Source organism: Scaptodrosophila lebanonensis, unplaced genomic scaffold, assembly GCF_003285725.1.
Source record: "Scaptodrosophila lebanonensis strain 11010-0011.00,11010-0021.00 unplaced genomic scaffold, SlebRS2 tig00000001-arrow-pilon, whole genome shotgun sequence".
NCBI classification, from domain to species: Eukaryota; Metazoa; Arthropoda; class Insecta; order Diptera; family Drosophilidae; genus Scaptodrosophila; species Scaptodrosophila lebanonensis.
In genome coordinates, this window is record NW_022060529.1 from 9623207 (window position 1) to 9725278 (window position 102072).

The 102072-nt window shown below is 38.3% G+C and overlaps 8 protein-coding genes across 9 annotated transcripts; 6 read left to right on the forward strand and 2 right to left on the reverse strand.

Annotated features, from left to right (window-relative positions):
• Nucleotides 1-3549: 3549 nt before the first annotated feature.
• On the reverse strand, nt 3550-83209 carry LOC115620772. The gene is made up of 14 exons (XM_030514183.1): nt 83077-83209; nt 47525-47757; nt 36250-36257; nt 20712-21486; nt 20041-20416; nt 18949-19967; nt 8863-9014; nt 8404-8545; nt 8061-8198; nt 5532-5699; nt 5119-5341; nt 4891-5045; nt 4448-4804; nt 3550-3969 (listed from the first exon to the last, which is right to left on the reverse strand). The coding sequence occupies exons 2-13, from the start codon at nt 47739-47741 to the stop codon at nt 4485-4487; spliced, it is 3693 nt and encodes a 1230-aa protein (XP_030370043.1). The 5' UTR covers nt 47742-47757; nt 83077-83209; the 3' UTR covers nt 3550-3969; nt 4448-4484.
• Nucleotides 25472-26669, forward strand: LOC115620782 (trypsin-3). The gene is made up of 3 exons (XM_030514195.1): nt 25472-25839; nt 25890-26166; nt 26233-26669. The coding sequence occupies exons 1-3, from the start codon at nt 25541-25543 to the stop codon at nt 26596-26598; spliced, it is 942 nt and encodes a 313-aa protein (XP_030370055.1). The 5' UTR covers nt 25472-25540; the 3' UTR covers nt 26599-26669.
• LOC115620796 lies at nt 63193-63879 on the forward strand. The gene is made up of 2 exons (XM_030514220.1): nt 63193-63282; nt 63347-63879. The coding sequence occupies exons 1-2, from the start codon at nt 63229-63231 to the stop codon at nt 63731-63733; spliced, it is 441 nt and encodes a 146-aa protein (XP_030370080.1). The 5' UTR covers nt 63193-63228; the 3' UTR covers nt 63734-63879.
• LOC115620787 lies at nt 64430-65263 on the forward strand. The gene is made up of 2 exons (XM_030514207.1): nt 64430-64564; nt 64627-65263. Exons 1-2 carry the CDS (start codon nt 64511-64513, stop codon nt 65128-65130), a joined length of 558 nt encoding a protein of 185 aa, XP_030370067.1. The 5' UTR covers nt 64430-64510; the 3' UTR covers nt 65131-65263.
• LOC115634776 (putative calmodulin-3) lies at nt 65893-66342 on the forward strand. The gene has a single exon (XM_030532672.1). It carries the CDS (start codon nt 65893-65895, stop codon nt 66340-66342), a length of 450 nt encoding a protein of 149 aa, XP_030388532.1.
• Nucleotides 83210-85727: 2518 nt separating the features above from the next.
• LOC115631595 (ATP synthase subunit alpha, mitochondrial) lies at nt 85728-88817 on the forward strand. Its single transcript, XM_030528400.1, has 4 exons — nt 85728-85870; nt 86577-87157; nt 87224-88025; nt 88103-88817. The coding sequence occupies exons 1-4, from the start codon at nt 85805-85807 to the stop codon at nt 88310-88312; spliced, it is 1659 nt and encodes a 552-aa protein (XP_030384260.1). The 5' UTR covers nt 85728-85804; the 3' UTR covers nt 88313-88817.
• Nucleotides 88818-90988: 2171 nt separating this feature from the next.
• Nucleotides 90989-93097, reverse strand: LOC115625974 (V-type proton ATPase subunit S1). 2 transcript variants are annotated; one of them, XM_030521221.1, is made up of 5 exons: nt 92997-93097; nt 92799-92910; nt 92640-92742; nt 92319-92580; nt 91558-92252 (listed from the first exon to the last, which is right to left on the reverse strand). In XM_030521221.1, exons 2-5 carry the CDS (start codon nt 92885-92887, stop codon nt 91558-91560), a joined length of 1149 nt encoding a protein of 382 aa, XP_030377081.1. In that variant the 5' UTR covers nt 92888-92910; nt 92997-93097. The 2 variants fall into 2 exon arrangements, with proteins under 2 accessions (XP_030377088.1, XP_030377081.1); XM_030521228.1 differs by lacking the exon at nt 92997-93097 and having other exon boundaries at nt 90989-92252; nt 92799-92887.
• A 201-nt stretch (nt 93098-93298) lies between these two features.
• LOC115632800 (N-acetylglucosamine-1-phosphotransferase subunits alpha/beta) lies at nt 93299-95650 on the forward strand. Its single transcript, XM_030530055.1, has 2 exons — nt 93299-94847; nt 94912-95650. The coding sequence occupies exons 1-2, from the start codon at nt 93303-93305 to the stop codon at nt 95398-95400; spliced, it is 2034 nt and encodes a 677-aa protein (XP_030385915.1). The 5' UTR covers nt 93299-93302; the 3' UTR covers nt 95401-95650.
• The last annotated feature ends 6422 nt before the right edge of the window (nt 95651-102072 follow it).

Sequence of the window (102072 nt, forward strand, 5' to 3'; positions counted from 1 at the left end):
AGGGAATATGATATTTCCAAATATTTCTGATCGTGGTAACCAAAAACGAACGTCAACGAATGACAGATAACGGACCAGTACAAGTATTTCGTATACGTGCCAAGACAGATGCTGTTTGGGATTCCGTATGGCAAGCCTAAATGAAATCTGAACAATTGTGGCCCACTTTTAATGTTGTATACGAGTAGCTGCCAACTAATAACAACTTGTTTGCAAGGGTATCCTCCTTCGGTGTACCGAGGATAGCCGTTTGTTTTTGTTTTGGTATGCATTTTATTTTTATATAATCTTAAAAATTATTTAATTAATTTTTAGTAAAAATAAAGCTATAAATCTTGTTTGTGAATTATAGTTTCATGAATAAAATTAATTAAAATTATGTAGCACATATCAAGCCTTAATTAAATTTTAACCTCTAGTCTCCCACAATATCTCTTCTTTTATTTTCTTCTCATATATATGTATATGCAACAACACAACCAAATCGATGTAGTTTATTACCTATTTTAGCTCAATAATACATACATATACTAAAACGCATGAATGTAAGCATATATATATTGATGGCTGCGTTCAAAAAGGCGTAACTAAAATATTTTCAATTAGAGAGAAACTAATTAATCATATTCTCGTCTATAAAACGAACAAAAGATAATCAATTTGGAGGCGTAGCAATACTGAAATTATGTTAGTTAGTTTTTATTGATTACTCATTAACTTATCCACATTTTTTGCGACTGTTGTAATTTCAGATTGAAATTAAATGCAAATATATTTTTGAATAGTAAGTTCTTCAGTATAAATAAGCCACGAGTGCAGTTAAACATTTCGATTAGGATGCCCCTTTTTGCTCGAAGCTACCAATATACATATACATACACATTTTTTGTGTGAATAAATAACAGTTTTTCAAAACTAGAATACAAACACAATTGAAGATGTAAATGCCAATCGATGTTACAACAAATTTGTTGCAATTGATAACATACTCGTACATTCTAGAACATGGTTGGTATTTATGTATATTTTAATTCGGCAGTTCAGTATAAAATTCTTATTATTTGACTTGTAATTGGATCTGCAGTTGAGAACGATCTTAATGTGTATTGGCACCTGCGTTAAACTAATGATATTGGTAGGAGCCTGGCATAATAAAATTGAAATGAATCTGTCTACATAGATGAGTCTAAACATCAGCGGATCATCAAATGATGTCGATTATTATTTATTGTAATTCATAACTATTTAAGACGTTTCACATTTGTGTCACTACTAAAGTGGGTAGCCTAAGTAAGTATATACCCTTTTCACTCTTTGTCTATTATATTGCTACCTGGATTTCGCATTACGTGTCACCCCAAAGCCCAAAGCCCGCTAGTAAGCAACAGAATTTGATTGGAAAACTAAATGCATACATATTTGAATAAACGAATTTTGCTAACTAAAGGAATCCGTTAATACAATACATTCAACAACTTCGTTCCCTTCAATGCCTTTGGCATTGTCGGTTTGTGATTTCGCAACGCTCTAAACTTTGTCTTTATTGAAACCCCTTTTAATTTTTATTGTAAATATATTAATGAATAGTAATTAATAAATTTGTTTACATGCGAATTACAATATGGTTCCAAAAAGTTTGTAATTAGGTCTGAATTATGTATGAATTGGAGCTATGTATGTACTTATATATTGTTGTTTCTACCTCTAATCAAGAGAGGGCCGTTTAAATTGTTCGAAATCGATGTATTACTAACAAAATGTTTTGCACAAAGCATGAAATAGGTTTCTGGGTAACTCGAAATTTTCATTTCCTTATTTCCCGAGCAATGGGTCGGTCGATCGGTCATACCACCACTATAGCAAATATATTCACATACCTATGACATACCATTTTTGATTTGTAAAAGTTAAGAGCTTAGTTACATTCATTAATTATTACAATTTGTTTTGACTTTGACTTTTGGTGTGTCGACACAGAACAATATTTAAATATTTGGTCTTCTCCGTACACGTCTAATCGTAATTGTACGTTTAAATTTAATACTAAATTCTCGCATAAGCCTTTATGTGACACCCTTCTTATGGGCTTTGAATTGGAATCGAGCTGAGAACACCTACGGGTTGGCCACTTGGCAGCCTATTAACCCATAGACGACTGCGTTTAGTTCTTCAGCATTTGCTTAGCTCTGCAAATCTGCAAGCTAAACTAACTACAGTATATTTAGGCCTTTAAAGTTTCTCAGACATTACAATATACATACAAGTATGTATACATAGTGGTACAATATGTATACATATTGCAATAAAAGTTGTTGACAGTTTTCTACACTTTTATTGTTATTGGGCTTGAGTTTTGTTTTTTCATCATTTATATTGAATTGTTTTTGTTTTAGGCTTTCTACAATTTTAGTGTTTGTGGTGTATGCTCTGGCAGTTCTTTTCGAATAGTACAAATATTACGCAAGTATTTTTTAGTTGTCCATAAATGGTTTATATATTATTTTCAATTTTAAAGTAAATCGGTTTCCATATACACATCTAGTAAATTTGTTATTATTAATTACATACAATTACAAGTACAATTAATAAATACATACATAAGAATTAAATTTTTATTAGTAGCAATATTTTTCGCCTCTTACACTTACCCACTACTATATATAGTCTAGAATAGGTTTCCCTTTTGCTTGTATTGTTAAATGTTTACACTATTTTTTGGTTTTTGTTACTCCGAAGTATTTACATTTAGTTTTGTCTTTTGTTTTTGCTTTATCTAAGATCCTAGCGCAATTTCATATTTATCCTTAGCTATCGTCTAGTTTATTTGAACGATTACAATTTTGTTAAGTCAATAAAATCGAATAAATATGTATGCGTGTATGTATATAGTTTCGTTCAAACCAGCGAGTCAGTGAAACATTTAATTCCATGAAAAAGAAACTAAAGAAAATGATTCAGCCGAAATTAAGCTACCATCATACTCATATTTGAGATTCTTAATCGCAAATTGAACGCATTAAACAATTCAATAGGTTGATACCTAAAGCGGCCAATTAAAAGATATTAATTATTTTCGAAAAATGTAAAGCAGTTTCTTTTAAACGTATTGCACCCAAGTATATTACAAAACTGGGATACAAATATATTTCTATTAAAATACAAAAAAAAAAAAAAAAACATCGTTGGAGAGGGACTGCCAATCAGAAACTGTAGTAGATATATGCATTTGATGTAAAATAAATTTGAAATATTTATATCTATGAATCTTTGTTTCGTTTCTTAAAGTATTCTTTTTAGCACGCAAAGTAAGTAAGCCACAGACATTAAATTTACAATTACAAATAAATCAATGATGATAACAAATGCTCATGCTTTTCCATTTAATGAAAGCTTATCTTGAACTAAGTATTAGTACTTACTTATATATATACTATATGAATATATATGTACATACTATAACATACACGTAGCAAGAAATTCTTTGGCAGTGCCAATTGTATTAAATCTAGCATGATCTTCAATGTTCGCATATAGAATGTATTCGCACTATAGACGTATATCGAGGTATGAAAGCCCACAGCTACATGTAAGTAAAAACTATTTTAAATGGCATTGAAAGTGAATGCTAAGTATTTAACAAAATTTTGTCATAACAATTGAACAAAAAATCCGTACAGTTGTGGCCAAGATACATCCCAGATACCCCAGCTACCTATAACGAACAATATTTGGCTGAGGGCGTCTGTCGTTGCCCGCCGTTGGCGTCTGCATTCGCATCTGGCGGAACTATGTGGCCCATAACTTGTGCGGGGGACTGAGGGTAGCGATGTTGATGTTGGTGTTGATGCACCTTCCAGGGTTGCGTTGTTTGTGTGGCATGGTTGGTGGGGCGCTTGAACCCCTGCGGGTTTGCAGTTGATGGCGCGCCTCTTGCGTTGTCCTTTCTGTCCTTACTAGCAGCTGCTGCTCCTAGTGTTGATTATGGTGTGGGTGGCGTGGCGTCAACAGTCGGTTCGATGGAGGCCAAAAGTGTTTTTGCATATAATATAGTAAGTAAGGCAATTTTCAACCATATGCACACAAACACAGAGAGGAATACAAATTTAACAGTTAAGTGAATGCTTGAGATGCTTTGATATTTGTTATTTTGTTTTTGTTTTGCTTTGTTTTTGTTTTTGAGATAAATTGCCGATGTGCAGCCCGTACGAATGATACTGAGATTAAAAGTGACACAAGTAACAGACATATACGAACGACTATGAAACGTATGCGATATCGATAAAGTAATTATCTCATTCCGCCTTCCCATGCACGTGCTGGGCCGCGACTGCTGTTTTTTTTTTTTTGTAATTTTAATTTTTTATTATTTTTTTTGATGATGATATCTTGCAAGCCTAGGCTGAGCGAATGTCATGGAGTCATGAGTAACATGATATGTACACCATACCGATCGGCTGATGCTGATGGGGCAGCACTCTCCCGTGTTATATGATACTCTCGCGATTGCGTTCAAGCTCCTCAGTCTCGTTTTCCGGGTCCACACTGGATGTTGATGAGACGCCACATATTTGCATTTCAATTTCGGCCAGTCGGTTTTCCAGATCCCATTGCTGTTGCGACAACTTCGTATTTAGTGCTTGATTCTCGGACTCCACAGTGTGCAGTCGTTCTCGTAGTCGTTTAATTTCATCCTCCAGTGCCTCGTGTGAGCCCAGCAACGGTGTTGTGCCATCCCCCCCACCACCGACTCCCGATGTACTGGCATCGTAGCAATTAAGGTGAGAGCTTGAGTCGCATATGTGACCTGCCAACATAATCACAAGCATTACACATACGCACCTACCTATATATATATATTGAATGTATTGGATGATGAAGACGTTCACCTACCTGTGTGACTGGGCTGAGAGTGCGGACGCATCGAGTGGTGCGAGGTGGCTCGACTGCGCGGCCTTTCCTCCGAGCCATGTGCACTGGGACTCATGGAACGTGGCGAATCTGTGACACGAGCCAAGCGTTCCCCGTAGCTGAAGCCGGAGCGCGGACTTGGCGCCCGACTGTGAGTGAATTGTGGCTTTTAATAGTCAGTCAACAAAACGCTACTCAACAAATGCTCACCTGTAGCCGACGCCATGCGACGTCTGCTGTGGTGCCGGCGGTTGCGGCTGAGTGTGCTGCTGCACGTGATGCGTCATTGATGGAGCTGGTGCCGGGGTTGGAGCTGGAGCTGATGCCGATGCCGGTGGCAGCCACATATCCTCCAGTGAAGTGCGACCACAGCTCTCCACCAGACCCGGCGTCGATTGGCAGCGGCCCATGGCAACTACATTAAAGTATTTGACTGTGTTTTAAAATCAACATCGTTCACGATTCACGCAACCGAAATGGAAAACGAAAAGCAAAATAATCAATTCGTGTTATTCTGGGCCAGTCACATCGTGTCTCATAAGTGTGTACGAGTGTTTTCGTTTTTGAGATTGTAATTTTTAATGAAAAAAGCTGAACGAATTGTCGCATTCTCGCATGCTTACCTTTCTCGAGTGGCGCCTTTTTATATTTCTCCAAGCGTTTCACAGCAATCGACTCAAGGCGAACACGTGCCGCCGGATATTCCTTTAGCACATCCCACATATCCTTTTTGCTGAGAACGAAGAGGTCGCTGTAGCCAACGGAACGTACCGAGGCGGTGCGTCTATTGCCTAGACGATGCAGAGTGGTTGGGTGAGGTATTATTGAAAAGTTACAAGTGATTAATGGGTTTTCTGTGCAGTAGAATGGTTTGGTTGGCATGTGTCTGTTGTTATTGGTGGATGGAAATAAAAGAGAGATTTTAAAACTGCATGCCAAAATGAAGTGCATTATAAATGTCTATTCGACACAGGGCAGATGGGATTGCTTTAAGAATCAATTGCTTTAAATTCAATTATTATTTTTAAACTCCTCTTCAGTTATGCATGATTTGGCATGCACTTTCAAAATTGTTGATGCCACTAAAAATGCTCAATTCTGTTATATGATCTAGTATGATTATGAAAAGGAAAAGATTTGATGCGTTGTATCAACATGTGGTATACTTAATTATTACGCTTTTCAACATTGAGAACGTTTAAACTTTACGGCCAGGCAAAGCAATACAACAACGAGTCAGAGATTACTAGAAAAAGAAAATACACTTTTTTATGTGGTACAGCATGTACAGCACGTACACACAAAAAGCGAGGGGGGACATTATAGTTAGTGTGGGTAAGAGACAGATTTGTGCTAAGATAGTTCAATTTTCAATACTTCCAGTTTTCTCCAAATTCCAAATTGTTCAAACAAAAACCCAAACGCATGTGTTTTCAATTGATTTAAATTTTTAAGACTCACTGAACTAGAATGATCCACTCTAGTGAAGTACACTTGATTTCTATTTTTACTCTTCAAAACATTTTCCAAACAATGTGAAGCATGCAATATAATAAATAAAATAAAGAATTGCTGCTCAACAATGAAATTCAAAAGTATCTGTTTGCAGTCTATGTAATAGCACTCACCATACTATGTACATTGAAATAAAATAAATACAAAAAAACATGGCTTAAGCTTCACAGATGCAGCGCATCTAGGCCAATTGTTTCGATGCCGACACCAACACTGAATCCGAGGACATTGTCTAATTGAGCTATCAAAAACTTTTGCCCAGAACTGAAAGGCTTCAAAGTTCGGTCGTCAGCTCTAATTAAATTAAGTTGTAAACTGTTCGTCAAGCAAAAATTGTTTACAGCAGGCAATGTTTGAACTACTCGTAAAAGGTAGCTGCAGATAGGCAGGCAGATGCATGTATTTCACATTTAAGTTTTACCATAAGCCATTCCGACTTAATAGCACTTCATTTTGTGAATATACAATGTTTCGATGCTCTATTTGGAGTTATTTGAGCAAGGGGTAGTGCTTTCAATGTGAATTCGTCGTTCAATTTTAGATTTAAATGCATCAAATTATTATGCCATTGTACTTGTATCTGTGACATATCGCCGGGGAAGGGAAATAGCGAGAGTATAAATTATGGTTATCTATTGAGGTAACCTCTTTTTATTAGATTAGTTTATTTTAACATATCAAGCGCACATCTGTAAAATACCACTATTATCAGATACAAAATACATTGATTTTTGTTGTGGAGGGCATTGCAGCTTGGGTGGCAGACAACTCTTTAATGTATTTAATTTGCATTCGGCTTCAATAATTTGTGGTTATATGCCTAGATGTGTAGATAAGAAAAATTCAATAAAATTGTAATGCTTAGTATTATGCGGGCATGCAGGCACTTGGAATGCAAATGACAATCTAATTAAAATTCGTTGCATACTTTTGGGAGCGCGCGTGAAACCAATATGCACGAACAGAAGTTAAAGAAGAAGAAATAAAGCAATGAAAAACAATGCTAGCAAATAACAGGCGAGGCTAAAATAAAATAATAGATGCTTAAACTTGAAAGGTGTTACTAATTTGATGAGCAGAAAGAGTGCTTAGCTGCTGATTAAAAAGATGCCAGTTACTGTGGTGGTCTATTAATTAAATGGTACTTAACACAATCACAAATAGAAGTTCTCAGAATAGTGAGAAAGTGGGTGAGTAGGAAAGTATTGTATACAAAAATAGGGGACTGAGGCTGGTGATAATAATAATTAGGCAGACACGAGTGGATTGTTGTGTATAACAAAGAGAACGTGATTGCAAAAACAATCCACAGTTGCGACTACACACACTAGATAGTAGGAGTAGGTATGTGACAGTAAAACACTAAGTTAATGCATATGGCCAGGATATGGCGTACAAGTATTTTCCTTTTTTATAGAGAGGGAGAAGAGTAAACATGACATTACATATACAATATACATAGACATATACAAAGGTAGGTATGTAGTATGCTTGTGTGTTGTATATGTAGCGTAAGATAAACTGCAGTTAATATTATTGCTGTTGTTGTTGTTTAGAATATATTATGTTTAGACATACGCATACGTCGTTATTGTTCCGCCTGGCACACTAAAATGGATATTTACCCAGTTCTTTACCTGCTGTGCCCATGTTCAGTATACTAATCTCGCCAAAATAGGAACCTGCCTTCAGCGAAGCCATCACCGTTTTTCCATTGTCGGCGACCACCTGCAAACGTCCGCGATTCACGATGTACATCTCTTTTCCCACCTCGCCTGCTCCAACGGTCATTGGATTAAACCATGACGCGTAATTGCACAGTTAGGGCCCGATATCGATTTAAGTTGCCATACGTTGCGGTGGATATTGGTTTGGTATGTGGACAGTTGAATTATCGGTGAATTGTTTTGCGATGTGAAAGAGGAGACGGAAGCAAACATTTTCCAATGTGAGGCATGAAAAATGATTGACAGTACGTACCTTTGCGACAGATGTAGTCCCCCGGCGAGAAGAGTACGGGTCGCAAGCGTAAAACCAATTCGCAGAGGAAACCGGCTTCAGTATTTTGAAAAATTTCAACCCGCTTAAGTGTATCTAAATGGACGTTAATTGCTATTTCAGCCTGTATGGTAGAGTAAGAGACGGAGAAAAGTGCATTAAGAAAGCAAGTAAGTGTAAATGGCGTTCGCCACATAACAGGACGAACAGCTGAGAAGGCGGGGCTGTGTGGATGAATGGATGGATGGACGGATTAAGAGAGAAAACAAAAAAACGAAAACGAGAACATGAAACAAAATGGACAAAGCTTGTTTTTCCCTTGTGGACATTATACACACACATCTGTGAGTGAGCGCAATACCGGTATATGCTATATATACATACACTTTGCTCCCCTACACACACACACACACACACACAGACACACTCGCAAACAGTTACCTTTAATTTATCAGGAAGACAAGATACGGCACGCTCCTCATCTGAACATTTTTGCGTGAGCCACAGGTAATCGAACCATTTGATGACCTTCACCTGCAGATGATTTGGCACACGTCGCATGCGCATGTACGTCTTGACGCCGTCCAGTTTGGCTGAAAAAATAATATAAACAAATATAAACACGCTTATTAATATGTTGTGTTGCAGCTTGTGTGTGGATTTGCCTTAAATAGCAACGAGTTTCGCATACAAATGGGCCTCCAGGCAGACGGTGGTTATGATACCTTTTTTTGATGAAGCGCAAAAGAAACTGTTTGTAAGTATTTAGCAGCAGTTATTTGTTACCACATTAATAATGTATTACATATTTCTAGTTGTATTACACATAAAAATGATTTCTTGATCAGATAAATTAAAATTGTCCAGCTTCATTAAAAGTGTCACAAAAAATTTGCTGAAATTCATTTTGTAATAAGGAACTTTTGTTTATTTGTTTGGTAGGTCAATTGGAAAATTGTATAAACAGGCAATTACTCATACAGTCATTTAATTTCTTCTGTATGATACGAGTTGACATCACATATCATAGATAAGTCTTGCGATTCAGGCAAACTACATTGCATAATTGTTCTACAATGTCCCGAAACTGTTATGTTTTTATCTATTCCAATACAACAATTAAGAGCAATGGATTACTAATCCCCATAAAACTAAATATTTATAAAAGAAGAACCCTTCTATATTTTTACATTTTACATTAATTTCAGCATTGACGTATCGTAAAAGAAAATTAATCTCCAGCAAGGATGTTGAGTCAGCTAGTGTGTATGTGAGTGATTTTTTTAATATTATTTTCCGGCTGTAGTGGAAATACTTTACTTCACGTTTGTCTGTCTGTCAAAGCGCACGAATGCGCAAAGTCAACGAAGCACACGGCGTCCAATCAACCATTCGATAAGAGGAAATTAAATCTTTTGGTTTCGCCATCATTGCCTGCAAATATTGACACAATTTGTCTGCAGCCCAGCATTATAATGGATTGAAGACTTTTTGTCGGAGGACTAAGAGCTGGGGGGCTTATGTGTTTGCTCGTGTAAACATTAGAAAACCAAACTAGCAAACAAGCAAACAGATTGAAAGCAAATAAATAAGATGCGAGTCCTCACAACCACACACAACCATTTAATGCAACAGCCAATAGCCAACAGGCAGCCAGCCAAGTCAGTCCATTTGTCATTCCTCATTTCTGCAAATTCGTCATGACTGATGGCAGCACGATGTTTCAACTTCCGATTGTCACTTTGTGGTCAGACTTCGTTGTGCACCATTCAATCAGACAATGTGCCAAGCAGCCACTTTTCGATTTTCGCTGCATTTTTGTCATATCAAGCTAACAAGACTCAAAAGAGTATACGTGTACAGCGATTCTAATATGGTCATTGAGACATGTAGTCAAGGCAATAAGCAACCAATATTCAATCTCTTGCAGAATAAAAATCCCGTAGTGTTATAGTCAAATACGTCTCTCTCAACTTTCTTACATTTAATTACTCGATTAAAGCAAAGGAACAAAGGGTATAATAGACTTTTATATTTCTAATTGTATGACAAAATAGCCGCGTAACTTAATAAAAATAAAAGCTTATTGTAGGCAACAATGCCGAACCGTTGCAGTTATGGCTAAGTAACTTGATGTAACAACAAGTACCGGAAACAGTTCCCTCACCGGAAACGGTGCGGAAGAAGTGGCAGTAACAGCATGGGTCGCTGCACTGAACTGACGATGCTACAATAATATATCCAAAATAATAATAATAATAATGCTGCAGTATGTTTCTGTAATACTCTTTAGATAATTGCTGTCTTGGCATTTAACGATTTGGATGCATTGGATGCAATGACAATACACCCAAAAAGTATGCAATATTTTTTTTACTTTTCAACTTCTTTCATATTCAAATGGAGTGGAATCGTGAAAAAAGAAATAATTTGCATTTAATTACTAAATATTTCCTAATTATCGTCAAGAGTGTGAAATTATGATATTAAGTGATGTTTCAACCCCATTCAATTGATAGTCATACAATTTATGCTCAACAACTTACTATGAAATCAAATGTTTAAAATGTTTGATTTCCATTTATAAAAAATGTACCGCCACTTAAAACGTTTATTGCTATTTTTTCTTAGCGGCTTCATAATTTATACTTTTAATGGACATGTTAATTTTTTCCCATTATTAAAAGCAGCTGGCATCCCCATTTCAATTTGTTTTTATAATTGCAGTTTCAAATTTAAATATAGCAATAAAACGAGAGTAAGGTTTCAGAAGAAAGCAGAAAACCTTGAGTGTCGTCTATTTTTAACCATTGAACACATTTTCTTAGACGAAGCCCAAGACAAAAAAAAAGGAAACAAGCAAGTTTTGACCTCAATGCAAGGAACTTTGCTGGTCAGCACAAAATACCGTAAAAGTGAGCAACTTTTCTTGACACAAATAATTGTTCTGGCTTGAATGAATTCCCCGTGAGTGCTGCTCCAAATTTGTGGTCTTTTGCTGCAATTTCAATCAATATTTTGCAACAATATTTACTCTGTGGCTTAAAACAGAAACGAACCAACTGCATAAATGCCTGATTCTTTGCATTTGCCACTTTTGATTCCATTTATATCGTTTCCAAGCTAAATTTAATTTGCCCTCTGCTGTTGGCTTTTCTCGGCGTTGCCGGCAGTTTCCAGTTTGCTGATTGTGGATAGAACTGTGTTTACTTGGCTCACAGTTTCCTATTTATTTTCCATTTTATGTACTATTTCACAACAGTTGCTTGTGGCATATTTCGATTGCAATTTGTGGCGAGCGCGTTATTTGCACAAGCTTAGCATAAAACACTATCTGTAATACACCTGGGCTCTTAGTAGCGGTACTGTGGCATACTTGAATGCATTACATTTTGGCAAAGTTACGCCCAAGAAGAACGCGCACAATTCAGCCTGTTTGGTAAGAAAACTAAGAACCTCAACAAACACCACTCAGAAGTTCAAGAGCTGCGAAAGATGGTTATGATTTTGCGAACATTACGAGTATAGGCTGCACGACAAATACCGCATTTGGTCTCTGTGCATTTTGTACCCATTGTCCCGTAACGCAAGGCGCATTCCATCAATATCAAATGAGACATTTTTATACCCTTAAATAACAGACCCTAAGTGGGAAAGTCGATCTGTCTTTCTGTAAATCTAAAGAAATAAAGTTGCGTTTTGTTTTGCTATCCTTAAGGCAAAAATACAAATGTCCCTTAACGCATTTTTATACCCTTCGCTGAAAATTTTAAGGTTACATGGTTTCGGAGGGTAAGTTTGTCACACATTGAGGGAAGAATAGTGGACTACACTTTATGGTTTATTGGCAGGTATCATTTTTGTTACGATGACACAATGAAGGGTATATCAGTAAGTCGTTTCGACGCCTGACGTTAAATTCCGAATTTATATTTGCAGCTATAAATACAATGGTTAGCTAGGAGTCAACAATTAACATTAATAGTAAATATGTTCGAGCATATTAAACAACATTTGTAAATATAATTTTACGCAATATTTCAAGTCCGCAAAAATACAGCTACTATTGGCAGGCTATGTTTGAACAATAAATATTTACCATGAGCAGATAAACTTTACTTAAACAATTAACTTTAAACTTGACTTTTACTTGATATTTTGAAAAGATTTTCCAAGTGGAAGTGATACAGCCATTTAGTTACAAATGCTAAGCAATTAAACACAGTATTCGATTCGGAATAATCTTGAGTTAAGCAATTGTAAGCCTGTAGTTAAACCTTGCTTTAAAACACGAAAGACAAACTAAATGCTAACAAAACGAATAAAATTGCAAAACAAAAATACCTTCATTTCAAATGAGTAAATGAAAGAAATGGGAAATACGCTAAATAACTAAACATTAAAAAGAAATTCTAACTCGTGGATATAGTCACATAATTTTAAAGTCTAACTATCGCAGGTATAGTACTTTACAAGTATATTTTATAAAAAGCTAGAACTCTTGTATAGCTTCTTAGTACCACAAGTGAATCGGATATCTCGATCGAAAACAACTTGTGGATATGGTAGAGTGCTATAAAGTGCTCGTTAGCCATAATAGTACTCGTTACTTGGAAGAGTATTAATATATATATAAATGTATGTATATAAAATCTATGTACATCGAAGATATAAATGTGTATAATACCACACGTCCATATATGTAAAAAAGCACGTTCTAAAAATATAACGAAGGAAGGCAGCTTAATAGGTGAAAGCAAGTGCTGGCTTTCCATACAAACACACTCTCCCATTTACTCGTACATACAATATTGATTGGAATATATTCACACACCACCGCGCTCACCTCCCCATCAGCTGGCTAAGATGGATGATAAATATACCCACTTACACTGATTCTTATCTCAATCCAGTCAGGGACTAAAGTTGATTTAATTTAAAAAATTATTAAATTCTTATTTTGTGTAATACTATAATATTGAATACAAAAATGTAATTGAAGAAAAAAACTATATTAAAAATAAATCAGCCAATTGAATTTCATCCCTATTTTCATCTCGAGTTTATCTTCCCAAATGTCACGGTTAAATTTTAAGTTACGACTACGGAGGGATCATTCAGCTTCTATTTAGTAAAACAAAAAGGATAAAGGATTTACTAGTTCGGTACCAGTACAATTAACTGAAGGGTTTCTCCTATGGGGCCAACCCGAACAAAAGGACCAACACAAACACACACACACACACAAATTATAGCAGCGGCCAAGCGCAGGAAGAAGCAGGCGACCAAACGACTATCATTGCTGTTGAAGCTGCGGCTTTTGCTCTGACTTGGAAAGCGAATCCAACAACAAAGAGCAACACACACACACACACACATAAAAGAGAACGAATACACTTGAACAGTCAATGCCATGTCGGGCAAGTTAAAGTGGATAATGGACGCGAAAGGAGCAGAACCAGCAGCAGCAGAAGAAGAGTAGAAAGCAAACAAGTAAATACTTAAAGCTACATATATGCAAGTATGTAGTGAGGCATGCCTGCCCCTTGTCAGGCAATTGAGCTGAAACTTTTAAAAGAGATCTACCCATATGGATTTCGGCCCTATATGCCACAGCGTGTACATATTTAATACGTTTTAATTCGAATCAATTAACTATTTCATACACATTATTCCCCGGTTTATGAATTAGTTATGTTAATCCGAAATGATAACACTTTAAACGTAGCTTCATGACTACCGAAACACATAACAGCACATCAATATGTTGATCTATACTCGACAGACAATACTATATTTCAGAGTTTATAGATAAATAAATAAATTGGTAAAGTGAACGCACACTTCTCTCTTGGTGTTGCATTTTTATATTATGCCTTTTTAGTTTTTGATTAATAAAAATATAATTATGTATATTAAAACTAGTAGTACATTAAAGTCGTGTACGTCCGATTCTTGAACATTCTGTGCTCCGTACTAAACTTTATTGTTTCATTCCTTCATATGGCAGCCATATCATATAGAGAATGTATTTTGAAGAAACTTTGGAATATTTTGAGGAAACCCATAGCTACCAGACTTGCTTAATAATCGGTTCAATATGAGTTATATATAATAATAAAGATATATAGACTTGTTCTGTATATTCAAAAGTCGAACTGACACAACTATAATATTCTACTCGTTTTTATCTAAAAGTATGTATTTATCTACTTGTAGAATTGAATCGCCAACAGCGTTCGAAATGCCAATCGTTGAACTAACATTTTGCGACTGCGGCAACGTGTAAACAAACTATTTACTGTAACAATTAAATAATGGCGTAACGCAAACATCAGCGTATTAACATAATTTTGAATACAATTTCGCATGCACATTTTGAATGCGGCGACCGGGCCTGGGTCTGGTTCTGGTTCTGGTTGAGCCAAAACGCACTCTCGTAATGGCACTCCCCTAATGGGAAGCATTTAAACTGTGTGACATAACCGTTCGTGTGTGTAAGTTCGCCTGTGCACGAGTGTGCATAGATGTAGTTGTAAATATGTATTATACACACACACGTACGGGCATGATGTATGGCCGTGCGTTTGTGTGTGGGGCTATCAAGTTTGTGCGGTAAACTTTATGGTTGTACGTATGTCTGCACTAACAAGCCACAGCCACGCGTTTAACTAAGCATGAATGTAAATGTTTATATGTACATGTGTATATACAAGTATATATATATATATATATATATATATATATATATATATATATATATATATATATATATATATATATGTGTGTGTGTGTCCGACATTGTTGCAAAATGATTTTGAAAAACCATCAATAACTTAAATATAATGACAGTTTTCTACTTGTTGTGGCATTCTGCTCGTATCCAGACTTAGCCGTAAGTGGGACTAAGAGGATGTATAACTTAAACCATCTGCTCAAGCAGTCTGTGGAGATATGTAAATTGGATGCGCAGCTTATACACATACATACACGTACTATACATGCCCTCCTTGCGAACTCGCATACGTGTATGTGTACATAAGCATGAGCTCACATGTGAACGCTCTAATGTAATAACGTCAATCAAATTTACAACAATTTTGAAGTAACTTTTTTATATTTACATAAATATCAATTTTCTGCCAAAATCGACATGGTTGGAGTAACTTTATAACTGATCAAATTTAACAGTCACAAAATATATATACATAGCTATGCTCATACATGTCTAAATAAGCCTCAAGTAATCCGTTCATTTTTTGTATTAAGAAAACAACATTTTTTTTGCAAAATGGAACGCGGTGCATGTTAGGGTGGCATGTTAGTGTTTTATCAGAATTGTATTTCCGCTGCAAATTTTCCAATTCAAACTGCTGCACAGACTCCTGGGTGAGTGAGTTTTCGAGATACAAATGCAAGTGCTGCTTTTTACAAAAAGAGTCGATATTGCTATTCATGTTTCTCCTACACATTTGTCTTTAATTCCCCTATACATACGCAACATTTATTTAAAATTTTACAATATCTTTTGACGTGGTCGAAAGTCATGTCTAAAAAATGTTTCCTTCATATAATTATTATTATACCCTGTACCCGTAGGGTAAAAAGGGTATATTAGGTTTGTGCAAAGTATGTAACATACAGAAGGAAGCATCTCCGACCCCATAAAGTATATATATTCTGAATCAGCATGACGAGAGAAATCGATCTAGACATGTCCGTCCGTCTGTCCGTCCGTCTGTCCGTCTGGATGAACGCGAGGATCTCAGAAACTATAAAAGCTAGAATAACCAAAGTTTATTTTTTTTTTTTAATTTTCCCCCCCTTCCCCCGCTACAGAATTTCGTCAATAGCGCATTTTAAATGCTACCTAAACCAAACTTTGCACACATAATTTATAAATAAATATCTACTGTTGTTTAAAATTTTATTCAATTCTGTCAATTCTAAGAAAAGTTATTAGCGAAACAAATTCTCGCCAGTACAACCCCCACAAACTGCAGCAACAAGTTCGCTCATCTTCTTCCTCTTTTTGTTGCTGCTTTGGGCGCATATAACTTAGTGACGGAAGTTTACCTGGGTACAGGGTATTACACTGTCGGGCTTGCTCGACTGTAGCGTTCTCTCTTGTTTTTAAACCATAATTGATATAAAACTTCGAATAGTGCTATCAGTATAATGTATTTATATGGCGGACATACAAAGTTTTACAAGTATAATTAGATCTTTAAAATGATTGAAATTGCGACCTGAACTATATCATATAGCTGTCAGAGCAACCATGAATTGATCTTGGCAAGACAAACTTTTTTTTCGTAAAGCTGCTTTTAAATAGGCTTCCATGCACCGTGCTGTATTCCCAGACAGACAGAACCCAAATGGACTCACAAGTAAGCTCACAATTTTTCACTGGTATAATTTAGTTAAAAATTTCCATAGGCTTATGAAATGCCTAAACAAAAATTTAAGTTTCAAACGTAGGCTGCACTGGGTTTTTTGTCAGTGCATGTTTTTTTTATTGTTATTATTATTTAAATTTGTTTTTTTTTACCACCTTTTGTAAGGAATGGCCGCACAACTGTTGGACTCCGAAATTGCTGAACTTAAGAAAACATTCGATGTCGCCGATAAAGACGGCAATGGTACAATATCGGCGGAGGAGATGGCGATGTTAATGCGTTCCCTGGGTCTTGTTTTGACAGAGTCGGAAATTTATGATATTATCGACGATGTGGACTCTGATGGCGACCGCGAAATAAATTTTAATGAGTTTCTAACCGCAATGGCACCTAAACTCCAGAACATCGAGAGCGATGAAAATCTAAAGGCAGCCTTCGATGTATTTGATCGCGATGCCGATGGCGTATTCACATCTATGGATTTGCGGAGCATAATCACCACTGTCGGTGAGGTGGCCAGTGATGAGGATGTAAATGATCTCATCAGAGAGATGGACCTCAAAGGTAATGGTAAAATTGACTATCAAGAGTTTATAAATTATATCCGTTCGTCTACATAATGAGCATTTTGGCTGGAAACTGGCAAATTATATGTGAATTCTAAGATACGTGTATGTTGTATGTACTTTATGTCTAAAGCAGCTGTGTGTAGGTTTGAAAGAAGGCAGAATTTGCAGGGAATAAAATTTACCAAAATGAATTTGTAAAATATTTATTCTGCCGTTAGACGCTTGCTCTGTCAAAACTCGAATACCCAAGCTGAAAACCAAAAATTAATGGAGCAGCACGTTTCGTCCATTAAGTCTTACAGCTTTGCTTGCTGACTTTTTGTGCATGTGGCAAATGCTGTTCACACACACAGACATTGGCTAAGAGGAAAACACTCGGGCATACATGCAAAGTGTTGTGTAAACAAGTCAGTTACCAGTACGCATGGCCACATAAGTGTCGACGTTTAAAGTGTCGCCAACATCGCAAAAATCCCAACAATTGCAGGCGCTAAAAAAAATTTCCCAGAGCCAGCGCAAGGTGTGACAAAAAGTGGAATGTGCACGTGGATGTGTATGTCCAAGCTGCGGCGCTTCTTGAGGACACTTGCCGAAGATGAGCCAATTTAGCACCAATAGCAGGAATAGAATTTAATATAGACGTACCTTGAGTTGCCGTCGTCTAATGACAGCATAGCTTACTGTCCTCTTCACACTTTTCGCTCCCAAAGGATTATTTTTTACTCTTCCCCACTTAAGTGTACAGTTGGGGCGTACTCATTGAAAGGGTGAGTTAAAAAAAAAAAAATATATATATATATAAATTACAGACAGGTGAATGCAACACGCCGGTTGAGAACGGATTGCACTTCTCAGTTAGTTATGGCTTTTGCTGCTTCTAGCAGCGAATAAACGAGTTCATTTAGCTAATGGCTAGCACACGGTCAATGCGTTCAGAATGGACATTCGCCGCTTTTGCAGCTGCCCTTTAATGTGGATGCTCAGATATAAATGATACTGTCTCAGAGCTATTGCCAGCAAATCGGCGAAGAGGTCATACTATAGAGGAGAAAACAGTGTACCGAAAGCAAGAAACGGAACTGATGCAATACATCATTACAATTCGCAAGATTAAAAGCTGAGTGAGAAAATTTGATCAGCGCGTATTGACAGAACTTTTAAGATAAGATAAAATATAAAATAAACAAGTACATTATACAATGGACAATGTATAAAGGGGATGATAAAGTGTCAGTGTTGTTTTAGAAAGCATAATATACTACAGTTTCCAGTTTTAATTGGACGTAGTTGTATGTGGATTATTATTGTACGCAGCATTTTGTTAAAAAAATAACATGAGAAAGTCATTTTGTGATATTTCTTGTTAAACTATGAATGAAGTTCCTCCAGAATAGTATGCTTGGAATAATGTTATTTAATATGATATTTTTAAAAGAACCAAAATTGGTTGTTGTTTTTTCCTAGAGTTGCTTCAACATCCAGATTATGTATTTAAACTGATTGTCTACAGTTGTATCCTAGACTCTGTCTCATTTAAAGATATTGATATTAGGACTTACCTTGAAATTCTTTGCGCGCCGCACTGACCGACGTCACAATGTTGGCCACGTGACCGAGTACTGTGGCAAATAGCATTAGCCCGAATAATAATTGCAATATCACAAACACATATTCGCCCTTGGAGCGGGGTTTCGGCAGATCGCCGATTGTTGTTAGGGCCAGAGTACACCAATAATAGCTCTGCAGATACTGTTTGACCACATCGGCGGACTCGGAGTCGTGATAGACCCAGTTGCGTGAACCAAACCCGTTGTTTTTATGTATTATGTGGTAGAGACAGCCGTTCCAATGGAATATCACAAGCAGGTAGTGAATCAGCGCCGTTGAGCGAAACAGATTCGGATAGTTGGTGTGCCGCTCCGTGCGGTCCATAAAAGCCCAGAACCGATAGATCTTGACAAGGCGAAAGGAGCGCAGTATGGAGTTGAAGCCAATCGATAAATATAAAAAGTCCAGCGGCAGCAGGCACAGGCAGTCAATATAGAATATTGTTGAGTTCATGTAATGAGTGCGAAGCTTTAAGGCGTCTGTTTGCAGGACCCCATCCTCCAAATATCCGGTGCGAAAGTGAAAGAAAATGTCGATGAGATACAGAAAATCGGACAGATAGTCCAAGCAGAACCAGATAGCAATTGTGCGTCGATTGATCTCCTGGAACGCGAAACGGTAGATTATCACCCAAAAGTTGTAGAGGAAAGCCATTGAGACGACCATGGACCAATAATAGCACAGTCGCCCCGCTGGATCGAACACAAAGTGAAGCTTGCGCGCGGCTGTTGCAGCTCTTATTCGCTGCGAGGCAGTGCGGTGAGGCTTCTGATGATGCCCGTGTCCCGGGTGGTTATGGTGCGGTGGCCCGCCACCCGGGTTGTGTTGGTGGTGCGCGTGCGGATGGTGCGACACCGTCGATGCCGAGTGCTGTAGCTGGTATGGGTGGTGAGCCTGATGAGCAGAGGCGCTATGGTGCATCTGGTGCTGTGATGTCAGCGTGGCAGCGCTGGAGCGGGAGCGCGGGTAGCTGCCCAAAGAATATTAAATAAATAAATAATTGTGCTCACCTGGTGAGAGCTTCAATTTAAAAGTTTACTTACCGATCAGTGCCGTTGCAAAAGTTGCCACCGTACTGAGTGACGGGGTGCCCTAAAGGGGGGCCAACAGCACTGCTAGTACCCCCGACACTGACCAGTGTGTTGTCCTGCGAGCCGCGGCCCGTTGAGCGGTTCCAGGTGCCCAAGAGCGGCTGCTCGCCGCTCGCGGTTTTCAGACGTCCTCGCGACTTGTTGTGGCGTTGTTTGTTGTTCAGTAAATCCATTTCGGAGGCAGTGCTTACAGTGGCCATATGCGAGTTGGAGGCTCGTGAAACGCATGGTGTGGCTAGGGCCAGACTATCGTGCGAAGTAAAGAAACCTTGTTGCGAAACACTCTGCCCAAATTTAGGCTGGGACATGCCAAACTTTGGTCCTAGATCTGTAAAGGAAGATCACAAACATTAATCGAAACCATTTTGACTATGAATAGGGATATTTTGAGAGTAGGCAATCAAATTTAATTGAATCAGCCCATAGGCAACAGGACTTGTGGCAACTGTATGAGATGTGCAGCGCATGAAAAGGTGAGCCAAACACAAAATTGGGACACTATTTAAGTAAATATCCCACTCCAACACGCAAACAAACAGTCTTAGAGCAAGATAAAGAGAGAGAAAGAGATAGAGGGGGTGGGAGGATGAGAGAGGAAACACTCAAACAACAATGCGCCTTACCGAGAAAGCTCTGCCGATCGATTGAGAAGCGACGTAAGCTACCCAAGTCAATGAACTGCTCATCCCCCGCCATTGTTGGTGTGAGCGACAATTCGGTTGTGTGGAAGGCACCAGCCACACCACTGCCAGTACCGCTAGCTGCTGCGCTAGCACCACTCGTGCCACCCACTGTCAGATTTGTACACGTTGTGGCGCCACCCGCACTGCCGCCCATTCCGGCGCCCAAATAGCTCGCATTGCTCGCATAGAAGCTTCCATCCAGTTCGGCCATCTGCTGCTCATACGCAGTCAGCGGATTAATGGAACGCGAGCTGGGATCGCGATATAGCGGCCGCGGCGAGGGCATTAACGACGGATTTAACATGCCATTCAGTGAGAGACGCGGCTGCATTATTTCCGGGAAGCTGGCTCGAGCTTTTTGCAGCCCAGACATCTGTGTTTGGATTGCTGGTCGCGGTCTAGATGTTGATGTTGCTGTAGTTTTCGTTATTGTTGTTGCTGATGTGAATTGTGTTTGAATATTGATTTTATTTTTGTTGCTACCGCTATTGCTATTGTATATAGTATATTCGTTGCCGCTCTTCGTAGTATTTGTGCCACCAATTCTGAATTGACTACGACTGGACGCCTTCTCATGCTGCACTGGACCCGCACGACTCAACGACCGTTCATCAATATCAACAGAATCATCTGCAATAGCGCCATCATCGTCTTTTCCATCATTATCGTCGTCGGCATCTATTGCCGGAATACGACGCAAGTAAGCGATATGTGGCTTTGTCGTGGATGTGGACTTACACCGTTCAGCTTCAATAGCCGTGCATAGAATTTTAATTGAATTCATGATTGGGTTTTGATTGTTAATTATTGATTTTGTGTTTAATTTGTTAATTGGTTTTTTTTTGTTGATTTTTTTTTTTATGAGGCAGCGAAAAACAAGAAAAATGTGAGCACGTATTAATAATTGCAAAATTTCCAACAATAACATGAATGTTTATATTATGGACACTACGTACATTACGTACAACTTGGTGGTTTGTGGAGTGGTTCGCAACTATGCACACACATTTACATATATAAGCAACAACAGAGAGGGAGTGGAAGTGAGAGAGAGCGAGAGAGAGAGAGGGAGAGAGTGGAACTAACATATAGACTGGTCGGGGCGAACGAGAGCTATTTGGTGATTTTAGCTAATACCGAGTCTCGGGCATTTATAAATAACAACAACAACAACAACAACAACAGGAACAAGCTCCAAACAAAAATAGTATACTCGGTAATCTTACATATACATGGTACATATATAGATACCTATTAGGTACACGTGACTTGAGATGGTGGTGCGTGTAAGGACGTGCATTGGTGTTAGGTGAGTTTGGATTGCGAATGCCTAAGATCGGCAAACTAGTGCCAGTCAACTGACTGCTAGATGTGCTAATGCAGAATAAATGTGAACAAAACATGCAAGAAATATGTATTAATAAATTACACCATCCATTGGCACCCGTAAGGATGTAAGTGTATTTTTATTTCACTGGCTCTCTATTCCTATATTCCTCCCTCAATGATCAATAATTCAAAGTCACGCTTTTGAGCTTACATTCCCCATAGTTTCATCTATTTATTTGAAAAGGATTCAATGTTGACACGCCTAACTTCTAAAGTAAATACGCATGGGCGAAAAGAATCGAACGAAAAAAACCGGATGGCGAGGAAAGTATATTGCCAACAGACAAGCGAACAACGATTAGCACTTGGCTGCCATTTCAAGTGACTCAGCGAAGACAAAGAACACAACTAAGACATGGAATGCTATTTATTTTCATTTCTCGAACTTGGACTTAACATCCTCATATACACTTGAAAAGGGTATGCTAATTTTAAGAACGCTCTGATCTCACAACTCGAATGTGTCTCAGGATTGAAGATAAAATATATGGGTAACCTTTTTACGAACCGTTGGAACCATAGCGTACTCATATATGCAGAACCGTGGAAATTTCATATGCGTTTTTTATAAATGTATCCCACATTTTAAAAGTTATAAGATTTGCAGGCTTTTCAAATTCCGTTTCATGTTAAACGGTTAAATATGAATGGCATTAAATAAAATTATCCTAACAAATTTATTGTTTTTATTTTTATTAATATGTGATTTCTACTGCGGTTCCTAAACTTCAGAAATAGCTGACATATTTTCAGTCCTTGTAGCTACAAATAATCCACATTCTGTATGCAAATCAAATATTTGTACAAAGAATTCAACACGTCAGCATTATAGAGTATACTCAATAGTTTGTGAGGTTCTTAGCCAAAGAAAATAATGAATTATTGTATTTTATAAAAGGTTTCTATTGAGTCAACTTTAAGCAAGGGTATGCAATTTTCGGCACAACGAGGTAGTCTTTTTTTCTTATTTTATCTTGAAGCTCTTTGCCAGCTTGTGCGCCAGCCAATTGGTAATACCAACTCGTACCTATTAACCTCATTCCATGCGTTATCCATTGATTAATTGCAATACGATTTTAATTATTGCTGCCCTAGCTGCCATCACCATTGTATGTACTTGTAAGCGTTCTTGTAATTCAATTAGTACCAATGGCGAAAAACCGGTTCCGCGAGTACTGAGTTTTTAATTAATTTGCAGAGAATGTGACTTATAAAGGTTGCCCCTTAATGTACGTGTGTATAGATTAAGAGTGTATGTGGAGGTGAATATAGGACTTTTTACTTTGTCCAATGCACCTATTGCACAATACATTCTAATTAATTAACTCTTAATAGCATACACAAATCAAGCGACGTTCTATATTAAATATTCAATGCCATTTCTTAAACATACACAACAGCAGACTAGGATCAAGTGACATTCCAACGCAGACTGGGAAATAGGCGGTCCTTGTCAGTTCTGGTCCGTCTCAATGTTACCGCAATAAATTAGACTGGCTAATACATTTTTAATACCTTGCCGTGTTTCTGCGTCAGACCATGAGTGGCATTAGAAACTCGTCCTTAATGCTTTGACTGTGCACAGGTAATTTTAGAGTAAGACCTTGAAAGCCACTATATTTCAGTGTATCACAATATTAATTAATAAATGTAAGCTTTACCAAAATTAGCCCCCAAATGAAAAAACTGTTGTAATCAATCATAGACGAGTGCTGCTGGGATCATAGAATTATATTTTTAAACACACCTGCCCTTTTGAACGCACATACGTCTACGAAAAAAACTCTGCAAAAAGGTAAAATTTCTTCATAAATATTTCACTTGCAAACTGCTTTAAATAGACTATACAGACTATGTGATTACCATAAAGATGTCATAGCCAGCTGACTGTTGACCTCATAATTTGATTAATGTAGAATAATGGAACCTAAGATATCACACTCGTAATGAAATGACATATTGCCGACTCTAAGTGCCTTTTATACACATCGTTAGTAAAAGAGGATAAATCAAAATTTGCAAGTCAGAAATCAAGACAAATGGCTGATTTTATTTGTAACTTATTTGTTTAAGTTGCACAATTTAGTAAATAATACATTCATTTTTTAAGGCTAATCGCAGGTAACTTTCCTTCTGTATCTATATACATACATATGTATTATACATGTGCCGTGTGGGTGCCGACGCGACTACGCACTAATTTTGCAGAAATAATCTTGGCACTGTTTAATTTAACTAATAGTTGAGTGTCATTTATTTAAACTTTGTTTTCTTGTTGTCTTCGCCCTTTTCTTCCATGCCCCGCGCTTGTGGCACAGATTGTTGCGTCAGCCAGTTTCGGTCTGCAGCCTGAGCCTTAGATAAAAAATGAAAAATCTGCGGTTTAATGTGCGATACTTTGTCATGGCCAACCGCCCCGCCACTGTTGACGTTGCCGTTGCCCCGTTGCCGTAGCCGTAGCCGGTGCCGTAGCCGGTGCCGTAGCCGGTGCCAGTGCCCCGGAAACTTGTGGATAACTTGTTCAAAAGTTCAACAAAGCACTCGAGTTGCGGGCGCACCATGAATTGTCAATAAATTTTCTAGCTGCAAATCATCGCTGTTTCCGTTAGCCGTTGGCCGCTCGCCGTTGGCAACCGTTGTCATTGCTCTGTCAAAGCCAGAACTGGCGGTACAAGCTGGTCAGAATGTGGTGCGATCGGTTAAAATCATCAGTATATAGTATGCTTATGTATAGTATGTGCGTAACAATTATGCTCTGCAACAGCTGCGACGACCGCACCAAATGAAAATATTTGCAAAACTACGAATGGGTGGACGGAGTAGTGGAGTGGAGGACGGCCAGTGGGGCAGGCTTGGTTTCTCAAGTTAAGCAACATACTTTGACAAAACTTTTGAGCCAAAACTTAATTCAAAACTTGCTTCAGCTTGCAGACGGTTGATGCAGTTAAGGGTTGGGTGGCCTGAGCCAAAAAAAAAAAAAACACTTTAAAACTGAAATGATGGAAAAAGAAAGTCACGCAATAAAACATGAGAAAAAGCCAACACCATTTTATGAGCTTCTGGGGAAAAAGAACGTACCAGATATAAAATTCTTTAACAAAAAATAAAGAATAAGTCTATCTTTCTATTAACTATCTTTAATCTTTTTATATTAATGACAGTCTATGTAGAGGAAAAACTCATTTTAATATTTTTATTGACAAGTATTAATTTTCCAGGGAAAATACTCAAAGAAGGCAAGAAGTTGGGGGTTAAATGATTCTATACTATTCTTCTCCCCTCCGAAATTTTACCACAACGCCATCCCACTTCCACTTTTGCCCCACTCTTGAGATTTTTTAAAACTGTCAAACACAAAAATTTATTTGTATACACTTAAAATGAGACTTCAATACTTTTTTATTGTAGCGACGACCCTGCCTGCATTTCTTTTGGCTCATAGAAGTACCACAGACCTCGAAGCATACACAGGAAAAAAACATTTACCGTACAATGCCCTACATCATCGCTCCAAACGTGTCTCCACGCCATACAAGTCTGAAAAGACAGACCATCTGGCCAAGTTTTGTGTGTCTATACGTTCCCGAACACCACGAAAATACTTTGGAGACAATCATTATTGCGGCGGCAGTATCATCTCGTCCACATTTGTGCTGACTGCTGCCCACTGCACCATGGAGTAAGTATCAGGCACCGGCTTAGAATTTCTCGCTACTTACTCTTTTGTAGCAAGCGCAAGATTATGCATCGAGCTCGAGTACTACTGATAGTGGCTGGAACTCCGAACCGTCTCAAGTTCATTAAGGGTCAGTCGGTGAACGTGCCTGTGAAGAAGCTGTTTGTCCCTAAAAACTTCACCATGCACAATACCAATAACATTGCACTCATCAAACTGGCTGAGGCACTGCCCAGTGATAATCCACACATTGGTATCATCGACCTGCCCAAAGCACAGCCTGCTTTCAACATCAACTACACAGTTCTGGGTTGGGGACGGGTCTATAAGGTGAATATAGATATATTTTGATACTTGATGAATACAACTAGCTGTGATCACAAAACTGGCATGCAGGGCGGTCCACTGGCCTCCTCGATATTGCACATCGATGTGGAGTTGCTAGCACGGGAGGAGTGTGCCAAAATGCTGAAGACTTTCAAGCCCGAGATGATGTGTGCTGGTAACTTGGGCAATGACCTGGACGAGAATCCTTGTGCTGGCGATACTGGCGCTCCCATGATCTTCAACGATACTGTGTACGGTGTTGTGTCCTATCGGATTGGTTGTGGCTCCATAACACAACCATCCGTCTACACCAACGTATTTGAGCACCTGGAGTGGATTGAAGAAGTTATGTCGCGAGGAATACGTCATTTGTCAGTTTCCGTGTTCAGCTATTTGCTTTTACTTTTGACAGTTTTTCAATTCAAATTTCAGTAATAATATCTAAAAGTCCTAGTCAACTGGGCGCCAGAGCTCTAATCCCAAATACAAATAAGTCAGACCAAGTAGCAATGCATTTTTCTCAATTATTTGTGTTCTTGCAGATTCTCCTGCTACTGCCGTTGCTGATTTACTGCCACAGTGATGAGAGTGATATTATGTTTGCCAGCCTCGCACCCTTGCGACGGCAGAAGCGCATTGCAGAGGGCTATCCTACCCGTTCGAATTTGCGCACATCCGTCGTATCCTTGCGCTCGCGTGCCCCTCAAGCCTACTTCGGTGACAATCACTTTTGTTGCGGCGTTCTGTTAACCGAGCGGTTTATAGTAACAGCGGCGCAATGCTTGACATTGTGAGTAGAATACTTTTCAAAAGATCACCTAATGGCCACTTATCCTTTGCCTTCTAGGCAGAACAAGAGACTAAGGCGACCCCGGGAAATCATGATAGTAATGGGTTCTATTATGCGGCTTAATCAAACACGCAAAACGATCGTAACTCAGATCAACTACGCTGGGGTGCACATAAACTACACAATGAACAACTACAACGACATTGGATTAATCCGACTAATTTCGCCCATTCCCAAAAACCATCCACGCATAGATCTAGTGCCGGCGACGCTACAAAGTCCACCCTATGGCAGTAGATGCTTAGCCATGGGCTGGGGCCGTATTTTCAAGGTAAGGTGGTAAGCGAACTGTAGCTTCCGTCATTTGTTTTTGTATTTTTTCACTTGGCGCGCAGGATGGTCCAGTAGCTGCTACATTGGCTAGTATTGAGGTGGAGTTATATCATCCAGGAAAATGTCGAGACCTTTTGCAGTACTATAGCCCAGAAATGTTGTGCGCAGGTAATCCCGGTAACGTGGTGCCCGAAGGCCCCTGTCCGGGCGACACTGGTGGTCCACTCTTTTGCAACAACTCGCTAATTGGCGTTGTTTCGTATACAATAGGATGCAGCAAAGAGGACACACCAACCGTTTACACAGCTATCTGGCACCATTTCAATTGGCTTGAAAAACAAATCGATCGCGGTGGTCAAACAAAAAGGCACACAGAGCTTAAGCCCACATTAGTCGTAATTCTAGTTGGCTTTGTATATGTTATGTAACATTATATTAGAGTGTTTTTCCTTTCTTAATTCTATACTACATTCCATAACTTATTTTAATTTTTTGTAAATATCCAAAATAAGTTTTTTAATTATAAATTTTCACAATTTTGTGGTGAACATAAACGACCAATTAAATCTGTTATTCCAAAGCCTTATCGTTTTCAACTTTAGAAGCCATCATTGCACGATTGACAACATTCAAGATTAGAAAAATAAATTTGCAATATAACATTTAAAAAAATTACCTACCAAGCCAGAAAAAACACACGTTTACATGTATATCTAAATTTTATCTATTTTGCTCAACGAAATTTCCAAATGGGGAATTTTAGATCTCTTTTGTTTTTAGAATTACCCATTAGTTGAGAGTGTTTTTTGTTTTTATATTAAACTTTCTATTTAGTATACCAATCGATGCAGGACATTTCTTAAAGAGATTTATTCTGATATGACGCTCTTTTGTTACTTACGACTGTATATATGTATACATTCAAGTATATCTGCGCCAATTTCAGTAATGGATATAATTGTCGTTGAGACGCATGCCGCGTGCCGTAAGCAAACTCAAAATGGTGGAATTAATGGGAATAACTTCACTTAATTAAACGACGTGCAAAGAAAAGAAGGTGCAACAGCTTCGTATATCACTCATACGCCACGTTCTGCGCATGAATGAGTAATGAGGCGCATGTCATCTGCCTCAGCATTCACTTAAATAAGAAATGTGTGCCTGCGAGTCAGTGTGTCGTATTAACTTGTGTGCTTCTCCTAAAGAGTGCAAATAAATGGAAAACGACGTATTGTAGATGAAAACGGAATATAAGCGGAAAAAGTTGTGACATCAGATCCGCCATTTATATTGCAATAATCCAATCATTATCAACAATAGGAAATCCAACACTTACAGTTTTTTAGTTGAGTTTTAGTTTAAATGCTCCTCTCTGCACATAGCTGGCAAATAAAATTTGCACCAACGTATATTTAATATATTAGACACAACTATTATTGCACACATTTTTGTTTAAGTACATTGATCGAAACGTTCATATTTCCTGCTAAGATAACGACATATATATACAATTTTCAGAAGAAAAGAATATGTTAATCATATAAGCAGAAGTTTCTCATCCCAAGATGACAAAATCCTCATATTATCTGTAGTCGTGAAGACTGACACTCAAAGTTTCTAAAAATCTCTATATCTTTCTCGCCTTTAAAGTCCTAAAGGATTGACACTTTAAAGTTTATTTTCAGCGAGAGCGATTCCCGGACTGGCTAATACATTTTCTATTATTGGTTTTACAATTGTCTTATTCTTTTACACTCCTAATAGATTTTCTGCATTATCTATCTTTGATTTTAAAAACTTTTCATCAGTGGTTGTTTGAATTTGAACTTATAAGTATTTAATAAATGTATGTTGTTGATCTTAAGGGCTATGTCATGTGTATGTTTTTAAGTGTGTATGTGAGTCAAAGCCACCTTTATATTGTACAACTATTAATTTTAGGAACAAAAGTTTGCACAAACAACTGCAGAGAAGCTGAATAAAAAGCAGGACTCTCATTTGTTCGAACTAATGCTGATTACATTAACATTAAGCTTTTAAAATGCACAACCTTTTTCAACATTTACTCCAGTAGCCGGACAGACCACACGCAGCGCTGCAAAATGGCGGAACAGTTGTGGTTGGTGGTCCACATTGACATTGAGTGACAAATCCACGGAACTTCGCAGCTTGTGGCAGCCAATTACTTGTGAAGCAGCTGCTGCCTGCCCGCATTAAACTGCATCCACAAACTAAATATTCAGGTACACAGTATACATATGTATCTGTACCTAGTTTTCTCCTACGGTAATATCTCAATTACCCCTGCAATATAGAGCTAATTAGTTAGGGCTGCACTGTTCATTTTGAATGACATTTAGTGCATTACATAAATTATATTTAATTACGTCATTAAAGTACATATACTAGCATATGCCGTTTGACAAACTCATTTCTGACTTGGCAGAAATACACTTTAATGACATCTTATGCCAAGCAGGTATTAGTTTTTAACGAAAAATGAAATCTACATCTGCAACTTTAATAGAAAATACTTCACTACGCTTAAGAAATAAATATGATATTTTAGCTACTTAGTGGTTAATTTATTAATAATCGTATGTGTATATAACGAACTTTAAAGAGTAAAAGTAAGATTGCCTCTAATAAATATTTATACTCATACATGATGTTGTAGAGTTTCTGTTGCACAAAAAATCAATTCGGTATTCTACAAGGCTTTTCTCAAAACTGCCAACACAAGTAAATACCTTGGTTTTCGACTATATTCAGCTAATTTGATGCTGCTATTGTCGCTATTGCACAACTACCTTAATGATTAGACATTTCCCGAATCTGCTCTATAAAATAATCAAGATGGAAACGAACACTCAACTCATCATCCTTCGCATCCCTTGGGTATACGCTATGAAATGAGTCTTTCAGAGTTTTGGTAAAAAGTGCCCTTCTTCACTGGAGACTATCAAGTGAATGCTGCCACACCAACATCAACGTAGTAGCAAACGATGCGACTTGGCGATGAAAGCATTTAATGCACAGCAGCCAAGCTAATTCATGGCGATGCAAAGGTTTAGTTCAGCATCGTGTTTTATGTGTTGCTTTTTCTACAGATATATATGTACTATTATATATGTATGTATGTATATGTATGTACTATATATGTAGGAGCATGTAAGTCTGAGTCTCGGCCTGTCTGGCAGCCGCATGTGGCAGCCATATGAATGGCTGATGAGCATGCCACTCACTCACACACATCCACTCACACCAACACACAGATACGCACTGTCGGGATCATGTTGTTGCTGTTTTGTTTAGCGCATATTTATTTTGTAAAACCAAGGCATTTGCACTAAAGATACATGGCACTGCTTGAAGTATGCAATGACAGCTCGACATACCAACAGTACCACTTACACACCTATGTGACACTAATAGCAAGACTAGCATAACTTTCTATATACATGTATTAGGTATGTGCGCGAACAACCTCAAATAAAATATACTACGAGTAGTACACCACAAAAAGTTGAAATGTTATAACGACAATGAAACGGGTTATAAAAAAAATTACCAATTGTAAATGAGTGAAAAAATTTGATAGCTTGTAGCATCATAATTTTAAAAAATTTACATGTGATATCGCCTTCTTTCTGCTCGCATAAAATTAACAGTTTACATTCGATTAAAAAAAAAACAGATGATCAGATTCCATAATATAGAAATAAATATTATAAATGCAAAGTAAGAACAGTTTTGCTTTACATCGATCATATTATCTTGCCGGAAAATTAAATAAAATTTTAAATCTAATATGCTAAAAAGAATCATTTTATTGGTGATGTTTTTTTCACGCGCACAACTCTAGCACGTTTTTACAGGTGCATGTATACACACATATATGTACATGTTGTGGCAAATGTCAATACTGCTGCATCTAAATGTATCTGTGTGTTTGTGTGTGTACGTTTGTTTTCTCGAATGTAGTGCATTTCGTTATGAGCTTAGCAGTCTTATAAATGTTTGCATATTTGTTTGTGAGAGCATTTGCCCTCGACAGGGCAGCATCCATCCTCATTGTGAATGTTGCTACTGAGGGTATTTATTAAATATTTCCTGCTGAACTGCACTGCTATGTAACCTTTTGGAGCAACGGGTGCCTGTAAGTATTAGTATATAGCAATTGCAGACAAAGCACCTACATATGCATACATAAATATACATATACTATATATAGTATATATAAGAAGCTTGAACCGTTTTCGAGTAACTGGTAACTTCTATAATGGATTCGGGCTAAAAATATGCTGCGAGGACATTTTAAGGGCACTCCCATCATATATTTAACCGCCTGTCTATTCTATCTATATGTATATAAAGACGCACATTTGTGTGTATTTGCCAAGGACTTACAAATTAAGCTAATTTAGTTGGGAAGTAAGCACTTAGTAGCCAGTAAATGGAAAGCAAAAGGCAACAACTTCTGAGCTGTAGCTGAAAATATTAATAGCAAAACGGTAATAAGAAAAAACACATTTCAGCTTATGATTAAATATTCTTGATTTGAATGCTGTTTGGCCAATTATTGCAATTTTTGTTTATATATTTACTATATTCATGGAAATTATAAAAATATTTTTAACTGTATATGCATTTTATTTATTATACTAAATAGCCAGTTTATTTATTACATTTCTTGTTTACTCAATGACAGAAACTTCATTAAACTAAACTAGTTTTTATTTATTATTAATATTTTCTAGAAATTTGTTGATTGGTGATTAACTGTTTGCCATTCGGCGCACAAAAAGCTTAATATTTTAGATGGCTTGCATTGCTGAATTTATTATTAACGAGCAATTTGAAGCATTCATAAACATTAAATATAGAAGGCATAATCAAAATATAAAAGTCTGGATAAAATACTTTATAAAGCATAACGTATCCCACCCAGATGGGCATGTTTTTTCTCATTAGTTCTTAAATTTCCTGGTTGATTACCAATCTTTTAATAAAAACAGAATATAAAACATAAAGATTTCTACAAAGCACCTGATAAAGATTAAATTAAAAACGTTAATGACCAAAACCATAAATGTTCATACAACCACTGCAGGATTAGCAAAGGCAAAGGCAGAGGCAACAGGAGAGCCAACCACAGAGGATATACACAAAATTTTCTGCATGAGGTGTGGTGTATGACTATGCGTATGCGTAGGCAAAAGAGCAAAAGGGGATATGACAGGCATAAAGCGAAATGGCACGGAAATGTCCATTATGGCCCAGGCAAGCGTGGGGACAGTGAAAAATCGGGTCCCTGTCAAGTGCGGAAATTCGGCAGCAAGCTTCTAACGAGCATCAGCCGAAATATGTGCCAGAGTGACATATTAAATAATTTTAAGCAAAAATTATATACCATTAAGCTGGCCAAATAGAATCAACGCCTAGAGCGATAACACACAGTACAATTGTCGTGGCATAAGCAAAAGCAATAACGATGTATAAACTTATTGTTTACGACGTGCCTAGTGCGACGTCAGCGCTGTTTTTCTTATTACTCAGTTCTACAAAAGAATATATAAACAGACTTCATTTTTTTTTTGCTTTCATACACAGTCGAAAAAGAAACATCTTTAGGTTTTTCGTCTTTTAAACGCAATCGAGAATTGTAAGCGTATTCCTGCATACTATTTGGAAAACATACTTATGGTTAGATTCAGATGTGACTTTCGCAAAACATTTTGTGACACATTGCGTACATTTTTTTCGCGCTGTGTAATGAAACATGCAAGATGGGCGATAGCGTGTGGCATCAACACGCACAGTCGTCTGTCTGAAACACACACATACACGTGCACGCAGTTAACAGCAATTGTGCCAAACGGCACAGCGCTCTACACATGGCTTGTAATTTTGGCCAACACATTTGGCCAACATACATAGTTCCACAAGTGTGTGAGTCGCTTTGTGCAGGAAGCAACTTAATAAGTGACAGCCGCTGCCACAGCCTACCCTGACGTGAAGTACGTACCCCCACATACATACTTGTATGTACATATATGCTTGTACGTGACGTGATTAGGTAAAACCCTATAAGTGGCAGCCGGCATGTCAAGGGAAGGGCTTAGACTTTAATTGGCGACATCCAAAAGTCCCAAATCAATGTGACAATTGTGAAAAATGGCTCACTCTGATTTTTCATTAAGTCATGCACTAAAACATTGCTCAGTTGACTTGAGCTTTGCTTAGTTGTATAATTTCAATTATGAATAATACCAAATAATACATTAAATACATTCATTATTCAGCGACGACATTTAAGCTTGAATGTACCTAAAAAACACACAAATGTGTAAATGTAGATTAATATTAAAATTTGGTAAGCGTTTCAATTACAATCATTCAAAACTATGTGCCAGCTTGACAAAATTTATTTTTGCAATACATAAACACATGACCTATACAAGTAACTTCCCCAAGTAAAAGTATTGCAATATTTTATCTTTTATGTGTGTGTATGTAAAACGACATAATATGCTAAACATATCTTGAATCTACAATATCTTGGGATTTTAAACTTTATTATCAACACAAGGTAGTCATTCCTTGGATTTAAAGCAAAGATGGAGGCCCTGCAGCAATTACAAATTTCATTGCATACCTTCAAGGCGCAAATGAAAGAAATTCAATACGTGTATATTATTACAAGATTAGCCGATACTAGAAGACGTTCGATTTGCCACTAAATATGAAAAATATTTGTTAACATAATTTAGAAAAGGAAAATGCAGATTTTTGTGGCGTTGCCTTTTCTCATGACTTGTTATAAATTTATGCAACACATATAGATAACCACATTATTTCTAGAATAGGTACAGCAACACTAGGTGGAATAATATCCAACCACACGCTCCACGTCAAGCTTCATAAGTTGGGACAAGCACTTAGGAAATTATGTGCCCTTGGGTGTTGCACACCGCATAAAGTTCCGACAAAATCAAATTTTCTGTTATAATGCTGGAAACTAATCGCTTTTTAATCGCAAGTTAACCAATAGTTCTCGAAAGGTACTCGTATTTTATTCCTGCTACTACAATTTCCTCAGAGTTCAATTAATGCTGTTTATTTTGTATTCCAACCGTCAATTTCCTTTCCCTGTTTATAAGCTCTCAAAAATAATGTAAAATTTTAATTTCAATTAAAGAGGGAATGTTGGTTAATGTAGAATTTCTTGTCTCGATTTTTCCTATGTTTTTTTTCACATACTTAGCTGATAAATAATGTAAAGACGAACAAAATATGTAAAACACCTACCGCGTATTATATATTTATAATATACAGTACATAGTATAAAATGCGATGAACATTTGATGTTTTTATTTTTTACACCCTTATCTTGAGCAACGGCTTGGTAAAACAGGTCACCGAACACTTTTTAGCTTTAAGTTGGACAACTTTATCTACATAGAAGTAATGATTGTGTGATATATATTCTGCAATTGACTTAATTTTATTTGTTGTGCATTTAGGTAACACATTTTTTTCTACGATACTAAAGGCCTTCCATGCTGAAAATGCCGACATAAAACCTTTTATTAGAATCATTATGGTTTTCAATTACATTAAAGTGTTTGTTAATTGCATTGTTGCACGGGACATTTTGTTCGAATTAGTACGCAATTAAACGGACTTCAGCACTTAAATGCATTGCGACCACCGTGGAGGCAATGGCCAGCATTATCTGTTGGTTGAGCGACAATAAGTGCAGTAATGTACAGAACGATAAGTGGGAGAAATTAAAATATCAGAACAGTGAATGCAAATTTGCACCAGCATGATGGTATGGAACAATGTACTGTATATGTTACGGCAGCCATGCCAACTGGCAGGCACAAATACAAGCGTAGGCAGAAATGATGGCGTCTGCATGCATTTCTGTATATATCTCTGAATTGATATTTCAATCAGTTCGTGGACATGAATGAAGCTTCTTTTGGGTCGCAATTAACGTTGCCGTTGCAAATAATGATGACACATTTTTTTATTTAGCTTCGTTCATGGTATTTGAACTCATGCTGCTTAAATAAAGAAATACTGAACATATGTGTTTATCCAGATATAGATTAGTCATGTGTTTTTCCCAACGACTCGCAATTTTCTGAAGTCTTTTCAAAATTGGTGCACTATATCATATAGCTGTCATGGGGAAGCCAAAAAATCAAAGAAATCAAAAGAAAACTTATTACTAATTTAGTTTAAATTATTCATAGGAAACAAGAATGGCCTCACGAACTCAACAAGAAATGTTACTCTTGTGATCGCCCTCAGGCCCTGTAATTTTTAACACAAAATTTATATGGTATGGGATTTGAATCGTTAGATAAACTAAAACTAAAGTTTTAATAACTTTAACACGAGAGTATTATAACTTTAAACTTTAACTGAAAAGCATGTTTAGGTGCAACTATTCCTGGTGTTTTTCTATAGTCATTGTGACTGTACAATCTGCGCATACAACTGAAATAAAGGCAAAGGCCTCTTGTGCAGCAATTTCCGCCAGGGCAAGAGCAGCAATCCGGCCGAGGTCAAGTTGGAGGTGGATAGAGGCGTATTGTTGAAGCGTTCATCTAAGCCGATGCGGGCTTGTAAGGGAGTTAAATAAACCTCGAGTGAACATCAACAACAGCAACTTCAGGAAGAACAACAACAACAGCAATAACTACAACAATAAAACTGGCATGGAGAAAGGTGAAATGCAACTATGTATAATTAAAAGTTTGCAGTTGCTGACTTAAACGCAAAACAGTCGATAGACCATGCCGCCACCGCCCTCTAACTGACAATGTATGTATACTATGTACATTTTGAGAACGGAAATTGCTTTCTGCGCAACTTCCACTTGTTTTACATGATAAATTTTTTAGTATCCTCACTTCCTCACTGATGTCATTAGCCACTTGAGCTACTTGAGCCGCTACAGCAAACAGCACACAGCATACAGCACACTGCATACAAAGGCATGTACGAGTAGAAATGCTCAGGGCTTTCAAAGTACAAGCCCAACGGTATTAATGAATTAAACGCTTTTAAGCCGTAAGTCACTTGTGGTGTCATTACTAATTGATGAAATGCAAAATCAATGTTTTGGCCAAGTGCGTGACCTCTACACTAAGCTGCCGACACACGCTGCATTGGGCGCGCTCGTCGCTTAAATTAATTTTATCTGACAGTGGCGCCCGTTGCACAACTTTTTAGATGAATTATTCTAAGCACGCGGCTGTCAGGGGCCTGTTTAAGGGCAACTTTTCGACTCGACTGAACTGGACTTAATGTGGATTGTGGATTGTATAATGGCGACTGAAGAGTGGCGAGGAGCGGACTGTTGTTGCCTGTAGCGACTCAACTGTGCGCCGTGTTTGTTTTGAACAGGTCTTGGTGGCTGCTGCTACTGCTGCTGTTGCTGTTTTACTTTTCAATTCTTTTACATAATTGTATTTGCCTTTTTCTTTCTCTCCTTTCTGTGCGCAAGTTTCGCCTTACTGGTTATTTTTCATCTTTTCTGCTTGCTTTTTTTGGGCGCTGTGGCCAGCAACTTTAACTGTTAAATTGTTAAAAAATTACAAATAAATTAAATGAGTTGCGGCATGTCGAAAGGGATGAAATGCCCGAAGAGTAAACGTGGACCAGTATATATTCCCAATAATTAGTTTGTGTTGACTTTTCAATTTGATTTCGCGATGCTTTTGAAGTGACTTTCTGTATATGGAAGTCGGGCAAAAAAAAAATTGTCAACATGCTGACGACAGCAACGGACAAAAAAAGGCAGCAAAACAAAAACAAAAAAAAAGACAACCAACAACCAGGCTAAGAGTATTCACAGCTACTTGTGTAGACATATTTGCTTTGCGTAGTTGTTGTTGCCATTATGTCCATTAGTGATGGCGTCGTACAATTTAGGTCAAATGATGCTGTGCATTAATGGCCCATGGCTAAAATCCACCCAGAACGGACAAACCCATGCCGAAATATCCCAAACATTACAACGTTCGCACACATACTCTTATGCGTATGTTCGAGTATATAGTACGTACATAAGTGCACAGCTTCTTGTAAAATGCCTGAAGTCACATAAACTTGAGCAATCTATCCCGTTTGTCCGCCTCTGAGGCACAGAGAATATCAAATTTAAGCACAAATACACACATACCTTCTCCCTCTCTCTTTCTTCGTCACTGTATTCCTCTGCCATTCAGCATAATCGCATTGAATTTAATGTCAAGCGATTTCTAACTTATAGTACGAGTATATGTATGTACTATATGTATATCGCTTTATGATTTTCATGCATTTCGAAACACTTTGTTGTACTTCTGACTGGCTCTTCAGCCCGGCCATTCCTCTGGTACTATACTATACTAATAAAAGAAATACTTTTGAACTTTTCCACTCTACCATTGGCGTTTCTGCCTTCTCCCGTTCGCACATAATAAAAATTGACTTCATTTTGGTTGGTCATTTCATAATTTTTTCAGGCTTAGGCTTAACAGCAACAGCTATACACGCGCCCTGGTCGACAATCAGACAGATGGAGGATGTGAATCCGAAGTCGAAGCCCCATGACTGTACTTTAATTTAATTTCAAATTCAACAGAAATGCTGGCAAACTTCGTTCTTCAGTTTTTATTAGCTTTTATTATTTTTTCGCTTCGCTGTGAAGCACCGAAATAAACGCGCTTTAATATGCACGAGCAAACGCAGAAGACATGAACTTGTATATATGTACGACTACATATATATGCATACGTCAACAGGCGAATGTGCGCCCAGTGGCTATGTATGTGTATGTGTGTATACGCCACCCCCATGAGCAAGCATATGTACATACGTACGTATACACTCGTATGTATGCATGTATGTATGTACATATGCCGTTGTGATTGTCGCTCGCTCCGCAATTATACGTATGACCGTTGAATGTCATGTGCAATTGGTAATTTGATTGTGGTCATAATAGTTTACCGCAAACGCGCTCATGGCGGCACTATCATTGCAGCACACGCACACACACACACACACACACACACACACACACACATCCATGCAACATTTTCACTAACGCGCGCTGGAAATGAAAATGAAAATCATATCATACATGGCCACTGGCCACAGTTTGTCATGTTCGTCGTGTTCGAATTTCTTGCTGCCTCTGCGTTATATGAATGCATAGTATGTGTGTAGGTATGTGGGTGCATATGTGTGCAGTTATTTTAGCCAGAACACAAATCCGAAAATGGCTCAAAATGTCTTTTTGCGCTGCACGACCCGCGCTTCAAGCAGATAATAATCGACGCAATTTTCATCCAAATGGTCGAACGACTATAAAACTAATTTGCACCCGAATTTGTTAAATTTGTCATGAAGTTGATGATATTTTAAAAATCGATAGCAATTATATTTTTGCACTTCTCATGGTATGTTTGTTTGTATGCAAATTATGCACCAGTCCGGCCTTATTTTTTTATTGTATAAATTATTTACAATTCTTTGCCAAAAGTTTCAAGTTCTTTAGCCTAAGCATATGATAAAGTGAACCTACATATCTGCGATCCTGTAAAGCGGGCACTAACTTGTTTTAAGCATTAAATAATATTACTTTTTAAAATACTCTCACATGCGCTGCCGAATTTTCTTGACGAGTTAATAATATGCAAGTAAAATGTGCTTTTAAACGCCATATTTTTTGTATTTATGTACTCGTTTTTATATTCATGAAAATAAGAATGCAATTTATGGCCGTCAGAGCGCCTTTTGAAAAATGCGATCCAGATAATAATAACTGATTAAATTGCCAGAGTATCCAGACTAACGGAACACGTCTTTGTGCATCATCGCTTGTGTCTGGCAAGCACATTGATGCCGAGACGTGATAAGAATGCTGTACATTCCATGCAGCCCTTGATGAAAATTCCCAACGCTTTGCCACTTCATCATATCCTTCTGAAGCATATAATAACTATCAGTTGATGTTCGTTATGTACAGAAAATAGTGTTCCCAGTAGACACAGTTACTTGCTCTGCTTACGTGAAGATATGAGTCGATACTTTTATAGTGCACATTACTTATTATATCATATTCCTGTACAATACGAAGGCGACATTGAACTTATATTAAAGCAAACTAAATTAAATACTACCTCCTTTTCATAATAGCTTTGGGATACAACGAAACATTTAATATGTTTCCCCTTGCCTAATGTAAGCTTTAGAAATAGTTCAGTCAAGTAAATTGATAAGCCCGTTAAAATGTATTTAAGTTTCGTTCAAACTAAATACTGTAGAGGATTTCCTTTCGCTTCTTCATTTCCTTTGGTTGCTTTTTCTTCGCTGCTGTTTTCCTTGCGGCCATTTTTAGTTCGAAAGTATGTACAAGTATATACATACTTGTATTATAATTTTTTATGCAATGCAGCAAATGCGCAGTAATTGTACTTATTGTATTGAAATGCGGAAACTTGCGAAATAAAAAAGGGCAGAAGAAACAAAAAACCGTAGACAAGAAGACGCGCTGCTGCAGCATCACGTCCATACCCCTACCCCTATCCGTCTCCATACCCTTACTTATCAACTGTAACCACTTGCCCTAGACTCAACTAATGGCAAAAAAAAAAAAAAAATTTAATCCGCTTAGCATTGCTGTGTCATCGTCAGACTGATGCTGCAAGGCGTTGGCAAATTGGCCCAAAAGGAGAACTTAATTTTGTTTGTTACGTAATTAAAAGACAAATTAACAAATTGCTGCGCCTTAAAGAATGCCTGTGGGCTAAATTTGTGCTGCGTTTGCACAGCTAAACAAATGAAAATGTTCAAGTATTAGAGAGCAGTGGCAAAGTTTCGGTCATATTTAGTTGCGGGCTTGCCTTTCTTTCCACAAACTGGTTGCAAATTAAGTTGCCAATTTACTGCAATTGGAATGGCCATCGGTCGTGTTTTATCTTTTTCGCTTTCGAAGGACTTACTATTAATCCGACAGTTAATCCCTGCCGCATAGTACGTTCGACCAAATGCAGAGTGGCTGGCCGACTTTCTGGCAAAATATTGCGCCCAAATTCGATATAGCAAGCATATTGACATATGTTTGCCGCCAGCGTACAAATGGCAGACAAGAGCAATGAAACTCAGACACACGCATGCTTCTGGCCAAAGATAATAGGTTTATGGCCACAGATCATTGTACGATTAATTTTCGCAGTCTGTGCTCGAATAAACGGTAGAGATGTGTCAGATTTCGATTGAATTCTATTCTAGTTCAAATATTTGCTTTCACAAATGAACTGTGAAAATACTTTCCTAGATTTTGATTTCGCTTTCAAGTTTCGTTTTGAAAATTGTATAATAACGCTTATATACTTATTACGGCCCTTTCGGTGATCCCCACAACCTGACCAATTGTAACTTTCGGAAAATAGATACAATTATAATGTGTGGCATATATTGTGGCAGTTGTAGAAAGGTATTAGGGGAAAGAAGGAGCAAAGCGATATAAGAAAATATTCATGGGTTATGCATATTGTTGTTCAAGATTTTCAAATCTTTAGAGCTTTGAATGTTCTCCTTCTTTGGTATGGAAAGAGACTTCGAAAATAACATAAGCATTGTTGTTTAATATTCCAAAGCAACGGAAAGAGTGTTGGTCAAAACTACGAAGGATAAAATGCACCTAAATTATCTAGTTCAAAGAGAACTAAACCAGTTCTAACTAAAATGTGCAACCCCTGAGTATAGTAACAATGCGGCATTGTATTCAAGCTAATGATCTAAAATGTGCTTTGTTGACCTGCAGCCACAACCGTTCGACGAGCCCTAATCCATCCATTTGGTGTCTTCCATCCACACATACACCGATACATACATGTACATATATGTATATAGTACACGGACACACAGGTAGTCGTAGGCAATAGCAGGCCAACTCACATGTACGTTGTAATCTGGTTGCCGTTGTCGTTTGTGCGCAAAGGGCGAACGCTTTTATAATTTTTTTAATGCTGCACTTTAGTTGATAAGTCAAGCACTTGAGCAACAAATCCATGGCTACTGAGAGCCAACGCCCTCGCACTCCACAGCCCACGATTCTTTCTCTTTCTCTATCTCTCTCTCTCTCTTCACGAACCTGCTGCTGCATTTTATATTGCATTACACCTATGCTGTGACGCCACCGACGGCGACACCGACAAAGCCTTTTCAAAACGTTTGTATGCGAACTTGAGTGCCCCTTTGTGTCACACACGCATACGTGTACACACACACACTCACGCAATCGTCCCTTGTCCTCAATTTCACTCTCGCACTTTCCAACTTTCCTTTTATCTGCATGTGTTTCCCAACTACTTTTTTCAGCATTCACTTAACCGGTCTTTTCAGAGTAGCTAACGTTTTAGGTTTCTGAGCTATCCAAGAAAATAAGCTCACATATCGACTCAAAAGCTAGAGAATATTAAAGACTGTCCGTTCACTCATAAACTGTAAAAACACACTTTATTTATATTTAAGTTGATAAGGTTTTTAACCTGTACTCTTTATTATTAACCAATTATAGATACACACCAATTTATGATGCCAATTTTTGTGAATATGTAAATGACATGAAATGAAAATATTAACGACAAAATTTGCAAAGTTGAAAGTTGTTTTAAATACATATAAATAAAACTTACATTTTTATAAGCAAATTATTTTTCAATATGCATCCGACAACTTATGAGTTCTACCATTTATAATTTAACAGTACTGCAATACAATAATATACAATATTCCTTCCAAAAGGTTGACATAACTTAGGGTTGTACGCGGAATGCGAACGGACACCAGAACTCACCACAACTGTATTCTCATTTCATGTCGCCGCCAGGACAGAAATGGACAAAGTTTTATAGACAGGCAACACAAAGCATAAAACTGAGGCATACATATGTATGTGCCCCAGGGATCAAGATAGCAAAGTAGAGCATTCAACGTTCATTACATCTCTTCCATTTAGATGTCAGATATAAAACTAAAGAGCGCGTAGCTGTGTTCATGTTTATCTATTTAAAATAAGTGAATAATCGAGTCTTTTTACTACAAAAATTTAGAAATTTGCTTTTAACTGAATTATTTAATAAGCCTCCTATTCACAGACAGCATCATGTGTATAAAAATTTAAAACATTGTATGCGTTGGATGCAAAAATAAACATGCCCCTGCAAATAATATAAGACTATTGATTTAAAATTCTCAATATTGTTTTAGAATATACACATAGCAAAATGTTTTTAATTGAAAAGATTAAAAGCTATACATATGTAACACTGACGAAAATTAAACAAACTTAGATGCAATATAATTTACAAGAATGCAAAATGTTGACGCAATTTCATTTATTGCATTTTGGTTATTTATATCTAATATTTTATCATAATTTTAATGAAAACACTTCTTACTGCAATATATTAGATGAGATAAAATTTCAAATAATCCGTTGCAAAGAACACAAATAATTCAAATATAAAAGCTTAATAATCGTATCCGTTTTAATCAGGTATTAATCAAATATTTATTGCAACACTAAGCAATTCACCTGTTCGAAATTCAAAATGTTATCTTTAAAAAAGCCGATAAGTTGCCCCGTTATTATATTTTCCCAAAGGTCGAGGTCAAGCGAAACGGAGGCTACTTAAAAAGGGAGACCAGTCTTTGTACTTTATAAACGTTAAGTTTACAATCCCAATCAGCTCAAGCGAATTATAAAATTGAATATAAGTAAAATGTAATTACAATGAAAAACTCAACTTGTTCAAGTTGTTGAATGCAGGTACAAGTATCTCTCCTACCCCATATCTCCCACACCAGTTGTTGTACCTTTAGTTATAGTTACAACATTGGCAATCACCACAAATCGCGTTTATAATTGAAAATCTCAAATTACTTACGGCCAACCGCTAAGCTTTTAATATGATTCGTATTACAGCAACTGATCCAGCTGTCGCAGTTGCCGCCGGCACTTAATCAATCTGTCAGTTACCTTTTTTAACTCAGCACGCGTAGTGATTGATGTGATGAACCAACTGCAGCTGACACAGTGCTGCTTTAAAAGTTCCAAAGCAATCGGGGATAAAAAATATTTGCACGCCACCTTTGTCGAGTTGCTATTTTATAAACTATTTTCCAATAGAGGAAACTTCTCGCATACACGCTAGCGCTTTATCAGTAAGGAGTGGAAAGTTTTCAACACAACGATGAAAAGTCCGAACAAGTTTTTAAAATAAAATTAATTTTGCATATACAGATAGCATATATATGGCTCGTTAATCTGAGAAACTTGGACTTTGAAATTTGACTTTGCAAGGTTTAATGTTTAAGACCTACACATCTAATGCCAATAAACTTTTAATTAGAAATAATTTCAAAAAGTGCATTACCAAATAATTTGGCGATGAGAAAGCTGTGCACAAGATGGCAACACTGAAACAAAAACAGCGTCGTTAGAATTTTTCAAACACGGATGGATGAAATAAAATGTCCATTACTTCACACCAGAGGTGAATTATCAGTCAAAACAAAAATCAGAAAAAGCAAAGACAGATGCACGTGGGTTAACTTTTATTTATTGTCATTTAAAAGGAAAAGCAATCATTAGAGAGTATTATGTAATCTTATTGCAACTTTTCGATTATTTCCTTCTTCCATGTTACAAGATTTACCAACAATGAAGAGATGGAATCCGCAGTTGATAGCTATTTTGAGGAGTTCTACGTTTTCTACTATAAACAGGGTGTCAAAACTACTAAACATCGCTGCCAAAGGTGTATTCGAGCTAGAAGGGGACTATGTGTTCAAAAAGGAGAATGTTCCCCAATTGCATGTGTTTTTGTTGTTAGGTAGTGTACTTCTGGGACTACTAACGTGCCATTTATATCATGCAGAGGATTCATTGCATAAAGGGACAAATCCGCATAGCCAAGTGTGCCTGTGTACTGAAGCGTTTCTATTTAAAAGCCATAAGAAATTCAAACGCAATAATTCTGCAAGAATATGAAATTTTCAGATTTGTACTTTTTCTTGTAAAAAAGTAATCTAATTTTGCGAAACCACTCGCAATACTCGTATATTGATCAAAGCGATATATTGAAATTGCTTCTACCGCAGACCGCACCCCACCCCCTCTACTAAAACACGCACATATGAATGTGTGATTCACAAAGAGCTCAAATAAAATATATATAGTATGTTATATAATAAAAATTGTGCAGTGCACCATATCGAAAAATAAAGTAAACGTTGAAAACTCTTTTCAGTCTTTATGCGCTGTACCTGGAAGGTTCTTTAGCTTTTCCACTTGTTTTGTTTTTATACTGTGCTGTTTTATATGTGTGTATGTGTGTGTGTGTGTGTGTGTGTTGATGCGAGCACATCGACCTAAAAAACAATGGCCAATAACTTAACAGTAATTAAAGGCGAAGCGTGAAACGATAAATGTCAATAGCAGACCAACTCCCAAATTTCATGCATTGCTCATACGCCTCGTTGGCACCCCACACTGCCTACAATGCAGAAGTAATTGCTAATGCTCAAATAATTCATATTCATTCAATAGGAAAAACAAGACACAACTAAACAAATAAATCTGTGTGCGCCCTAAACGACCAAAAGGCATCAAGTTGCGTTTTGATAATAAATTGAGTTTCACTTAAAATTAACCGTAATCCAAGGCGAACGTGTCAGGCCGTTCGAGCAACGACAAAGCTATAGTATATGTAAATAAAGGAGCAAGTTGCAACTTAAAGAAAACTGTAGCAGCATAGGCGTCCTATAAAATGTGGCAAAAAGCCACAAGCAACAACAAATAAAGCCGCAATACGAACACGACAATGAAACGAGCAAGTTGAACGAACTACAAGAAATTGTGGCTTTTCCAGAGACAACGACAACCGACTTGTTTCCCTTGTTTGCTTCTATGTGTGTGTGTGTGTGTGTGTGTATGTATCTCTGTGATAAAGTTAACTTACAGCAGGAAAATTAAATAAAATTACTGCTACCTCACTTAAGTTGACAATTGCCTAAGCATATTTGCCATTTGATTGATTTATTCTCGGTGTGATAGACACAACTTGAGCTGACGTAATGACGCAATGAGATTTTGTCCGGACCCAGCCAGGGAAGATTGTGGCTCGCGTAAACAGCAGCAAGAGCAGTAGAATCAGTAGCAGTAGCAGCAGCAGTTCAGCTTTTTTCAGCATAAGGCGTTGCCAATGGGCGTCCGTTCGACAGACATTCGAGGCCATTTTGTTGGCTGCCTGCCTATTTTGCTGCGCTCTATTATACTTTGGCTGCCCTTATTGTGGCACTTTGTATGTTTGTGTGTGTGCGTGTATGTGTGTGTGTGTGGATATGATTCGAGATAAGGCGCTTTTGCCAACCCAATATGAATTCACAACACCTAGCCAAACTTTGAAAGACTAAACTATATCTGGGCACACATGCCCTATGAACATATATATGGCTGCATCTATTATTGTTTTCTGTATATAATGGCTGTAAAGTTTCGTGCAGTGTACAACTTGTGCGCCCCTTTCCGGCACCGTCCACAACAGTTTCCAGCACTGACTTCCAACTTCTTTAAGCGCCACAATGCGCCATTTTGCAGCTCAATTTGCTTGCAAACAAAATGGCGTCGCCATCTACTGCACCATTACGTTCAGCGAGCTCTGTTTTTCAATTTCGTTTCTAATGGTACGAAATAATATTTTCATCTCAATTGCATTGCATTTGGCTTCATATTGATTGTTTGCATTATAAAAAAGGACATCATTAGCGTTGCTTACCTGTGCAGATGATTTTTAGACAATCAGCACGACTAAATAAAGCTTGATGGGCATTTTTTACAAATATTTCAACAATCAGATAGAAAACGACAATAATCAAAGAATCGGCAGAGCACTCAAATTTATAGTAACAGCTATTAATCGATATCGAATATAAATATTGCAATAATTAGTATAAATTACCTCTCAGTTCTTAATTTACAATGTCTTGCGGCGGCTTACACGGCGTTTAAGTATCACTTAAGGCAATTACCGTCTTAAATTAAACATTAAGTGCAAAAACGTGTTCAAGGCAATTTGAATGACTTGAAAGAAGAGAAAACGCCGCAAAATAAAGGTAAACAGTCTGTTGTGGGGCTCATCCACCACAACCAAAAATATAGCAAAAGATTGTGGCTACATATCGGCATGTGTTCCTGTTCTATTAAAAGTACCTACAGTATTATATAGTATAGTATTTGCGTTCCAGAAAAATATTTGTTCTACACAGCTAGTCTGTTTATTCAATACTGAAGATGAATATGCATTTATACAATTTCACAAACATGTCATGTTAAAAACCTTTTTTTAAGTGAAAAGTTTGTAAATGGTTGCGAAAGGTTTAGTAAGGCTTAGTTCATACTTCAATAAATTTAGCGTTACTTCATTTTACGTTGAGAGCTGCTTTCTTACATACATCAAAACTTTAAACTGGTGAAGGAAAACAACAGCTTTTATTTAAAGTCGCCTTAAACTATCCACTCGATTGGTTGATTGATAAACTACATATTTCTGAAATCAGTATTTTTTTTTTTTTTGGCAGCCATAACACATTCTTATTTCATTTAATCAGAAACTTAAAGAATGATATCTTTTGCATTAATGGTTTTCGTAATTTTTCCACTATTTGGAATTAAAAATTATGTCTTTTGTAGTTGTTGAACGATGTCAGAATGCAGTTAATGGTAGCATTTCTTATATATAAATCGACTTATTGATGGTTTCTTTAAAAGTAATATGTTACGTCAGACCATCAAGCACTTCTCAGTATTTGTTCTTCTCAGTATTTGACATAAGCATATACTAAATAAGATGTTTGATAATATACTCAATTTTGCGAGTTTGGGAAAGTTGAGACACTTATTCCCGAATCTATCCATGCAGGGCTCTATTATCTAAAAGCGTTTACACTATAACATTGGTTGATGGGATTGCTAAATATGGTATTGCCATGTTTCTAATGCCAAATGCTAACATGCACGCTCAGGATATTTTAATGTTGAGGTGAGATAAGGTTCGGTGGGTTTGGATGCGAGGCGTGTGGATACAGCCTTAAGGTGCCTGCTGCATTTAATAAACTCCTATGTGTGTAGTATAAATAGCACATAATTCAGTTCCCTACCTGTCGAATATCGGGCGGTGGTGCTGTGGTTCTGCCCAGCGCCGATGCAGCCGCCATAGGAGAAGTGATGGCTCGAGGTACCAGTGCCCGAAACAACGGCTATTTCGTCCAGCTCATGACCGGGTGAGGAGACCAGGCGCGTCGATGATGTGGCTGAGTTCCCCTGTGAGTTTTTTCTTCCACGTAGCGAGAGCACCAGCCTTTTGGCTGTGGACATGCCCGCTTTTCCTGCACTGCAAAGTAGAAAGGCAAGCATTTTTTTTATTAATCAGTAAGAAGCACTGTGGGGAGTCAACAAAAAAGATACAGCTGCTTATTTTATTAATAATTTAGAGTGTCACAGACCGGCAAAGCAACAAAGTGGAATCTTGTCTATCTAGTACCACGAATTTACATTTTTAATGCCGCCTTACGCCCTCTCTTAAATCTGAACAGAATGTTAAGAGCAAAAAAATAGCACACTTTAAATAAGCGGCATTCGTTTAGATAACAGCTAGTGAGAGAGGATATTATAAAAACAAACAAGCATCAGGAGCACGAGAAAATCTTAAAATATGCAAATATCTGCAATCAACGCTGTAGCAACACAAACAATTTTTTCCTTCATTCCACCCCACGGACAAAATATGGCAGACACATTAGCAAATTTGCATATGGTATAAAAGTCAAATGTTTGCCTTTAACATTATGAAAATACCTGCTCTGTATTAAAAATACACACACTTATGTGAATTAGTATCGGTGTATTAATATTAGAGGCAATATTTCTTGTTTACTCTGCACTGTGTGCGGATGGCAAGCTCTTAGCGAATACATCTTAAATAAAGCCACAAATGCGAACATCCCCATATTAAATATATCGACTGAGTACATATATATTACAGCATTTTCATCACCATTTCCACGGCTTCCACTTGCGTATTCCTTATCAGTTTAATATTTAATAAGTTGGCAAGCAATGTAGAGTAAAAAGATCCATACAAAGCGAAAAATATTAATAAAGGCTGCCACAGCAACAAATTCCCAATTCAACGTGACTCATCCACTTCCTGATAACATCTTGGTTCGACCCAAGCCACCATCGATATGGCTCTAAATATTCAGCTGAGTGTAAAGTTGATAAGTTGGATTAGAAAATTGTCACACAATGCTCACAACCCGTGCAACTGCTGCCACATGCTGGCAGCCCAAAGCTCTTGCCACCCAAGCATTTGTGACGCAAATGTTCCGCATATGCATGCATAAATATTATGGATGCTATATTAAAATATTTATATTAGCATCTCGGGCTGTCACCGACACCCCATCACCCCCAGCTCAATATCGTACCAATTTTAAAAGCAGCCTAGCGTATTGTGTTGATTGTGGGTGCTGTTTGTTGATCCTTTGACTCTGCGACTTCAAAGTATTTAATAACAGCATTTGACTGTATTTTATTTTTTATACTGTTATTGCGACTGTTGCGTTGCGCAATCTGTTTTTTGCTTTTGATGGGTTGCTGTCAAAAGCCAAACACACAAACACATCATCCCCACCCATCCACACACATAAATAAAACGCAAATATAATTTTACACTTGCACGTGACGAATATCAAATTTTGTGGATTTCGAACTTTGATTGAATGTCGGCGACTTTGAAGTGCATAGCAAAAAAATATTAAAAAAAATTAGTGCTAGCCGGAACACATAAATAAATATGATTTATCGCCGCACACTGCCACTACATGTGACCGCTCTGTTTTTTTTTTAATATGCTGGCAAAGCTAAAACAAGCTTAAAAGCTATTCGGAAATACTATTTGGTACGTTCTCATCAAATGTACAATTTCTGTATGGACATTGATTTCAATTGGTTTGGTTTTTATTAAAGCGTTGGAAACTGTTACTAATTATAAGAAGTCGGGTGCCGACTGGATAACTCAAGCTTTTCCAAATAAAGTGAAGTTCTATTCGGCAATAAAAAAAAAAAACACCAAAATAGAATTTAGTCCGGAAAAGGAAACAAGTCGATATAACTTGTATATTATATAGAATGAAATAAATTAACTGAAATTCTTTTTCACGACAATTGCTGAATTCGTAAGATGCTTTTTAACAAGCAGAAGGAAACTGCCTGTGGGAACGTCTGAATATCGGAAAGTGTTAAAAAGGACAAAACATGGTTATAAAAGCTCGATACTGTCCACAAGCCCAAATCTACATAAAACAGAAATTTTCACACGTAATCTATAGACAATTCTCGACCTCTATTTTAAACTTCTTCCAAATCGAATGAACATTCTTAAAATCGAATAAGCGAATACAAAAAAAAAAAGCTCGCTCGGCTGTACAATTTCTTTTTACATTGTACAGTGTTAATTATGAATATATTAAAATAAAAATAGGATTAATTATTTATTTATGTTGATATTATTTTACACTTCCATTAAAGGGCATACATAGTTTATGATTTACTCAAACGTGTTTTGTATTTTAAGCAAAGTGTTTCATGCATAAATAAATGAACATTTTTTAAATTCTTTCCTTTTTCAGTATGTATGTAACTGTGTATCTGTAATTTATAAAAACTTTTTTCTATCCTAAAATAGCAGCCAACTGGCAGTTGTGCCAAAGTCGGTTGCAAAAGAAACTCAAAGCACAGAGCCACTCATATGGCAGAAGAGCACCAGCAAACAGAAACAGCAGCAACAAAAACAACTTATGCATGACTTATTACACTTCCGTTTCCTGCATTTCTGCTGTGATTATGTACAGCGATAAAAATATTAGCAGCAGCACCTAACAACAGCAATCCAAAGCGGTAACAGGCAACAAAGCAGAAAAGCAGAAAAGTAGAAATTGTTGCCTGGCAGGCTGGCTGGCAAGCTGGCAGGCAGACAGCTTGGCAGCCTGTAAGTCAGTTTGTACGTCAGTACGTCATTCCGTCTGCCCGTTGGGCCGTAGTGCTGACGGCAGAGCCAAAAGCCAATCAAGTGTTGCCAAAACTACGTAAACACGAAAATTGCCAAACGTTGCCAAAGCAAGTGGCAAATGCCAGCAACAGTCTTCGTTGCAACGAAAGCTGAAATTGCAGCTTAAGCTTTTCTTTTTTCTGTGTGTGTGTGTGTGTATGTATGTATGTAATGTGTTCGTGAGCGTGTGTGGGTTCATGTGTTTTTGGGGTGGCAATACCGACAATTGTTTGCATTGTAAAAGTGTCAACAATATTTGCAACTCTGTTGAATTTTTACCTCTTTGGGAACCGGTCTCGCTATTACTTCACACACACACGCACACATGCATACAAACACATAAATGTATGCAAATACATGCGCGTACTTTTTCCTTTTTTATTACGTTTTATACTTGTATTTATTTTTTCTCTCTTGGTACTATGTATACACAAATATACGAGTGTGTGAATAAAAATATTATCATATTTTCGTATTTTTGTAAGTGTTGCGGAAAAAAAATACTATTATTCTTGTTTCGCTGTCGTTTGACGTGTCTGGTGGTTTGCCTTTTTACTTCTGACATACGAGCATGTATGCGCACATTATTTTTGTTTAAACAGAACGCCAATATTTTTATACACTCAACCCTACGTGTAACTAAAAAAAAAACAGTGTAGTGTGAAAGTAGCAGATGCCAATTTTGAGAAGAAAAAGTTGAGAGGAAAAAGTTATTTGGCTTACCTTAAATAGCTTGGACATTTTTCAAACTATTATTTGCTCAAAATACCAAGAATGAAAGTTGAAAAGTTTTTGTTTAATTGTATGTTTTCTTTTAAAACCAAGTATATTATTTCACATGTCCAAACAACAGCATTAAATGTTTGCTATTGATGGGTCAGCTTTTAATTGGTTTAATTGCTCAAAGCTATCGGGCTATTATGCTTCACATAATTTCACAAATATTGACATTTTCAATAAACACTCTGAACCAACAATTCAATTGAAAATTATAAGCTAAAGAAATATACTAGTATTGTACGATTTGGACTTGCAGTCATTATTAGTTTTATTTTATTTTAGGAATTGCACAGCCTATTCCCTTTTATATGTTCAAAAATCAATAAGTTACATAACTATACATACAATATTTGATTTTATTTTGTGTTAACTACACAATAATAATCATAGTATGTATATGATAGTACACTTGCTTTCATACATGAATGAACTATGAATTTAATTTCACAATCCAGTGGTAAAAACAAAATGTAATTACAAACACTCTACTAGAGCTTCAGTTTCCAGCAAGCACGAGTTGAGCAAGTTAAGAGGCGTTCGCGCTGTCTTAGTGAATGTGATTAACAGGACAATATTTATCAGGCTTGCATTGCATTGAAAGGACTTCATGCGAGAGAAAAATGAATGGCAATCAGTCTTCGGCTTGCATCAACTGAGAAAAAAGGCACACTGAAAGGGTAACTAATTAGACTGTTGCTACCCGCCTTTGACTGCACGCTCAACAACAACACTGGGAAGCTGGGTACAGAAAAAACTTTATCTTGAACCCTATCCCTGAAATTTGCGTGGTGTGTACAGCTTAAGCTTAACTGATAACAGTCCACATGCCTCTGAAGGACGGGTGGATAACTTAAAGGCACATTGGAGTGGGGACGCGTAAAGAATCGAGCTTAATTGCGATGTGGCCACTTTGTAGCCGAGGACCCTAGTGCCGAGCTTTTGATGGGTTTGACGCGCTTCCACAGGTAAATTGATTAATAATGCGTTTGACCCGATGCTCCTCGTGTTGCTATCTACTCTTGGATACCGTTAATTATTTTCCACTTTGCGGAAAAGTTGTGTAAAGTTCAAAGCCTGCGCTGCTAATTGCCTAGATCGTGCACATTAGGTAACATAAATTAACTCTAAAGAAAATGGCACAGTATAAAATGTACTTTGTATTAAATTCCAATTAAAACTCAAACAATTTAATATCACAATACTGCAATTAGCTTTTGTATAACAGTCTTACATATAAGCAGATATTATCTTTACTCTATACTGGCAAGCGAATTATTAATTACAAAATATTTACAAATAATACGAAACGAAAGTTTTTTAGTTTGTGCTTAGACGTGAAATGTTTTAAGATATCAATATTTAGTGAAGGATTAAAATCGCAGTTTATTTTTATATTTATTGATTTAAATAATTTGTTCTCTGTGTAGACATAGTCAGATGTAAACGTTTAAAATCAAAACAAAATTGTTAATATAGTATGCAACCGCATTTTTTTCACAGAGAAATCGAACGCTTTTATTGCATTTTTCTTTTATGCAAAATCATTTGCGGCAGCCGCAAAAAACGCATATGTTTTTTAAATAAATGAATAGTATAACAAATATGTGTTTTACACCATTGAATCGAAAGAGAAACTAGAATAAATTACTTATCTGCTATTTGGGTTGGCTACACATTCAAATGATATTTAACATTAATTTTCTATCCAAAATCGTAGCTAGACATTTGAATGCTATTATATTTAAATGGCCAACAACTAATGAGCGTAAAATATGTTCAGCTTCGTCCCACATGTACATTTTATTGCTGTAGTAATTGAATTTTGTGTTCTGTTGGAGTCGTTAAGTTGCAGGTACATTGTACGATTGTATCGTATCTGAAATTGCTGAAATTGTTGCCGCACAATCTGCAGCAAGAACTGCAACAACTCTGTGTCAAATTGTTGCTATCGCTGCCCGCACAAATATTTAATTGTGAGGCAAGCTTTGGGGATTTTAATTCCATTACTTAAGCTGCTTCCGCCTCTTACATGCCACAAACATACATCGCCGCATACGCCGCAAATACACATAAAGCTCGGGCAATGCCACGTCGACCTCTTCAAATGCCACAGTGTTGCACAAACGTGCGAGCTGACTGCACGCAGAACTCTGCCAAGTGATGCGCACGAATAGCAATTTATAACTGCACATACGTGACAACTCACACCGTCCTTGCAATGCACTGTAACGCCCCACATTCACACACACACACACGCACACACACACACACACGCACACACACACACACACACAGGTGCCATTAACATTTTTAGGGTTGCATTTCTGTTGTTGTTAATTCTTTTTTCTTGAGTTTCCCCTTTTCAATTGTGGGTGCAGATGGTGGCGATAAGGATGGCGATGGCGGCTGCAGTTTTTGTGATCCGCCGGAGCGCAAATAAACAAAAGGACGGAATCGCGCGCGCTCTGCAAAAGAAAACAAAATAACAACGAGAACAATACAACATGAGACTTGCTCACATACGTCTATACACTTCTTTCTTTGTGTGTCTAGAGAGTAGTTCCAGAAGTACCTGAGCCTCCACATATCTACACGTAAGTATAGTAAGCAGCAGTTGTTGCTTAAATATTTGACTAACCTTATAAAAAGGAAGCCTGCAAATCTTATAAATGACAAGAAAGGAATGCTAAAGTCGAGCAGGCTCAACCTGTACCACCCACAAAAAAAAATTATTACAAAAATTTAATTAATTTACCCTTTTACCCTTTGGGTACAGGGTATAAAAACTACATACTTAGTTTAAAATAGAATTTAAATACAGTTTGTTCCAAAATGTATAATCATAAGCTTTTTTATGATTCCAAATATGCGAAATTATGTTGGCGAAATATTTGCAAAATAAGCGAAACGAAATTGTTCAATTTAAAAGAGGTGCACAAATGTTTATTTTGCATAGGTAGCGATCGCCGAGATTTACAAAGTTTATGCTGGTAGACGGAAAGCTAAGCTTCTCCGTACCAGATGCGATAACGAAAAACGAACTTGACTTGCAGAGTTAGCGACAATAACTAGTACATATGTGGCGGCTGCGCAGCAGCCTATGCAAATTTATGGCAACAAAAGGAAACGTTAAGTGCTCGGCTTGCTATGCAAAGCAAGCGACAAGAAAACGAGCACTTTGCATTGAGTTATTTACGTTACTTATTAACTATGATGTGCTGCTGGTTTTGGCTGTTTTTGGCCGGATGACCAAACATACTCCCCCTGTTGAAGAACCAGGGTCTTCAACAACATCTTGTTTCGGCAGCGGGCATAATTTGCGAACGGCTCGCCGAATGGTTCCAGTGGAAGTCCTCAATTCTGCAACTCTCGACACGCCATCTGCGCCGCTGATGAGGATGACCACCCTTGCTAATGGCCATTTGAGGGGCGGCAAATTCTCGTCCTTGACCAGAACGACATCATCAATGGAGAGTCCAGGCTGCGACACTCGCCATTTTGAGCGCTGTTGAAGAAGCGTCAAGTATTCTTCACGCCAGCGAGCCCAAAATATCTGCTGGTAGTACGTCACGCGCTGCCATCGATCCAGCCGATTGAAATTGAGCTTCGTCAGATCAGGCTCAACGTACGTTGACAGCGGAGCAGCACCAAGAAAATGAGCTGGAGTCAAGACATCGAGATCTGCTGGATGTTCTGAAAGGGATAACGATGGGCGAGAATTAATAATTGCCCCGATATGGCATACAAGCGTGCGCAGTTCATCAAATTCGAGCAGCGATAGTCCAACGGATCTGTAGAAATGATGCTTGGCAGTCTTTACAGCCGCTTCCCATAGACCACCAAAGTGAGGCGAGCGCGGCGGAATGAAACGCCAATCAATACAGTCAGCAAGGCAAAATTCTTGCACAGCCTGCAGGTGCTCGCTGGATTCAAAAAGACGCTTTAGCTCAGCCATCTCGTTCCGTGCGCCAACGAAATTTGTAGCGTTGTTAGACCAGATCCTCGTAGGTCGACAGCGCGTCAAAATAAAGCGTTTAAGTGCATTTAAGAATGCTCCGGTGGTTAAATCCTTCACCAACTCCAAATGCACAGCTTTGGTGGCGAAGCAAATGAAAATGCAAATATAGCATTTTATTGGTGCCTTATTGCGGACCTCGCTTTTGTAGAAAAACGGCCCACAAAAATCCACACCAGTGACCATAAAGGTATGTGAAGCATCAACTCGATCCTTTGGCAGGTCAGCCATAACATGCTCCACAAGACGAGGCTTGGCTCGAAAACAAATGGTGCATTTGCTGACTACGCTGCACACTGTTTTCCGACCGCCAATTGGCCAATACTGCAACCGAATTGAGGCCAGCAATGCACGAGGTCCAGAATGCAGATTACGGACATGGTAGTGCATAATGACTGAACGCGTGACTGGATGACGCCTTGGAAGTATAATTGGATGCTGGGCTTCAAAGTCGAGCGCAGAGTTACTTAGACGGCCACCAACGCGCATCAATCCAGAGCTGTCGAGAAACGGAGATAAAGAAAGACAGGAGCTAGACGATTTCAAAATGTGTCCGGCCTGCAAGGTCTTGTATTCGTCCCGAAGCGTAGACATTTGAATTGAGCGCATCAACAGCAGTGTACCATGACGGATGCAGTCCACCGATAGCCCAGGAATTCGTACACGGTGCAGGAACTTGTATACATATGCAAACACGCGCTGCAGCTTTCCAAATGTGTTAACATATTTGCATTGCTGTGCAATGTCTTCGCACAGTGTGGTGCTTACAAACACTTTAGAGCGCTGCTCAGGAAGCGACGAGGCGGAAATGCAAGACTCTGGCCAAGAAGATTTGTCCTTCGTCAGAAATGCGGGACCATGTAGCCACAAGTTGGACTGGACTAATTCGCTGGGCAAAGCTCCACGTGAAAGTATGTCCGCAGGATTCAAATCGGTTGGAATATATCGCCATTCCATGCCAGAGGTCAACTCTTGAATAGTTGCGATGCGATTGGAAACGAAAATTTGAAACCTGGATGGCTCGCTGCGAATCCAAGATAGCGCTACTGCAGAATCAGACCAACAATAAAACTTGCAGTCGAATAACTCCATACGAGATATTTCGTTTATGAGTTGTGCCAGCAAAACGGCTCCGCACAACTCTAGTCGGGGCACGGTCAACGATTTGAGCGGCGCCACACGAGATCTGGAACACAGCAGCTCCGCACGAGATTGGCCTTGCGTGGTCGAAATGATGTAGACGCAAGCTCCATAGGCATCTATGCTGGCATCACTAAAACCATGCACTTCAATGGAAACACCAGCAGAAAGTGCAAGCCTTGGAAATTTCAGCTGCTTTGTGCGCTCAAAATCTGCAATAAGATTATGCCAAGATGTTGTCAATGATGCTGAAAGGCTTTCATCCCAATCAAGCCTTTCTCTCCAAAGCGCCTGCAGGAATATCTTAGCCTTTGCGATTACTGGTCCAATAAGGCCAAGCGGATCATAAAATCTGGCAATAGTTGACAAAACAGTGCGCTTGCAAATTCGACCAGATGTCAATGCTGGCAGAAACGTGAAAATGAATAAATCCGTCGCAGGATCCCACGACAGTCCTAGAGTTTTTGTTATGTCGCTGCCATCATCAAACTTAACTAGAGTTTCTTTGTCTTCTTCCGGAACTTGTTTGAGCACATCAGGATTGCTGGAGCACCACTTCCTTAGCTTGAAATTAGCCTTGGCAAGTAGCCCTGTGGTTTGTCTCATAATTTCTATGACTTCGTTTGTAGAAGCACCACCAGTGATTAAATCATCAACATAAAAATCGCGGCGCAAGATATCGGAGCCAATAGGAAATAGCTCATGCTCATCTTCAGCCAGCTGATGCATAGTGCGAACGGAGAGAAACGAGGCAGGCTTTGTACCGTAAGTGACGGTATCAAGACGGAAAACTTGAATAGGCTTTTGAGGCGAGTCACGCCATAGAATGCATTGAAAATAGCTATCCGGATTTGATACTCGCACGCAGCGGTACATCTTGCAGATGTCTCCTGTTAAAGCGATAGGAAACGTGCGAAATCGAACAAGCGTGTTTGCGAGCTTTGACTGAATGGAAGGACCAGCCATTAGGATGTCATTTAAAGAATGACCAGAGGATGTGGATGCGGAACCGTCAAACACGACTCTCAACTTTGTCGTTGTGCTGTCCTCCTTCAGAACGCAATGGTGCGGCAGGAAATACTTGCACAAATTTAGCGAAACTGGCGATACAAGCGACATATGACCCAACTCTAAATACTCCTTAATGAATGCAGAGTACTGTGCTTTGAGAAGTGGATTGCGTTCTAACTTTCGCTCCAAGTTTATGAACCGACGATAGGCTTGCGTATAGGAATCGCCAAGCAGATCTGTACTGAGCTTTACAGGCAATCGGACGGAATACTCGCCAGTACGCAGGCGCCTGTAATTAGCCTTGAAATGCTCCTCGCAGTCGAACTCTTCTTTGGTGAGTTTTACAGCCGGATCGACACCACTTTCGAGTTCCCAAAAAGAGCGAACCATCTGCTCGATTCGTGTATTGCAATCCTGTGTAGACGGAGAATTGGATGCAACCAAAGCAGATTTCTGACGCTGCGACCCACCTCCAGTAACTATCCAGCCCAAACGAGTCTGTTGCAGAAGTGGCAGGCCATCAGCCAGTTTAATCTGACCTACGCACAACAACTCGTAGAATAAATTGGCACCGATAAGCATATCAATTTGCTGTGGCTTGAAGAACGCCGGATCAGCTAAGCGGACATTGCTTGGTATATCCCAATGAGATATGTCAACCGTGAAAGTTGGTTGGTTCTCAGTAATGGAAGGAGCGACCAAAGCAGTAATATTTGCGGAATAGTCAGTGACCAATGATTGCAAGCATAAGTGCACAGTGCAACCATCAGACTTGAAACTGACGTCACCAAGACCAGACACAGAGGCCGACGACTTGGTCTTTCGAAGTTGGAGCCGGTGAGCGAATCGCGAAGTTATAATGTGCAACTGTGATCCGGAATCGAGCAGTGCACGGCAAGGTACCCAAGTCCCGGCGCGATTTTGAATGCTGATGACAGCGGTGGCCAAGAGCACAACATCTGAGCCGAGATTTTGGGCAGGCAATGAAGCAAGCGATGATGGCGAAACAGCTGCGAGAGCGCTACGTGGCAGTAACAATGAAGACGGCCGCGAGTGTAAGTCAGAAGCGGACGATTGCTCAGGCATCAAATTTACGGCAGCTGAATTATTAAAATGCAATAAACTGTGATGTTTGGCACCACAGGTTCTGCACGATCCAGAATTGCAAGTTCTCATTCTGTGTCCCTTTCTAAGACAATTTATACACAGAGAGAGGCGTTTCGCTTCCTTTAAACGAAGTACAGGCGACAAATTACCAAAAAGTGGGCAACTGTATATTTCGTGTGCATTATTGTCACAAAACAGACAACCATTTGCGGATGGGTTAGTGGCGACAAACGAGCGTTTGGTGTTAGTGTTTTTATTCTTTCCCACCTGATAATTCGACGAATATGATGCCATTGCATGCTCGATGTTTTCCAATTTTTGACACCTGCTATCCAAGAACGTCGCAAATTGCTCCCACGACGGTATAACGTTCAATGGGGCGGCTTCCTCCCACTTTGCCTGCGTCGCAGCATCCACCTTGCCCAAAATTGTCTGAACGACGATGCTGCCAGCTACATCTTGCATATTGCCCAAACTCAACAGTGCACGCATATTTGCGTTGACTTTGTCGGACAACTCTCGCAGCTTGCTTGTAGTTTCAGCCCTTTTAATGCCCAAAATCTCGGAGATGTGTGCCTGGAAAATAAGACGCTTATTGTTAAACCGCTTGTCGAGTAGGTCTAACGCCACTGAATAATTTGCACCACTTATCTCAAGCGCACGAATCGTGTCCAACGCAGATCCTCTTAAGCTTGACCTCAAATGCTGCAACTTTTCCACATCGGAGAGATCTGGATCCTTGGCGATCACTGATGTGAACATCGAAGAGAAATCTGCATATTCAGTATATCCACCACTGAATGTAGGCAACTTAAGCTCAGGCAAACGAGACCGATTTATCACAATGGTAGACTGATCATCTTGCCGAAGCGTCGAACACGGCGGCGCGCCAGATTGCATCCTTTGTATTGTATTTAGCAGGCGGCCCTCCAAGCAGACCACCAGCTCAGCAAAGTTGCAGCGCAAACTGCTGCCAATCTCGTCAAAGTCCAGCTCCTCTAATTTGTCATGCACCAAATTAAAAGAGGCCTGAATACTTTGCAGCATTTCCACACGTTTTCGCAGCTCACTTTCTGAAATATTGTCAATTTCACAATCATTTATTTTATTTTGAATAGAAAGCGCCCACGCATATAATGATTGCGCCTTGCGCTTATAAAACTCAACACTATTGCTCGTAGCCTGCACTGCATTGCCCACAGCTGTTGACGTCGAAGCTGTTGGCGCAAGCGTCGCTGCATCAGCTACGTCAGCAGCAGCTGATGCGACAGCTTGGAAGGCGCGCATTTGACCGTCGCTCTCAGACATTATGAACGCGAGAGAGAACCGAAAACCGAAAATAGCAGAGATAAATGACGCGCGCGAATAACTGTTTTATCTGCTGATGTTCGTTGCCCTCAAAAACGTCGCTTCACACGGCTGCTTATTGGCGGTACAGTAGGCACTATGAACTTATACTTTTGCACTTATGTACTTGAATATTTTTTGTGTACAATGAACTCAATTATGTACGCTTTTGTTTTTTAACGCGATTAAGCAAGGTTTTGTGGAATTATTAATCACGTCGGGGTCACCAAAATGTATGCAAAATAAACATTTGTGCACCTCTTTTAAATTGAACAATTTCGTTTCGCTTATTTTGCAAATATTTCGCCAACATAATTTCGCATATTTGGAATCATAAAAAAGCTTATGATTATACACGCTATATGAACTAACGCTTGACTACCTCACATTAAGTTTCCTTTACTGTTTCCAATCTTTATAAAATGGTTTGAAGGATGTTAAAGGGCTTATATCTTCCGTTGATGGCATTAAGGATCAGCACATCGCTGAGTACATGTCTATGTAGTGAAGGAAATATAATTTTTGTAGACTTTTGTTACTAACCTCGTTCGTATTTATGCCACTGGCTGTTGGCTGCAACAAAATACCAAAGTAAGCGAAATATGTGTTGTCCTGACATCGGCACAATCACAGACAAAGGCGCAAGTAGAAATGGGCAAAACGCACGTCTTGCCATTATATTTGACCCGCTGCACATACACATACATACATACACACACACACACACACACACACACACACACACACACACACCCATACAAGCACACTTTGTAGCTGGCAGGCTATGGCTTAAAGCTAGAAATGGCGTCACAGCCACCAGCATGCTCGAGCCCGCACTTGGGCATCCGTTTTAATAATGAGACCCATTTCGTTGGATATGTTTACTTTGAAAACGACAACAACGAACTACGTTGACCGCGTTGCGTCTTTTACCTCAGTTGCAGCGTATGTTGTAAACGGTCGAGCGCCATGGCATCATCTGCGCTATGCAAATGCATGTTTACATTATACCCCCCTGCGTAAATTGCAGTGAAACATACAAACATCCGAGCACACAAGCATACAGCCACGCACACCCGTTCACGTATCCAGACACGGTCAACAGAAGCGATGCGGCAGAAATAACAACAATGCCACTTCAACGCCATGCATCGTCCACAGAAATTCTCGATGCACCAACACCAACACACATGCTTGAGGACCACGCCATGTGATGTATTTTCAAATGAAATTACGTACACTTTCGAAGAATGTAGTAGGCTTTCACAAGCTCAACCATAAATCATAGTTCCGAGAAAAGCAAAAGCACTAAAGATGGATTGATTCGGTTTGGGGCAAAGGTTCAATGCTCCCCATGGTCCTAAAACATGAAATGCTTCCCTCTACCAATGGCTCCACGGTTGCTAAAAGATATTGTAATTCGATGTTGGTGCAATTTTTGGAGTTAGTGGGGCATTCGTAAAATCTCAAAAATAGCCTAACAAATTTTCCTAGTAGAGTGATTTTTGCGCCCATGCCAATCTTATGGCAGATACGTGAGAAGATTTTAAAATTTTAAATTTTTCTGGTTTGTGATAAACTTCATTTATAGTAGAGTATACAATTTGCATTTCAATTTATACACATAAATAACTGTAATCTACACTTATATATTAAAGGATTACGCGCAAATAGATTGATTTACATAATCATCTCTTTTAGTTTATTTTGCTAGATAAGGAAAGCGAGTCCTTAGGAAAACTCGACACCGGTATTTGAAAAATTATGAGCTACCCCACAGTCTGGAATCAATTGGATTTCTGTTTTAATAGAAAAGCTTATGAATATATTTCCAAAAAAGGAATGATGTATGCCTGTCCATAAATTTATTCGTGCATCATTCAACGCCTGCCAGTCAGTGTTAAAAATTCAATTAAACTGTATACATAGGAAGCACAAACCAATGGCAATGTATGGCTTTCAACAACAGTTCGCCGGCTGCTTTGGCTTGACAGCTCCCCCGACATGCGTGTCAAAACAATTGTCATTCATTTTGCAGTTGCGCTCCTTTCTGCTCGATTGTATGGCAAAGGCTATCTGCGAATGTATGTATGTCCTTTATGTCCGTGCGCATGTATTCCATGCAATTATGGTCCTGTGACATGTGCTAACATCCATGAGTAGATAGTGGGAGGCAGACTGCATGGCACTTAACATTTCCGCCCGATATTTGGTTCATTTCCCGCACGCACACAGAGAGCAAATAGACAAACGAACGACCAAACTGGTTGGCTGGTTAGACGACCTTTCAGCTCGATTTTGTATCTATTTCAGAATGCTGCAGAGGACGCTGCGTGGCCACCTGTCAAGCCGATATCATGAATCAATATACATATACATATACTTGTATATCTGTGGAACTAACTCAAATCACAGCTCAGACGCCAACTGGCATTTTACACTTTTTATTTGAGTGGCAACGATACTGTCCCCTACTGGTACCTTGATTACTCTTTTCGCATTATTTTCCACTTGAAATGTGCCGTGTATCGATCTGCTGGTAAATCGCACACAAACACGCACAAGCGGTCATTATCATCTTTAGCCATTATGTCACACTTTGCCGTCACTTTACATGGTACAGTCTTGTGTATCACGGCGTATCGTGTTGTTTGTGAGGCAACGAGTGGCTTTTCTAATGTCCTTTCATCGTCATAACTGAAATTCTGGGTGGTTTAGGTGTAGCCTACATTACTGGCCATTTTTCAGTTCGCTTGCCAGCCGTTGCCAGCACAATTTTACGCTCATGTTGTTGCCTCGCCAATGGCACACATTTCAAAAGCCACGCTTGCTCACCCGCATAACCCACACCGAGGTAATTGATGTTGTATCGATGTGTTGTTGAGCAGTTATCAATTCTCGTTGCTCTGCCCTATATACACGTACTATACATACTATATGTATGAGTATGTACAGTGTATGCTCACAATTTAGAGTTTTCCAAAGTTTCAACTTTTTATAAATGAAAACCAGCGTTGCAAAAGCACAACCTGAATCTTTAATAAAAGAAAAGTATAATATTTATGGTATATTGATATATAAAAAAGATCTCAGTGAATACGATACGAGTCAGTGGAGAAATCTCACCATATACCCATCAATATATAAATAATATATTTAAAAATTAAATTTTCCGCTCCCGACGCTCACAACAAGCCAAAAGAGGCCTAAATTCTTGTTGACTGGAATGTTTTGCCATAAAAAGTAATGCAACGAATTGTCTTAGTAAGCTAGGAATTTATCAAAAGTTTATCAAACTATTTTCTATATAACTAACACAAACACATTTCGAATCAGCCTCCAGTAGCTTGGAGATGCAGCTGTCAGTCAAATTGCTGTTATCAATTATGGCAGCATTCATCATCTTGGTAAGAAACTATGAGAGCTAGTTATATCGTTTCTGCATAACTAAGTTTACAACAAAAAATATAGGATCAAGTAAAATACAGCAAAGCTATGGCGATTCCAGAAACAAGGCATGAATCAGGGGCAACTGGAGCTCAGACATCGACTGCATCCGCTGAGAGAAGATCGGTTCGGCACATTGTGCGGACGAAACGTGAGACTAATGATTCGCCACTAGACTTTATCACAAGCCATATGCCTTGCGACATGGATATGAGGAATCGTGGGCGGCTTATGCGGAACTTGCCTAATCACTGCATTTGGACATACAATAACCGATATGCCTCGGAGAAATTGTTTCGCATGTATAAGTCTTATCAGCTGGAGGCCTTCTTTTTTGGGCAATATTACGAACGCTTTAAACGTTTCGAGATTGATCCGCACATTTACGACTATGATGTGGAGCATGATTAATGAAAGCCTTGGCTAAGTTAAATATGTGTCTGAGGTGTAAATGGTTATACACTATATATATAATAAAGTAGACATTAGTAGTAGAGCCACTGAGCTACTTCTAATATTTATATAAGCATTCACATCAGCAATGCAATGTACACATACATTATTTCTTTTCATAGCAAAAGTGGCATGCATATATAAGGCAGATAGACAGCTAAGCAGCACGGTAAACACTAAATATAGTGGTTTGATACATAAGGCTTATAAAAGCCAAGATAGATACCACCTTTGAAGCAGATGGCAAAATGTGTAACATCGGGCATTTGCTTACTGAAATAAATGCTGGAGAGCTTCGTTCAAGAGCCCACTGACTTATTCATGTTTTCATTTAATTTATTGTTATGAACTATTTTTCAACCAGGAATACCTACAGTCGTTACATACATTTGTCCCAATCGTTCAACGTTTGCGTTATTAATAAGTTATTTTTAATTTTTGAACAAATATTAAAAGTATATTTTCATAAACTAGCTAGTTTTCTGATTCCTCTCATTCTCACTTAATGAATAATTCGGTAATTTCTTTAGAATTGGACCGAATCCGTTTTAATTTCATTCAAAGTTATTATTTAATCATTTTCTCAATTCTTAGTAGTCATTTTAAAAGTTTTCAAAGTTAATGTCACACATTCGGTTCTGTGCTCATTTGATTTTTTCGTTTTCGACTCACACGAACTATTGTAATTGTTCTTTGTTCAAGTAAAGCATTACCGTAGTTAAGATAGAATTCCCAATGTATTTATCACTAAATTTGCTGTTACTAACTCACGCGGCTCTGCTTTTGCTGGTAAGTGCCAAAGTCTGATACACTCCCACTGTTTTTTTACGATACATGCTCAATATCCGTAGTTTAACGTACAATGCGGTCATACCATGCGCATTTCTACAAGTGCGAAGGAACAGATCACCCCTCAGACCAAAGTCGGTGAGAATAATAAAACGTCGACCGCTCAGGAAATGGATAAATTGAATGCCACAAGTCCCGCTCCCAGTTCCCAGCCTACGCAACTCAATCTTATTACAGCTACCACAAAAGTGGCGGATACAGAGAAGTCAACTACAAAGAAGCCGCAACACGTAGTACGCATTAAGCGCCAGAATGACGTGCTTATGCCATTTGATTTCCAGACAAAGCATATGCCCTGCGACTTTGATATTAGAGGCCGGATACGGCTTATAGAGTATATGCCGAATCATTGCATCTGGATGTGGAACAACAAATATACACACGAGGGATTCTTTCGCTATTACAAATACTACCAGCTAGAGGCTTTCTTCTTTGGCCAGTACTATGAGCGCCTCAAGCGTTTCGAAGTTGACCCTCACTCCTTCGACTATGGAGACGGATCGTAACTCACGTATAGCAATCGATTTATTTAAACAGTGAACAGATAAAACTGTAGCAGTCTATAGTACATGGCTTAGACCAATTTAAGCTAACACATACTTGTATATAATAATAAATGATATTAGATATACATATATATATTTACCAGTTTCCTTCTTATTTAAGTGAAATGTGAAAAACATTCAATCATATTTGAAAAGATTTGAAGCAGTTTGCCGAGCCATTACCTTACTTACTTCCCTTACCTCTCCCACGAGCATTCTTTGATATTTTCAACCAGAAACCACCAGCTGTCAACTCATCTCTCGATGACTACTCTGACGTACTTGAGAGCAGTTAGAAAAATGCCTTGACAACCATTCCAAATTGAATTCAATGCAAGCGGAAATTTGATATTTTTGAAAAGGTTTTGCGCTTTACCAGCTACGCTGCCAGCAGTGCAAAGTAATGTTATGAAAAAGCTACAAAACGCTGAGCAGCTGGTCATTTTCCCACAGCTCCTTTTGAGTTTAGGAAAATGGAATTGACGGCAGACATCAAAGCTGAGGCACAGGCGCCCCGTTTACTCCCTATTTCCATTGAAATCCAAGGAGCCTGAGAACCATGTCTCCAAATTTTGTATGTAAACATATATATATATACATAAATTGCACAACTAAGTAACTATATACACCACATACATACATGAACATAAAGGTTTGATTTTCTGCGTCACCTGCAATACAAATAAATTAGCCAGTGTTATGGGAGAGGAAACGATTAAAGCAATGGACGCTAACGACGATCAAATACACGAGTTCGAGCTTGCGTTTCAAATATTATATAGCGGAGGCACTCGCCGCTTCACCATCAAGGAGCTGGACACTGTAATGCGCGCTCTTGGACATACGCTCAGCGAAAACAAATTGGAGAACATGATCAGCGAGATGGACATTGCAGGCAAGGGCTCCATTGGATTTCCAGAATTTGTTAGCATGATTTCTCGAAAATTAAACGAAATGGATTATGATGACGAGTATCGGGGGGCTTTTCACGCATTCGACAAGGACAATAACGGCTACTTATCTATTGCTGAGCTGACCGAAGTCCTCATAGGCTTAAGCCTTAAGTTAAATGAGCACGAAATCAAGGAGATAATGCGCAGGGCCGATCACGATCAGGATGGCCAGCTAAGCTATAATGAGTTTGTATACATGATGATGACCATGTCCCTGTAGCCATTATTTGAGTACTTATTTCGGGAAAATATTGATCAAAATTAATATATCGAAAATATATAAGTATGTTTTAGCTTCAGCACATCCAATTCGAATACTTTTCTCATTTGGATTTCAAATTTGTTGGCAGAATCCTGATAGGCCTATATGAGTAATGTGTGTATGCGATTTATTCATTATGGCAATAGAGTACTATAATCAATCAAATGTTTTTTCGCTGCTAAATTCATTTTGCAAACCAAATAAGGTGTATCATGTCAATAGTTGCGTGGGCCAAGCTGAAGGGCGCCTAAGTGAATTGGTAGCGAGGCGGGAGGCGGGGTTATTGTTAAATGCTGATGGGGTCGTTTTTATCTTTAGTAACTCGTTTCGCAGCACTAAGCACACAGCAGAAATAACAATGTATTTCATACAATATTTGACGAGCATTTGTGTAATTTGTAATTTTTGAGCATCATCAATCAACGGCAGCTGTCGTTGAGATTTGTTCGCTATCCCTGTCGAGTTACGCTCTCGCACATTCTCTTTGCACATTTGTCGGACTTTGCATTGATTTATCGATGACTTGCCTAAATGAATACAAGTTTCAAAGGACTTTAATTAGGCAGGTGTGCAGTAGCAATAGCAGTAATACAAGTAGTACACCCAAATCACTTTTGTGGCATGATTTTGCGCTTTCCACAATTTCGAACGTTTGCATTTTTTTTTCATTTACGTGCAATATGCAAATGTTCAAAGGCCAATGCAAAGTAGCCATACAAAAGGACTCTGTTCAGTTACGACTTCCTTTTTCATCTTTTTCCCATTTGCTTCTTGCAATGTGCCACTAAGCCGTGGCAGAGTAATGTGGCATTGTTGTGATTTTTATGCTCTATGCGGGTTTTTCTCGTTCCTTTTTTCACAAATTGATGCTATTTTTATACACATAAATACGTACTATATGTATATAAGTATATACAGTGTATGTGCATCTGTATATATATATTTGTTTTTATTGTGGAACAATTGTTGGTATACTTACGACTATTGCATGTTGCCTGCATATATTTTGTTGTAATATGAGCAAACAGACAAGGCCATTGAACAAAGAAGCACGCTCTGAGCTATGCAAGGCAAGGTTTCATTTGCCTTTTTATATTAACATTCCTTTCAATGGGTGGCGGCGCACTATTAGGGATTGGTTGGTACGTGAGGGAACGGGGGAAAGGACTGCTGTTGCTGCCAAATAACGTTGAAAATGCGTATACGTATATAAAATATTTCAATACGACTCGCCAAAATACAGACAAAGCGACAGACGGAAGAACCTACACACAGAAAATTTTCAAGTACGATTGGTGCGCTTGCTTTTTAAAATCATGAAATAATAGACAGTTCTAAGTCATTTATTTTATATCTTGAAAAAAAAACTTAAAGATTTTATTTGCTTTGCTTTTTATTGTTTTTAATGTTAATATTATTTATTTCCTTAATTAAGATAACCAGACTTAAGCAGACTTAAGACTTTTCTTGATCCATTCCATATATGTATATTATTAATATGTAATAATATGTAAGGGATCCAATATTTACATTATCAGAGATGAATAACTTCATTCAAACCACAAAACGGCTTAAAACTTGAATACAGATTAGCTGTCTAGAATATTTCGATACATTTGCTGAGTGCATGTACATACCAAAGAAAGATACATATATGTATGTACTTGTATATAAGAATGTATGTATATTAGTACCTAAACCAAACACAAATTCCGTTTTAAATTATTGTCTCTAACTGTGACGCTGGCTTGACTGCGTTGCTTGACTTGATGGCTGGTTGCGTTTGCTGGAAACTTTTCCACATGAACAGAGTGAAAAGTTGAAATTGAGTTTCGTTAATGCAGACGCGCACACATACTCTCGCACACACACACACATACACAATCCAACAAACACAGACACTGAAATATTTTTGTGGCGATAGCACAAAGACAGTGTTAGCATTGTAAAGCGAACATTGACGCCGACGCCAATGCTGATGCTGATGCTTACACCGCCAGCAGCAGCAAGTCCCTGAGGAAAAGTTTTGCGCAGTCAACAACAAAAGTGTGGCGCAGATGAATTTACAAGCAAAAATTCTCTGGCGAGTTGACGGTCTGGCTGCCTGCCTGACTGCTTGCCTGCCTCCTTGCCAGACTGGCAGCTGTGGTTATAGAAGAGTAAAGCACTGAATCTGCACTTAAATTGATGTAAAGGTTGCCCACCTGCGATAGACGTTAAGTAATAGCTCATCAAAATATTCTGGCAATTGTTTCAATTTTTCTCTAAAAGCGATTTAATTAAATTTATGAATTGCACTTCTTTTTGACAAACTCTATTAGTATTGATGTCTTCTTGTCATTTTCAGAGCAATTTCCTACTACTCGTATATGGTATAACAATAATTGCTTCATTATGTATTAATTTATAGCAGCTATTTATTATCGTACTTCATAAGATTTAACAGCCGTAAAACCTCAATCTTTAATATCAACAATCTGGAAGAAACAAACATTCTTTAAAAATTGCGTTTAAGTATATTGTTATCAAAATGCGTTTTACACAAATTTGTTCTGCGCTTGTAAAAAACTTTGCAACCGTTTACAACAACTTGCTTGTTGTAACAGTTTAGTTAATTTCAAATTCAAAAACATGTAATTACAAAGACCTGTATAAACAAAAGCAAAAATTTAAGCAAAAAGTATTTGAGATGTTCAGGTTATGCTGCTGCGCCATTGCTGCGTCTCGCTTGTGGACTTTGTTGTGTAAATATTTTTGCCATTAAAATTTCATAAATTATATTGCTACGTTTTGAACGCGTTGAATTTAAATTTGAATGGGAAAGGTTCGTGACACGTACATTTTCGAGCAAGTTCATTTATATTTGTTGGCTTGCAAAAGTGCGCCCCTAAAAGTAGGCAACAACTAATGCTTCTAAAAATTGTGCCGCTTGTGCGTATTTCAGAGTTTTCTCAGCTTTATTTATTTATTTCCGGAAACGCGCCCTTGAGATTTTGCTCGCAAACAGCAAAAGAGGGGTCCGAAACAGCCCCAATGAGCCCCAGTGCCCCACATCAACTCAGCAGCTGGCCATTGGATGCGCGTTTTGCGGCCAGCAACGCTGCTTAGTTAGCATAAATATACAAACACACAATCACATAACCCCACACAGCCCACACCCCCACAGCGTCACTACTTCTGTGTTGTTCATTAAGTTTCGCGTTTGTCAGGCATTTTGTTTTATTTCATTTCGCACTCTGTCGTCCAGAAAGCGACACGAAACGGCACGTGCGCAGTTATGTATACTTTGTCTAGTTAAAAAATTGTTCATGGACACACACACACACTGCCAGAAACACAAGCCAACGCCACCATTGCCTGCTGGGCGTAATGAAAACACAATAAAAATTTTGCGCTTTTCTGATCTCTCAAGTGGCTGTGAAATTTTGATGAGTTTGCCCGCTTCAAGGAAATGCTTTAAAATAAACAGGCGTGAGCGAACATCTGCGGCCCATTGCCACCATTGGTCAAGGGTGGATGTTTAATATGGCACGGCGTATTCAGCTCCCTACGCAGCACCACGCAGCAAACTAATTACAGTTGGCCAAATTGGTTCGCAAATAGGCTTTAATGCCAGCAGGCCTGACATAATAGAGTATACACTAGTTATACATGTATTTTAAGCATGAAAGGAGAATGCCTTTACCCACTTTTTTAGGCAAATTTTTTTTAAAGAAACTAATTTAAAAAAATTATTTTAAATTTAAAAATACATAACACGTGCATAGAGTCGTACAGAACGACAATATGTGTGTCTGTGTGCGTGCGTGCTTATCAAGAATATATATACTTTGTGGGGTCTGCTACTGGTACACCTCCTTCTGTCCTTTACACTTTTTATTTTCCGGAAACCGAATATACTGTACGTTGTACGTTTTTTGTAAGTAGTATACACATTTTAAATATTCTGTAAGCTTATCCTATACCATCAAATTATACATATTTACGTTGTCATTAGATACAATTTAAACAAGAGTGCACACTAAATAATAATAACTAAATAATAATAAACACTAATAAACATTTGAGAGCTATATGTATAGTTTCGATGCAAGAGTTTCTGAAATTTGCAACGTTTTTAAAATGTACCGTGCAAAATCATCATAAAATAATAAACTCTTATACATACGCAATTATTTTCTTTAATTTTGCAAACTTTAGTCCAAAACGGAATACTATACTACTATGCATTTTTTGATAAAGCTGCCATTGCTGCCGGTCTCCATCATGGCTGTTTCTGGCAGGAGGCGCAGAGCACAGCACGTTTTAAGTCACGAGTCCTATTTCCCCTGCGGTAGCACGCAACAACAAAAGCAACGCCAACAACAAAAATAATAATTTTTTTGATAGCCCAATTTTATTCCACTACTGTTGTTGCTGCTGTTGCTCGGTGCCAGACCGTTGGTTGCGTCACAGCTTCGCACCTCGCGCAACTTGGTTTCTGTGTCAGCGAGCTCCATGCCCACAACACATGCACTGTGTACTCCTATGTTTGTTTATGTATGTGCGAGAGTATACTTGTACATATATGTACACGTGTATGTGTGTAAGCGTGTGCGTGGTGCTGGCAAGTAAATTATGCCAAAGTGGACGCTGAAATGTTGCAAAACACAACAGCAGAGGCGCATAAAAAACGGTAACAAAATTACATCAAAGGTGCTTTTTATGAATATGCGAGCAAGACCTGCTTCTGGCTAACCATGGAAGGCGAGCACGCAGGCATACCAGGGGGCAGGGACTGAGTGTAAACTGAGTGGTTCCAGGTTGGATCTGGAAAGGGTTGCTACCCATTGCCAGCATGGACATCTGTGTGTTGTTTTTCTCGTATTTTTTTCGCTGTTGTCGTTGACCAATGGTCCATATAATTTTTTGGCAAGCAGCTCATATCAGTGAACTCGGGAGTTTCTGGTCCTGTTGTTCTTGTTGGTGCTGTGTGGTCCTTTTAGGCCAATGCTCGGTAATTTGCTACTAAAATATGTGGGTTGTTGGCTGACAGCTTATGGTCTGAAATATGCGCCCATTTTATACGCTCTTACGGGTGCGATTGCTTCTCGGTGTTTTATTTTTTTTCTGCCAACCTTATTTTATGATGAATGTGTGGGATTCTGGTCAAATGAAGTCGGCAAATATGCGTGCTTAGTTTAAGGCCAAAGAACACGACGATTTACATCATTAGGCACGCAGCGGTATATGATACATGTACTACTACAAATATAACCAGTAGTATCGGATTTTACAAAACTTTTTCGGCCGACTATCAAAATGCCAACCAAAAAATGTATCAGCAAGGGCACCCGAGTTAATAAATGACCCTCATGGGACTGTCTACAGCCTGTAGTTTTGATTTATGCAAATAGTTGGGCATGCCACCTATGCTGCTACATTCCAGCCGGTTTCCCACGTCGCGCCAGAAGATAAATGGAAATGCGGGCCGTCGCCGGTATTTTATGTTACCCCTGGAATGTGCACCAGCACAGACGATCTCTGCATTCACAGACACTAAGGCAAGAATTAATAAAATCCATCAAAACTGACCAAGAAAAAAAGGAAGTCATAAAACAAACTAGAATTAAAATACAAATATAAAATAAAATGAATAATAAATTTAAAAGCAGAGAATATAATTCACTCTTGATGCCGAACAAATCTACGTAACGAAACTGAAATGACAATCAAAGCTTAAAAACCTTACTGAAAATCATCAGTTGGTAAGAATGTTGTACGCACATGGTCTCATTATTAAAGTTGACTCTAATTTATTATTCATTTAATCATAAAAATTTAAAATTAAAGCATTGATTAACGCTTCTTTAAGCTCTGAAATTTGCAAAGCTCGAGGCGTGCGAGTGTCAAGCTATTAAAATAATTGAAATAGTACCCAGTGGAGACTTTTTGATCGTTTTTATCCGAAATGACCCTTTGAAATGTGACCATTGGTATCTTTGAAAGGTATTGATTCAGAGCAACACTCGTGCTGCTGCTGCTTGACTTCACATTTCCTTTCCATCTCTTTGACATGCATTCATTCGCATCTGTCAGAGAAACGTAAATTTACGCATATCATTCGAACACATACTCACACACACATACACACAAGCAAAATTTTCTCTTGCACTTTTTATAAAAGCTTGAAGGAAATATGTATGTCCTCTTGTTTTATTCGTTGCACTGCATGACGTATGCGCCACTTGTGCCAGTTTTAAAACACACATTGCCTTCTGCCAGCACTACCCTGATGTCGACATTCCAGCCTAGACTGAGTTATGTGCCACCTCAAACAGACTTTGTCAATGGTGACCAACTTACCACGTCAGTGTGGATCAATGCAATGGACCTTTGAAATTTTTTTACGAGTATAACAAAACACCTGCATACTCTCGAGACTCTACCAGTATTTAAAAATTGAGACACATTGCACATACATTTTGCAGTTTCTTAATTTGTCTGTCGTTGTCGAGCTCTGCTGCCAAATAAGTCGCCCAGACCATGTAGTCAAATTAAAATTTCACTTTGTACACACATGCAAAATTGCATTAACATTGCTATATGTTCATATTACGCATACGCCACATTGGTTGCTGCCAGCGTTTCTGTCATTAAGTAATCTGTTTCTGCTACTCCGGTGGTCTTGAATACCATGGGTTGCCATAGCAAGGTTTAAAATGCATTAATCAACTCTCAGGCCATTTACTGCCAAGCACAAATTGAACGCAGCCCATGAAAAAATTGCGTAATACACTCAACAAAAATTTAGATTTTAAAAAATCATACTGGAGCTATCTCTTCAATTGCTTCGAGTAACCAATATTTGACTCAAAACATATGTGTTAAATCTATATTTTTACTTAGATTTAAAAACACTTTCGATGCAAATGTTGTCATATTTTGAGCACATTTCCAGCAAATAAGAACTGAAAGGACTATAATTGGCTGGAACATTTTAAAACGTAGTTCATTATATTTTAAAGATAAATATCTGAAGGGAGTTTTATTCAAAAATTAAATTCATTTTAATATTTTCGTTACAATCGCTAATCTTTAAATACATAAAGTATACATATATTCATAAAAGTATGAGCATATTGGCTATCAACAAGAAAATCTATGAAATATCTGAATTTTTCCTCAAAAATCGAATACTTCAAAGTTTACTTATTTTTATTGCTTTTATTTATATAAACATTCTCATCCTAGTATGTCCACAGCCTATATTTGTGGCATTAATACATAAATAAATAAAATATTTCGAAGTGCATGGCATAAATAAGCGTACGGATGTACAAAAATGCACAAGCATGTAATTCGAAGTCATAAATATGCACCAGCAGGCGTGTATATTTAAAACGTTTTAGCTTTAGTGAAATAAATGGGGACCTGCTTTTATGCTTTTCTATCTGTCGGTCGCATATATCCATGTATTGTATGTAGTACGTATGTAAGCCATCTTCGTATTGCATTGACATTTAGAAAGCCGTTTTATGACAGGCTTCCACTGAGTTGGGATTGCCAACGGGAGGCAACACAAACGAGTTACCGAGCATGTTTGTGTGTTTGTGGACGTGGGTGTGAGCTTGTGTTTGTGTTTGAGCGAGGTTTGCAAAATTTCAAAAATATCTCTGACATTCTAATATCGTTTTTATGATGTGCGGCAGCAAGCATATTTGCTAACCAATTGCCCGATGGCGACCGCCTCCTACAAATATTATTCTCCAAGTCAGTTGAAGCTGGTGTGGCTGTCATTGTTTTTAAAAACTTTATGACATTGCTTTATGAATTGCAAATTTCTGATATACATATCGCTGCACATCTGGCCAAAGATATATGTAGTACACATAGAATATATATACACGGTTTAAGGGTTGCAGACATATGTATATGTAAGGTGCAAGTCAGTCAATCAGCAACCAACCACTTAGCTATATATATATATATATATATGTATACCCATCTATATATAGATGTATATATGTAAATGGTCACCTACTTGAATCAGTGATGGACGAAAGAAGAGCTGTCATGTACGAGTATTGGAAATTGTGGGTATACCAGAATTTTATGTGTTTGGCTGTGATGCGAATACCACCGCGTGCTTTATTTCGCATTGCACATAAAACATTTTTTATTGCTCATTTAGATATTTATGCGCATTTTTATTATAATGAAAATTGTGCGTATGCATGAGTTTTTATTGTGATTGCATTACTTGCCACATTTGCTTGAGTCAAAGTAAACGGCCGGTATCTCCATCTCAAACGGAATATACCTACACATATACACACAATTTATAATACAAGTCTGCACTCATACATACATACATATATGTATGTATGCATGCGAACATATATGTATGTATGTTCCGCTAAACACGTGTTTTGATTTCTGCTCGCTTTTCGTCTGAGAACCCAAATTTATACGCAGTTCTTGCACTTAACGCGACGTTTTTATGAGTTTTTTGTTGTTGTGTTTTGTGTTAATGTTGTTGTTGGTGGTAATGTTTTTTGTTTCTAAATAGGCCACACAGCTTCAATTTCAATGGCGGTACTGATAAGTGGCCAGTGGAAAAAAGAGTGCGCCCACAAAAGTAGGCCACACTTTTTATATTTTTAAAGCGTGACTCAATCGTGGAGACTTTTAAGTTAGAAATACATAAAAATATAGCACTTGGACGAACAGTGGCTTTTATTAGTTCATTTTATTATTTAAAAGAAGCTTCGGGTGCCAGCTAAAAGCCTATATACAGTGCACGACAGAAGTATAATATATATAATAATTTTATTTGTTTAGCTTTACATTACATTACATTTTTTGTTTAGCTTTCACTTCTAAATAACGCTTCTGATTGATATTTGTTACCAGCATATACTCGCGAAGTTTCGCGACAAATCTTTGTGTTCAATTTATACAAGACAAACTAACAAGTTGCGGAAAGCCGTCTTAATGGGGGCTGAATATAAAAGCTACTAGAACAACAATTATCTACATAATTAAACATGTTACTAAAGCTTGCTATACCATCTCTCGCTTCTAGCATCCATTAGCATTCACGCATGTGCTTCACAACTGTCAATTGCCCAACTTGAGGTACGACGTACTTAGAAACAGAATTTGGGCATTTACAATTACCATAAATGTATTTACATTACATGTGCAGATTTGTTCAAATGCCCAAGGCCCTTTCCGCTCCTTCTCTCTAACTTGTTGGTCTATTCAGGCATTAATGTAGTATAGAAATACAAGATAGATGGAGAAGCAAATTCGCCTGAATAAGATGCGGTTTGAATTACGTGCTGCATATTCAAATATATGTATGATATGCAAAATACATTTAATTCAATAATTATTTAGCAAATAAATGTGCTTTGGAACTGTTTCTAATGTCCTGTTAATGAGGGCAGCTACCAATCCACCCATAATTATATATTAATATATTTATGTATTAACAGTAATATCAACAATTATGATGGATGCAGAGTAAATAAACCAGCAGCAACAACACCAATAATATAGCCACAACAATAACAATTACAGGCCGATTAAAATCATAGATATTAATATATGTATGTATTTCTGTTCGCGCCATACATCAATCAGTTGCAAATGGTCTCCACATAAATACATACATATGTAGTGAGTAAGTTTGTATTTCTGTAATTGTATTTATGGCGCATTAGGTGCAGCAGCAGTGTCTGCAATGCATCAGACAAATCTGTCAACGACACATATTCGTACGTATACTATATGTATGTATGTATTATGCCTGCAGCTGTTAGAATGTTCCAACACATAGCCACATGTTTGCACACATACGAGTACTAAGTATATGCACGCACTTGAACATTTGGAAAATTTGTTTGATTTCAACTGTCATAAGCAATATGCGCATATATTTTCAATCAAATTTACAATTAAACTAAAATTTACTGATCAAATTTGAGCAAACAATCTCCCAGAGCTCCAGAGTTCCACCTAATATATCATTCCTATTAGTAAAATATTTGCTTCTATAACTAATTAGTCTTTACTTATTTAGTACATAATTCCATATGTCTTTTCCCCAGCCCCCATGAAAAAAAGGAACTCAGATCATATTTATTAAGCGCTTCAATTTAAATTTGGGAAAAGCAGTTTATATTAGTAATGACAAATAATCAAATTAAATTATATTTTTTTGTTCAAGCAATCTCTGAATTTAGAGCAGACCTCATTGCTTCTAACAAAAAGAAACAATTATGAAAAATTCCATCTACATACATAGCTTTTCGACAAGTATTTAATAAGTTTTGTCACTTGGCCGGCATTCCATTCAAAATTCATTAAATAGGAGAAACTATCTCTTACGCACGATAAGCTGAGATGCTGCTGCAACTATGCGCTCAGACATAATATTCGTTGTGCATTGCTAGTTTGGCATAAAGTTATTGTTGGTAACAAGCTCTGTCTGCCGACGACACCAATATGCAAATTTCTAGCATGCGAATAACCACAGGCCGGTCTGGTCCCGGTCAAAACCCGACTAGCTTCCTTTTGTGCTCTATTAGGCTGTTCGGTTGAAATGCTTTGGTATTGGCCAGTGTCAGTGTTAATGCGTCCACTGGCATTCGACTGGTGTTATGGAACTGAATACAGACGCGTGTACATCGCCTACACACATTCACATACTTGTACACAAGTATATAGTACATAGTACATGCCAACATCAAAACTTGATATGCGTGTATTTGTATACGTATATACTCGTATATACACGTACATATATAAATGTACATATATTCCGTGCTGTTGTTCTGTTGATTTTGCCCTTAAGCTAACAGCATGCGACTAACACAAGAGCAGCGCCATGACTAACGCTGTTGACTTTGCATATTAAAACAAAATGAATGCAAGCAGCGGCAAAAATGAAAGCAACAACAATAACACTAACACTAACAACAACAAACACAACGGTAGGTCAACAGCAAAATGTTGAATATTAACAAGTAAAGTATCCACAGTCCAGTGAGCTTAACTATGAGACACAGTACGCTTCGTACTCAGCGAAAAACAAGAAGAAAAAGATAACAATTACTTATGCTGTGAAAACTACAAGTTTTATTTGTGCAGCAAACATTTTTAACAGGCAAAAGGGGCCAACAGACAGTGGTGGGCAAGTCAAGTTTTATTTTTTAAATTAATCCGGGATAAAATTTTTAATTATTTAAAAGGTTCCTATAGGAGCAGTAATATCTGGAATTCAAAATTGATTTGAAGAAAGAAAACAACCATTGATTTTACGATTTTAGTAAAAAACAGACCACATACAATTACAATTTAAATTTAGTAAAAATCCACAATAAATAAAGATTTGCAATCTTGCAATTTGATTTCTGTTTGTATATAATTTGTAAATCTTAAAGAAAACTCAAAGAGCAAAATACTTGCTTCAACACACTAATGTCAAACCAAACAATTATTACTAAAACTCATCGTTAAATGGCTTAAAACTAAAATCAACAGCATGCTTCTTTAATCAATCTAACAAAAAACATTTTAATTTATCCTTAAATTAAAATAATAATATATTTTATTCAACCCTGCAGTTACTTACAAACAGTAAATAAACATTTTATTGGAAAATAATTGGAACATAAATATTGATTTATGCAAAGCATTGTGTCGTTAATGCTAGCAAGTTTACGAGCTCCGACAGACAAAGAAATGCAGATGGTTGTACCAATGTATATGAACTCGTCAAGCAACCTCTGCTTTTGGAGCCTTCTTCCATTGTCTTCTGTTTATTGTTAGTTTTCTGCACTAGCCTAGTGTACGTATGCCCTTTTGGCCTTTGAGCACAGAATGTAAAAAGCCTGAAGAAGAAAACAAAATGGGGTCGGTGGAAGCGATGGGGTGAGATGTGTGGCTGCTGCATAGTTGGGGCAAAGCTCGACAACTGACACTTGTACGGTTACTTTTTCATTTTCGTTAAAAGCCAGCTGCTGCCTCGTTGCCAGCATGCCTGGTCTGCCAACAATCTCTTCCTACTACCTTGCCGTTCATTTGTCTATTTCAGCTGGCCGCTTTGCTTTAATTAAATATATAAGGTTTGTTTGGCAAATTAAAAAATTGTTGACTTTGGTGGCAATGAGTACCGAATACATAAAGCTACCCGTCAGTTAGCTGCGTTAGCCAAGTCAGTTAGTCCCGAACTGGCAACACTTTTAATTAGCGCAAACGTGCAAAGGACATAAGAAAGAAAGCAAAGAGCATTCAAAGCACAGATAACTAGTTACCGACACATACACACACACTTATATTGGGTTTTCAGTGCAGAATGGCTTTTAGCAGTGAAAAGACACATCTTCCCTTTGACAGCACGAATAATATTCCAATTAGTCACTGTTCATTTGTACCACTATCAATGGGACTATAACGCTCATTAACTGGCAGAAAACATAAGTAATATTCCACCTTGACCGTAAGCAGCTTAAACTTAAAATAGAAACGTCGAACGAAATGCGTCGACTCGCTACGTCACAGTTACATCAAATGGCTGCAGACCAAAATATCATTAATTGACACACAGGACAACAACACAAGGCACCTACACCGATACATATACACTCACACATACAAGTATATACACATTGAGAAAATGCTTTCAACCGTGTTGGATGCCTCGCTAATTGGAGCACGTAAATGGCAGCGACAACCGTAGAGAAATGCACTTAATTGGGAAAGCCAATGGTGGGGACCTGGTGGTTTCTATTATTAATTAATGATATATGTACATACATGCATACATACATATGCATGAAGGTGTGTGTCTGTGCTTAGTAGTGGCACTTTATTTGCATTTCAAATTTTCAAAAACGTGCAAGTCAATTGCCCTTGGCATTGTTATATTTTTTATTGTACCTTTTTTTGATGGGCCAAAATCGAAGGTCACACCATACAGTAGTCTATGTGTGTATGTATGTGTATCTGAGCGGATGTATATACATATATGAAAAAGATACGTTTCTTAAATTTGAATAATAAATAAAATAAAATACTTATGTAAATTCAATTTCGCTATCTATGTTGAAATGCAAATGAGTTGACCTAAGCACTAACTAAGTTGATTTCAACGGCAGATATATTTACATAATATATATTATATGTGTATGTTCTTTAAGAGTTAGGCTTAGTTTAGAATACTCATACATATTTGACCCCTTTTTCTAAACACCGAAGCCACTGCTGAAATTAGGCAACCATTTGATTTATTGCAAAAGTGAACCTCGATAAGAAACTAACAAATATCTTTTTAGTCATATTTTTCATATATAAACAATTTATTTAAAAAAATGTATTTCCTGTTACATAAGAAATTCGCAACGGTTTTTCTGCATTTTCCTTTTGCCCCCCTTAGAAATATTTTTGATCTGATGAAATATTTATATTTAAAACCTAGAAATAAATATCCACATTATTGTGCTTTGCAAAAATGCGAAGAAAGAAAGCCTACAAATTGAAAGACATATTGTTTCTTGTCTTACCCTTGCTTTAAGCATTTTAGAGAAACTGTAAAGCGATTTTATGGCTAGGTGATTTCCATATCTTCAAGTAAAATAACCGCAGGCCTTTTTCCTGTTCCTGCTGCTGTCTTTGCTCTGTGAATACATATGTATATGCCTAATGGATGACTTCTAGAGCATTAAGAACTCTGAGTAAAAGGATAAAAGGATCCACCTCCTCGCTGTCTACATACAATTAATCAACCCTAGCTGTGCGTCCAATTAGCAGCAAAGTAAACTTCTTAATCTGCAATTTTGCATCTTCCTCAAACCCCACAAGATTCTAGTTAAATCTTCACAGAGACAGGCAATAAAATTCATGCAAGTCATTACGTGTCTGCACAGACATATGACATACTAAGTATATATACGTATATATGTATGTATATTATGCTAAATGTGAAGCTACTCATGCAAAATTTACAATTTCAGCGGCACATTTCTATTGTTGTTGTTTGTTATGGCAACATTGTGCGGATTATTATTGACAGCCTTTGCGTTTGTTGTTGCATTTATTGTTTTAGTTTTTGTTGCTGATACTGTAGCTGTGGCTGTTGCTGTTGCTGTAGCTATAGCTTTAGCTTTAGCTATGGCTTTTGTTGTTATTACTCTCATTTTAGTCTCATAAATATGTAAATTAATCATTTGCGGAAATTTACATACTTAATAAGTTGCTTTAATTAAATGTTCACGCACGCATGCTTCGCAATCTTGCCCCCGGGAATCCTTTCACTGTGCAATGCTTAAAAACTTTCACCCCTCCACCCTCTCCCTTTCTCGCTCACTCTCTCTGTTTCGCATCACTCCTGCCCGCCTAAATACGCAACACTCGTTACTCGCCTGGCCGGAAATCGTTTCATATACAAATGGCGACATAAAGACGCATTAAAGCCATTAAAAAATACAATTTATATATAAAAATAAAAACATTAACGCAAACTTGTTAATTGTGCGCAATCTGAGAGCTGTTAGAAAATGCAGCGCATATTTAATTTTCCACATTTGCATAGCCCTCTGCCGGGAAACGTCAGCCATAAATTTAAAATTGAAGCCGCGTCAGCAGAAAGGCTATACTGCCTGGCCCATTTTCCACATTTTCTACATTTTCCACCGGCATATTCATATTTAGAGACACAGTCACGTTCACGCCGCAGCCTGTCGTTTTATGAATGGCCCAACAAAATGAAGAGCGCAAAAAAGGCAAAACAGCTACAAATACAACAAAAAAATGTTTTCAAAAATATATAACAATTTTGTATCTGTACTGCGTCGGCAATCTGTATACCCTATACCTCAGCTCAAAGAGGTACGAGTATATTGTGTTGGCATAAGAGTTTGTAACAAAATCATGAGATGTTTATACTTTGTAATTTGTCATTCTATATGTATATTGATAGAACGCTGTAATTCTCGAAAGTCAGCCAGCACTGTTATTAGATTATGTAGATGTGTGTGCAGGTAGAGAGCTTTTACTGAAGCTCAGACGCAATGTAAATCATTAATTTTACTTTCATAAAAAAAAAACATTCTCTACCCCGGCCTTGAAAAAATATGCATGTTGTTAATCCTTCATTTATATGTTTCTAGATCCTTGACATACAGATCAATAATGTGTAGACTTTATTGGGACTTCAACGCTTATTTTACAGCTTTGGAAGCGGTGCTATTATTTTTTCATTATTGAATCACCATATTGACTAATTACATATTTATTTAATTATTTAAAAACACTATAACAATTTAATTATTTTAAAACACTACATAAATTGAGATGTTTGCTGTCAAAATGTACGAATTCACTGTGAAAATCTCCTTCATAAAGACATCGATACTATATGGATGAGGCTATAGATGACAGACAGTGAAGGGTATATTACTTTGGCGCAACCGAAAACAACGTTTTAAATCTTTTTATATAAGTCTATATATACATTTATTTACATAAGTATTTTCGAACGAGCGAGAAAAAATGTACATACCATGGGCACAGAGCCATAAATTAACATTTTTATGCGCTGCACCCAATTTGCCAGCGAACGGATGGGGTTACAGTTAAGACTGCCCCATATACATATGTATGTAGAGCATATATATACACATACATACATATACAAGTATAGCAGCCACACACAGGCTTGCTCTCGGTAAATTTCAGTAGAGTCTGGTTCGTGTTATTTATTTGCCAGCTTGCTTTTGTTTATGTATACGGACAAATAATTTTAATTGGTTTTCTATGCAGGCCACCACCCCCTCACTTGCGGTTGCTAACTGAGTGTGTAAAGCTGTGGGCTCTGAAAATCATTTTGCCTTGCAAAATGGAAATGGTTGCGCATGTTATTAAACTTTTGTAATTCATTTACATTCGTTTGCATAGAATTCAATTTGTTTATAATTCAGACAAAAGCGTAATAAAACCGCAATAATGCACAGCTCTTTGCCGGTGTTAAACAGAGGTTTGAAATACATACGTATAAGTACACCAATCATTATATATATGTTTGAAGTGTGAATTAAGAAAAGCCAATCCTTTTTATAAAATTCGACAGCAAGGAAATGATATAAAAAATGCTATCGAGATTATATAAAACAACTTTAGAGTCAATGTCCTAGTTTCTTAACCACGTTATCTGCCCTTTCTCTCAATAGAGTTTCTTTTAAAATGACATATTCCTTGTAACATAGCTGTCCAATAAAGTTCGTAATTGAAAGTTTGAAATCGAAACCAAAAGGTATTAAATCAAAAATAAAAAACATTCATCAAATGAAAAAAAACACTTGGCAAATTTGTTATTTATATTTTTTTTAGAAAAAGTAATGTCCCCAATATTTGCTAATGAAGTTGCAGATATAGCAATATATAGCAATAGGAAGATAACGATTTTTTGAACATTGTTCTTGGTTAAAGTTTTTTTTTTTTGCAACATAGCAAAAAATTTTATGAACATAAAAGTTATTGCAAAAATAACTACAGACTTCTGCGGAATAGCTTCAATTGAATGACCTAATATTATTATTTGCTGTCTTAAACGTTTTCCCCAAGAGAAGCCATAAGTAAAATTATGCGACTTTTCGGCACTAGCCTGTAGTACAAGCTTCTGTTTGTATTGAATAAAGCGCTTACCTGCCGCAAGTTCTATAGACAGCACAAAGGCTGAGCTCCAAGATGCCTTTTACAGCTTCAGTTTGTCACTAACACAGGCACAATGACACACATTTCACAAATTGCATTTATTTTTAGTTTTGCTTTTAAGCCAACATTTGGCTGGCTGTGTTTAGGGTTTCTTATTTCTTTCCTTTTTCCTTCCTTGCTTTTCGCTCAGCAAGCATTTAAAAGTGAGCGCCTCGAAGTATGCCACACATGAGAAACAGCAGCAACAATGACGCGCATACACGGACACTCGCACACATACCGGAGTCGGGCAATAGGAATGTGTGTATATGTATATATGTACATATGTATGTGCTATTATTATGTGAGTAAAGAGCGAGGTATATTAAGCATGCGGGAATTTTAATTTCACTTGTTCACACACACGCACATATGTTGCGACATATTTCTCAAACATTTTCGAAGCGGCGACGCGACAGGACAGGCAATGGCGATGGCGACGACGACGGCAAGGATAACGATGCGATGGCGGCTGTCATGTGCCGTATGTTGCTGTCGCTGTTTTTATGTCCCGCTATTTCGTTCCCTGCCTTCTACACGCTTGCTTTTTGTCGTTTTAGGCGTTTTTCAATGTTCATGGTTCATCTTGTGGCGGCGACGCTGACCTTGCCTTGTGACGTCGGTAAAAACTATGCCGCAATGGAGGGGCGATGCACTGACAGCTGTCAAAAATTGAGCACACGTGCAACGCACACCGAACCGAACACACCAAATATGGCCAAGGTGCGAGCTAGACTTGGCTTTGAGTTTTTTACTTTTTTTTTATGCGAGCCCAAATAAAATTAAATAAAACAGAACACAGCAAGAGATTTCTGGCAATGTGTCGTTTGCGTTTAATGTTCAAGTCAAGTGCGAAGCTTATGCGCCTCGCTATGTGCGCGTGAGTACGTGCGTGTGCGTGTGCGAGCGTAACTGTCTGTATATATTTATATATATATATGTATGTGTGTGTGTGTTTGCCGGAGAGTTTTTGGTTTGCAACCGCTGCCTTTGTGTGTGGCAGTGGCGCTTGATGACAAAATTTTTCGCACACGTTGTCGCTGTCTTCCTATCGTTGTATTGGTGCTCGTCTGTGTATGTGGTATGTGTATGTGTGCCGTCGTGTGTAAGGCAAACACAAACTTCCAGTTTTTAACTGCTGATTTCTTCTTTGTACTTTGTGTTTTGCGCTTGCACTTTCTTGTATGGTTTTTTATTTTTATTTTTGGAGATTGGATGTGGTTAACGTTCTTTGTACGCTTTTCGTTTCGTTTTCGTTTGCCTTTTTACGGCTTTGGCTTAGTTTAAATTTTTGGGATTTTCCTTTTGTGTTGATATTCGTTTTAAATAATTGGCATATCTTTGTTTTGCCTATTACATACAAACGTATATATGCGTATGAATAAAAGAGTGTGTCCGTTGTGTATGTAATGCTAATCCTTTTAGGGATTTCAATTTCGCGTTGCCTTCACTTTTGTGGCGCGTGCATTGAACTAGTGTGGAATTAGCACGTGGCAGGCAGAGGAAGTAGCTATATTATAGATTTACTTTTAGAGATGTTTTTTCGTTGCATTACATAGAACTGAGTTCCAAAGCGGTATCGAAAAGCTAAGCTTCATATTTAAATATATAACTTTGTTATCTCGGATCGTGTATTCACTCAACACTATTTAATATTCAAATCGCATTTGAAGAGATCCCGCTACCTACTTGCAGCCACGATGTGCATCAGTATGTGTGTTTCCTAATTTTTAGCCGCTTTTTGCGTTCACTTTAATAATAGTTTCATATATTTTTCCACGAATTCAACTACCTAATCCTCATGTCCTCTTTTTCATTTTCATTTCACCTTAATTCTACTCTGCTCCGCGTCTCCGTAGCGTTGCCTTACGAGGCTTTGCGTTCACCGGACCAAACAAACTCCGACTGCGAACTGACACAGCTTCTGCCTGCCAATTTTTTTTAGGACTGAAATTCCGTGCCGTTACACTCGCGGACACAGCATCCTTTTCGACTAGTGGCTGCCGCCATTCATTTGTTCGTGTAACGCCTCTGTGTAGAGATTCGCTCTCGTAACAACGTTCGTGTGCTCCTTCCAGCCCCCTTCGGGTCAACCGCAAGGAAACATAGAGCCCCAAATACCACCAACCAATATCCACCCACATTTATTGACGTTGCACAGCACCAAAATATGTATATCGAACAAGCCGATAAATATTGTGGTATATATATTTGTAAGCTGGAAAAATACCGACTGAATACTTAATACCAAATGAAAATTTCAACGAGAAGACGAGCGCATGAAAGTAATTTTGTTCATCAATTGATTATTTCCTGCCGGCATTGGTGTATACTTTATATTGTATAAAATATACATTCATTGTTTTGTGCCAGATCAACTACATGGTCAATTTAAAGATTAATTTTCGAAGAACATTTTCTTCTTTTTTTTATAATAAAAATATACAAATACCCGTTTATATTACACCTACCCATGTGGCAGCGCCGCCCGACATTCGATAGAAAGATACTAATTTCAAAGGTTTGCGTTTGGGGTTTTTAAGGAATTTATTCATGTGTTAGGGACACACTGTGTGCCATTTGGAACGGGAACCATCTTTGTGAAAAATACGAGTTTAGAGAGCAGTTGGTGTAGGAATTCACTTGTTTCTGCGGCAAATTAAAGTAAAATAAATATAAAATGTCGATGATTTCTGCTCGTTTGGCTTCATCGGTCGCACGCACCTTGCCGAAGGCGGCCGCACAGGTATTATTTAATTAATAAAACACAAAACCGTTCAACCAAATTGGCAAGCGAATTTTGTGCAAAAAACGAAAATTTAAATTAATGGTTAAACGCATTACTTCAGCATATAATATAATCCAACAGAGTTAACTGAACCCTTCAAAAGGAACTTTTAATAAGTTTGGCTCTTATAACTGAGTTACGCAATGTGTCCAAAATATCCGGCCGCCGTGCAGTGTCTCGCTAAAAGTTACATAATCGCCAATAAATGGAATGTAGAACTCCAAAGCAAATGTAAAAATTCAATTTCCTGATCGCATAACGTAAATGATCATAAATAAACGCATATTCTGGGTTTTGGCAAAATTACATAATTTGATGCTTCCACATTGTGTACAAATCTTAGCCACCGACACAGTCTGTGCATTGCGACCAGCTTTGAGGTTATGTATGCGAGTGAAAATCGATGATAGCAAATTCAAAATTCGTGTGAGGACCACAACGCAACTACTAAACAACGACCAATCCATATACTTACTTTTACTTATAAATATAAATTAATTAAAAATTATCCTTTTGACCGTAATCATAAATTGAGAACGATACGCTACGTGCGCCAGAGTGAGACAGCTATACTGTTATTCAATTCTTAGCACCCCGCGGCCGCTCTCTGCTCCTTACATAAGCAATAGTTGGCCAAACTGAAATCCGTTATCTGTCGTTACAGGTTGCTTGCAAGGCCGCGTACCCAGCTGCCACTCTCGCTGCCCGTAAATTCCATGTTGCCAGCACACAGCGCAGTGCCGAGATCTCCAGCATCTTGGAGGAGAGAATTCTGGGCGTTGCACCAAAGGCCGATCTTGAGGAAACTGGCCGCGTGCTGAGCATTGGTGATGGTATCGCTCGTGTCTATGGCCTGAACAACATCCAGGCTGATGAGATGGTGGAATTCTCCTCTGGTCTCAAGGGTATGGCTCTCAACTTGGAGCCCGACAACGTCGGTGTTGTCGTCTTCGGTAACGACAAGCTCATCAAGCAGGGCGATATCGTCAAGCGTACCGGCGCTATTGTCGACGTGCCCGTTGGTGATGAGCTGTTGGGCCGTGTTGTCGATGCTTTGGGTAACGCCATCGACGGCAAGGGCGCCATCAACACCAAGGACCGTTTCCGTGTCGGTATCAAAGCTCCTGGTATCATCCCACGTGTGTCTGTGCGCGAGCCTATGCAGACCGGCATCAAGGCCGTCGATTCGTTGGTGCCCATCGGCCGTGGTCAGCGTGAGTTGATCATTGGTGACAGACAGACTGGGTGAGTAGCAGATAATAAAAATGAATCCACCTCAAATAATTGTATAATGCGCATGGCGCTCAACAGCAAAACCGCTTTGGCTATTGATACCATCATCAACCAGAAACGTTTCAACGATGGCCAGGATGAGTCAAAGAAACTGTTTTGCATCTACGTTGCGATCGGTCAGAAGCGTTCCACTGTTGCCCAAATGTTGAAGCGTTTGACCGATTCCGGCGCCATGGATTACACCATCATTGTCTCGGCCACTGCCTCCGATGCTGCCCCCCTGCAGTACCTGGCCCCATACTCCGGTTGCGCCATGGGCGAATACTTCCGCGACAAGGGCAAGCATGCTCTGATCATCTACGACGATTTGTCCAAGCAGGCTGTCGCCTACCGTCAAATGTCTCTGCTGCTGCGTCGTCCCCCAGGTCGTGAGGCCTACCCTGGTGATGTGTTCTACTTGCATTCTCGTCTTTTGGAGCGTGCCGCCAAGATGTCGCCCGCCATGGGTGGTGGCTCCCTGACCGCTCTGCCCGTGATTGAGACCCAGGCCGGTGATGTGTCTGCCTACATTCCAACCAATGTCATTTCTATCACTGACGGACAGATTTTCTTGGAGACCGAGTTGTTCTACAAGGGTATCCGCCCAGCCATTAACGTCGGTTTGTCTGTGTCCCGTGTCGGATCCGCTGCCCAGACCAAGGCCATGAAGCAGGTGGCTGGTTCCATGAAGCTGGAGTTGGCTCAGTACCGTGAGGTTGCTGCCTTTGCTCAATTCGGCTCTGATTTGGATGCTGCCACCCAACAGCTGCTGAACCGTGGTGTGCGCCTTACTGAACTGCTCAAGCAGGGTCAGTATGTGCCCATGTCCATTGAGGATCAGGTATGTTCAAACACACCTACCTCCAGACAAAAAGGGATATTAATTCCGACCCATGCATATATCATATACCCATCTAGGTTGCTGTCATCTACTGCGGTGTGCGCGGACACTTAGACAAGATGGATCCCTCAAAGATCACCAAGTTCGAGAAGGAATTCTTGCAGCACATTAAGACCACCGAGCAGGGTCTGCTGGACACAATCGCCAAGGAGGGCAAAATCTCCGAGGCTGCTGATGCCAAATTGAAGGACATTGTCACGAAATTCATGGCTACCTTCCAGGGTTAAGCAGCAACAGTAATAGTTACAGCAGCAGTATGTGGTTATATCGTAGATATGAAGCAGCAATTACCAACAGTTTGCAAAATAAATGAAAATTATTTCTAAGCCGAAAGTCACGTAATAATTGAATGTTGCCGTCAAATTCACATAAATCAAGATGAGAACAACCTACACCTAAAAATTAAGATGATACAAACAAAAAAATTATAAAAAACAGAAAACGTTTTCCGCATTCATGTTTTCCTTGAACGTTTCAACTGCGGAGATGAACACGTTAATGCCATTTCTGGGAGAGAGAGCAGAGAGCGCACGTCTTTCGCAGTGCCATAACATCGGCAAAGAAGTCTATCGAATTTCAGTGAATTGATTTCCTGTCCAATTCTTTTACATCATTATTGTTTCAACTACATAAATATTAATCAATATTTGATATATTGTAATCACGAATAGTCGAAAATCTGAGGATGATTGTGAACGATGAAAATAAACGATACTAAATTATACACTTAAAGGACGAGCAATTATATTTTACTAGCCAGTAGGCTAGGAGAAACTCGGATCAGAAGTTATAAGCTTCTTAAAAATTTATACTCTGTGCATGAAATGTACAAGTGTATATTAGGGTTGCGCGAGCTAAAAAATGTAACAGGCAGAAGGAGACGTGGCAGACCCCACAAAGTATATATATTCTTGATCAGCATGCCAAGACGAGTCGATCTAGCCCTGTCCGTCCGTATGAACACCTGGATCTCAGAGACTATAAGAGCTAGAGACACCAAATCTTGCACAAAGATGCCTTATGTGTGCACGCTATGCAAGTTTATTTTATTTTTTTGATTTTCCGCCCTTTGGGGGTTTTTCTGATTTTACATTCGTATAATCGCCTATATCTCAGTACTATAAGAACTAGAGACCCCAAATTTAAGTCCCAGGTGCATTATGCCTTCCCCCCCACAGTTAGTGAATTTGTGTCCGTATGCCAAGTTTTATTATGATAGACCGATTTAACAGGAAGTTATAGCCATAAATATAATTGCTGCCCAAGCGGTGCCCGCAGCTGTTATTGATGTTGGTGCTTTGGTTGACTGCAAACATGCTCATACATACACGCATAGACATGCATACACGCATAGACATGCATACACGCATAGACATGCATACACGCATAGACATGCATACACGCATAGACATGCATACACGCATAGACATGCATACACGCATAGACATGCATACACGCATAGACATGCATACACGCATAGACATGCATACACGCATAGACATGCATACACGCATAGACATGCATACACTCACAAAGACGCAATTGCTATGTACACCCTTCACGTGAGTTCTAATATCGAAAGAGGTAAAATCGATCAAAATTTTGTTTTAATTTTTTAAATGTCTATAATTATTCTAATCATATGTACAGAGTATTTCAGTATTTCCGACTTTAGCTTCCCTACTTGTGTGTATATTTGCATCCATCGGCTTTCCTGTGGGCAAGTTTCGCACATTTTTGCAGATTTACAATAGCCGTCCCCGTTGCAGCTCTTTATAAGAGTCGGCTTGGTCAACTCAGCTCTCTATGATTTTGAGCTGGTATTTTTTCATAGTTTCTCTTGTACTCTAGCAAATGGTACCCTAAATTTGTAGTGTTCAGAAGGGGGCCTTACAGACTCCAAATTTTAGTACGTAAGTTATTATTGAGAAAAGACGAGTTGATATGGCGAAGTCCACCTGTTTGCTCGAATGAAATTTTAAATGATGTCTTTTAAGCAGATAATGCGTATTTTTAATGATATGATATTTACTCGTATATTTAAACTTAATCGGCCCTCGATAACTTCTATGCTAACAATCTGATATTAAAATAACAAAAAGTAATACAGCTATGGGTCCAGAAAGACCTTTTTATAGCCTGTACCCAAATGTGGTAAATACATCCCGTTATTGATTATGTGCCCGCATGTTAAGATTCGTCAGGATAGGTCAAATATTAACGAAGTTGTAGCCATAAATCTAATCTCTGTCCGCAGCTGTTGTTGCTGCTACGTTGACTTAATTCTGTACTGCACACATAGAACACGCATATGCTGTTGAAATTGTACATGAGCACTTATGTATGTGTTTTATATTTAATTAATTTAATTACTTACATTTTTACACCCTGTACCCAATGGATAGTATTTAATTTTTTAGTGGGGTGCACAGAGTATTTAAGAGCCTGCTGACCCTAGCATTCCTTTCTTGTTTTACGTTTGGCAGCAATCTCTTACAAATAGTTTTGTGAGTCTGGAATAAAACAAATTTAAGCGTATTTAAAAAATTTGGCCACAAGCTAAATTAATATTATAAATCTTGAACTTTGTGTGCTACAATCATTAAAACTTGATAATATATTATTAAAAAATATTTTATATTTCATCATTAGTAATCAGCTATTTACTTCAGTCAACAACTTATTACTAATACTAATATCAGGCTATTTTGAGCATCAAATTTTGTTTAGAGATCGTAGAAATACCCCGGACTTACACATATTAATTGTTAACCATGATTAACATACTAGACATTGAATTTTCGATATAGAATGAATGCTGGCATTGTAATGACTTTTTGTATATCCAATATCGGCCAATAGCCCCATCCAAGACCCGAAAATATTGACAATTTCGTTAACTGTTTGTAACACAATCGAAAAACTTTATTTGGAGTCTGTTTTTCGCATACATAGACTGATAAATAAAATTACAAAGGCATAAATTATTTCGCATATTATCGCAAACAAAAATGGGAGCTAAAATCCCCAACAATCTCACACACAAGCACACAACTACACTGTGCGTCTTTTGTTTTGTATTTTCTTTAAGTTTTAATTTTACGACATTTATAGGCTAAATAAAGTGAAATACTGCAGTAGAACATCGAATGCAGCTGCATTAAGTCGTCGCAAGCAAAAATGCGAATTTTTCTAACAATTTTCGACAAAAAAAGCCAGCGGAAGATTTGATTGATGCTGATTATCCATTGGCTTTTGGTGGCGAAAATTACATGTGTATGATATATATATTGTGAATTTAACTAATTTCCTTGGTTTTTACGGTATTGTTTTGTTATTGACAAGGTTATATGTATACATATATGTATAGATAGACGGTGAACTAGCAGAGGGAATGAATGAATATTGAATAAATTGAACATAAACTGTGAAACAAAGAAAAAGTTTGCACTGGAGGACAGCGGCTGCGTGCTTATTCAGCGCCAGCATTGATCGTGATTGTCTTGCCCTTTGGATCATCAAAACGATCCATTGTGTTAATGTCCATCATCCAGCAGACTCCAACGAACATAATTCCCAATAACAGGGCCACAACCAACAGGCCCATTAGAATGGCGGGTGTAACAAAACCCACACAATGCCAAGCATCTCCAAAGGAAAAATCGTTGGGGGTGGCGGCGTTAAAGGGTGCCTGAAACTGCAGCGATGAGAAGGTTAGGGTATTGGCGCTACCGTCGCTAGCCTCAAGCGTTAAATTTCCGCAAAAATACGAAAATGTGGTAGGCGCGTTAATACCAGTTGTTCGATATACGATATTATTGTATTGGAGATTTTCCAAGTTGTAATAACCGTCGCTTGTAAGCACAATATCGAAGGTAATCGCCGGTCCTGAAGTTTGCAATGATACTGAGAACTGAGTGTTAGGTGTAGAAGAGTTCGTTATTTGCATGCCGGTAACTTGAATTGCTGTCTGCTGCTGTTGGAGTGCGGTGTAAAATATTATAAATTGGTTTCCGCTAGTCCACCTGATGCCACCTGTAACAGCAGCTGTGTCACTAACATCACGACGGGTACGTCTCTGAACGACGGGTGAAGTTGTTGGTGCGGCCAAATACAGATAGGCCACATTGCAATTAAATTGCTTGCTGATAGAGGAGATTGCGGCATCTGGTGGAGTGACAAAATATAAGCAACTAATGCACGAGGGCTTACATTTGTAATAGACTGTCTTACCATGTGACTCAAGGGTAGCTGCGCGTGTTTCCTTGACATCGTCAAAGGTCACAAAGAGGGCGGTGCCTACGGTGCAGTTGACTGGACTCACAAACTGGCCGGTGCTGTCGATGGTATTGTGTTCACGCTTGGAAGCCACAGAACGCAAGGCCTCAGTGGGATTTTGGACATTGGAGTAGTAGTTCTTTGGGCTAACACCGCGCAGGTAGACGTAGCAGGATTCCGATTTGTCGTTCTCGCACAGAAAGTCACTATTGATGAGCTACACGCACAGAAATATAATTAAACCTGTAACTAAACTTATTGTAAAAGCTGTCTTACGTTATTTTCCTTGAAAGCCACAACCATGTGATCATTTAACAACGTTGCCATCTCGTCGGCAAACTCGGTTTGAGGAACTGAACGGAGTGCTGGTTTTGCAAGGCTATAAAAGGAATTCAAATATGTTATGTGCATCCAATGGCAAGAAGAATTACCCACCTGTTGGCTCCCCACAGAAATACGGGCGACTGCTCGGCCACGGCTACTCCCATGACGCACAAAGACGCAATCAGCATTTTCCACAACATCTTCCTGCTGCTTCGACGTCACACTTAATTGCAAAACCAAAACGAAACAAAAATAAAATCAGCACTTGAACATAATCAAACTAAAGAGATCAGGTGAAGAATAACGAACCAAAAATTAACAAAAACTACAAATGAAAACCGTGAAAAACGTCCACTTTGCACGGTCCGTCGTCGATTTGCGCTGTCAAAGTGAGAAAACTTTTCATATGACAGGTCATGTGATGTGCAACCAGCTGACCGATAGCAGCGCGATTTATCGAATGTAATTCGATTACTTGCGCACCCACAACTTATCGAATGCATTGATGCATCTCTACTTGTGCGCTCGAGTTGTTATTGTTATGTTTTCTTATGGTTGAAGAAATGTATAACAAAAGCGCGTTTTTAATAAAAATGATTGGAAAATATGTGTAAAATGCGACTGAGGCGTCGACCGTGGCATCGGAAAATGCGACGCGCCATTGACCAACTCAGAACGCAGTCGCGGCGCAAAATACAGCTACTAGTAATCTCAGGGCTGTTCCTCACGCTGTGGTTGGCGGGCACTCTTCTGCCGGTAACAGATAGTGATGCCAAAAATTACGGCGACAAATCCTGCATGCCCATCGATGTTGTCTACACGTGGGTAAATGGTTCGGAGCCGCAGTTTATTGCGTCCATCAGACGGTATGATCCTAATTACGATCCTACTCGTTTCGATGACAAGAACGAGCTACGATACTCACTGCGCTCACTTGAGATGCACGCCAATTGGGTACGTCATGTCTACATAGTTACGAACGGCCAGATACCCAACTGGCTGGATCTAACCTATGAACGTGTGACTGTGGTGCCCCACGAAGTGCTGGCTCCGAACCCAGATCAGCTGCCCACCTTCTCGAGCGCTGCCATTGAGACATTCCTGCATCGCATACCAAAGTTGTCGAAGCGTTTTTTGTACTTAAACGACGATATATTCCTTGGCGCACCGCTTTACCCGGAGGATCTTTACACCGAAGCGGAGGGCGTGCGCGTTTACCAGGCCTGGATGGTACCCGACTGCGCCCTAGACTGTCCGTGGACGTACATCGGAGATGGTGCCTGTGATCGGCACTGTAATATAGACGCATGTCAGTATGACGGAGGGGACTGCACCGATGCTGCCAATGAAAACAGTGATGCTTCTCAGATTTTTACTACAAGCGACGAGGTGCAGCAGGGGCAACATGAATCCCCGCCCGTTCCAGCGCCTGCAGTGCAGACAGATAGTCTAAAACTTCCATACATGGGCCTACAGAAGTTCTTTAAGCGCAGCTCTCCAAAGTTTAAGGATGTGATGCGTCACAAAAACGTATCTACCCTCGTGGAACTGCGTCGCATTGTGGAGCGTTTCAACAAGGAAAAGCTAAAATCGCTTAATCCTGATTTGGGTACTGGCGATACAGGAAGCACAACGTTACCAGCAACGCCGCGTCACATGTTGCATAAGTCCGATTTTAAATCTTCTACCGATATCTACTCACACTCCCTGATTGCTACAAATATGCTGCTGAATCGTGCCTATGGCTTTAAGGCGCGTCATGTTTTAGCTCATGTAGGTTTTTTACTCGATCGTGACATTATAGAGGCGATGCAACAACGCTTTCATAAGCAAGTCCAAGAAACAGCTTTGCAACGCTTTCGCGCGCCCACGGATCTGCAGTTCGCTTTCGCCTACTATTCCTTTTTAATGAGCGAGACGCAAACAATGAGCGTGGAACAGATTTTTGATGAGTTCGATACGGATGGATCAGGAACGTGGTCAGATCGCGAAGTTCGCACTTGTCTGACTCGCATGTATCAGCCGCCACTAGACTGGTCCGCAATGCGCTATTTCGAGGAGGTGGTCCACAACTGTACTCGCAGCTTGGGCTTGCATTCTCCAACGAATACGGTAGTGCATTCAACTCTGGTGTATGAACGCTATGAAGACTCTAATTTGGTGAGTTATAAATGTAAATAATACGAAAAATGAGTTTTTCATTAAAGAATGTGCCACTAAACAGCCAACTATTACGAGGGAACTAGTTGCACGCTGTCCAATTCTGGCCGAGGCTTTAACCGCCAACTTCGCTGTACGCCCCAAATACCATTACAATGTTAGTCCAAAGAGAGCTGCGCACAGCAACTTTATGATGCTTACCTCCAATGTGACTGAGGTTGTGGAATCTTTGGACCGTCTGCGCCGTAATCCACGCAAGTTCAACTGTATCAATGATAACCTGGACGCTAAAAGGAGCGAAGATAATGCGTTGGTGCGTCATCTGCTTGAGGATTTCTATTTGTCTTTCTTCCCGCGAACCAGTAAATTCGAATTGCCAGCACAATTTCGCAACCGCTACGAATCTTGGCATGATTATCAACGCTGGCGCCGTCGCAAACGAGCCGTTCTCGTTGTGGGCTATGGTGTAAGCATCTTACTGGTGATCTTCCTACTGCGCTTCATGTTTGTACACAAGGCCAAGATTGTGCGACGTTGTGTGCAACGTTTGTAGAAACTGAGTATTTTCTTTATTGTTGTGATAAGTTATAGCTTTTGAGATATTGGCCATTTTGTTGCTACGAAATTAAGCTAAATTTTTAGTCAAAACTAGTTTAGGCTCAACAAATGCTATTCTAGTTATTTAAGAAACAAAATGAGGCTAATTTAAGAACTCAAATTGTCTATAATATTCTAATGATAGTTGTGAAACTTCACTAATAGTTTTATGTTTTTAATTCGCGCCAAATTCGAATAGTGTCTATTTAAGCTCACTGCTACATAACTCCATACAAGTTGATTGTAACAAAAGCTCATTGTTGCGACAGTTGCAATTTAAAATAGATGTATGTAGTTTTCCGTGAACATAGTTATGCATTTATTTATATTTTATTTTATCACGGGTTTCTTTCTGCCACTCATCCAAACAGCACTTAACGGTACAGTTTTCCCCTTGGGATGATTACCGCAAAATGCGACCGCCTGCCGAGAGCGGTGGGCGTTGCCAAACAATTCAGTTGTGGCACAAACTACGTCATCACTTTTTTAACTTCGACTGCTGGAAATAGCCATGGGCGGAGATGGCATGCTGGGTGGTTTGTAATTATGGACATGCGCCACCCACTCTGTCGCATTTCGGCACATTAGGCAAGGCTATATACATACATACATAGATTGAGCGAGCGTTAAAATTATAACAACAATGGCAAAAGACTCAAACTAAGTTGGCACTTACGTGGCCGGAAGTCAGTGGGCGGAACTAGAGCGCGTCCAGACAGACAGGCAGTGCTTGTGTGAGTGTATGTATGTGTAGGAGTGGGTGTTGCTGCATTTATTTTTTTTTTTTTTGGGAACAATGCGCTGAACTTTGGCAATGATGATGATGTGCTTTTTGTGCATTGAACATATTCTCTTTTTTTATTATTATTTTACTCTTATTTATTTGCGAGTTTTCGCCAACTCACCAGTTTCCACAGACATGTGAAGTTTTTGTGTTGTGCTTTGGCCAAGTTCCCTCAGTTCTTGTTTTTTTTTTTTTGTGAGGGTGTTGCCGGATGCTGTGGCATAAATTGCGTCCGCAGTTTATTTTTTTAGTCGCCACATCTACGCTGATTGCTTTTCCTCCTCTCACTGCTCGTCCAGCGCACAGCGGGTAGTCGTTACATTTGACTCCTGCAATAAGGTCGCTTGCATTACCCTACCACAGCCAGTGAGGCGAGAATTCTAATTTCTTATGGTTGTAGTGGAGAAATCTAGGCAATAAAAAATCGTATCTGAACATTTGATCAATTATCTCTTATCTGGACGTGTCCTTGCTACCAGTCCCTTTTGCCCTCCCCGGCCAACACACCTGACCGCAGTAAGCACGTCGTCTCTGCGGTGGCCTCGTAATTCATCCTAAATGATTTTCGGGCCACACACACACAATTGAACATGGATGGTCCTATGATTTCGGTTCTCATTTCAGCGGTGTGTACGTGCAGACGACAAAATTTGGTTTATTATGTGCATTTTGCGGACTAGGCTCTGGGTTTGTATCTCACAGCGCGGCGGTAGGCGGACGGAAGTGATTTGATATGAGTCCGTTGTGGCAGTGATAAATGTCCTTACGGTTGAAGGTTTATGCAAATTTGTTTACCAAATGCATATAAAATCGCACCAGGCTGGATTTCATAAATCAAGTTGCCTGAAATTGAGTAACTTGTGACTTATATATAGAGGTCGAATCTAAAACATATCTAACTTAAAGTATATAATATATAAATATTTATTGCACTTTATACTTTCAATTTTTAAATATATTTTGTTAAATCATGTGATTTACTTGTATAGGAAAAATATGTTCCATTTTATTTAGCTCAATATCGATTATTAATAGAATGTAAATCAATTACTTGTACAAATGGAAAGTAAATATATAAATTATAAGTATTGCCAACATGTATTATTTACGTACTCAAAAGATCAAAAATTCTGATTTAGTAGCACCAGTGGCATGAGTTTTTAAGAATTTATCCAAACATTTGATACCAAATGGAAAACTACCCATTCAGTTTAAAAATGAAACCAAATCGGTAATTAAGCTTATTTTGAACTCTTAATTAACAATTTATTTTAAATACTTTTATGAATTTACAGCAGTTTTATGACCAGTTTTGATAATTGTAAGCAATGAAAAAATTAAATAAAAATCCAGTAAACTAATTCAATTCGTAATGTTATTATAAAATCCAGGGAAACTGCACGTCTATGGTATCTTTTCCCATCACACTACTTTTGAATAATGAAATCAAATCACAGCTGGGGATAAACATCAAAACTAAAGTACTATGTATAAATATCTGGAAATCGTATTGTTCAATATTTCCAATCTTTGCAAATGCCGCCAGATCGTCAAGTGGGTAGACAAATAGACACCCGCTTGTGATAATTTAAAATCTAATAACCTTAGTACACCAACCTGGGAAAATCGAAAATATATTCATATTTAATTGTCTATCACGAAAACGCTGACAAATTTTGATAAATGGCTTCCTTTGTAGGCCAACAACAAAGAGTGCAGCCGAGAAAAGTCTTTCTGAACAACAAAATTAAACAATTGTGCTACGAAATTACTTATTTTTTCAGTATTTAATAAGCTGTGCACATGTAGTCGGCACTTTTGTTTTTCAGCTTTTCTATAATTTTCTGTGGCAGAATAATAACAACAACAGACGCGTGCAAACATGGCCCTGGGCTATGATAATAATTACTTTCAAATTGTTTGTGCCACTGCCGATGGCAGAGGGAGGGCGTTGGTGGAGGTGGGCGTGCCGGCGACGCAGTCAGCCAACCAAAATGAAATGCATTGTAAATAAAATATTAAGACATTAAGTCGTTCATTGCGGCAATTTACATTCATTATTATTACGAGCCCATCGTACGTGCCCATAAGCCATGGGAATTGGAATAATGTTGGTGACACATACATCCACACAGCAACAACAATGAAAACAGAACCCGACTGGCGACATCGATGAGGAGAAACAGCCAGCCGCCTGCATTCTCATATTGGTTGGAAATTAATAAAATCATAAAATTGTAATTAATTAATGCAGGAGACAACAAATATGCATTGGCAGAGCCGCCAGTAGCTGCCGCCGTTGTCTGACTGACGGATCGACTCCAATCGACTCGAAGCGACTGATTAGCGATTCAGGTGCGTGAGTGCATTTTTCGGTTTTCTACAGAATTTCAACGGCGGCGGCATGACAACGAACCGCTACCACCTTAACATGGTTATTTCTTGGGTGCCTTACCAGTCTTGACAGATTGCATGGCAGGCTTTACACATAGGGAAAAGGAAACGGCGTAACCTATAATACATTCTGGACTGTTTCAAATTTCCCTTTAAAATCAATATCTATTGATATTTAACGTCATCAGATTCTGGAAAATTTTAGGTACATATTTAGGCATATGCATATACGATATATTTTCTTGTAAAACTGTTTTGTATTTATATTGTAGGGAAGATGTACATATGTTTAAAACTAATTACACTACATTATTTCGTTACCTTATGGGACTACTTACAAATTACTTTACTTTTGCCTTTAAGGAACTACTTCTTGACTTTTGTTTACTGTCAATATTTAGTTTGTTTTTATACGATTTTTTTTTTTTTGGTAAAAAAATATATATTTCTTAAACAAGAATGTTAATGTTAGCGTTTTTTTCTATATTTGAAAGGGGTATGTGGTTTTAAATTTCTGACTTAGGAAAATTATGGATGTAAAAATAAAACTTTTAGAGAAATGATTATATGTTTTTAAAGTAAATGGCTTTACATAGATCTTCAAACAACAAATATTTTTAAACTGCAGTTGTTCATTGCTGATGAATATTGATTTTGATTAAATCTTGTAATTACAACATAATATTTAAAAAAGGATCAAAATGTTGTGTCTCTTTAAAAAATAGTGTTTCAATTTGTCTTATAGTTGTCGCTCCTTTATGTCTACCATATTTGATTTTAGATTGGATTTTCCCTTAGTGTACCTCTCAATGCTTTTACAAGACGCTAACATGCTTCGTTTGATTGCCGCTGATTGTCTTTGGAGGCGGCTGTCAAGTACTGGCATTTGATCAACGTGGCACGCTGCATTTTCATTGACAGTAGCTGTGGCATTAGCAGTTGAAGTTGCAGCTTTTAATATTTGCTTCTGACAAATGCACACTAATGATCCGTAATTTGCTAATGCCGCTCTTTCAATGTGGTGTTTAGCCTATGCGCGGACAACAATAAGTTGCCACATGTGGCTGGCCAACGGAATATGCAAAGTTAAACGCGCAAAAGGAAGGCGTTGCCACGCCTCATGACAAATTATGACAGCAAGCATTTCGATTTGATTTATGAGTCTTCATATAAGAAACCCTGAGTTTGGTTGCCAGTTTTTGCGCTCAACTATGACCCCCTCTTTCCAGAGGACACATTTGCAAGTCTACACGTTTCCTGTGGCAGTCTACAGCACAGAAAAGGAGGCACAGCTTTTATTATTTGTATTTTTTAATGATTTTAAAGTGACTTTTAACGGGGTGTATTATGGGTGTTTAACTGCTCAGCGCGACATTAATCCGCGCGTAATTAATGGCGATATAATTTACAACAAAAGGCCAACAGCAGTGTTCAACGGCACAGGCCACAAAGTACTCGCTGTGTATTACACACGGTGTAAGAACAAATCTCAGTGAATTGGAAATTTTACAGTCACTATGAACAGCAGTAGTTTCTGTTTCAACGACTCTCGATCGCTCTACACATGAAGGTTACCGTTCTTTTTATACAGATTCTGTTTGGTTTCGTTGTTTAACTTAGAAAAAATTAACTTGGAATGTTCGTATGTTTCAGAAAGTGTTCCGTTTAATCCTTTTCCAAAGGCTATATAGCTGATGCTGAAGAAATTTTATCTATTTGCCATAAATAAAGTTTAGAGTGAGTTTCATTAATAAACTTATCAGGTACTTGCTTTGTTTTGGTTTCCGTAAGAATATAGTACACGATGATTTTAACTAAACTAACTAAAAAAAATAAATACATATGTATGTTCTTCAATTACAACTAATCTTCCGGAACACCGAAAAAAAGCAATGAAAAGCTTATATACAATACCTTTATATTAAACAATTTATAGCAACCTTTTTCCAATTCTTAAGCATTCTGTAGGGTAGTCAGCAGCCTTTCGAGCCGAAGTCCAAATGCCCAAAACACTTTGTTCGCTTGCCGCAATTCAATAAAAGAGCAGTAGCGCAGCATCAGAGGCAGCAGCGGCAACAAATTGCCTGCAAAGTGTTACAATAATAAAAACTCATGCTTGGAGGCGTGTCCCAACATAAAACTGTAAGCGAGACCCACGAGGGTGCTGCGCACAGTGTTCCCCCCATTTACAGTTGTGCGGCGCACATTTCCAGGGTGGTTTCCGAGCACATCCTGGCAGCTTGTGTGAGTTTTGCAAATTGTCGAGCCAGCAGGCAGGCAGGCAGGCAGTCAGGGAACAGCCGCACAATTAGAGAGCGAGTCAAACAAAAGTCAATTGTCGCATCTACGTTTTTCAGGCGGGTTATGCCAGCCAATAAGTCGCTAATGCAATTAAAAATTCACACACACACACGCACACACACAAAACAGATCCTGCAGGCTCGACAAATGTTCTCTCCGAGGGCCTCACAAAGCTAATAAGTCACAATGCGCCCTCGTTGTGAATGCGTCGCTGGAAAGGCGTGACATACCAGACACCTGGAGTGATTGTTTGCCATCACAGAGAGAAATAAGAGTGTGTGAGTGTGTGCCCCTAAGGGAAGTGATCCTGAATTTGCGACAATTTGGTGCGTTAAATTACCAAAAATTATGCACGCCACTGAGCGAGTGAGCAGCGTCTAAAAAGCCTGGAGAGCCAAACACTTCCAACTATGTAGCTCGATGCCTTGTGTAAATGTCCGTGTTAAATCGCACAAATTGGCAGTTTAATTGTTCCAATTGACACCGAAAATTTCCTGCCTCTTAAGTGGCCCAAAATATATGGCATATGTATGCGTGTGTGTGACTCTGACTTTGGGGCGTGCTCGGCCATTTTTCCGATTTATGTTTGCGGTTATCCAACGTGGGGGCAGCACTCCGCTTTTGTAACTGCTGATAAGTGACTATAAGAACAATAATATCATCTATGTACTTATGTATGTGTATTACATACAAGTACATACAATGTGTTTGTTTCATATTCAACATAGACGGCATAAACATTAGTAAGCTTTAGCTTTGAAACAAATTAACATTTTTAGTAAGAAACTCTATGACTTAAAATCATTTTATAGCTATAGTTCGATTTGTATACTGCATAAAAAAGTAAGGCATTGTCAAAAAAAAAAAATATAATAAATACCTGATTATTTAGTTATAGAAAAATAAAAAAAAATTTTGCACTATTTAGAGTGACGGCAGTTCCTATTATATATCGCATAATTAGTGCATAATTTAATATATTAAATAAATTAAATATTCTATATACATATTGCTAACAATAAAAACTTTTTGCTGCTATGACTGATTTTTGCATTGATAGTTCATATTATTTTTAAACAATTTGTTTTGGGAGAAGTCTACACACCAAGTGTGGTGTGCTCAGCTGTAGAACAATAACAGATAAGATAT

Coding starts and splice junctions, on each gene's coding strand:
- LOC115620782 (XM_030514195.1), top strand. CDS start 25,541: ATGAGACTTCAATACTTTTTTATTGTAGCGACGACCCTGCCTGCATTT. Junction 25,840..25,889: donor GCTGCCCACTGCACCATGGA/GTAAGTATCAGG, acceptor ACTCTTTTGTAG/CAAGCGCAAGATTATGCATC. Junction 26,167..26,232: donor GTTGGGGACGGGTCTATAAG/GTGAATATAGAT, acceptor ACTGGCATGCAG/GGCGGTCCACTGGCCTCCTC.
- LOC115620772 (XM_030514183.1), bottom strand. CDS start 47,741: ATGTCCACAGCCAAAAGGCTGGTGCTCTCGCTACGTGGAAGAAAAAAC. Junction 5,046..5,118: donor TCGCATGGCGTCGGCTACAG/GTGAGCATTTGT, acceptor TCGGGCGCCAAG/TCCGCGCTCCGGCTTCAGCT. Junction 4,805..4,890: donor CTCTCAGCCCAGTCACACAG/GTAGGTGAACGT, acceptor TTATGTTGGCAG/GTCACATATGCGACTCAAGC.
- LOC115620796 (XM_030514220.1), top strand. CDS start 63,229: ATGCAGCTGTCAGTCAAATTGCTGTTATCAATTATGGCAGCATTCATC. Junction 63,283..63,346: donor TGGCAGCATTCATCATCTTG/GTAAGAAACTAT, acceptor CAAAAAATATAG/GATCAAGTAAAATACAGCAA.
- LOC115620787 (XM_030514207.1), top strand. CDS start 64,511: ATGTATTTATCACTAAATTTGCTGTTACTAACTCACGCGGCTCTGCTT. Junction 64,565..64,626: donor ACGCGGCTCTGCTTTTGCTG/GTAAGTGCCAAA, acceptor CAATATCCGTAG/TTTAACGTACAATGCGGTCA.
- LOC115634776 (XM_030532672.1), top strand. CDS start 65,893: ATGGACGCTAACGACGATCAAATACACGAGTTCGAGCTTGCGTTTCAA.
- LOC115631595 (XM_030528400.1), top strand. CDS start 85,805: ATGTCGATGATTTCTGCTCGTTTGGCTTCATCGGTCGCACGCACCTTG. Junction 85,871..86,576: donor TGCCGAAGGCGGCCGCACAG/GTATTATTTAAT, acceptor CTGTCGTTACAG/GTTGCTTGCAAGGCCGCGTA. Junction 87,158..87,223: donor ATTGGTGACAGACAGACTGG/GTGAGTAGCAGA, acceptor GGCGCTCAACAG/CAAAACCGCTTTGGCTATTG.
- LOC115625974 (XM_030521228.1), bottom strand. CDS start 92,887: ATGTTGTGGAAAATGCTGATTGCGTCTTTGTGCGTCATGGGAGTAGCC. Junction 92,743..92,798: donor TTTCTGTGGGGAGCCAACAG/GTGGGTAATTCT, acceptor TTCCTTTTATAG/CCTTGCAAAACCAGCACTCC. Junction 92,253..92,318: donor AGCTACCCTTGAGTCACATG/GTAAGACAGTCT, acceptor TCACTCCACCAG/ATGCCGCAATCTCCTCTATC.
- LOC115632800 (XM_030530055.1), top strand. CDS start 93,303: ATGCGACTGAGGCGTCGACCGTGGCATCGGAAAATGCGACGCGCCATT. Junction 94,848..94,911: donor GCTATGAAGACTCTAATTTG/GTGAGTTATAAA, acceptor GCCACTAAACAG/CCAACTATTACGAGGGAACT.